General features: G+C 59.4%; 2 protein-coding genes across 3 annotated transcripts; both read right to left on the bottom strand.

The window, feature by feature from the left end:
- Positions 1 to 10,082: 10,082 nt before the first annotated feature.
- On the bottom strand, positions 10,083 to 59,649 carry ATP9B (ATPase phospholipid transporting 9B (putative)). 2 transcript variants are annotated; one of them, XM_068167703.1, is made up of 30 exons: positions 59,453 to 59,649; positions 55,753 to 55,926; positions 54,762 to 54,912; positions 53,934 to 54,047; positions 51,671 to 51,779; positions 48,598 to 48,656; positions 46,274 to 46,325; positions 44,790 to 44,884; positions 43,334 to 43,414; positions 42,691 to 42,766; positions 39,930 to 40,006; positions 37,828 to 37,988; positions 37,148 to 37,290; positions 36,423 to 36,535; positions 34,556 to 34,795; positions 28,453 to 28,614; positions 27,254 to 27,346; positions 23,210 to 23,293; positions 20,966 to 21,136; positions 20,195 to 20,293; positions 18,963 to 19,052; positions 17,770 to 17,914; positions 16,964 to 17,028; positions 16,268 to 16,423; positions 16,018 to 16,082; positions 14,582 to 14,690; positions 14,356 to 14,413; positions 13,649 to 13,852; positions 12,490 to 12,522; positions 10,083 to 10,532 (listed from the first exon to the last, which is right to left on the bottom strand). In XM_068167703.1, exons 1-30 carry the CDS (start codon positions 59,545 to 59,547, stop codon positions 10,396 to 10,398), a joined length of 3,411 nt encoding a protein of 1,136 aa, XP_068023804.1. In that variant the 5' UTR covers positions 59,548 to 59,649; the 3' UTR covers positions 10,083 to 10,395. The 2 variants fall into 2 exon arrangements, with proteins under 2 accessions (XP_068023804.1, XP_068023805.1); XM_068167704.1 differs by lacking the exon at positions 12,490 to 12,522 and having other exon boundaries at positions 59,453 to 59,648.
- A 6,281-nt stretch (positions 59,650 to 65,930) lies between these two features.
- SALL3 (spalt like transcription factor 3) lies at positions 65,931 to 100,001 on the bottom strand. Its single transcript, XM_068167702.1, is given in 6 exon segments — positions 65,931 to 69,402; positions 72,383 to 72,533; positions 72,535 to 72,724; positions 72,941 to 75,383; positions 75,385 to 75,920; positions 98,277 to 100,001. Coding segments are annotated over 6 exon segments (3,831 nt in total). The 5' UTR covers positions 98,356 to 100,001; the 3' UTR covers positions 65,931 to 68,970.
- Positions 100,002 to 101,409: the final 1,408 nt, after the last annotated feature.

Raw genomic sequence — 101,409 nt, 5'->3', positions numbered from 1 at the left:
GGAGAGAAGGAGGCAAGCGGGGAGGGGGAAAAAAAAGCCCCTCGCTCGGAGGCAGCTCTGCTCGCATGCTGGAATCATTATGTGGGACTCGCAGGCTTCCCCCGCGCTGGAAATTTGGAAAAGAGCAGCAGCCACTGGCAGGCGAGGGAAAGGAAAATCCCATCCTGCTAAATTGCTACCAGACCCCTGGCGCTCGGGCTCCGCCGCCCCGCGTTCATTATCCCCGGCCCTTATTAACTTTATTTATTAGTGTGCCGTAAATAGCAACACGCTTGCACTTTATCACTTGGTGGCGGGGAGCGGATAGGAGACGTTCCCAGCCCGCAGGGACTCCTCCTTCACCCCCCTCCCACCCGCCGCATGCCCCGACCTGGCCCCCGACGGCTCCCCGACACCTCGGTCCCCGGGCGGGGGCTGCCGAGAGGGGCCCCCGACGCCGCTTCCAGCCCCTTTCCCCCTCGTCCTTCTTTACCCCCCGCTCCCCTCGTCCCCTCCGTCTCGCCGCTCCCCTGTGCGTCCTCCCCCTGCCCTCGCCGCTGGCAGGACGGGACCGTACTTTCCGGTCGGGATGGGAGGGTCGGGGTGGGTTTGAGCAGATCTGGTGCAGGGTGAAAAAAACCACAGGGAAAAAAAAGAAGAAAATCATAAATCTAGGGGCTGACAGCCGCCCGTGCGCGGCTGGAAACGAACCCGGGGAGAAACGGAACCCTGCGCGCTCCCGGGGAGCGGGAGGCCGCCGCGGGTCCCTAGGGATGCGCTCCACCAGGGCACCCCACCAGCGGCCCCCACCCCCGCCCCACCGCCCGGCCCCCGCGGGTGGGCAAAGCACAAGCCCGGACCCCAAAGGGCGGCGCTCTTCTCCCGATGGTTAAAACTGGTTACAACCGGGGGAAATGGGTAGAGAGAGGGAAAATAGGTAAAAAAGGGGGGAAACAGGGAAAAAGGAGAAATGGATCAAAAGAGGGAAACACAACCCTGAGGCCTCCCCTCAGGCACCCGGTGCGGGGCTCCTGGACGTGGCGAGCACGGAGCCCAGCGCCCCCCGACCCCCGCCTGGAGGGTGCGGAGCGAGGTCCCCGGCGCGGCGGGGCACCGCGAGGGGGCGCTCGCTCTACGGGTGTGTGTGTGGGGGGTCGTGCTCTATAGCTCCCCACCCCGGACGGCGCGGCCGCGGTGGTGTGCGGGGGCCGCTTCCTGCCAGTGCCGGGGCGGAGAGGAGGTCCCGGAGCCCTCCCGAGGGACAGGGCGGGAGGTCCCGGAGCTCTCCCGGGGAACAGAGGGGAGATCCCGGAGCCTGCCCCGGGGGCAGGGGGGGAGATCCCGGCGCCTTCCCCTGGAGGCCGTGGCGGGGGCGCGCGGCAGCCGCGCTCCCCTCGGCAGGACTCTCCTCCGCCGCCCGCTCCCCGCCGACATGACGGAATCCCCCCGTCTGTTTCCTCCTGTTTAATGCCGTTGCCCGGACCACCGTGGCTCCGTTCCAGGGCCTCGCAAGCCGCCGGCGCAGCGCGGGGCCCGAGGCCTTCCCCCCTCTCCCGACGTTGCCTCCCCCTTGTCTCGGCCCCACCGCTCCTCGCTCCCGGTGCCGGTGCCGCCGCCCCGGCCGCTGCTCCGCTTCCCGTTCGGCGGCGCCTCCCCCGGTTTGTTGACAGCCGCTGCCCGGGGAGACGGCGGCACGGGGCCTATTTTGGGCGCGGGCGATGACTAACGCCGTTAAAAGCGGCGCGGAAAACAACCTTATTTTTAGACGGCCGCTGTTGTCCGGGGGGTGGCGGCGGCCCCGGCCCCGGCTCGGGAGAGGCGACCCCGCTGCCAGCGCCCTTCGCCCGCCCCTCTGCCCGCTCCCTGGGGTGCCTCCTTCACCCACCCCGCGGCTGCTGGCCAACCTCTCCTGGAGTCTTTCGGGGCTTCCTGACACACAAACTTAGAACAATTCCCGTAGGAGAAAGAAGGGGGGGGGGGGGGGGGGGGGGGGGGGAAGAGAGAGAGAGAAAGGAGAGGGGAGGGGGAAAAAAAAGGAGGAAAAAATAGAGAGAAAAAAAGAGGAGAAAAGGAAAAAAAAAAGTGAGACAAAATGAAAAGGAGGAGGAAAAAAGAGGATAAAGTAGGAAAAAGAGAGGGAAAAAGGGAGAGGAAAATGAGGAGAGGGAAAAGAGGAGGGGGGGAAAAAGGAGAGGGGAAAAAAGGAGAGGGAAAAGAGGAGAGGGAAAAAGGGAGAGGGAAAATAGGAGAGGGAAAAGAGGAGAGGGAGAAGAATAAAAAGAGGGGGAAGGAGGAGGGGGAAGTAGGAGGGGGAAAAGAATAGGGGAAAAAGAAAAGCACCCAAAACCCCAACAAGGCAAAAGAGGGAAAATAAAGGAAAATAAAAGGAGAAGGAGAATTAGGAAAAAAAAAAAGGGGGGGGGAGAAGAAGGAGGAAAATAAAAGGAGAAGTCTTGGAGTATTTGGAGCAATTTCTGTTGCTGCATCAGCAGGGACCTGAGTCACAGAGTGGTTTGGGTGGGAAATGCCCTCTGAGCTCACCCAGCCCAACCCCAGCCCAACCCCACCCCCTCCATGGCCACAGGTGCCATGGCCACAGGTTCCTTGCCCACCTGCAGGGCTGGGGACTCCAGCCCCTCCCTGGGCAGCCTCCCTGGGCAGCCTCTGCCAGGGCCTGGTGACCTTTGGTGAGGAGATTTTCCCCAGCACCCATCCTGAACCTCCCCTGCTGCAACCTGAGGCCAAGTCAAGCCCCTAAGGTCTGCATCACCTGGACCCCTCTGCTGAGGGCCCCTGAGTGCATCTCCCCCCTGCAGCCAGAGGAGACCCAGACCCACCTGATGGCCACCAAAGGTGCAGTGTGTGGCTGGGCTCTGGGCACAGCCAAGTGAGAGTGGTCAGGGACTGGCACAGGCTGCCCAGGGAGGTGCTGGAGTCCCCAGCCCTAGAGGTGGCCATGGCACCTGGGGCCAGGGTTTGGTGGCCATGGTGGGGCTGGGTTGGTGGTTGGATGAGCTCAGAGAGCTTCTCCAGCCCAAACCACTCTGTGAGGTCTGAGCTGGGGCTGGGCTCTGGGCAGAGCTGCAGCAGAGCCCAGGGCTGGGGGCAGCCACTGCTGGGGTGCTCCTGAGGCTGGGGTTCGTGAAGCTAGTGCAAGCTAGTTGGCTACTAGAAGAAGCTAGCTGGCTAGTAAAGGACGCTAGTGGACTCCTAGAATAAGCTAGCTGACTAGTAGGGGAGGCTAGTTGACTCCTGGAGGAAGCTAGTTGAGTAGCAGGAGCAGCTAGTTGAGTAGCAGGAGCAGCTACTTGACTCCTGGAGGAAGCTGCTTTCGAGTCGTGCCAGATGCTGGCAGACCCCCAGTCCCTGCTGCCCTGCACCCCTCAGCAGGAGAGGACAGCCCAGGAGCTGGGGCAGAGGCAAGGAGCTACCAAGGTCCTCTCCATGCCTGGTGGCAGTCAGCAGGCTGGGCAGCACCTGCACATCTGCCCAGCTGCTGGGGCTGAGCTGCTGTGGAGCAATCTGCTCTCCTCTGCTCTCCGTCACAGTTTCAGCTGCTGCTCAGGCTGCAAAGGCTCCCACGGGGAGGGGTCCTGGGGCTTCCCAGCACCAAGTGGCAGGAAGCTGCCTGCTGGGGGAGGTCAGGAGCTGGGAGGTGCTGCAGGAGGCCAGGTTGGAGGTCAGGAGCTGTGCAGGAGGTGCTGCAGGAGGCCAGGTTGGAAGTCAGGAGCTGTGCAGGAGGCGCTGCCACCCCACGCTTCATGCCCACTGGGGGTTTACTTCCTAGGGGCTGGTTTGACTGAGGGCACCAATACCCTGACCCATCTCCTCCTGACCCACCTCCTCCTGACCCATCTCAACCTTTTCCTCCTTAAGCATCTCCTCCTTAACCATCTCCTGAACCACCTCCTCCTCAACCACCTCCTCCACATCCACCTCCTGCTGACTCAGGGCAGGGCTGCCAGGACCTTGGTTCATGCTGCTGGGCCTGGCACAGCTGTGCCCTGGGCAGCAGTGACTTGGAAGGGTGCGAGGAAGGAAGGCCCTTGGTGAGGTGGAGGCTCCTGCCCTGCCAGGAGCTCAGGACCACGCTGCTGGTGGGCACTGCTGGTGGCACTGCTGGGCAGCCACTTGGTGAGAGGTGGCTCCTGTGGGCCCTGGCATGGGCTGAGCCCTTGCCCAGCTGTCTCCTGGCATCTGGAGCTGCTCCTGCTCACTCAGGAGTGAGAACCACCAAGGCCCTTCAGATGGTGAAGGCTGCCAGCAGCCATCTGGGTGGGCACCTCCCAGCCCCTGTGCTGCCACACTGGCTGCCAGCTGGCAGGCTGCACCCCCAGCAGCAAAGCCTGGGCTGGTGGTGCTCAGAAGTCCTTCCCATGACAGAAAGGTTTCTGTGGCATCTGGAAGGTCTCAGCCTAAGCCCTTCAGGAAGCTTCTCTTGCCCATGCCGCTGGAATACCACCCAGGGAAGGGGCAGCTGGGCACAGGAGGGCTTTGGGCTTGGCTCCTGTGCCCATGGCTGGGAGGTGTCCCTCGTCTGTTGGCTTCCACTGCCCTCTTCTGGCGCTCTGGGCAGCCCAGCGGCCTCCTGAGGTGCCCACAGCAGCTGTCCTGAGGTGCCCACAGCAACCCTCCTGAGCTGCCCACAGCAACCCTCCTGAGCTGTCCACAGCACCCTCCTGAGCTGCCCACAGCAGCTGTCCTGAGGTGCCCAGCACCCTCCTGAGCTGTCCACAGCACCCTCCTGAGGTGCCCTCAGAAGCAGAGCCCTGGTCCTTGGTGCTGAATCTCAGCAGGCACCATCTGAGTCCCCTTCTGGCCAGCACCCTGCAGGACAAGGCCAAGAGCCAAGCAGCAGCCCCTGGCTGCCAGGGGAACGACTCCCAGGGCAATGCCAGGGGCAGAGCTGGCTGCAGATGGCACCAACAAGCCTCCAAGCCACCAAGAGCTCAAGCTGGCAGCAGGCTGCAGCCTTTGCCCAGTGGCTGCTCAGCACCCTCATGCAGGGCTGGGACTGAGCTCCTCCTGACCAAGGGGCAGGATCCTCTCCCTCCACCTCTGGCAATGGGCCCTGGCAGCTGAGCTGCCCTTGGCCTTCTGTGCTGCCAGTGCCCATTGCTGGCTCCCTGTCCCAGGCACAGAGGCTCCAGAACTGGCCCCAGAGCTGCAGCTGTGGTCTCAGCAGAGTGGAGCAGAGGGGCAGAATCCCCTCCCTGCCCTGCTGGCCACACTTCTCTTGCTGCAGCCCAGGCTCTGCTTGGCTCTCTGGGCTGCACACTTCTGGCTCCTGCTGAGCTTCTCCTCCTGAAGACTCAGCTCCCAGGTGGGAAAGCATCAAACCAGGAGGGGGATGCAAGGCAGGGGGAGCTGGGAGGTGTCAAGCAGGCACACCTGGGGGACCTTTGTCCCTCCCTGAGCTGCTGGGGGCTCTCTGTGTGCTGTCTGAGTGTCCTGAAGGGTCACCCAGCTCCGGGAGCCTCCTTCCCTGCTGGGTGCAGCTCAGCCCAGCAGAGCCCCAGGCAGCAGCTGCTGCTTGCTCACCCTCTCCACGTGGCCCCCAGCTGAGGCTCTCTCATGGAATCTGTGTCCCATCTGCAGGGATGAGCACAGGGCAGCCACGAGGCCCTGACTGCAGCCTGCAGCCCTGCCCCAGGCGCGGGGGGACGCTGCCTGAGTCAGCAGCTGCCCTGCCAGCTGGGGCTGGCACCCAGCAGGGCACCCAGGGGAGGGGAGGAGGAGGATGCTGCCGGGCAGGAAGGTGCTGGGAAATGGCTGAGGCAAGGAAAGGGTCTGCAAGGTGGACCCCAGGCTGGGGTGGGCTGCAGAAGGCCTTCAGGATGGTGGAGTCCAACTGTGCCCCACCTCTGCCAAGGCTGGTGCTGAGCCATGGCCCTCAGCACCACATCTCCAGGGCTTTGAAACCCCTCCAGGGATGGGGACTCCACCACTGCCCTGGGCAGCAACTGTTCCTTGTGGCCAAGCTAAACCTCCTCTGCTGCAGCTTGAGGCCATTTGTCCTGTGCTGCCTCTCGTTCCTAGGGAGCAGAGCCCAACCCCCCCCGGCTCCAGCCTCCTCTCAGGGAGCTGCAGAGAGCAAGGAGGTCTCCCTCAGCCTCCTCTTCCCCAGGCTGAACACCCCCAGCTCCCTCAGCTGCTCCTCCCCAGCTCCCTCCCCAGCAAGTTGCTTTGCTGAAGGAGCAGCTCATGAGGGACAGATTCTGCTGCCCCCCAGGCTGGCTCCAAGTGGCTGGCTCTGAGTGCAGGTTCTGGGTCCCACCTGCAGCAGGCAGCAGCCTGGGGGCTGTGTCTCCATGCTGAGCACAGGACCATGGCACAGAGCTCCACAGACCTGGCCTGGAGCTCCTTCAAGGGGCTGCTGCAAGCCTCCATCCCTGCTGGGACAGGACTCAGTGGCTCCCTCTGCTCAGTGGGTCCAGAGGAGAAGAGGAGCAGCAGGGATCCCACCCCCTTCCAACAGTGCCCCCTTGCCCTGCCATGCTGCTGGGAGCTGTGGGAAGCTGCCCTGAGTCCCCAGCCTGGCACAGCCTGGCACAGCCTGCCTGCCCCTCCAGCCTGGGCACTGCAGGGCAGGCTTTGGGGCAGCTGAGGGCAGAGGAGAGGTTTCTGTTAGGGCTGAAGGAACTTCCCCCTCCCCACCCCATGCTCTGCTCTTCTCCCCCAGCCCTATGCCCCTGGGAGCTTTCCCTGTGGCTAGCACCAGGCTCTGCAGCCTTGGGCACCTCTGCTTGGGCACTATGCCCTGAGGGAGCCTCCCCCAGGGCAGGCTGTGCTGGGAGCAGCTTCTCCCTGTCCCCAGCAGGCAGCAGCATCGCTCAGGGCTGGCAGGGTGAGGAAGCTGCACGTCAAGAAGAGAGACTCCCAGCGTGGAGAGCAGGAGATGAGAGGCTGAGCTGAACCTCCCTGCTCCTGCTCCCCCCCTGCCACCTCCAGGTAATTGCTTTGGGATGGATGAGCAGCTCCTGGCCTCCTGCTGCTGCTGCTCTGGGGCCTGCAGGTTGGCCTCCTGCCCCAGCAGTAAGATGCTGCAGGGAAAGCAGAGAGCTGCAGCAGGGAGAGCAGAGGGAGCTGAGCTCGCCCTGCCCTGCTCCCTGCCCTGCTCCCTGCCAGCCTCCCCAGGCAGGCTCCTCACCAGCTGAGGGCTTCAGCAGCTGCAGGGCTGCCCTGGCTGAGCACCACCCACAGCTGTGGGCACAGCTGGACCCCAGCTGGGAGGCTCCTTCGTGGGGGTGCTGCTCTCCAGGCTCGTGGGACAGCCACTCCTGCAGTGGGACAAAGGAGCTGAGCTCACAGGCACAGAGTGGAGGGGTGGGAAGGGACCTCTGGAGGTCTCCCAGCCCAGCCCCCATTGCCAGGGCAGGGCACCCAGAACACAGCCAGGTGGGGCTTGGATGTCCCCAGAGACTCCACAGCCTCTCTGGGCAGCCTGCCCCAGGCCCCCAGCAGCCTCACACCAAAGAAGCTTCTCCTCCTGGGCTGCAGTGGATGTCCTCTGCCCCTCCTGAGCACTGCAAGCAAAGCTTTGTGTTCTTACTGCTTGTGCCAGCAGAGGAGGCCATGAGCAGAGCTCCCTGCCAGCAGAAGAGAGGACCTTGAATGCTCCTCAAGCATCACTCTGGCAGAAAGCATCTCCCCTGCTCCATCCCTGCAGCTCTTCCAGGCCAGGCTGGGTGAGGCCTGCAGCAACCTGGGCTGGTGGGAGGTGCCCCTGCCCAGGGCAGGGGGTTGGAGCTGGATGGTCTCAGAGGGGTTCCAGAAACGCCTGGAGATGGCAGTTGGGCACAGGGGGTAGTGGCCACGGTGGCCTTAGGCTGATGGTTGGATGGACCTAGAGGGCTGTCCCAGTCCAACAGTTCCATCGCTCCAGGGACATCCCAGGGCAGCTGCACACTGCTGGCTTTGCTCAGCCTGATTCCTAACTGCTTCTGAAGCTGCTGCTTAAACTGGTGCTTAACTGCTGCTTAAACTGGTGCTTAACTGCTGCTTAACTGCTGCTTAAACTGGTTCTCAAGTGCTTCTTAACCTGATTCTTAAACTGGTTCTTAACTGCTTCTTAAACTAATTCTTAACTGCTTCTAAAACTGTGTCTTAACTCGCTCCTTAACTGGCTCATAAACGGATAACTGATTCTTAAGTGGTGCTTACCTGCTTCTTAAACCGATTCTTCTTGAACAGATTCCTGGCCTGATTGATCAATTCTTCAGCTGATTCTTTACCTGACTGGAACCAATCACCGCTCACGGCGGGGAGGGAGGGGAGAAACAGAAAGCCCAAAGCAAATCAGCGCCAACCCCCCATGAGGGAACTAACCTCCAACTGTCCCCCGAGGGGCTCTGCAGGCAGAGCTGCTGGGTGGAAGCGAAGCTGCCGCTGCGGTGCAGCCACAGCGACACCTTGTGGCGCCTCGGCGCGAAGCAGCGCCACCGAGCCAGGAGGCTGCGGCGCTGAGCTGAGGCGCTGCTGGAGGCACTCAGGAGACTTCTGCCCCTCGCAGCAAGAAGGCTTTGCTGCCTTTGCCACCGGGACTCAAAACTCAGTTTGTTAATAAATAATAATTAAACCCCAAGCAATCAAAAAAGTGATGTGGGGACCCAAGCAGCACTGCAGTGGAGCCCCAAAGCAGCTCTGCAGTGGGGGAGTGGGGCCCAAAGCAGCTCTGCAGTGGAGCCCCAAAGCAGCTCTGCAGTGGGGGAGTGGGGCCCAAAGCAGCTCTGCAGTGGAGCCCCAAAGCAGCTCTGCAGTGGAGGAGTGGAGCCCCTCTGCAGCCTGCTTGGAGCTCCCTGCAGGCACTGGCAGGCTGCTCCCTGGTCTCCCTGGAGCCTTCTCCTCTCCAGGCTCAACACCCCCAGCTCCCTCAGCCTGTGCTCACAGCAGAGCTGCTCCAACCCCCTGAGCATTCTCCTGGCCTGCTCTGGAGCCTCTCCATCAGCTCCATGTCCTTCCTGTGCTGAGGGCTCCAGCCCTGCACACAGCACTGCAGGGGAGGTCTCAGCAAAGTGGCACCACCGTGCCCAGGTGTTTGTCCTCTGTCCCTTTGTACCTGAGTGACCCGAGTGAGTAGCCCCCAATGCAAGGAGAGCAGAGCAGCTGCCACCAGGTGAGCTCCTCAGAGCCAGCAGTGCACTTGGCCAGGAGCTGCAGCTCTGCCAGCACAAGCTGGGCTCAGGATCTGGGGGCAGCCTTCCCTCAGCAGCTGTGTCTGGGCTGCCAGTGGAGCTCAGGGCAGTTGTGGGCAGAACTCAGCAGTTTCCAAACAGCTTCCTTCTGGTGCAGCCTGGCTGGGAAGGTGCAGGGCAAGGTCACAGCAGGGCCTGGGGCCTGGGATGGAGAGGTCAGGGGGGGACAGCAGCACCTCCAGGAGCAGTGTGCTGTGCAGAGCTGTGCCTGAGGCAGACAGTGCATGGAGCTCACTGCCTGAGGAGGAGGAGGAGGGAGAGGCTGCTAGCTGGGGGGGTGGCACCTGCAGTTGCTGGGGTTTGGCAGCAGGGAACCTTTCCAGATACCCACAGGGAAGGACTTGACTCAGGAGGTTGCCCAGGGAATAAATGATGGAACCTGGGACTGGAGGATTTGTAGGAGCAAAGCCTAGAGTGACAGAGGGGCTCAGGGTGGGAGGAGCTCAGAGCTCCTCTGCTCCAACCCAGGGACATCTCTCAGCCAGACTCAGCTGCTCAGGGCCTCATCCAGCCTGGCCTGCAGCACCCCCAGGCAGGAGGCAGCCACAGCCTCCCTGGGCAGCCTGGGCCAGAGCCTCAGCAGCCTGGCACTGAAGAACTTCTTCCTCAGCTGCAGCCTGAGCCTGCTCTGCCTCAGCTCCAAACCCTTGCCCCTGGGCCTGGCTCCAGCCCCCCTCAGCCAAAGTCCCTCTGCAGCCTTCCTGCAGGATGCCTTCAGGTGCTGGCAGCAGCTCTGAGGTGCCCCTGGAGCCTTCTCCTCTGCAGGCTGCACAGCCCCAGCTCCCTCAGCCTGTGCTCCCAGCAGAGCTGCTCCAGCCCTGGCAGCAGCCTTGTGGCCTGCTCTGGGCTCTCTGCAGCAGCTCTGTGTCCTGCTGCTGCTGGGGACCCCTCCAGGAGTGCTGCCAAACCAAAGGTCTTTGAACTTTATTTCAGAACCATCCCAACTGAAAGTAAAAAAAGAAGCAAAGGTCCAACTCAAATCAGAAAGGGGAAGGGAGGTGAAGCTGGAGGGAGTGGATTGGAGCTGCTGGAGCCCTGGGAGTGGCCTCCTGCCTGCTGGCCCCGGGCAGCTGCTTCCTCCTCTTCGTTTCTGTTGTGCTCTGCTCAGCTCCTGGAGTCCCAGCTCCACTGCACAGCCACTGCAGCCCAGGCAGTGTGCACCCTGCAGCCCTCAGCTGCCCGAGCCCCAGACCCCCCGGCCCCCAGCCGGAGCAGAGAGCCCTTAGGAGGTGAGCTTGGAGTAGCTGGGTGGAGAGAATTTGCGCTTCAAGTACTTGAGGATGTAGAGCGGCAGGCAGCTGACCAGGGTGATCGCCGACACTTTCCACAGGAAGGTCACAGTCGTGATGAAGGCAACGTCTGCAGGGCGGCAGGAGGGAGGCCATCAGCAGGGGGGGCTGGGGAGCTGCGGCCAGCCCCCCGCCGGCTCTCGGCTCCTCCCTGCGGGGCGGGCGGAAAGGAGAGCAAAGAAAGGCAACCAGGCAGCAGCAGGAGCGCGGCCTCGGCGCTCTGGGCCGGCCTGACAAAGGCTGGAGAGCAGCTCTGAGGTCATCAGCTCCAGGCCCCTGCCCAGCCCCTCCATGGAGCACAGAATCACTCAGGCTGGGAGAGAGCTCTGAGCCATCAGCTCCAGGCTCCTGCCCAGCCCCTCCATGGAGCATAGAATCACTCAGGCTGGAGAGAGCTCTGAGCCATCAGCTCCAGGCCCCTGCCCAGCCCCTCCATGGAGCACAGAATCACTCAGGCTGGAGAGAGCTCTGAGCCATCAGCTCCAGGCCCCTGCCCAGCCCCTCCATGGAGCACAGAATCACTCAGGCTGGAGAGCAGCTCTGAGCCATCAGCTCCAGGCCCCTGCCCAGCCCCTCCATGGAGCACAGAATCACTCAGGCTGGGAGAGAGCTCTGAGCCATCAGCTCCAGGCCCCTGCCCAGCCCCTCCATGGAGCACAGAATCACTCAGGCTGGAGAGCAGCTCTGAGCCATCAGCTCCAGGCCCCTGCCCAGCCCCTCCATGGAGCACAGAATCACTCAGGCTGGAGAGAGCTCTGAGCCATCAGCTCCAGGCCCTTGCCCAGCCCCTCCATGGAGCACAGAATCACTCAGGCTGGGAGAGAGCTCTGAGCCATCAGCTCCAGGCCCCTGCCCAGCTCCTCCATGGAGCACAGAATCACTGGGGCTGGAGAGAGCTCTGAGCCATCAGCTCCAGGCCCCTGCCCAGCCCCTCCATGGAGCACAGAATCACTGGGGCTGGAGAGAGCTCTGAGCCATCAGCTCCAGGCTCCTGCCCAGCCCCTCCATGGAGCACAGAATCACTCAGGCTGGAGAGCAGCTCTGAGCCATCAGCTCCAGGCCCCTGCCCAGCTCCTCCATGGAGCACAGAATCACTCAGGCTGGAGAGAGCTCTGAGCCATCAGCTCCAGGCTCCTGCCCAGCCCCTCCATGGAGCACAGAATCACTGGGGCTGGGAGAGAGCTCTCAGCTCATTGAGTCCAACCCCAACCCACCTTCCATGACCACTAAACCCTATCCTGCAGCACCACTGCTGCCAGCTTCTTGAACACCTCCAGGGCTGCCCTTCACAGCTCCTCTGCTATGGTCAAATGATTTCAGTGTTATGCTAAAGCCCATTAATGAATTATTAGTTATGGATTGGTTTAATGATCATGGGAAGCATTAATTGATTGGTGATGATGATGGCAAGGTCCTGGCACCCCGGGGAACCTCAGGAAGTGGGGGTGAGGAAACATGAACCAGAATGGGGACACCTTGCAGCTGCTGCTCCAAGTTCTTGACCATCTCTGCAATGGTCAAATGATTTGATTGTCATGGAAAGGTTCATTATTGATTAGATGAATTAATGATGGAAGGATTTAATTGTGATGGGACAAGCCTGGAGCCCAGGGGAGCTGGAGAACTGGGGGTGAGAAGCTTGAGCACCACTGGGCACTTGCTGCTGCCACTCCTTAACCACCTCTGCAATGGGCAAAGGACTGAGCTGGCATGAAAGGATTGATTGATTGATTGATTGGTAATTGATTATTAACGAGGGGGATTGTTTGATTGTGATAGACAAACCATTTAACCCCAGTGGACAGAACAACTTAGTTGCCATGGAAAGAATTCATTCTCAGGGCAAGAATCCTTTAGCTGTGCTGCAGTGATCCTGGGCCCCAGGCTCAGAACTGGCAGCTTTGGGGCTTCTTTGCCCCCATCCTTCAGCTTTTTCCCCCCAGTTGTCTGCAGCCCTGCAGGGGAAGGGACTGAGGGTTGCAATGCCATCAGCTAGCAGGATGGAGGCAAGAATGCAGTGCACCTACCTAAGAAAGCTCCAAAAGACACTCTGCCTATACCTGCCAGAGAGGGAGAAGGGCAATGAGGGGAGAGGTCGGCAGGCACCGGCGCTCAGGAGAAGCCAAAGTGGCCCCAAGGCAGCTTTGCTCCTCCAAAAGAGGCTGGCCAGAGCAACCTGCAGGCCCCAGGGAGAGAAGCCTGAACTGCAATCCCAGCACAGCACTGGGGGAGCAGAGAGCTTGGGGCTCGGGGAGGGGGCGGGGGGGGGGAAGAGAGAGTTTGGGTGAAAACAGGGGGAAAATGGAGACTTGGTGTGGAGAACAGGGGGAAAAGGAGAGACCTGGGGTTGGAACAGGGAAGGGTTGGACTGGGGGTTAAACCATGGAAGTTAGAGAGATTTTGTGTTCAAGATGTGAAAAAGTAGATTTTGTGAGGAAGCAGGGGAAAAAGAGAGAGATTGGGTGAGAACAGGGAGAGAATGGAGAGTTTGGGTGAAAACAGGGAGAAAATAGAGATTTGGTGTGGAAAGAGGGGAAAGGGAGAGATTTGGTGTGGAAAGAGGGGAAAGGGAGAGATTTGGTGTGGAAAGAGGGGAAAGGGAGAGATTTGGTGTGGAAAGAGGGGAAAGGGAGAGATTTGGTGTGGAAAGAGGGGAAAGGGAGAGATTTGGTGTGGAAAGAGAGGAAAAACAGAGCTTTGGTGTTAAAAAAGGTTAAACCCCCTCAGATTTAGTTCAAACCATCTCCAAAGAGAGAGAAAAAGTCATCAGCACAAAGCAAGGAGTTGGACAGCAAAGCTCTCTCCTGCTGCCCTCCAGCTCTGGGAAGCTGCTTGGGCTGAACCTGCTGCAAAGCTCCAGGGCAGAGGAGCCTGGGGGCTGGGCAAGGCCACAGCAAGGCTGGGGAAAGGCAGGGGAAAGGTTCAGCACTTAGGTGCAACACAGCCAGGAAGGCTGCTGAGAAGGAGAAGCCAGCAGGAGCCAAGCCTCAGCCCAGGGCTGCCAGCAGCCCTTCACAATCACCTCCAGGGCCACAAGCAGACTCAGGGGAAGCAGAGCAGAGCTCTGCACTGAAAAGCTCTTTGCTCACCCCTGGGTTGCTCTCTGCTCACCCCTGGGTTGCTCTTTGCTCACCCCTGGGTTGCTCTCTGCTCACCCCTGGGTTGCTCTTCCTGCTCTCTACTCACCAAAGTACTCATTGAGGAATGCAAGAGAGGCCACATAGCAGCCAAGACTGAGGAATTCAGCCACCACCATCAACCAGTGCCAGGTCCTTATGGTCAGGGCAACCATCAAGAGCTCAGTCAGTATGAGGGCAGTGAAGGAGATGGCCACCACGTGGACAAACTCTGATTCAAACAGCAGCAGGGCTCCATACATCAGGATCCCACCTGGGGGAGGACACCAAGAACAGGGGGTAAAGGAAGGGGAAAGGAGACCAAGTTCAGGCTTTGCACAGCTGGACACTGAACAGCAGACTGCAACAGGGAGGGCTGGGGAGGCACTTCAACAGGTTGCTCAGGGAGGTGAGTGAGAGCAGCCCTGCAGAGGAGGACTTGGGGGGGACAGGAGCCAGCAATGGGCACTGACAGTGCCCATTGTCAGAGGTGGAGAGAGTGGATCCTGCCCCTCTGCTCTGCTCTGCTCTAGGCAGACCTCTCCTGCAGGGCTGTGTCCACAGGGAGGACCTGGAGCTGATGGAGAGGGGCCAGAGGAGGCCACCAAAGTGCTGAGGGGGGCTGGAGAGCCTCTGCCATGGGGCACAGGCTGAGGGGGCTGGGACTGTGCAGCCTGGAGGGGAGAAGGCTGCAGGCAGAGCTTTGGGAGTTCTCCCACTGCTCAGAGCAGGCAAAACAATTCTCAGTTGGGGAAGGTCAGGAGGAGTCTCTCTTACCTTGGTAAATGCTGATGAGAACCCAGATGAGGAAGGTCTTAAAGGACAAAGATCTTCCCTAAGGTGGAGAAGAGAGAGAACAGTTAAAGGCTGCTTCAGGACATCAAAAGCTGCTCCTAGACATCAGAAGCTGCTCCAAGACATCAGAAGCTCCCAGCAGAGCTGCCCACAACTGCCCAGCAGAACTCCCAGCAGAGCTCCCAGCAGAGCCCTGAGCAGCTCCTACCTTGGTGAGGTCCTTGTAAAGCTCTGGGTACAGCAGGGCCATCTCTGGCTTCACATCCTGGTCCAGCACGAGGGAGAAGACAGGGAACATGGTGTAGATGGTTGCATACCTAAGGGGAAGGACAGCACAGGGAGGGAGTCCTGAGGCTGCTTTGAACCTGCTCTGCTGAGCTGAAGTCTTCTCCTGCAGGGAGTGGAACCCAGCCCTACCCTGCCCACCACGGAAGGCACTGCTGAGGGAAGCTCCTGGGGCAGGAGGGGGCAGGGACACACAAATGTCTGCATGCTCCTCCTCCCTGCAGCAAGCTGAGGGTGGCTCCCCAAGCTGCACACCTTGACCTGGGAAGAAACCTCCCTGGTGGACCTGGGGAACCTTCCCAGGCAGTGGCTGCAGCTGCAGTTTTGATCAGGAGAAATCTATGGCTCCCACTGAGACCTGGCCAGCAGCCTCAGGCTGGGCTGGGAGATGTACCTCCACTGCCTCCAGGACCTGGGTCACAGCTCAGGCTGGGCTGGGAGATGTCCTCCACTGCCTCCAGGACCTGGGTCACAGTCTGGACAGGGAGATTCATAGGTGCTCAAGGCCAGGTTGGATGAGGCCTGGAGCAGCCTGGGCTGGTGGGAGGTGTCCCTGCCCATGGCAGGGGGCTGGAAGAGACCTTAAAGGTCTTGGAAGAGACCTTAAAGGTCTTCCACTTCCAACCCATTCCATGCCCCTGTCCCTCTCTGTGAAGAAGCTGAGGTCTTTTTGCAGAGAGCTGCTGCTGGAGCCTTCCCCTCTCATGCAGTGGACATCCAGCCTGCCTGGGACCTTCCTCTGGAGGCTGAGGCCAGGCTGTGCTAACCCAGCAGGGAGACCTGTGGCTGACACCAGCTGCAGGCTGCCAGCAGCTCAGATGGCAGCAACTCCCCAGGCTGCTTGGAGCAGCAGCTACTGGAACTGGGAACAACAAACTGGGCACTGGGATTGAGTTGGGACTGGGATTGAGCTGGGACTGAGATTGACTTCAGCCTGGGGACTGGGATTGAGTGGGGACTGGGATTGAGTGGGGACTGGGATTGACTTCAACCTGGGGACTGGGATTGATTTAGGACTGAGATTGACTTCAGCCTGGGGACAGGGATTGACTTCAACCTGGGGACTGAGATTGATTTAGGACTGGGATTGACTTCAGCCTGGGGACTGGGATTGACTAGGGACTGGGATTAACTGGGGACTGGGTTTGACTTCAACCTGGGGACTGGGATTGATTTGGGACTGGGTTTGACTTCAACCTGGGGACTGGGATTGATTTGGAACTGGGTTTGACTTCAACCTGGGGACTGGGATTGATTTGGAACTGGGTTTGACTTCAACCTGGGGACTGGGATTGAGTTGGGACTGGGTTTGACTTCAGCCTGGGCCCTGGGATGGACTGGGGGCTGGGACTGACTTACCCTACCATTAGGAATCCTTGGTACAAGGGAACAGATGCAAAGTAGAAGACTGATGAGAACACAGCCTGCAGAGAGCAGAGGATTTGCCCCATGAAGCAGAGGCCCCCCTGAAGGCTCTGCCACACAGGGGAACACAAAGGCCAGCAGCGGCTGGAGCTGGTTTTGGGGCACTTCAGAGGCAGAGGGACTGCTGAGAAGTGCTCAGGAGGTGAGAGTTTCTGAGGTGGGTCGGGAAGCAAAGGTCCAATACCTGCATAGTTGAAATAATAAGGCCTCTGTGCATGACAAACTGACCAAGTGCTGCTGATCTCTTGTAGCTGTTGCGACCATGCACCATCAGCAGCCTGCCGATGTGCTTGAACTGGGTGATGGAGAAGTCAGCTGCTAGGGAAGCCTGCTTGCCCTCCTGCAACAGCCAGAGAGCACTCATGGAAGAGAACCCCGCCAGGGGCAGCCTTCTGGCCCCCCCCTGCACTCCCACAGGCAGCTGGGCTCCCCCCCTGCAGGGATCAGCAAGGGGGATCCTGCCCCCTGCCCTGGTCTGCCCTGGGGAGACTTCCCCTGCAGGGCTGTGCCCACAGGCAGGACCTGGAGCTGATGGAGAGGGGGCAGAGGAGGCCCCCAAGGTGCTGAGGGGGCTGGAGGGAGGGAGACATTGAACATCAGACTGCAACAGGAGGGAGGAAGAGGGCAGCAGGCTGCCCTGGGAGGGGGTTGAGCTCAGGCAGCCTGATCTCTAGCAGGGGGTGCACTAGGAGCAGGGTCCTGCAGCTGGGTCAGGGCTACCCTCAGTGTCCACCCAGGCTGGGGGTGAGGAGAGTGAGAGCAGCCCTGGAGAAGGACTTGGGGGTGGACAGGAGCCAGCAACGGGCACTGACAGCTATCAGTGCCCATTGCCAGAGGTGGAGGGAGAGAGGGAGCAGAGCTGGCCAAGGGCCACCCTTACCTTGCCTTCAATGCCAATCCCACAGTCTGCTGCCTGGATCATGCTGACATCGTTGCCTCCATCACCTGCAAGAGGCCACTGCAGCCTTCAGCCCTCCAGGGGCTTCCCCCTCCTGCCCCCACAACTCTCTCAGCCACCTCCAGGCTTCTCACAGCCCCCCTGAGGGCTGTGGCTGGGGACCCCAGCAGCCCAGGCTTGCTTTGCCTGGGGAGCAGCCAGCTGAGCACACTGGGCTCAGGGAGGGCACAGCCTTCTGCTGCACCCTCCAGCATCAGGGGGCACAGGTTGCCCAGGGAGGGGGTGGCAGCCTCACCCCTGGAGGTGTTTGCAGCCAGGCTGGATGTGGCTGTAAGCAACCTGCTGTGGTGTGAGGTGTCCCTGCCCATGGCAGGGGGTTGGGACTGGCTGAGCCTTGAGGTCCCTTCCAGCCCTGGCAGTGCTGTGTGGTAGGAGGGGAGGCAATGGCCTCCAGTTGCCCCAGGGGAGGGCTGGGATGGAGGGCTGGCTGCAGGAGTGGTCAGGGCCTGGCAGAGGCTGCCCAGGGGGGTGGTGGAGTGCCCATGCCTGGAGGTGTCCAGCAAACCTGTGGGCAGGGCTTGACCACCAGGGTGCTGCTGGGCTGAGGGCTGGCGGTGCCAGAGGCCTCTCCCACCCCAAACACCTCCAGGGCTCCCTGCAGCTGCCTGCTGACCAGCAAGGCTCTGCCTCTGCTGCAGCAGCTGCCTGGGCTGGCAGCAGGCAGGGCAGGGCAGGGCAGTGCCAGGCAGGGCAGTGCCGGGCAGGGCCGGGCAGCGTGCGCGGGTTACCTATGGCACAGGTGCGCCTGCCGGTGTGGTGCTGCAGCAGCTTGACGATGTGAGCCTTCTGCGTGGGGGAGCACCGGCAGCACACCACCGCCGGGCACTGGCAGGCCAGCTCCACCAGCTCGTGCTCGTAGTACCGCAGGCACACCTGGGGGTGAGAGACAGCAGCAGCTGCCTGGGGCCCTGCCTGCAGCCAGCCCTGCTGCTGCACCCTGCTGGGCCTGCTGCTGCTGCACCCTGGGCCTGCCTGCACCCCAGCCCCGCAGCATGCACCCTGCTGGGGCTGCTGCTGCCCCCTGGGGTCTGCTGCTGCACCCACCCCTGCTGGGCCTGCTGCTGCCCCCCAGCCCCGCAGCACCCACCCCTGCTGGGTCTGCTGCTGCCCCCCACGCCTGCCTGCTACCACTGAGGAGGTTTGGGGTTGTGTGGCAATGGCCCTTGGGAGCTAGAACCTTGAAAACTAAACTCTTCAGAACTTGAACCTTGAGCACTAAAACCTTGAGACCTTCAGACCTTGGGAGTTAGAACCCTGAGAGTTAGGACCCTGAGAGTTAGGACCTTGAGAGTTAGGACCCTGAGAGTTAGGACCTTGAGAGGAGTTAGGACCCTGAGAGTTAGGACCCTGAGAACTAAAACCTGGGGACCTAAAGCCTTCAGAATGAAGACCTTGGGAGACAAAACCTTGAGAACTAAAACCTTGGCAATTAAATCCTTGACAGCTAAACCCTTCCTAACCTAACCCCTCCTAACTCCAACCTTCCCACCCTGCTAGTGAGGCTGGGCCCCACCTGTCCAGAAGCAGCCAGGGGCTCCCTGGCAGCAGGCTGGGCCAGGTGGCTTTCACCTCAGTGACTCAGGAGGATGGGGCCCAGCGTGGCTCAAGCCATCACATCCCAGCAAGGGCAGAAGCCAGGGCCAGCCAGAGCAGCAGCAAATGCTCCTTAGCTGACTTCCAGGCAGGGTCAGAAGGCCAATGGGCTCCTTGGGGTAAATTAGAAGAGTCAAAGGAGGTTCTCCTGCCCCTCTGCTCGGCCCCACTGAGGCCACACCTGGAGTACTGTGCCCAGCTTTGGGCTCTCCACCTCAGGAGGGGGCAGGGAAGTGCTGGAGAGAGCCCAACAGAGGCCACAAAGGTGCTGAGGGGACTGCAGCACCTCTGGGAGGAGGAGGAGGAAGAGACAAACCCAAGTCCTTACCTCAAGTGAGTCCCCAGATATCACCAAGGCACAGTCATGCTTCCTCCTGAAGGCATTGAGCTCCAAGTGAGCCTCCCCTCGAGTGGTCACCTGCCAGGGCAAGCAGCCACAGAGAGGCTTTGCTGAGCTCCTCCAGGAGAAGCTCCTCCCAGGGAGGGCACTGGAACAGGTTGCTCAGGGAGGTGAGTGAGGGCAGCCCTGGAGAGAAGGACTTGGGGGGGGACAGGAGCCAGCAATGGGCACTGACAGCCCAGAAGGCCAAGGGCAGCCCTTGGCCTTCTGGGCTGTCAGTGCCCATTGCCAGAGGTGGAGAGAGAGGATCCTGCCCCTCTGCTCTGCTCTGCTCTGCCCTGGGGAGACCTCTCCTGCAGGGCTGTGTCCACAGGGAGGACCTGGAGCTGATGGAGAGGGGCCAGAGTAGGCCACCAAGGTGCTGAGGGGGCTGGAGAGCCTCTGCCATGGGCACAGGCTGAGGGGGCTGGGGCTGTGCAGCCTGGAGGGAAGAAGGCTGCAGGCAGAGCTCAGAGCAGCCTCCCAGGGCCTGCAGGGAGCTGCAAGCAGGCTGCAGAGGGACTGCTGCCAAAGGGCTGCAGGGCCAGGCCCAGGGGCAGAGGATGGCAATGAGAGCAGAGCAGATGGAGCTGGGCTGTGAGGAACAAGCTCTGCCCCAGGAGGCTGCTGGAAGCCTGCAGCAGGTTGCCCAGGGAGGGGCTTGAGCTCCCCCCAAGCCTGGAGGTGTTGAAGGGGAGGCTGGGGAAGGCTGTGAGCAGCCTGCTGTAGGGGAGGCTGTCCCTGCTGGGTGCAGGGGGTTGGGCTGGGTGCCTCTGGGGGTCCCTTCCAGCCCAACCCACTCTGTGACTCGGTTGGCATCACAGCTGAGTTCAGGAGGAGCTCTGCCTGAGCCTAAAGAGCTCTGCTGCTGCTGGAGATGCTTAGAGGAAGCCAGAACCACCTTCAGGCACCTTCAGTGCCTGGTACTGCCCTCCTGGCTCAGCACCTGGGCCCTCTCCACCCTGTCTCAGAGCTGCTGTGCGCAGGAGAGCCAAATGCACCTCGGACCTGGGTCAGCCAAGCACAGCTACCAACAGCTCCCTGGAAGTGCTTTGTGCTGCAACCTCCCTTGCACCACCACCACCAAACCCTTCTCCTCCTGACTGCTCCTGTGGCCCTCAGGACCACAACCCAGCTGGCCTGTGATGAGCCCAGCAGGGAGGAGCTGGAGCCACACTCACAGGTCTGAAGATGTGAATATCTTGGGTCCTGGACACCAGGTGAGAGCTCTTTGCAATGCAAGTTGCTGTCTCCAGTTTGTCTCCTGTCAGCATCCAGATCTGCAGAACAAGGGCACAGTGATCCCAGCACCCAGCTGGCTGCTCTCCAGGCAGCTCCATCCCTCCTCCCTGCTCCCAGGGGCCAAAGGCTCCTCCTCCAGGAAGTCCAGGTGAAGCTTCTGGCAGCCCCAGCAGCAGGGGAAGCACAAAAGCCTTTCCCTCTGTTCCTGACAGCACCTTGCTCAAGGGTGGGAATGGAGACAGCTCCAAGGGAGAGGACATTGGCCAGCAGCAGCCTGGGAGCCTGCTGAGAAGCCAGCAGAGAGCAGCAGCAGCAGTGGGACAGAGCACCACAGAATGCTCCAGGCTGGAGGAGACCTGGGGCCATGACACCTGGGGCCAGGGTCTGGTGGCTGTGGTGGGCTTGGGTTGATGCTGGACTGGATGAGCTCAGGGGTCATGGGCATGCACCTGGGGCCATGGTGGGGTTGGGTTGAGGCTGGGCTGGATGAGCTCAGGGGTCATGGCCATGGCACCTGGGGCTGGTGGTTGGATGACCTCAGAGAGCTCCTCCAAGCCAAAGCCAAACCACTCTCTGGCTCCGTAATAGTTCCCAGGTGGTCTTTGCTGCCACTCCTGGTGAGTGCCAGGCCTGGGCAGGCTGAGCAGAGCAGGGGTGGCAGCTGGGCAGGGGGCTGAGCATCCCCAGCCCCGGTGGGCAGCGCTCCCTACCTTGATGCCGGCGTTCCGCAGCATCTCCAGCGTGGGTCGGACGTCTGCCTGCAGCTGGTCCTCCACCCCCGTGAGGCACAGCAGCTCCATCTCCCGCTCCAGGCTCTCCACCACCGCGGCCACCTTCAGGCTCCTGTCGTGGAGGCTCAGCTTGGCCTGGTTGTAGCGGCTCTGCGGGCACAGAGATGGCAGCCGCACCGCTGGGCCGGTGCCCGGCACGCACCCTGCAGTGCGCCCCGCATCGGGGGGGGGAGGGGAGGGAAGGAAGCGGGGAGGGAAGGAAGGGGGGAAAGAAGGGAGGGGGGAAAGAAGGGAGGGGGGAAAGAAGGGAGGGGGGAAAGAAGGGAGGGGGGAAAGAAGGGAGGGGGGAAAGAAGGGAGGGGGGAAAGAAGGGAGGGGGGAAAGAAGGGAGGGGGGAAAGAAGGGAGGGGGGAAAGAAGGGAGGGGGGAAAGAAGGGAGGGGGGAAAGAAGGGAGGGGGGAAAGAAGGGAGGGGGGAAAGAAGGGAGGGGGGAAAGAAGGGAGGGGGGAAAGAAGGGAGGGGGGAAAGAAGGGAGGGGGGAAAGAAGGGAGGGGGGAAAGAAGGGAGGGGGGAAAGAAGGGAGGGGGGAAAGAAGGGAGGGGGGAAAGAAGGGAGGGGGGAAAGAAGGGAGGGGGGAAAGAAGGGAGGGGGGAAAGAAGGGAGGGGGGAAAGAAGGGAGGGGGGAAAGAAGGGAGGGGGGAAAGAAGGGAGGGGGGAAAGAAGGGAGGGGGGAAAGAAGGGAGGGGGGAAAGAAGGGAGGGGGGAAAGAAGGGAGGGGGAAAGAAGGGAGGGGGGAAAGAAGGGAGGGGGGAAAGAAGGGAGGGGGGAAAGAAGGGAGGGGGAAAAGAAGGGAGGGGGAAAAGAAGGGAGGGGGAAAAGAAGGGAGGGGGAAAAGAAGGGAGGGGGAAAAGAAGGGAGGGGGAAAAGAAGGGAGGGGGAAAAGAAGGGAGGGGGGAAAGAAGGGAGGGGGGAAAGAAGGGAGGGGGGAAAGAAGGGAGGGGGGAAAGAAGGGAGGGGGGAAAGAAGGGAGGGGGGAAAGAAGGGAGGGGGGAAAGAAGGGAGGGGGGAAAGAAGGGAGGGGGGAAAGAAGGGAGGGGGGAAAGAAGGGAGGGGGGAAAGAAGGGAGGGGGGAAAGAAGGGAGGGGGGAAAGAAGGGAGGGGGGAAAGAAGGGAGGGGGGAAAGAAGGGAGGGGGGAAAGAAGGGAGGGGGGAAAGAAGGGAGGGGGGAAAGAAGGGAGGGGGGAAAGAAGGGAGGGGGGAAAGAAGGGAGGGGGAAAAGAAGGGAGGGGGGAAAGAAGGGAGGGGGAAAAGAAGGGAGGGGGGAAAGAAGGGAGGGGGGAAAGAAGGGAGGGGGGAAAGAAGGGAGGGGGGAAAGAAGGGAGGGGGGAAAGAAGGGAGGGGGGAAAGAAGGGAGGGGGGAAAGAAGGGAGGGGGGAAAGAAGGGAGGGGGGAAAGAAGGGAGGGGGGAAAGAAGGGAGGGGGGAAAGAAGGGAGGGGGGAAAGAAGGGAGGGGGGAAAGAAGGTGTGGAGGGATGGTAGATGGATGAAGGGAGGGAAAAAGGAAGGGAGGGAGGGATGCAGGGAGGGATGGCGGATGGAGGGATGGATGGATGGATGGAGGGAAGGAGGGAAGAAGGTACGGAGGAATGGATGCAGGGATGGATGAAGGGAAGGATGGAGGGAAAGAGGGATGCAAGGATGGGTGGAAGGCAGATGGAGGGATGGTAGGTGGATGGATGGATGGATGGAAGGCAGGAAGGAAGGAGGGAAAAAGGTATGGAGGGATGGATGAATGGATGGACAGAGGGATGGAAGGAAAGAGGGATGAAGGGATGGATGAATGGCAGATGGAGAGATGGATGGAGGGATGGATGGATGGATGGATGGAGGGATAGAAGGAAGGAGGGAAAAAGGTATGGAGAAATGGATGAAGGGATGGACAGAGAGATGGAAGGAAAGAGGGATGAAGGGATGAATAGAGGGATGGGTAGATGGACAGAGGGATGGATGGAGGGATGGAAGGAGGGAGGGATAGGTGGCTGTCTGGCTGGAGAGCTCTTGGGGAAGCAGCAGATGCTTGAGGCCATCCTGAACCCCCAGCGCCAGCAGCACCCAGGCCCCGACACGCTGTGTGCCCTGCCTGGAGCCCAAGCCCTCTCTCCTGCCCCCCTGGCAGCAGTGCCCCAGCCCTGGCAGCAGTGCCCCAGCCCTGTGCCCCCATACCTCGAAGTCCTGGTACTGCTCCTCAGTCAGGGACTTCTTGGCCACCACCAGGGTGCGCAGCCCCTCCCGGGCCATGTTGCCGCACTGCGGGGAGCAGCACAGGGCAGCGGTCAGGCACAGCCTGCAGCCCCCTGCCAGCAGGGTACGCTCCTGGGGGGGCTCTTCAGGCACAGAGTTGGGGGTCTCCCTCCCCCCTCCCCCCCAGGCCAAGGCTTCCATCGCTAAGGATTCATTTTCCCAGCAGAACCAAAGGGTTCATCATCAGCAACTCATCTCCCGTCCAACCGCTGCAGGCACGGCCCCAGGCTGCAGGCTGCCCCCATTCCTGGTGCCCCTTCTCACCCCAGCTCCCCTGGGGGCTGGGGTGCTCCCACCACAATTAAACACTTCTGTAATGAATCATTAATTCATCTAATAATTAATTCACCTTTCCATAACAATTAAATCATTTGACCACTGCAGAGATGGGCCCAAAGCTGCAGGCTGCCCCTGCTCCTGGTGCAGGTTCTCCTCCCAACCCTTCAGCTCCCCTAGGGGCTGGGATGTTTGCCATCAGAGTTAAGCAATTCAATGTTTAATAATCAATCTACTTATTAATTGATCTAATTATTAATTAATTAATCTTTCCATGACAATTAAATTGTTTGACCATCACAGAGATGGTCCCAAAACTGCACTGTCCCCATTCTTGGTACAGTTGGGCAGGGCTGGAGCTGGAGGTCTGAGAGCTCTTTCCCAGCCCCAGTGACTCTCTGGTGGCCATGGAGGTGCTGGGCAGGGCTTGGGGCTGGAGCTGGAGGTCTGAGAGCTCTTTCCCAGCCCCAGTGACTCTCTGGTGGCTATGGAGGTGCTGGGCAGGGCTTGGGGCTGGAGCTGGAGGTCTGAGAGCTCTTTCCCAGCCCCAGTGACTCTCTGGTGGCCATGGAGGTGCTGGGCAGGGCTTGGGGCTGGAGCTGGAGGTCTGAGAGCTCCTTCCCAGCCCCAGTGACTCTCTGTTTGCTTTGGAGAAGCCTCAGAACAGAACCCAAGGAGATTCTGCCCCAGGACCCCTGGGTGGTTGCTGTGGGCAGGGAGATTTCCTCCTCCTGCCTGGAACAAAACCTCCCTGGGGTCCAAGCTCCCAAACCAAAGAGCTTCTGGGGCACTTCACCCTCATCTTCCCATTCCACTGAGGAGTGAAACCAACTCCGGATGTGGCCATGGGAAGCAGCCCTGGCACAGGAAGCCTCCAGCACCAGGCAGGCTGCCCCCAGCCCCAGCCCCCTCTCTTGACCTGACCTCATGGAGCCCAGCACACAGGGCAATGGTTTCACAACGAGCTGTGCATCATTAGCACCAGGAGGTCATTTTTATGACACTCTGCTGAGTGTCTTGAGGGAGTTTTAATTTATTTGCTGGCCCTGGACTCATCCCCAGGGCCCTGCAGCAGCTATTGATTCCTGTTTGCCAATACCATGCTCAGCCTCCCCGGGGCAGCTGCAGCCTGGGCTGCTCTGTCTGCATGGCAGGGCCAGCAGGAGCTGCTGCTGCTGCTGCTGCTGGGCACTGCAGGCAGAGGCTGAGCCACCTTCAGCAGCCTGGAGGCTCTGAGCCAGCTTCTGCAGTCTGTGGTGGGAAAAAACCAACCCAAACAAACCTCCATCTGCTTGAAAGCCTGAGGAGACCTTGGGATTTCAAACACCTCCCTGGAAGTGCACAGAGGGCTTGGGAGGGAGCTCCAAAGGGCATCCAGCCCAACCGCCCCTCCCAGGGCAGGGCACCCAGAACACAGCCAGGGGAGTTGGAAAGGCTCCAGAGCAGGAGACTCCAGAACCTCTCTGGCAGCCTGCTCCAGGGCTCTGCCACCCTCACAGGGACAAAGTTTTCCCCTCTGTTCCCCTGGCACCTCCCCTGCTGCAGCTGGCACCCAGTGCCCCTTGGGCTGTGCTTGGCCATTCCTGAGCAGAGCCTGGCTCCAGCCCTGCACATCCTGATCCCCAGCACTGAGCTCACCCTCAGGCTGCTCTGCCCCCAGCTCCCTCATCGTGGCCTCACAGGAGAGGTTCCCCTGCCTGCAGCAGCTCTGTGCCTCTGGGCTGGGCTCTCCCCAGCAGCTCCCTGAGGTGCAGCTGGAGCTGAGGAGTGCCACAGCGGTGCTGCTGTGCTGCTGCAGCTGTGCTGCTGTGGTGCCACAGCGGTGCTAGTGTGGTGCTGCAGCAGTGCCGCAGCGGTGCTGCAGTGGTGCTGCAGCAATGCTGCAGCAGTGCCACTGTGCTGCAACAGTGGTGCTGCAGTGCTGCAGCGGTGCCACTGTGCTGCTGCAGTGCTGCTGCAGTGCTGCAGCGGTGCCACTGTGCTGCTGCAGCGGTGCCACTCTGCTGCTGCAGTGGTGCTACAGTGGTGCTTCAGTGCTGCAGCGGTGCCACTGTGCTGCTGCAGCGGTGCCACAGCAATGCTGCAGCAGTGTCACAGTGCTGCAGTGGTGTCACAGCAGTGCAGCTGTGCTGCAGCAGCGGTGCCACTGTGCTGCTGCAGTGGTGCTGCAGTGCTGCAGCAGTGCCACTGTGCTGCTGCAGTGGTGCTACAGTGCTGCTGCAGTGCTGCTGCAGTGCCACTGTGCTGCTGCAGTGGTGCTACAGTGCTGCTGCAGTGCTGCTGCAGTGCCACTGTGCTGCTGCAGTGGTGCCACTGTGCTGCTGCAGTGGTGCTACAGTGGTGCTGCACTGCTGCAGTGGTGCCACTGTGCTGCTGCAGCAGTGCCACAGCAATGCTGCAGCAGTGTCACGGTGCTGCAGTGGTGCCACAGCAGTGCAGCTCTGCTGCAGCAGCGGTGCCACTGTGCTGCTGCAGTGGTGCTGCAGTGGTGCAGCAGTGCCACTGTGCTGCTGCAGTGCCACTTTGCTGCTGCAGCAGTGCCACTGTGCTGCTGCAGCGGTGCCACTGTGCTGCTGCAGCGGTGCTACAGTGGTGCTGCACTGCTGCAGCGGTGCCACTGTGCTGCTGCAGCGGTGCCACTCTGCTGCTGCAGTGGTGCTACAGTGGTGCTTCAGTGCTGCAGCGGTGCCACTGTGCTGCTGCAGCGGTGCCACAGCAATGCTGCAGCAGTGTCACAGTGCTGCAGTGGTGCCACAGCAGTGCAGCTGTGCTGCAGCAGCGGTGCCACTGTGCTGCTGCAGTGGTGCTGCAGTGGTGCAGCAGTGCCACTGTGCTGCTGCAGCGGTGCTACAGTGGTGCTGCACTGCTGCAGCGGTGCCACTGTGCTGCTGCAGCAGTGCCACAGCAATGCTGCAGCAGTGTCACGGTGCTGCAGTGGTGCCACAGCAGTGCAGCTCTGCTGCAGCAGCGGTGCCACTGTGCTGCTGCAGTGGTGCTACATTGCTGCAGCGGTGCCACTGTGCTGCTGCAGTGGTGCTACAGTGGTGCTGCAGTGCTGCAGCGGTGCCACTGTGCTGTTGCAGTGGTGCCACAGCGCTGCTGCAGTGCTGCAGCGGTGCCACAGCAATGCTGCAGCAGTGTAATGGTGCTGCAGTGGTGCCACAGCAGTGCAGCTGTGCTGCAGCAGCGGTGCCACTGTGCTGCTGCAGTGGTGCTACAGTGGTGCTGCAGTGCTGCTGCAGTGCCACTGTGCTGCTGCAGCAGTGCCACAGCAATGCTGCAGCAGTGTCACAGTGCTGCAGTGGTGCCACAGCAGTGCAGCTCTGCTGCAGCAGCGGTGCCACTGTGCTGCTGCAGTGGTGCTGCAGTGGTGCAGCAGTGCCACTGTGCTGCTGCAGCGGTGCTACAGTGGTGCTGCACTGCTGCAGCGGTGCCACTGTGCTGCTGCAGTGGTGCTACATTGCTGCAGCGGTGCCACTGTGCTGCTGCAGTGGTGCAACTGTGCTGCTGCAGTGGTGCTACAGTGGTGCTGCAGTGCTGCTGCAGTGCCACTGTGCTGTTGCAGTGGTGCCACAGCGCTGCTGCAGTGCTGTAGCGGTGCCACAGCAATGCTGCAGCAGTGTAATGGTGCTGCAGTGGTGCCACAGCAGTGCAGCTCTTCTGCCGCAGCGGTGCCGCGGTGGGGCTCACCTCCTCCTCCAGCCAGTCGTTGTACTGCACGATGCTGGCCATGGCCACGTCTGCTCCCTTCATGTAGAAGGTGATCTCTCCTGAGGACTCCTCCTGCAGTGGCCCAGAGAGAGGGAGGGGAAGTCAAGCCCAGCCCTGGGGGCGCAGCCGGCACGGCTCCCACCCCCCAGCACGGACCTCGGCCACCCCCAAGGCACTCCTGCCCACAGAGGGCCTGGGGATGGCACATCCACGGCATGGCCACAGGACTGAGCCTGGCACAGGTTGCCCAGGGAGGTGGGAGAGCCTCCTCCTCACCCCTGGAGGTGTCTGCAGCCAGGCTGGAGGTGGCTGTGAGCAGCCTGCTGCGGTGTGAGGTGTCCCTGCCCAGGGCAGGGGGTTGGGGCTGGCTGAGCCCTGAGCTCCCTCCCAGCCCTGGCAGCTCACAGAAGCTGGAGGCAGGGCTCAGTCTGCTCTGCCAGCTTCTGGGCACCTCTGAAAGTGGCACTGCCAGCAGGGCTCTTGGTGCCAGACTCACCCAGGGCAGCACAGGTCCCTCTGTGCCCTGACTCTGCCTGAGGGCTCCTGGGCTGCTGGCTTGCCAGGGTGAGCAAGGGACAAGTGGGATGAGTCTGAAGTGAGGCTTGGCACCGAGCTGAGCACCTGGCAGCCTTGCCTGGAGCTCTTCTGCTGCACTGGGGAGAAGGCTGAATGCTCACAGAGGTTCCACCTCCCTTGTCCAAGGTGGGGTGGCCTCAGCTGGCCCCTGAGGCTTCAGTGATCAGGGCTGAGGCCCTAAGTGAGCAGCCAGGAGACAACTGAGCACCTGCCTGGACACCTCAGCCCCTGGGGCAGCCCACACAACAGCACTGGGGCTGCAGAAGCAGCAGCTGCAGGAGCACAGGAGAGCCAGGGAGCCACGGAATGGGTTGGGGTGGAAGGAATCTTTAAGACCATCCAGCTCCAGCCCCCTGCCATGGGCAGGGACCCCTCCCACCAGCCCAGGCTGCTGCAGGCCTCATCCAGCCTGGCCCTGAGCACCTCCAGGGCACCCACAGCCCCCTGGGCAGCCTGTGCCAGGCTCTCACCATGCTTGCAGCAAGAGCTCCTCACCCCCACTGGCTCAGCCTCCTGAGGCCAGTGCTACCAAACCAGAGGCTCAGCCACAGAGCCTCCGAAGCTGCAGCTCTGGGGAGCTGAGAGCCAGGCCCCAGGGTTACCCTGACAATGATGCCCATCCTCTTGCTCTCAGAGGTGAAGGGGAAGATCTGCAGGATGTAGTAGGTCAGGATGTGCCCCCCAGGGGTCTTCAGCTGCATAGAGGTCAGGTCCCTGGTCACCAGAGTCAGGCCCACGCTCTCTGTCCACTGCACCAGAGCCACCTGGAGAGGGGAGAAAAGGGCAGAGGGAGCTGAGGTGTGAAGGGTTCACTGTGCCCTGACAGCCACCAAGCCCTGCTGGGGGGAGGCTGAGCCCTGCCAGCTCTGTGGGGTTGAACACAGCACCAGAAGGGAAGAGCAGCAGGCTGAGGATGAAACCTGCCCCCAGCAGAGGGGAGCTGCCCCCTGCAGGCTCAGCAGAAGCCTGAGGAAGGGCTGGAACCAGCTGATGGGGGATGGACAGGGTAGTCAGAAATGACAGCTCTGATAACCCAAACCCCCCAGCCTGAGGCAAGAGTGGAGGCACAGTCAGGCACAGAGCAGCAGCTGCAGCAGCAGCACTGAGCAAGGCACTGCCAGGGCAGCTCTGTGAGGAGCAGCTGCTCAGCTCTGCAGCCAGAGGCAGATGGAGGCACTGCTGGGGGCACAGGGGGGAACCTGGTTGTTATGATCACTGTTAGTCAAACACCAACAACATTGAGAGTATCATGAGTGAGAATATCCTTCTCAGCATGGGGATCCCTCAGGACATTCTCCTGCTGAAGAGCACTCCTGAGGAGAACAGGATTCTGCCTTTTGAGACTCAGAATCTTCCTCTGAGACCATCCAGAAGGCTCTGGACAGGCTGGAGAGCTGTGCCAGTGCCAGTGCCAGCTGCAGGAGGAGCAGCCAGGCCAAGGGCAGGCCAGCCCCAGGCACCAATCCAGGGTGGGTGCTGGGTGGGTTGAGAACAGCCCTGCAGAAAGAGCCTTGGGGGGTGCTGGGTGCTGAGCAGCTCCCCAGGAGCCAGCAGTGCCTCCTGCAGCCCTCAGGCTGCTGTGTGCTGAGCTGATGCCAGGGGAGGGTGGGCAGAGGGCAGGAGACGGGATCCTGCCCCTGGGCTCTGCTCTGCTCAGACCTCACCTCCAACCCTGCCCCTGGGCTCTGCTCTGCTCAGACCTCACCTCCAACCCTGCCCCTGGGCTCTGCTCAGACCTCACCTCCAACCCTGCCCCTGGGCTCTGCTCTGCTCAGGCCTCACCTCCAAGCCTGCCCCTGGGCTCTGCTCTGCTCAGACCTCACCTCCAAGCCTGCCCCTGGGCTCTGCTCTGCTCAGGCCTCACCTCCAACCCTGCCCCTGGCCTCTGCTCTGCTCAGACCTCACCTCCAAGCCTGCCCCTGGGCTCTGCTCTGCTCAGACCTCACCTCCAAGCCTGCCCCTGGGCTCTGCTCTGCTCAGACCTCACCTCCAAGCCTGCCCCTGGGCTCTGCTCTGCTCAGACCTCACCTCCAAGCCTGCCCCTGGGCTCTGCTCTGCTCAGACCTCACCTCCAAGCCTGCCTCCAGCTCTGCTGTCCCCAGCTGCAGCAAGACACAGAGCTGCTGCAGAGAGCCCAGAGGAGGCCACAAGGCTGCTGGCAGGGCTGGAGCAGCTCTGCTGGGAGCACAGGCTGAGGGAGCTGGGGCTGTGCAGCCTGCAGAGGAGAAGGCTCCAGGGGCACCTCAGAGCTGCTGCCAGCACCTGAAGGCATCCTGCAGGAAGGCTGCAGAGGGACTTTGGCTGAGGGGGGCTGGAGCCAGGACCAGGGGCAAGGGTTTGGAGCTGAGGCAGAGCAGGCTCAGGCTGCAGCTGAGGAAGAAGTTCTTCAGTGCCAGGCTGCTGAGGCTCTGGCACAGGCTGCCCAGGGAGGCTGTGGCTGCCTCCTGCCTGGGGGTGCTGCAGGCCAGGCTGGATGAGGCCCTGAGCAGCTGAGCCTGGCTGGGAGCTGTCCCTGGGCATAGAGGGAGGTTGGAAGTGGGTGACCATGAAGGTCCCTTCCAAGCCAGCCCACCCTGTGAGTCCATCAGCAAGCTCAGCACCATGGCTGGTGCTCATCAAGAGCTGCACCCCAGAGAAGGCAGAGCTGGGAGGGCAGACCCAGAGCAGGCACAGGAAGCAGAGCAGAACCCCAGTGAGAAGCAGCACTCAGAAGCCTCCAACCTCCCAGGCAGGGTTTTGGGTAGAGGTTTTTGTTGCTCTTTGTTTGTTTGCTTTGGAGATTTTCCTTCCCCAGCCCCTGGGAGCTGTAACTGATCCAAGTCCCCCGAGGTTCACTTCCCCTGCTCACACTGACAGGCTGCTATTAGCTCCTGCCCTGCAAATTGCCATCCTCCTGCTGCCATCCTGTCATCCCCTGGCTGCCCCTCTGCACTTGGCCACTCACAGCCTGCTATATTTGGGGACTCCACAGCTGCTGATTGTTTCCTTCATGCCTGGCTTCACCTCCCCCTCAGCATCAGCCCTGCCCAGCACAGGCACTTTGGAGCCTTCCCCCTGGCCCCCACACAGCTCCAGAGAGCTCTGATGGCTGTCACACTTAGCACAGCCAAGGCCAGAGCAGAAACAGCCAGCAAGGCTCCAGGCTCACTCACTGATCCTGCTTGGAAAGGACCTCCAAGCCCATCCAAGTCCAGCAGCAACCCAACCCCTCCATGGCCCCAAGTGCCATGGCCATGGCTTCTGAGCTCATCCAGTCCAGCACCAACCCAACCTCACCATGGCCACCAAACCATGGCCCCAAGAGCCAAGACCATGACCTCAAAGGTCATCCAGCCTTCAACCCAACCCCACATGACCTCCAAACCCTGCCCCCAAGAGCCATGGCCACAGGTTTGTTCAACACCCCCCGGGATGGGGACTCCACCACCCCCCTGGGCAGCCTCTGCCAGTCCCTGACCACTGCTGCAGCCAATACATGGTTCCTCCTCTCCAACCTAAGCCTCCCCTGGCAGAACTCAAGCCCCCAGAGTCAAACAGATGCCTGCAAAGCAACTGAGCAGACTTGGGTGTGAAGCTGGACCCTGGCCCTGCAGAGGGAAGTGGAGCAGCTGGGCCTCAACAGCTCCCAAGTCCAAGGCAGAGCTGAGATGGAAGGTGAAGCCCTGTCCATAGAGACCACGAGAGGAGCACCACAACTGAATGTGCTGCCAGCTCTGAGGATGAGAGAGTTCAGTACCCTGGGTACTGAGCAGCTCCCCAGGAGCCAGCAGTGCCTCCTGCAGCCCTCAGGCAGCTGTGTGCTGGCTGCAGCCAGAGCAGGGTGGACAGAGGGCAGGAAAGGAGATCCTGCCCCTGGGCTCTGCTCTGCTCAGGCCTCACCTCCAAGCCTGCCTCCAGCTCTGCTGTCCCCAGCAGCAGCAGGACAAAGAGCTGCTGCAGAGAGCCCAGAGGAGGCCACAAGGCTGCTGCCAGGGCTGGAGCAGCTCTGCTGGGAGCACAGACTGAGTGAGCTGGGGCTGTGCAGCCTGCAGAGGTGACCAGCCCATGGTCACCTCCTGTGCTGCAGCAGTTGAGCTTTGCCTTGCCCCCTGCCCCACTGTGCCCTCGGCTTGCCCCTCCCAGCAGCCCCCTGCTGCCAGCAGCCCTGCTCTGCTCTGCTCTGTCTCTCTGAGCAGGGCTTTGCTCTCCAGCAGCCCTCCTGAGGCAGAAACTTCACAGTCCAGCTGAAACGAGCAGTTTCCAAAGGTACAACCTGATCCCAGGGCACAAACCCAACCCCAGCCCAATCTGCCCTCCAGCCCTGCAGACCCAGCCTGGGGGGAGCTGGCTCCTGGGGGGCCTGGGAGCCCACAGCAGCGCTGGTTTGCTGCTGCTGAGTGGTTTGCTTTGCCCCCAGCCCCCCCTGCACTGCCACAAGAGGAGCATTAGCGCTGGAGCAGACACTGAGCTGCGGCAAACGACGCCCCCAGGGCTCCCGGGGCGAAGCTCCAGGCTGCTGCCCTTGGCAGCTGCCCCCAGCGGGGCACAGCAGCTCCCTGCCTGCTCCCTGCCCGCCCCCCACGCCGCAGCCGGCAGCAGGCTCCCTCCCTGCCCCAGGACAGGAGGGTCAGGCTCAGAGCCTGCGAGGCAGCAGCTCAGCCGAGGAGGGGGCAGCAGCTCAGCCGAGGAGGGGGCAGCAGCTCAGCCGAGGAGGGGGGCAGCAGCTCAGCCGAGGAGGGGGCAGCAGCTCAGCCGACGAGGGGGCAGCAGCTCAGCCGACGAGGGGGCAGCAGCTCAGCCGACGAGGGGGGCAGCAGCTCAGCCGACGAGGGGGGCAGCAGCTCAGCCGACGAGGGGGGCAGCAGCTCAGCCGACGAGGGGGCAGCAAGAGCCCTGCGGAGCTGCTGCAGGGCAGCAGGCAGCACAAATCACTACGGATGGATCTCCCCCGGCCCTGGGGGGGCAGAAGCTCTTCAGGGGCTCCTCGGTGCCAGCAGGGCCCCGGAGCGCTGGGGGTCTGCGGCCTCTGCCCCCGCCGCGGGAGCTGCCCCGGGGCGGAGGAGCTGAGCTCGGCCCTGCCGCGGCCGGGCAGGAGCCGCTCGGGGGCCGGGGCTGCTCCTTCCCTCCCTTCCCTCCCGGGGTGCTGCTCGTTTGCTATGCTGCAGCTGTAGAGGACAAGTGACAGCAAATGAAACTTTCCACTCCTCCAGGAGAAAATGAAGTATTGATCACTGATCATCAGAAACAAAGAGCCTGGCACCAGCAGGACTCACACGGTGCATACCAAAGCAGGGCCTTATCTCAGGTTGCTCCAGCAGCAGATCAATACATATTTTATGATGGATGCACCTCCTGCTGGCTCTGCAGCCAGGGCCCTGCTGCCCCTGCAGCTGCAGCTGGACACATGCAGGTGGCAGCAATACCCAATGCAGCCCTCAGGTGAAGCCAGGGCATCCTGCCCCTGGGCTCTGCTCTGCTCAGGCCTCACCTCCAAGCCTGCCTCCAGCTCTGCTGTCCCCAGCAGCAGCAGGACACAGAGCTGCTGCAGAGAGCCCAGAGCAGGCCACAAGGCTGCTGCCAGGGCTGGAGCAGCTCTGCTGGGAGCACAGGCTGAGGGAGCTGGGGCTGTGCAGCCTGCAGAGGAGAAGGCTCCAGGGGCACCTCAGAGCTGCTGCCAGCACCTGAAGGCATCCTGCAGGAAGGCTGCAGAGGGACTTGGGCTGAGGGGGGCTGGAGCCAGGCCCAGGGGCAAGGGTTTGGAGCTGAGGCAGAGCAGGCTCAGGCTGCAGCCGAGGAAGAAGTTCTTCAGTGCCAGGCTGCTGAGGCTCTGGCCCAGGCTGCCCAGGGAGGCTGTGGCTGCCTCCTGCCTGGGGGTGCTGCAGGCCAGGCTGGATGAGACCCTGAGCAGCTGAGCCTGGCTGAGAGCTGTCCCTGGGCATGGAGGGGAGGTCAGGGGATCTCAGAGGTCCCTTCCAGCCTGAGCCATTCTGTGACTCTATGATTTTAGTATTAAAGGAGGCCAACCAGCCCCAGGGCTCTCAGCCTCTCCTGCTCTCACAGATGTTCCCAGGCCCTTCAGCATCCTCACAGCCTCTGTTGGACTCTCTCTAGCAGTTCCCTGCCCCTCTTGAACTGGAGAGCCCAGATCTAGCCCTGCTGGGGGAAGGCTGCTTTGGGGTTCTTTGGGTTTGGTTGGGTTTGCTTTTGCTCCCAGGCTGCACTTGGGATGCTTCCCAAATGGACTTCTGGAGCTCTCTCTTCCTTCCCCCTCCCAAGACTCCATTCAGCATCAGCTCCTGGTGATATGAAAGGACCCTGGGGCCAAGGGATCAGCTTTAGGAGAGCTTCCAAGCAGCAGCTTGGAGAAATGGGCAGGGGAACTGGAAGCTGCCTGCTCTGAAAGGTTCATTTCCCACCCCCCTGTTAAAGATGATGCAAACAGTAACCAATTGCCTCATTACCAAGGGGACTTCTCTGCCTACAAGCACACAGCCGCTTCCCTCCGGCTCATTTTCCCTTCCCTTTCCCTTCCCACCCTGCTCCCAGCTCCGTCCGGTTCCCACTCCCGGCGGGTTCCGCCCCCCTCGCCAGGCCCCGCCCCCCGTGCAGGACCCCGCCCCTCGCCACCGCCCCCCGGGCTGGACTCCGCCCCCCGGGCCGGACTCCGCCCCCCCCGCCAGGCCCCGCCCCCCGGCCGAGCCCCGCTGCCCGCCGGTCGCGGCTGACCTCGTCGGGGCTGGAGGCTTGGTAGGTTCGGCTCTCGTCGCTAAAGTCCTGGTCCACCTCGGCGTCCTCGGTCTCGGCGGAGCCCCCGGCGCGGCCCTCGTAGACGGGGGTGACGTTGTGGCAGAGGGCGATGGCCTTCACCGCCTCCTGGATGCGGCTGCTGACGCTGCGCCGAACCTTGGGCGCCGCGGGCTGCGGCTTGCGGGACGGCGTGGAGCTGCTGCTGCCCGGGGCAGGCACCTGCGGCCGCCGGGGCCGGCGGAAGGGGGAACAGAACAACACACTGAGCGTGCAAGGAATGGACCGGGGTGGGAAGGGAGCTCAGAGAGTCACAGAATGGCTCTGGGTGAAAGGGAAATCAGAGAATGGCTCAAAGTGGAAGAGAGATCAGAGATCATAAGAGTCACAGAATGGCTCAGGCTGGAGGGGAGCTCAGAGCTCCTCTGCTCCAACCTCCCTCCATGCCCAGGGACAGCTCCCAGCCAGGCTCAGCTGCTCAGGGCCTCATCCAGCCTGGCCTGCAGCACCCCCAGGCAGGAGGCAGCCACAGCCTCCCTGGGCAGCCTGGGCCAGAGCCTCAGCAGCCTGGCACTGAAGAACTTCCTCAGCTGCAGCCTGAGCCTGCTCTGCCTCAGCTCCAAACCCTTGCCCCTGGGCCTTGCTCCAGCCCCCCTCAGCCAAAGTCCCTCTGCAGCCTTCCTGCAGGATGCCTTCAGGTGCTGGCAGCAGCTCTGAGGTGCCCCTGGAGCCTTCTCTTCTGCAGGCTGCACAGCCCCAGCTCCCTCAGCCTGTGCTCCCAGCAGAGCTGCTCCAGCCCTGGCAGCAGCCTTGTGGCCTGCTCTGGGCTCTCTGCAGCAGCTCTGGGTCCTGCTGCTGCTGGGGACCCCTCCAGGAGTGCTGCCAAACCAAAGGTCTTTGAACTTTATTTCAGAACCATCCCAACCACCCCACCCCAGCAGCTGCCCCACAGCCTCCTCTGCTCCCCCTGGGGCAACACTCAGCTAAGGCCTCCTCAGCATCCACCTTGAGGCTTTCTTCCCTCCCCTCTGGAGTGCAACCTGCAGAGCCCTGAGGCTGCTACCCCCCAGCCTGCAGTGCTGGCTGAGGCAGGGTCTCTCTTGCTGCCCCTCTACTCCCCCCCAGCTCATCTGCGTGCAGCCTGTGCCTGCTGCCCTCCCAGCCCCAGAGAAATCAGAGCTGCTCTGGCCCCTGGGAACTGTGCCATGGTTATTGCTGCACTGCAGGCTGAGCCCTCCCTCACAGGGGGCTTCCAGTGGGGCAAGAGCAGCAGCCTGTAATGGATTTGTGGCTGACACTGGGATGACAAAGGGCTGCTAGGGCCCACTGTAACCACACAGCACAGCCAGCCAGAGATGTCCTGGGAAAAGCTTCCCCAGCCTCAGAGGATCCCAGGAGGTTAGGGGTTGGAAGGGACCCCTGCAGAGCCTCCAGTGCCAGCCCCCCAGCACTCCCAGGTGCTTCTCCTTGGGGCTGCTCTCCAGCAGATCCCCTCCCAGGCTGTGCTGCTTGCAGTTGATTCTTCTGCCCAGCTGCAGGGCTCTGCACTGATCCTTGCTGAGCCTCCTTAGGTTCCTCTCTGCTCAGCTCTCAGTCCTGGTGTCTGAAAGGGCCTCACAGCCTCAGGGGTCTCAGCCAAGCCTCCCAGCTTGGTGTCCTCAGCACTCTGCTGAGCAGCCTCTGTCTGTCTGTCCCTCATCAAAGCCATTGGTGATGATGTTGAACAGGACCTGAGCCAGCACCGAGCCCTGGGGGGGCTCCACTGCTCCCAGGCCTCAGCAGCAGCACTTCAGAGCTGCCAGGCAGGCAGAGCCTGGGGCAGGGCAGAGCAGGGCCTGAGCAGAGCTACCTGTGAGTAGGAGCTGCTGATGTGGCTCTGGATCTCGTCCATGGTGTCGGGGCCGTAGGACACCGTCCCCAGGTGCAGGCGCTTGAAGACCATCTCGTTCTGGGTCAGGGTTCCTGCCAGCAGGGAGGGAGGGAGGGAGGCCTCAGAGCAGCCAGGGCTGGGCAGGGGGCACCCAGAACCCCCAACCCCCCCCAGACACCCTGCCCTGGGCAGCAGGGAAGGGGGCAGGGGGCAGGGGCAGCCCGGGGTGATGCTTGCCAAGGAGGGTCAGGGAGGGAGGGGAGAGCCTGGCACAGGCTGCCCAGGGGGCTGTGGACCTCCATCCCTGGAGGTGCTCCAGGTCAGGCTGGATGAGGCCTGCAGCAGCCTGGGTTGGGGGGAGGGGTCCCTGCCCATGGCTGGGGGTTGGATCTGGCTGAGCTCCCAGCTCCCTTCCAGCCCAGCCCATGGGGCAGAGCCTCCCTGCACAGGCTCTGTGCCCTCTGTCGCAGAGGGTTTGGTTTGCTTTATACCCACTCCCACCTGCACACAGCCTGGCACAGGCTGCCCCTGGGGACCCCTGCCCCAGCCCAGGCTGCTCCAGGCCTCACTCAGCCTGGCCCTCAACACCTCCAGGGAGGGCATCTCCAGGCTGCTCTTCCCTGAAGGTGGCCAGCACAGAACCCAGGGCAGGGCAGCAAGGCAGGGCAGCAGGGCAGGGCTGGGCTGGCAGGGCAGCAGGGTACCTGTCTTGTCTGTCAGCAGGTAGAGCAGCCTGCCCAGCTCCTCAGGGATGGTGCTGGTCCTCACCACACTGCCAGGGATGCTCTGGTCCCTCATCATCATCCAGCCATAGGCTGCCTTCCCCATGTCCAGGTTCACTCGCAGGCTGTGGGCCAGGGGCACCTCACCCACTGCAGGGGCACCCCCGGACCCAGGGGCACCCCCAGTCCCCAGGGAGCATCCCCTGCCCCCAGGGACCACCCCTGGCGCCAGGGACCACCCCCAGCCCCAGGGACCATCCCCAGCCCCAGGGGCACCCCAGCCCCCAGGGAGCATCCCCAGCCCCCAGGGACCACCCCCAGCCTCAGGGGCACCCCCAGCCCCCAGGGACCATCCCCACGGAGCATCCCCTGCACGCAGGGACCACCCCCAGCCCCAGGGAGCATCCCCAGCCCCCAGGGACCACCCCCAGCCCCCAGGGAGCATCCCCAGCCCCCAGGGAGCATTCCCTGCCCCCAGGAGCTCTGGGTGGGGAGCTTGGAGGAGAGGAGCTGTGAGCTGCCTTCCCCCCTGAGCCCTTCTGCTCCCGGAGCCCTTCCCTGCTCCCTGAGCTGCCCCCCAGGCCGAGCCCTTCCCTGCTGCATGCTCAGACTGCTCTCTGCTCGCCCCGTCCCCGCCCCGCCCCGCCCCGGCCCCTCCCCACCTGATGGGGATGATGTACGAGAAGAGCAGGAGGAAGCGGAAGAGGTTGCGGTACCAGGGCCCCAGGAAGCCCTGCAGGGTGACCATCACCACCGAGAGCGCCACCAGCGCCAGGAACAGCGCCTTGGTCAGCTGGTTCAGCTCCAGGTCCAGCAGCCCCACCTGGGGGCGGCAGGGGGCTCAGCACGGGGAGCTCAGTACAGGGGGCTCCTCCTCACCTGGCACTGCTGTGCCCCCAGCCCCTGCTGCTCTGTGCTGTGCTGGCTGTTGGCAGCAGAGGTCTCAGCAGGGCAGAGCAGTGGGGGAGGAGAACCTCCCTGGCTCTGCTGCCCACACTCCTCTGCATGCCCCCAGGCCCCCCTTGGCCTTCTGGCCCCCCAGGGCACACTGCTGTGCCCTGCAGACCTTGCTGCCCCCCAGCACTCCCTGGGGCTGCCCCCCAGCAGATCCCCCCCAGGCTGTGCTGCTGCAGGAGGGCCCCAGGCCAGGGGCAGGCAGCCAGGAGGGGCAGCTGGGAGGCCACCAAAGGTCTCCCTGGAGCCTCCTCCTGCACAGCCTGCACAGCCCCAACCCCCTCAGGCTGCCCCCAGCTCCAGCCCCCCTGCCCCCTGCCTGAGCTCCTGAGGGGGGCAGGGGCTGGGCTGGGGCCTTGCTGGGAGCCAGGACTGAAATGAAGCCAAATGAGAGGCAGGGAAGCAGAGCCAGGTCCCAGAGGGCCTGGAGCCCCTGGAGCTGACTAAGGCAGCCCTGAAGCTCCAGGCCTGCCTGAGGATCAGATGCAGCTCATTATCCATTCAGGCAGGGGCGGGAGGGGAGGGGAGCGGGGAAGCCCCCAGCCCCTCCCAGCCCAAGATGCTCTCAGGGGATGCAGAGTGCAGGTTTCTTAGCTCCATTCATCCTAATCCCATTAGAAAGTGAAAGGAAGGATTGAATCTGAGCCTCCCCCACCCCTTCCCCTGCCCCTCCCCTCTCTGGGCCATAAAGAGCCTCTGTCCCAGCAGCCACTGCCCCCAGCCCCCAGCCAGAGGGGGCAGGGCCAAAGAGCCTCTGCTGGGGCAGGGGAGGCTGAGCTGCAGGGCCCTGCAGGTGGGGCAGAGCTGGCCCCCAGCAGTGATCCCTGCCTGAGGGAGGGAGGGGGCTGGACCCCAGCCCACAGCCTGGGGATGATGAGAGACAAAGGACAGCAGGAACCCTTGGAGGGGAACAGCTGGCTCCTGCCAGCCCCTCTGTGATGGCACTGCCAGCCTGGGGGCTGCCCCCACCCAGCACTGAGGGGCAGCAGGGCAGGGGCTGCCAGGGCAGGGCAGGGGGCTGCCAGGGCCTGCTCCTGGGGGCACAGACCCCAACTCTGCAGAGAAAAACTCTCCCCAGGTGCCCAGCTCCAGCAGGGACTGGCAGACAGGGAACTTATTTCCTTCTGGGCCTCTGCATCCAGAGGGGGAACAGTGCTGAGCTGCCAGGCACAGAGCCAGGGCCAGGCACCGAGAGCCAACACCCAGGCACTGCCTGCTGGGGGGCACAGAACCAGGGGAGGGGCTGGGGGGGGAGGGAACTTCAAGACCATCCAGCTCCAACCCCCTGCCCTGGGCAGGGACCCCTCTCCCCAGCTAGGCTCAGCTGCTCAGGGCCTCATCCAGCCTGGCCCTGAGCACCCCTAGGTAGGAGGCAGCCTCAGCCCCCCTGGGCAGCCTGTGCCAGGCTCTCCTCAGCCCCCCTGGGCAGCCTGTGCCAGGCTCTCCTCAGCCCCCTGGGCAGCCTGTGCCAGGCTCTCCCCTCCCTCAATGCCAACAGCTCCTTCCTCCTCTCCACTCTCCATCTGCCCTCCCCCAGCTCCAGGCCATTGTCCCTGGGCCTGGCACTCCCAGCCCTGCCCCACAGTCCCTGCCCAGCTCTCCTGCAGCCCTTCAGGTGCTGGCAGCAGCTCTGAGGTGCCCCTGGAGCCTTCTGCAGGCTGCACAGCCCCAGCTCCCCCCTGCTGCCCCCACAGAGCCCACCACTGCCAGCCCAGCCCTGCCCCACCCAGCCCCACCCCACCCTGCCCAGCCCCGCCCCACCCAGCCCCGCCCAGCAGAGTGTGGTTGCCCCAGCAGGCCCCAGGCTGACCTTGCTCTTGGGGTGGGAGGTGTTGAGCACACTCCTGGTCTCCTTGCCTGTGTAAATGACAACCCCAATGACAGTGCCTGCAAGAGAAAGCACAGGGGGCAGGGGGGGCAGGGCCCAGGGCTGCCAGGGGAGGTGCTGCAGCACTGCCAGCTGGGCAGCCCCCCAGTGCCCCCCAAGCACAGCCCAAGAGTGCCACAGCTTCAGAATGGCTCTGGGGGAGCCCTGCAGGGACCCAGTGCCCCCCAGGCACAGCCCAGGGGTGCCACAGCCTCAGAATGGCTCTGGGACAGACCCTGCAGGGACCCAGTGCCCCCCAGGCACAGTCCAGGGGTGGCAGAGCCTCAGAATGGCTCTGGGGGAGCCCTGCAGGGACCCAGTGCCCCCCAGGCACAGCCCAGGGGTGGCAGAGCCTCAGAAGCTGCCTGCTGATCCCCAGCCTCTGCCTCTCCCTGTGGCCCTGCCAGCACCAGGCCTCTGCTCCTCCCTGGCCTCCCTTCCCGCCTCCCCTCCTCCCCTCCCTCCCTGCAGAGGCTGGGACTGAGAGCAGAGCAGATGGAGCTGGGCTGTGAGGAACAAGCTCTGCCCCAGGAGGCTGCTGGAAGCCTGCAGCAGGTTGCCCAGGGAGGGGCTTGAGGCCCCCCCAAGCCTGGAGGTGTTGAAGAGGAGGCTGGGGAAGGCTGTGAGCAGCCTGCTGTAGGGGAGGCTGTCCCTGCTGGGTGCCTCTGGGGTCCCTGCCAGCCCCCCTGTGATCCTACCCAGGGCAGAGTGGGGCACTCTGGGGCAGCTGGGGATGCCCTCTGGCCCTCCCCCAGCCCAGCCCCTGCCCCTCAGAGGGAGCACAGAGACCAGCAGGGTGCTAGGGGCTGGAAGGGACCTCTGAGACCACCCAGTGCAACCCTCTGCCCCAGCAGGGCCCCCAGGGCAGGCTGAGCCAGGCTCATGCCTGGGGGGGCTGGAAGCTCTCCAGAGGAGACTCCACAGCCCCCAGGGCAGCCTGCCCCAGGCTCCAGCAGACTACCCCAGGCCCCCAGGCTCCAGCAGCCTCCTCCTGCTCAGGGGGCAGCCCCTGGCTGCCAGGCTGTGCCCCTTGCCCCTTGGCCTGGCCCTGGGCACCCCTGAGCAGAGCCTGGCCCCAGCCTCTTGCCCCCCCCAGCTCCTCCAGCTCTTGCTGAGCATTGCTCAGCTGCCCTCTGGGGCTGCCCTGCTGCAGGCCCTTAGCAGCTCTGTGTCCCTGCTGGCCCCTGCCCAGCAGCTCCCTGCCACTGGGGCTGTGCAGCCCAGCCCTGGGCACAGCACTGCAGCTGTGGGCTCAGCAGAGCCTGCCTTGGCCTTCTGCTTGGGGGCACCAGGGGGGCTGTGGAGCAGCTCAGCCTGCAGCTGCTGACAGGAGCAAGCCTCTGGCTGCTCAGAGCAGGACAGCCAAGCCCAGAGAGCCCCCAGCCCAGCCTGCACTCACAGTTGAGTTTCCCTTCTGCCCTGCCCTGCTCTGGACTTTGCTGGGTGCCTGCTGGCAGCCTGCAGCCACTGAGGGCTGGGCAGTGCCTCTCATGCCCTCTGCCCTGCTCTGCCAGCTGGTGGCTCTGTGGCTGCTGCCTGCCAGCACTGGCAGGCCAGCAGCAGGCACAGCTCAGCTTTCCTGAGGGGTTCCCCTCACAGCTGCCCCAGCATCCCTCTCAGCCTCCCCCTCCCTCTGCCCTGGCAGCTGCCTGCAGGCCCTGGGCTCTCCTGGCTGCTGCTGAGTGCTTGGGGCACAGCAGGAAACCCAGCACAGACTTAAGCACTGGAAGGAGGAGAAGCAGAACCAGGTAGTCCCAGAGGGGCTCAGGCTGGGGGCAGCTCAGAGCTCCTCTCCTCCAACCCGGGGACAGCTCTCAGCCAGGCTCAGCTGCTCAGGGCCTCATCCACCCCCAGGCAGGAGGCAGCCACAGCCTCCCTGGGCAGCCTGGGCCAGAGCCTCAGCAGCCTGGCACTGAAGAACTTCTTCCTCAGCTGCAGCCTGAGCCTGCTCTGCCTCAGCTCCAAACCCTTGCCCCTGGGCCTGGCTCCAGCCCCCCTCAGCCAAAGTCCCTCTGCAGCCTTCCTGCAGGATGCCTTCAGGTGCTGGCAGCAGCTCTGAGGTGCCCCTGGAGCCTTCTCCTCTGCAGGCTGCACAGCCCCAGCTCCCTCAGCCTGTGCTCCCAGCAGAGCTGCTCCAGCCCTGGCAGCAGCCTTGTGGCCTCCTCTGGGCTCTCTGCAGCAGCTCTGTGGCCTCCTGCTGCTGGGGACAGCAGAGCTGGAGGCAGGCTTGGAGGTGAGGTCTGAGCAGAGCAGAGCCCAGGGGCAGGCTTGGAGGTGAGGCCTGAGCAGAGCAGAGCCCAGGGGCAGGCTTGGAAGTGAGGTCTGAGCAGAGCAGAGCCCAGGGGCAGGGTTGGTCCCAGCCCTGGGTCCATCTTTGGGTCCTAGCCCTGGGACCAGCTTTCAGCCTAGACCTCTCCCCACCTGCAGAGGTTGGCTACACTCCTGGGGTGACTTCAGTGAGCTCCTGGGGACAGTCCTACTGGAGAAAAACCCAACCCCAACCCCCCCAGAAGCCACAGCCCCAAAGCTCCAGGTCCAAAGCCCTCAGCCCTGAGGAGGGTTCAGAAGGTGCAGCCCCTGTGAGGAGCAAACCCCAGGGCAGAGGGAAGCCACAGGAGGGCAGCTGGGAGGGCAGCAGTGGCCTGGCAGGAGCAGAGGGGAGGAGCAGGGAGCCCTTGCAGGGAGGTTTGCAGCCAGCACCTACCTGAAGCCACCACAGTGCTGGCCCAGAGGGTGTTCTCTATGCTCAGGCTCTCATGCACTGCTGGGTCACTGTCCTCCTGTGGGGCAGCAGCAGCTCAGCAGGGGAGCAGCACCCAGCCCACAGCATTGCCCAGGCACAGGCAGGCAGCTCCAGCCTGCAGCCACAGAGTGATGGCCCCAGGCCTGCCCAGGTGTGCTGGAAGGGACTGGGAGCACCCTGCCCCCAACCCCCCCCAATACCTCCCCAACCCCCACCCAAACCCCCCTCAACCTGCCCCCAACCCTCCCAACCCAGCCTATGCTGTGCCCCCCCAGCTCCCTCCCACCCCAACCCTTCCCTGGCTCTGTGCCCCCCCAGCTCCCTCCCACCCCCTCCCCTCCCTCAGTCCATGACTGCATCCTGTTCCTGAGCAGGCTCTCAGGCTGCAGAGCTCTGGGTAGCTCCAGGAGCCACCTCCTGGGCACAACAGGAGCTGGTCACCACTCAGAGCACCTTGCTGCCCTGTTTGGGGTGGGACCTTGCTTACAGCTGGGGGAAAAAGCCCCAAGTAAGAGGCAGTCCCAGGAGCAGAGCTGAGGGAGGGTTCCAGTCCCCCAGGGCAGTGCAGGAGGGCAGCAGCAGCCTGCCCAGGCCCAGCACTCACCCTTGTGAAGGTCCCTTCAAAGGTGTGGATGTCCAGCTGTGGCTTCTGGGCATAGACATAGGCATTGATGGAGAAGAGGTCCTGCAGGCAGAGAGGCCACAGCGTGGGAGCCAAGCCCCTGCAGCATGCTCCCTGCACAGGGCTCTGCTGCTGAGCCACTCAGACCCCATAGGCAGCTTCTGCTCTCTGAGGGTGAGCTGCAGGGCTTGGCCTGGAGCACAGCAGCCAAGGGGCTGGGGTGGAAGGGGCCTCAGAGCTCACAGCAGCATAGGGTGGGCTGGGGTGGAAGGGACCATCAGGGTCACAGAAACATGGGATGGGCTGGAAGGGCCTGGGGGCTCCCAGAGTCCTGGATTGGGATGGGCTGGAAGGGCCTGGGGGCTCCCAGGATCCTGGGTTGGGATGGGCTGGAAGGGCCTGGGGGCTCCCAGGATCCTGGACTGGGATGGGCTGGAAGGGCCTGGGGGCTCCCAGAGTCCTGGACTGGGATGGGCTGGAAGGGCCTGGGGGCTCCCAGAGTCCTGGACTGGGATGGGCTGGAAGGGCCTGGGGGCTCCCAGAGTCCTGGATTGGGATGGGCTGGAAGGGCCTGGTGGCTCCCAAGATCCTGGGTTGGGATGGGCTGGAAGGGCCTGGGGGCTCCCAGAGTCCTGGATTGGGATGGGCTGGAAGGGCCTGGTGGCTCCCAAGATCCTGGGTTGGGATGGGCTGGAAGGGCCTGGGGGCTCCCAGGATCCTGGACTGGGATGGGCTGGAAGGGCCTGGGGGCTCCCAGGATCCTGGACTGGGATGGGCTGGAAGGGCCTGGGGGCTCCCAGGATCCTGGACTGGGATGGGCTGGAAGGGCCTGGGGGCTCAGGCAGCTCTGCCATGTCCTGGCACAGAGTGGGTTGGGCTGGAAGGACCTTGGGGCTCATCCAGCCTGGCCCTAAGCACCTCCAGAAGGGCAGCATCCAGCCTGGAGCCTCAGCCCAGAGCCAGGGATGGGCAACACACAGTCACAGAGCTGCTTTGGCTGGAGAAGACCTCTGAGAGCATCCAGTGCCGCCACCAACCCCACCCCACCCCAAGCTCTATCCTGCAGGGCCAGGGCCACACTGCAAGCCAGGGGCTGCCCGCCCTGCACCCCCCTGCCCCTTTCTGAGCAGCCCTCAGCAGCTCTGGAAGAGAACTGCAGAGGTCCTCCCTGCAGCTGTGGCACATCTGTGGCCTGCATGGCCCTCAGAGGGGACCACCATGGCTCCAGCTCTGCCTCAGGTGCTTCTCCAGGGAGCCCCAGGAGCTCTGGCACAGCCAAGTTCCCCTCCAGCAGCCAGGGGAACCCCTGCTGTGTCCTGCAGCCAGCCAGGCTGCCCCAGCAGGTGTGCCCCAGGGGATGTGGTGCTGCCCATGGAAGATGGCTTGAAGAGGTTAAGGGAGCTGAGCTGGAGGCTGGAGCTGGAGCTCAGATGCTTACCCCCAGGGCTGGCAGCCTTTGTGTGCAGCTGACAGCAACCTTCAGTTTCCAGTCGGTTTCTCCATCCAGCTGGTCGGTCCGGATGAAGCAGGAGCCTGGGGGCAGGGGAGAGGCAGCCATGGGGCAGCAGGTGAGGAGGAGGCAGCCAGGAGGGGAAGCTGGGAAGGCCACAATGAGGTCTCCCTGGAGCCTTCTCCTCTCCAGCCTGCACAACCCCAGCTCCCTCAGTCTGTCCTCACAGCAGAGCAGCTCCAGCCCTCTGCTCCTCCTGGCCCTGCTCTGGACACCTTCCAGCACCTCCAGAGCCTTCCTGGCACAGAGGCTCCAGACCTGGCCCCAGAGCTGCAGCTGTGGTCTCAGCAGAGTGGAGCAGAGGGGCAGAATCCCCTCCCTGACCCTGCTGGCCACACTTCTCTTGCTGCAGCCCAGGCTCTGCTTGGCTCTCTGAGCACTGCTGGCTCCTGTTCTTTGCTCCTCTCTTCTCCTTTTTGTCTAGGGGGTTAGGGGGAGGCAGGGAAGGAGAAGCTATTAGCTTCTGACCAGCAGGGTCCTTGTGCTGCCTATCACCAGCTGTCAATCCCTGTAACCACTGGAAGCATCTGCACACCCTCACTGCATCCCACTGCAGGGGGCAGCTCTGCTGTACACAGCTTCCATCTGCTTCCCCATGAGATGCTCTGCCACAGCTGCTGCTGGGGAGGAACTCTGAACCCACCACAAACATTGCCTGAGGCTAAGGAAGCACAGGGGGCAGAAGGTGCCCTGGAGCCTGCCTGGGCAGGGGGTGCCCCAGGGCAGCCACAGAGCCTCCCAGAGCCATCTTGCCTGGCAGCTGTGGGGGAGCCCCAGGGCTGTGCTGTGGGGGAGCCCCAGGGCTGTGCTGTGGGGAGGCTGTGGTGGGGCCTGTCCAGAAGCTGCATGAGGTCTGTCCAGAACACACAGAACCAGGGAGCCAGGAAGCCCTGGGCTCTGCCTGACGCCAGCCAGGAGCTGCTCTGCCTGACCCCGGCCGGGAGCCGCTCTCCATCCCCGGGCAGGCAGGGGGCGCCTGGGGCCGAACTGCTGCTCCTGACCCCACCCGCGCCGGGAGGCTCAGCCCTGCCGCCCCGGCCCCCACCCCCGGCCTGGCCAACGGTGCCAGCAGAGCCCAAACAGCACCCAACAGCCACCCCACGGCACACACACCCAGCCCCAGCCCCAGCCAGCCCCGGAGCAGGGACCCAGAGCCAGAGTGGCAAACCAGAGCCTGACCATGAACCTGACCCAGCCCCAGCCCCAGAGCAGGGACCCAGAGCCAGAGCCAGAGCCAGAGCCCGACCCAGAGCAGCAAACCAGAGCCTGACCATGAGCCTGACCCAGAGCCAGCCCCAGAGCAGGGACCCAGAGCCAGAGCCCAACCCAGAGCAGCAAACCAGAGCCTGACCATGAGCCTGACCCAGCCCCAGAGCAGGGACCCAGAGCAGGGACCCAGCCCCAGCACCCACCTGTCTTCTCTGAGGTCCTGAGGAACACCATGTCCGAGGGGATGCGCTGGTTCTGGGGGAGAGGGGGAAAGAGTCACTACCTGGGGAGCAGGGAAAGGGCAAAGGGGGCACCAAAAGAGGAGAGGAGGGGAAAGGGGGCAGCAAAAAGGGGAGGAGGGGAAGGGGGGCAGCAAGAGAGGTGAGGAGGGCAAAGGGGGCAGCAAAAAGGGGAGGAGGGCAAAGGGGGCAGCAAAAAGGGGAGGAGGGCAAAGGGGGCAGCAAAAAGGGGAGGAGGGCAAAGGGGGCAGCAAAAAGGGGAGGAGGGCAAAGGGGGCAGCAAAAGAGGAGAGGGGAGGAAAGGGGGCAGCAAAAAGGGGAGGAGGGCAAAGGGGGCAGCAAAAAGGGGAGGAGGGCAAAGGGGGCAGCAAAAGAGGAGAGGGGAGGAAAGGGGAAAGAGAGGGGAAAAGGGGAGGAAAGAGAGGTGGCAAAGGGTGAAAAGAAGGGGGGGGGGGGGAAGGAAAAAGGTGAAGGCAAAGGGTCCCAGAGGTGACTGCCACTGAGCTGTGCAGTGAGCTCCATCACCTTGGAGTGGAGCTGGATCCAAGCAGGCCTAGTCCCAGCACTTCCCACCCAGCTCTGAGGCAGCCAGCAGAGCTGCTGGCAGCTGCTCCTGGGGAGGCCACCAGCAGGACCTGGGCCAGCACCACCCAGCTGCCAGGGGCTGGGGTGGGAGCAGGAGAGCAGAACCCACCTGGGGTGGCTGTGTGCAAACACTGCACTGAGGACAGCCCCGGCAGCAGGGAGAGCAGGGAGAGGAGAGCATGGGAGGGAGCTCTGGAGATCATCCAGGCCAAGCCTCTGTCAGGGCAGGGCACCCAGAAACACAGCCAGGGGGGAGCTAGAGGCTCTCCAGAGCAGGAGGCTCCACAGCCTCTCTGGGCAGCCTGCTCCAGGCTCCAGCAGCCTCACAGCAAGGAAGTTTCTCCTCATGCTGAGGTGCAGCCTCCTGCTTGTGTCCCTTGCTCCTTGTCCTACCACTGGGCACCGGCAGGCAGAACCTGGCAGCTTCACCTGGCCACCCCCCCACCCCCAGCCTGAGCTCAGCTCCAGGACAGCTGAGGCAGGAAGGTCTGAGCCCACCACCCCCACCTGGGAGCTGAAGAGAGAACAGAGGCAGGGGGGAGGCAGCTGCAGCTCTGCACAAACCTCTCCTGCCCTGACAGCAGCAATTAGACAGAGCCCCACTCCTCCCACGGATGAGCTGCAGGGCTCTGCAGCTGCCTGCTAGCCCTGGCCCAAACCCACTGCCCAGCTCCCAGCTGCCTGCCTTGGTGCCCAGCTCCCAGCTGCCTGCCTTGGTGCCCACAGACTTGGAGAAAGGTGACAACACTTGGCCAGCACCCCAAAACCAGCAGGGAAGGGACCAATGGTGGAGACAGAGCAGGGCTGGGGCTGAGGAAGAAGTTCTTCAGTGCCAGGCTGCTGAGGCTCTGGCCCAGGCTGCCCAGGGAGGCTGTGGCTGCCTCCTGCCTGGGGGTGCTGCAGGCCAGGCCGGATGAGGCCCTGAGCAGCTGAGCCTGGCTGAGAGCTGTCCCTGGGCATGGAGGGCAGGTTGGAGGAGAGGAGCTCTGAGCTGCCCCCAGCCTGAGCCACTCTGTGACTCTGATCAGCTGAAGGAGGGGTCAGGGGTTTACAAATGATGGGATGGGCTGGAAGGGACCCTGGGGGTCACAGAATCATGGGATGGGATGGGCTGAGCTGGAAGGGACCCCCAGAGGCCACCCAACCCCCTGCAGCCAGCAGGGACAGCCTCCCCTACAGCAGGCTGCTCACAGCCTTCCCCAGCCTCCCCTTCAACACCTCCAGGCTTGGGGGGGCCTCAACCTGATGGCCTCTGAGGTCTTCCCCAACCTGAGCAGCTCTATCACCTTGCCTGGGCTAGAAGGTGGTGCTCAGAGAGGGCCTAAGAGGGTATCAGGTACAGGGAGCAGACAAAAAGGAAGGGGGGGAGGGGAGAAAGGGACAGAAGAGTCCAAAGCAGAGGAAAACAGAGAGAGAGGGAGGGGAGAGAGGTGAGCCAGGGGGGACTTGGGTTCAGGCATCCTGGTGAGGAGAGGACGCAGGGGAGGAAGGAAGGGGAAGGGAGGGGAAAGCACCAAAGGCAAGGGGGCAGGAAGGAGCAGTGGGAGGGCAGAGGTGGGGGCAGGGCACTGCTTTGGCTCCCAAGCTCATCAGCAGCTCAGGAGGGCAATGATTGCCACAACCAATCCCCCAGCAAGGAAACCAACCTCTCCCTACCCAACCACCACTCTGCAAGCTCCCAGAGCTGCTTTCAGGGGCTCAACCTTTTCCACGATGATGAGGTCTCCAACCTGGATGTCTGAGCTCTTCACCTGCACCTTGCCTGGGGGCAGAGAGAGAGAGAGGAGAGGGGAGGTGACCAGGGGCAGGCAGGGCAGACAGCAGCAGCAGCAAGGGAGCCACAGGCTCCACACCCACACCCGCCCATGGCAGGAGCTTCCAGGGGTCACTGAAGGCATCAGACTCTCCCCAGCCACCCACAGGGAACTTCCGCAGGGAAACCCTCCCAGGGGAAGAGATCTGAAAGTCTGAGCCTCAGAACCCTTCCCCCATTCACATGGAACCTTCCCAGGGGAAGTGATCTGAAAAGCTGAGCCTCAGAACCTTTCCCTCACCCACATGGAACCTTCCCAGGGGAAGGGATCTGAAAGGCTGAGCCTCAGAACCTTTCTTCCCATCCACATGGAACCCTCCCAGGGGAAGGGATCTGAAAGGCCGACCCTCAGAACCTTTCCCTCACCCAAAGGGAACCCTCCCATGGACAGGGATCTGGAAGGCTGAGCCTCAGAACCTTTCCCTCACCCACATGAAGCAAAACTGTGACAGGGACAGAAACCTCTCCATCAAAATGAGGCCGAAAGCAGCTTCAGCTCAGAATCTTCCCTTCCATCCCAATTCTCACAGGACAAAACCTTGCCATGACAATGAGCTCAGGTCAGAAGCTCTCAGTTCACTGACCCTGACCTTGACTTTGACACTCTGACCCTGACCCTGGCACTCACACTGACCCTAACAGAGCTTTGCTGCAGAACAGAACAGAATCAACCAGGTTGGAAGAGACCTTCAAGATCACCAACTCCACCCTCTCCCCCAGCACCACCTGATCAACTCAACCCTGGCTCCAAGTGCCACATCCAATCCCCTCTTGAACCCCTCCAGGGATGGGGACTCCACCACCTCCCTGGGCAGCACATTCCAATGGCCAATCTCTCTCTCTGGGAAGAACTTTCTCCTCACCTCCAGCCTAAACCTCCCCAGCACAGCTTGAGACTGTGTCCTCTTGTTCTGGTGCTGGGTGCCTGGGAGAAGAGACCAACCCCCACCTGGCTACAACCTCCCTGCAGGGAGTTGGAGAGAGCAATGAGGTCTCCCCTGAGCCTCCTCTTCTCCAGGCTAAGCAACCCCAGCTCCCTCAGCCTCTCCTCACAGGGCTTGTACTCAAGGCCTCTCCCCAGCCTTGTTGCCCTTCTCTGGACACCTTCCAGCAGCTCAACATCTTTCCTAACCTGAGGAGCCCAGAGCTGGACACAGGACTCCAGGTGTGGCCTGAGAAGTGCTGAGCACAGGGCAGGATGAGCTCCCTGCTCCTGCTGGCCACACTGTTCCTGATGCAGGCCAGGATGCCCTTGGCCTGCTTGGCCCCCTGGGCACACTGCTGGCTCCTGTTCAGCTGCTGTTCACCAGCACCCCCAGGTCCCTCTCTGCCTGGCTGCTCTCAGCCCCCAGCCTGCAGCACTGCCTGGGGCTGCTGTGGCCAAGGTGTAGAACCCAGCCTGTGCTGCAGGGCCAGGCCCAGGGGCAGAGGATGGCAATGAGAGCAGAGCAGATGGAGCTGGGCTGTGAGCCCCAGGAGGCTGCTGGAAGCCTGCAGCAGGTTGCCCAGGGAGGGGCTTGAGGCCCCCCCAAGCCTGGAGGTGTTGAAGGGGGGGCTGGGGAAGGCTGTGAGCAGCCTGCTGTAGGGGAGGCTGTCCCTGCTGCCTGCAGGGGGTTGGGCTGGGTGCCTCTGGGGGTCCCTTCCAGCCCCAACCATTCCATGATCCTTCAGCTGCCTTCCAACCCCTTCCACGCTTCTATGACCTTCAGGCTCCCTCCCAACCTACTCTATGACCTTTAAGGCCCCTTCCAAGCCAGCCCCCTCTGTGCTTTCCAGGAGGCAGAGCCCAGTGCTGGGCTGACCCTCCCCAGGCTGTGCTGTGTGCTGCCTGCACAGCCTGGGGGGGGCTGGACCCTGGTCCCTCCTGAGCCCTCCCCTGTGCTCAGCTCTGCCCCTGGCGGGCTGTGGCCTGCAGGCAGCCCGGGGCCAGGCTGCAGCTGCAGCTCAGCTGTGTGCAGGGAGCAGCAGCAGTAATTAAGCTCTGCTCTCTAATTAAAATCCACTGGAGCCTCTCAGAGCTGGGGAAGGGGAAGGGGAAGGGGAAGGGGAAGGGGAAGGGGAAGGGGAAGGGGAAGGGGAAGGGGAAGGGGAAGGGGAAGGGGAAGGGGAAGGGGAAGGGGAAGGGGAAGGGGAAGGGGAAGGGGAAGGGGAAGGGGAAGGGGAAGGGGAAGGGGAAGGGGAAGGGGGAGTCCCTGCTGACACTCTCGGGGTGCTCCCTGGCTGTGGCCAGGCCCAGGAGCAGCCCCTTGGAGCCCCAGGGACTGAGAGCAGGGAAGGGAAGAGAGCACAGGATCCCAGCTGGGGCTTCCCTGGGGGGCTCAGCCCTTTGGCAGCTTCTTGTGTAACGGCTGGAAGGAAATGAAACCCAACTCTATCACTGGAATCCCTCCTCCAGCTGCTGGCTGGAGGCCTCCCAGGGCTCCCTGACCCCCTGAGATCCTCCCCTGGAGTTCCTCACATGCTGGCACCCTCCACAGCCCTCACAGCCCTCACTGGCACCTTCCAAAGCCTCCAGAGCCCTCACTGCCACCCTCCAAGCCCCTCACTGCCACCCTTGGATCTCTGCAGCCTTGAAGCCCTTCTGCAGCCCAGAGCTGCAGCCCTGCAGCACTCAGGAAGGCCTTCAGGAGCTTCTGGCTGCACACTGAGGCAGCCAGGAGCTGCACTTACCCACAGTTAGGGGTTTAATGCCTGACTTTCCTCCAGTTTCCCTGACCTGGGGCTGTGCTGCCCTTGGCCTTCTGGGCTGTCAGTGCCCCCTGCTGGCTCCTGCCCAGCTCTTCTCTGCCCTCTCTCCCTCTCACCCCCAGCCTGGCTGGCTCCTGAGGCCTCACTGAGCCTCACCCAGCTCAGGGCCACTTCCACCCTGAGGAGCAGAGCTGGGAGGCTGCAAATGTGCAGAGAAGAGAGCAAGGGAAGGAATGAAGCCTTGGAGGGGTCCTGCTGCAGCTGCTTCTGCTCACCTCTCACTGTCAGCTTGCTGTAGAGCTGGGAGTTCATCTCCTTGTCCCTCTTGTAGCGCCGGAACTCATCCACGGCCTCCCGCAGCACCGTGACCGTCAGGACGAAGCCCTGCGAGGGGGGGAGGGGGCAGGGGCTCAGGGCTGCCCCCCAAACACACAGCAGCACTGCAGGAAGGGCTCAGCCTGAGGCTGGTTGCTCTGCTCAGCACCTGGGCTGCAGTCATTGCTTCACTCTCTGTGAGGCCTTGACCCAAGGAGCTCTGCCCTGAGCGTTCGACACAGCCCCAGAGGGGCTCAGGCTGGGGGCAGCTCAGAGCTCCTCTGCTCCAGCCCAGGGACAGCTCCCAGCCAGGCTCAGCTGCTCAGGGCCTCATCCACCCCCAGGCAGGAGGCAGCCACAGCCTCCCTGGGCAGCCTGGGCCAGAGCCTCAGCAGCCTGGCACTGAAGAACTTCTTCCTCAGCTGCAGCCTGAGCCTGCTCTGCCTCAGCTCCAAACCCTTGCCCCTGGGCCTGGCTCCAGCCCCCCTCAGCCAAAGTCCCTCTGCAGCCTTCCTGCAGGATGCCTTCAGGTGCTGGCAGCAGCTCTGAGGTGCCCCTGGAGCCTTCTCCTCTGCAGGCTGCACAGCCCCAGCTCCCTCAGCCTGTGCTCCCAGCAGAGCTGCTCCAGCCCTGGCAGCAGCCTTGTGGCCTCCTCTGGGCTCTCTGCAGCAGCTCTGTGTCCTGCTGCTGCTGGGGACAGCAGAGCTGGAGGCAGGCTTGGAGGTGAGGTCTGAGCAGAGCCCAGGGGCAGGCTTGGAGGTGAGGTCTGAGCAGAGCAGAGCCCAGGGGCAGGGTTGGAGGTGAGGTCTGAGCAGAGCCCAGGGGCAGAATCTCCTCTCCTGCCCTCTGCCCACCCTCCCCTGGCTGCAGCTCAGCACACAGCAGCCTGAGGGCTGCAGGAGGCACTGCTGGCTCCTGGGGAGCTGCTCAGCACCCAGCACAGTGATCAGGAAGGTCTCCTGCTCTGCTTTGCTGCTCAAGCACCAGAGGTTCATCTCCTGGTAGGCAAAGCTTTGCTGCTGTGCAGCCAGAGCTGGGGCTGGGGGGAAGCTCTGTGCTTGCAGCAGCAGCAGCCCAGGGATGGGTGGGCACAGAGGAAGCTCCAGGGCAGCCTTCCAGGGATCAACTCTTGAGAGCAGAGAGCAGAGCAGTGCAGGCAGTGCAGAGCATCTCCCCCCTTGAGCAGGCAGCAGCCCCGGGGGCAGTCTGAGCCCCTTGGGCCTCCCCCCCAGCAAGCCTTCATTTCCTGTGTTTGCTAAGCCTGGGCTGGGAGGAAGGAGGCAGGAGAAGGCTCTGAGCTGCTCACAAGCAGAAGCAGGATCCCAAATGCTGGGAGCAGAGCTGCCAACCTGCCCCCAGCCCCCCAAGCCCCAACAGAGGCTGAGAAATGGAGAGGACCATTCCCAACCCTCAGGAGAGCTGGGGCAGCAGCAGGTGGCTGGAGCAGAGTCCCAGGGGAATGCTGCTGAGGGCTCAGTGCTCCAAAGGCCTCTCCCAGGGAAGCCAGGAGAGGTGGGGAGGCAAGCAGGGAGCAAGGGCAGCTCTGGGCAGAGCTCAGCTGCCAGAGGCACTTCCCTCCTGCTGCACACACAGGATGCCAGGGGCTGGGGGGGCCTGGGAGAGCATCCAGCCCCTGCCAGGGCAGGGCAGGGCAGGCAGAGCACAGCCAGGGGAGGCTGGGAAGGCTCCAGGGCAGACTCCACCTGCCCTGGGCAGCCTGCCCCAGGCTCCAGCAGCCTCACACCAAAGCAGTTTCTCCTCCTGCTGAGGTGGAGGCTCCTGGGTTCCAGGTGGTGTCCACTGCCCCTTGTTGTGCCTTTGGGGACCACTGAGCAGACCCTGGCCCCTCCTTGCCCCCCACCCCTCAACTGTCTGTACCCATTGCTCAGATCCCCCTCAGCCTTCTCCCCTGCAGGCTAACCACCCCCAGGGCTCTCAGCCTCTCCTCCTCACCCAGCTGTTCCCAGGCCCTTCAGCATCCTCACAGCCTCCCCTGGAGCCTCCCCAGCAGTTCCATGTCCCTCTGGACCTGGGGAGCCCAGCACTGGGCACAGTGCTGCAGCTGTGGCCTCAGCAGGGCAGGGCAGAGGGGCAGCAGAACCTTCCTCATCCTCCTGGCCACACTCTGCCTGCTGCCCCCCAGGAGACCTTTTGGCCTCTTGGCCAAGTTCCCAGCAGCACCAGAGCAGCTTCCCAGCTGGGCTGAGCCCTCCCTCCCCTTACCAGAGGAGCCCAGTAGGTGTAGAGGTATCCAATCTTCAGTGCTGGCACAAACTGGGAGCAGGACACCACCAGGAAGTAGAGGTTCAGGAAGAACTTGAACTGCTCATACAGAACCTGGGGGGGAGGAGAGGGGGGAGGGGGAACAAAGAGATAACAGAGGCTCTGTGCCCACACCACAGCCAGACCACCACCCCCCAGAGGCCTGCACTGTGGGCAGCAGGCACCAGGCCAAGGGCACCTGGAAGGGATCTGGAAGGGATCCAGAGGAGCACATGGACAGGCTACCCCAGATTGATCACAACCCCCCCCCCCAACAACCCTCCCACCCTGCAGGGAGGCAGAGGCAGCTCCAGAAGCCCCCAGCCCCAACCTCCCCAGGGAAGCAGATCCCACACTGCTGAGCTGGGATGGGAGAGGGAAGGGAAGAGCTGCTGGGGAAGGGAAGGGAAGGGAAGGGAAGGGAAGGGAAGGGAAGGGAAGGGAAGGGAAGGGAGGGAAGGGAAGGGAAGGGAAGGGAAGGGAAGGGAAGGGAAGGAAGGGAAGGGAAGGGAAGGGAAGGAAGGAAGGGAAGGGAAGGGAAGGGAAGGGAAGGGAAGGGAAGGGAAGGGAAGGAAGGGAAGGGAAGGGAAGGAAGGAGAAGGGAAGGGAAGGGAAGGGAAGGGAAGGGCTGCTGGAGCAGGATGGGGAAGGGAAGGGAAGGGAAGAGCTGCTGGAGCAGGATGGGGAAGGGAAGGGAAGGGAAGAGCTGCTGGAGCAGGATGGGAAGGGAAGAGCTGCTGGAGCAGGATGGGGACAGGGAAGGCCAGGGGAAGAGGGGCTGCAGCTCACCCCAGGGATGAAGGTGAAGATGTTGTACTTCTGGTTCTTGATGGCGTTCCTGGGGTACTTCTCCTCGCACTTCTCGGGGCAGCCCAGCCAGACGGTGCGAGCCCGCAGCTCCTTCCGCCGCCGGCAGGCGGCCAGCAGCCACTCGGCACAGCTGCAAGGCAGGCGGCGGCCCCGGGGGGAGCTCCAGACCTTCGGCCCCAGCCCGGCCCGGCCCGGCAGGGAGCAACCAGCCCAGCCCCACCCGGGGCAGCACACAGCCGGAGCTGGAGGCTCCACAGCCTCTGGGGCAGCCTGCTCCGGGCTCTGCCAGCCTCCCCTCCTGCTCCCCTGGCACCTCCCCTGCTGCAGCTGGCACCCAGTGCTCCTTGTGCTGTGCTTGGCCATCCCTGAGCAGAGCCTGGCTCCAGCCCTGCACATCTTGATCCCCAGCACTGAGCTCATCCTCAGGCTTTGATCCCCAGCACTGAGCTCATCCTCAGGCTGCTCTGCCCCCAGCTCCCTCAGCCTGGCCTCACAGGAGCTGTTCACTGCCTGCAGCAGCTCTGTGCCTCTGGGCTGGGCTCTCCCAGCAGCTCCCTGAGGTGCTGCTGGAGCTGAAGGGCCCAGAGCTGGACACCAGATTCCAGCTGTGGCCTCAGCAGGGCAGAGCAGAGGGGATGAGAACCTCTCTGACCTCCTCACCGCAGCCCTTCTGATGCAGCCCAGGCTGCCCTTGGCCTTCCTGGCCCCCAGGGCACACTGCTGGCCCCTGGGCATCCTTTTGGCCACAAGGACCCCAAGGTCCCTCTCCCCAGAGCTGCTCCCCAAGAGCTCAGCCTCTAACCCACCCTGGTCCAGGAGGTTGTTCATTCCCTCCCTATTCCCAGCCCATCTCAGCCTCCCCATCAACATGAGGGCTCCACCTCCCCCCAGCCTCTCCCCCCACCTCCCCCCAGCCTCTCCCCCAGCCTCCCCCCAGCCGCAGGATCCCCAGGTCTGGGAGGCCACTCACCTGGTGCAGAGGAACTTCCAGCCCCCACAGATGAACCACTCCAGGCCTCTCCTCCTCTGGGCAACCCTGGCCCTGGGCAGGGTGTGGTAGTCACTCTCATCGTTCTCAAAGCCTTCCTCTGACATCATGAGGGGCATCTCATCCAGGTGGGAGGCCTCATCCTCCACCTGGTACCTGGCAGGGGAGAGCAGAGCCTGAGGCACAGCTGCAGCCAGGCCAGCGCCAGCCTGGGCAGCTCCTGCAGCCCCAGGGGGCCCAGGGCCAGCTGAATACCTGGGGGGCTCCCTGCCCCCACCTCACCAAGCACCTCTGACCCCAGCCCAAACCGGGAGGAGAGCAGGAAAAGGCCTGCAGGGGGGCAAGGGAGGAAGGAAAGCAGCCAGGGGGGAAGGAGGATGAAGGAAAGCAGCCAGGGGGGAAAAGGAGGAGGAAGGAAAGCAGCCAGGGGGGAAAAGGAGGAGGAAGGAAAGCAGCCAGGGGGGAAAAGGAGGAGGAAGGAAAGCAGCCAGGGGGGAAAAGGAGGAGGAAGGAAAGCAGCCGGGGGGGAAGGAGGAGGAAGGAAAGCAGCCTGGGGGGGAAGGAGGAGGAAGAAAAGCAGCCAGGGGGGAAGGAGGAGGAAGGAAAGCAGCCAGGGGGGGAAGGAGGAGGAAGGAAAGCAGCCAGGGGGGGAAGGAGGAGGAAGGAAAGCAACCAGGGGGGGAAGGAGGAGGAAGGAAAGCAGCCAGGGGGGGAAGGAGGAGGAAGGAAAGCAGCCGGGGGGGAAGGAGGAGGAAGGAAAGCAGCCAGGGGGGAAAAGGAGGAGGAAGGAAAGCAGCCAGGGGGGGAAGGAGGAGGAAGGAAAGCAGCCAGGGGGGGAAGGAGGAGGAAGGAAAGCAGCCAGGGGGGAAGGAGAGGAAGGAAAGCAGCCAGGGGGGAAGGAGAGGAAGGAAAGCAGCCGGGGGGGAAGGAGGAGGAAGGAAAGCAGCCAGGGGGGGAAGGAGGAGGAAGGAAAGCAGCCAGGGGGGAAGGAGGAGGAAGGAAAGCAGCCAGGGGGGAAGGAGGAGGAAGGAAAGCAGCCAGGGGGGAAGGAGAGGAAGGAAAGCAGCCAGGGGAAGAGGAGGAGGAAGGAAAGCAGCCAGGGGGGAAGGAGAGGAAGGAAAGCAGCCAGGGGGGGGAAGGAGGAGGAAGGAAAGCAGCCAGGGGGGGAAGGAGGAGGAAGGAAAGCAGCCAGGGGGGAAGAAGGAGGAAGGAAAGCAGCCAGGGGGGAAGGAGAGGAAGGAAAGCAGCCAGGGGGGGAAGGAGGAGGAAGGAAAGCAGCCAGGGGGGGAAGGAGGAGGAAGGAAAGCAACCAGGGGGGGAAGGAGGACGAAGGAAAGCAACCAGGGGGGGAAGGAGGACGAAGGATAGCAACCAGGGGGGCAAGGAGGAGGAAGGAAAGCAGCCAGGGGGGGAAGGAGGACGAAGGAAAGCAACCGGGGGGGAAGGAGGAGGAAGGAAAGCAGCCGGGGGGGAAGGAGGAGGAAGGAAAGCAGCCGGGGGGGAAGGAGGAGGAAGGAAAGCAGCCAGGGGGGAAAGGAGGAGGAAGGAAAGCAGCCAGGGGGGAAGGAGGAGGAAGGAAAGCAGCCAGGGGGGAAGGAGAGGAAGGAAAGCAGCCAGGGGAAGAGGAGGAGGAAGGAAAGCAGCCAGGGGGGAAGGAGAGGAAGGAAAGCAGCCAGGGGGGGAAGGAGGAGGAAGGAAAGCAGCCAGGGGGGGAAGGAGGAGGAAGGAAAGCAGCCAGGGGGGGAAGGAGGAGGAAGGAAAGCAGCCGGGGGGGAAGGAGGAGGAAGGAAAGCAGCCAGGGGGGGAAGGAGGAGGAAGGAAAGCAGCCAGGGGGGGAAGGAGGAGGAAGGAAAGCAGCCAGGGGGGAAGGAGAGGAAGGAAAGCAGCCAAGGGGGGAAGGAGAGGAAGGAAAGCAGACAGGGAGAGGGCATCCTGCCCTGGATGAGGCTCTGGAGCTCCAAGCACTGCTCAGGCAGGGACTGCCCAGCAGCAGCAGGATGCCCACACAGTGTGTGGGGACGAGGGAGAGCCAAGGAACCTCCTGCAGCCCTTGCTCCAAAGCCTGGCACAGCTCTCCAGGGGCTCACAGCAAGCAGAGCCCTCCCAGTTTGGTGCCTCTGAAGGAAACCTGCAGCTCTTTGATCCCAGCACTGACAGGGCTGGGAGGGACCCCAAGCATCACCCAGTCCCATGGGCAGGGACACCTCACACCGCAGCAGGTTGATCACAGCCACATCCAGCCTGGCTGCGAACACCTCCAGGCAGGAGGCTTCCACCACCTCCCTGGGCAGCCTGTGCCAGGCTCTCACCACCCTCATGGGCAACAACTTCTTCCTCACAGCCAATCTCAATCTCCCCACTTCTAGTTCTGCTCCATCCACCCCAGTCCTATCCCTCCCTGACACCCACCTCTGGCAATGGGCACTGGCAGCCCAGAAGGCCTTCTGGGCTGCCAGTGCCCATTGCTGGCTCCCTGTCCCCGGCACAAAGGCTCCAGACCTGGCCCCAGAGCTGCAGCTGTGGTCTCAGCAGAGTGGAGCAGAGGGGCAGAATCCCCTCCCTGGCCCTGCTGGCCACACTTCTCTTGCTGCAGCCCAGGCTCTGCTTGGCTCTCTGGGCTGCAAGTGCTCACTGCTGGCTCCTGCTGAGCTTCTCCTCCCCCAGCACCCCCAGGGCTGCTCTCCAGGGCTGCTCTCCAGCCAGTCCCTGCCCAGCCTCTATCACTGCCTGGCATTGCCCGGAGCCAGCTGCAGCACCTTGCCCTCGGTCTTGCTGAACCTCCTGAACTCCAATCCTTGCCCTCGGGAAGGTTTTTCCCAGCCCTACAACCACCGCACCGCCCCCGAGCCCCCTGCCCGGCAGCCCAGCCCCTGCCGCCCAGGGCAGCGCCGGCAGCTGCCGAGGCTCCGCGCCGGGGCCGCCCCCGCGGGCCGGCAGCGGGCAGCGGGCTGCGGGCAGCGGGCAGCGGCCCGGGGCGGCTGCCAGCGGCACCGCCCCGGCAGCAGCCCAACGGCAGCCGGTACCGGCCTGGCACTGCCGGGGGGCTGCCGGCAGCGGCCGGGGGGCGGACAGGAGCGGACCCGGCCGTGCCAGGGGGCTGCCGGCACCGGCCTGCACCGGGCGGGGGACAGGACGGGATGGGATCCGGTGGCGGCAGGGAGCGGCAGGGCGGAGGCCTGGCAGTGCCAAGGGGCTCCTGGCACCGGCCGGGGGACGGAACGGGGGGGACGGACCGGACAGGACCCGGCGGTGTCAGGGAGCTGCCGGGGTCAGGGAGCTGCCGGCACCGGCCTGCAGCGGGCAGGGGACAGGAGGGGGCGGAGAGGACAGGATCGGATCCGGTGGCGTCAGGGAGCGGACGGGCTGAGGCCTGGCAGTGCCAGGGGGCTGCGGGCACCGGCCTGCACCGGGCGGGCGGGGGGGACGGGACGGGATCGGACAGGAGCCGGCGGTGTGCGGGCCCTGCCGGTGTACGGGAGCCGGCGGCACCGGCCCGCAGCGCGCGGGAGGGACGGGACGGGATCGGAGAGGACCGGCGCTGACCGGACGCTGCCGGTGTGCGGGAGCCGGCGGCACCGGCCGGCAGCGGGCGGGGGGCAGGCCGGGCCGCGGGCAGCGGGGTGTCGGCGGCGGGGGCGGGGCAGGGCAGGGCAGGGCAGGGCAGGCCGGGCCCGTTGCGTACCTGCTGTGTCGCTGCTGCGCGGCCGCGCCGCTGTAGTAGGCCGCTCTGCGCTGGCTGCTGCGCGGCACGGGGAGCAGCGGGATGCCGGCAGCCATCTTGGGGGCGCCCCCTGCCGCCGCGCGCCGCCGCCGGGCCCTCCCCCGCCGGCCGCCTCGCGCCCGCCGCCCGCGCACGGCCACGGCCGCCGGCGCCTGACGCCGGGAAGGAAGCGGCGGCGGAAGCGGCGGCGGAAGCGGCGGGGGGCGGGGCCTGGCGTGAGCGAGGGGGCGGGGCCTGGGGAGGGGCGGCGGCGGCGGCCGGGCTGGGAGCGACCCCGGGGAGCCTCCGGTGCCAGCCCCCTGCCCCAGCACAGAGCCCAGCACAGGGCACACAGAGTACATCCAGACAGGGCTGGGAGCGACCCCAGAGAGCCTCCAATGCCAGCCCCCTGCCCCAGCACGGCGCAGAGCCCAGCACAGATCACACAGAGCACATCCAGACAGGGCTGCAAAGGCTCCAGAGCAGGAGACTCCACAACCTCTCTGGACAGCCTGCCCCAGGCTCCAGCAGTCTCACACCAAAGCAGTTTCTCCTCCTGCTGAGCTGGAGCCTCCTGGGTTCCAGTTGGTGTCCCTTGCCCCTTGTCCTCTCGCTGGACAGCACCACGCAGAGCCTGGCAGCTTCCTCCTGCCCTCACCCCTCAGCTATTGAGAGACATTGCTCAGGTCTGCTCTCAGCTTTCTCTCTTCCACACTAAGCAGCCCCAGGGCTCAGCCATTCTTCCTAGCAGAGCTGTTCCAGGCCCTTCAGCGTCCCTCAGTCACCTGCAGCTGGAAGATGCCCAGAGCCCCAAGCAAGCTGGGGCAGGGGGAGGGACATCAGCCTGGGCAGCCTGGGCCAGGGTCTCACCACCCCCAGGAGAAAACAATTTTCTCCTCCTCTCTGCTCTCGGGGAGGCTCCCATGGAACTCCTGCAGGAAACTGTCCCCCACGGGAGGAGTCAGAGGCTGGCATCCTGCCCCGAGGGCAGCAGTGGTGTCCCCTGCACGGGGGACCAGCCAGGGTGCTGGACCAGCTCCTTGCAACCCACAAAGGTTGGGCCAGATGGTCCTTGGGGTCCCTTCCCCCCTGGAATTTTGGGGCCCTCTGTGATTCCCCTTCTTTAAACCCATCAAGCTTTCTCCTGTCCCAACAGGACCTGCTGAAAACTCTGCCTGATGGACACTGCTGTTGCTCCTTGAGGTTGGGAAACACCTCTGGGACCCTCACGTCCAGGACCCAGACCTGTCAGACTGAAATGCTGCTGCGCCTGGGATGCTCTGTGCCCTAGAACTCATTTCTCCCCCTTAGGATCAAGGGGGAATGGTTGGTACTGAGGCAGCACAGCAGGCTGGAGGTGTCTGCTGGGGTGAGGGTCGTGATGCAGTGCTCTGAGAGCTGCTCAAGGGCATCACGAGGAGGCCACAGAGCTGCTGGAGAGAGCCCAGAGCAGGCCACAAGGCTGCTGCCAGGGCTGGGGCAGCTCTGCTGGGAGCACAGGCTGAGGGAGCTGGGGCTGTGCAGCCTGCAGAAGAGAAGGCTCCAGGGGCACCTCAGAGCTGCTGCCAGCACCTGAAGGGACCCTACAGGAAGTCTGCAGAGGAGCCTGTGGGACCCCCTGATCCCCAGGGAGCCTGTGGGACCCCCTGATCCCCATGGAGCCTGTAGGACATCCCTGATCCCAGAGAAGCCTGTGGGACCCCCCTGATCCCCATGGAGCCTGTGGGACCCCCTGATCCCCATGGAGCCTGTGGGACATCCCTGATCCCAGAGGAGCCTGTAGGATATCCCTGATCCCCATGGAGCCTGTGGGACCCCCCTGATCCCAGAGGAGCCTGTAGGATATCCCTGATCCCCATGGAGCCTGTGGGATCCCCTGATCCCAGAGGAGCCTGTAGGATATCCCTGATCCCTATGGAGCCTGTGGGATCCCCTGATCCCAGAGGAGCCTGTAGGACATCCCTGATCCCAGAGGAGCCTGTAGGACATCCCTGATTCCCATGGAGCCTGTGGGACCCCCCTGATCCCAGAGGAGCCTGTAGGACATCCCTGATCCCCATGGAGCCTGTGGGACATCCCTGATTCCCATGGAACCTGTGGGACACCCCTGATCCCAGAGGAGCCTGTAGGACATCCCTGATCCCCATGGAGCCTGTGGGACATCCCTGATTCCCATGGAACCTGTGGGACATCCCTGATCCCCATGGAGCCTGTGGGACCCCCCTGATCCCGGGGGAGCCTGTAGGACATCCCTGATCCCAGAGGAGCCTGTGGGACCCCCTGATCCCCATGGAGCCTGTAGGACATCCCTGATCCCCATGGAGCCTGTGGGACATCCCTGATCCCCATGGAGCCTGTGGGACCCCCCTGATCCCGGGGGAGCCTGTAGGACATCCCTGATCCCAGAGGAGCCTGTAGGACATCCCTGATCCCCATGGAGCCTGTGGGACCCCCCTGATCCCCATGGAGCCTGTGGGACATCCCTGATCCCCATGGAGCCTGTGGGACATCCCTGATTCCCATGGAACCTGTGGGACACCCCTGATCCCAGAGGAGCCTGTGGGACCCCCCCTGATCCCAGAGGAGCCTGTGGGACATCCCTGATCCCCATGGAGCCTGTGGGACAACCCTGATCCCCTGGGAATCTGTAGGACCCCCCTGCTCCCCCCCAGCTGCCTGCCCGTGAGAACTCAGCCGCCCCCCCGTTCTCCCCCTGCCCAGTGCAGATCATTTCCCCATTACCATTGCTCCCTATCTGGGGCCATCTGCGGTGCCGCTTCCCCCTGGCATGCAGATGAGCTGCTGCCGAGCAGGGGGTACAGCAGCCCCGGAGCGGAGCCCGGAGCGGCTCCGGCAGGCAGAGCTTTGTTCCGTCTCACACAAAGCTGAGGAGCCTCGGCTCGGCCTGGGGCTATCAGGTGGATTCCTGAGGGTGCTCAGCGCGGCATCGGGTTGCGGCGGGGGAGGCTGATAACAGAGATCGCATCCTGGCAGGGTTCTCTTCCCTCATTCATTCATTCATTCACTCGCTCGCAGGTGGAAGCTTCCTGGATTTCTGTCAAAAGAATTGAAGTCTTTTTGCGGCTGTAAAGAATAGACACTCCCTCCCTCCCCCCCTGCCTCCCCTGCCCCCGATGCCATCTTTATCCAGCCTGGGAATTCATCTGGAGCAGCCCGGGGATGAAGGATATCAGTGAGCATCGAGGCGCAGGGTGAAGAACACCAAGCACAAAGCGGAGCAGGGGAGAGGCAGAGGTGGAGGGGGCAAGAATTCAGGTTGAGGGGAGGGGGATTCGACTGCTGAAGCCTTTCAACCTCAGAGGGAGAAAGAGGAGAGAGAGGAGGAGAGAAGAGGGAGAAAGCAGGAGGAGAGGGAGAGAGGAGGAGGACGAGAGGAAGAAAGAGGAGGAGGAGAGGGAGAGGAAGGAGGAGAGGGAGAGCAAGGAGGAGAGGGAGAGGAAGGAGGAGAGGGAGAGCAAGGAGGAGAGGGAGAGGAAGGAGGAGAGGGAGAGGTGTTCAAGGCCAGGCTTTGAGCAGCTGAGTCTAGCTGAGAGGTGTCCCTGCCCATGGCAAGGGGGCTGGAGTGGATGATCTCCTAAGGTCCCTTCCGACCTAAGCCATTATGATTCTGAGATTGAATCCCCAGAGCCATTTTGTCACTTCCTGGGCAGAGAGCTCCTGGCACAGGCTGCCCAGGAGGCTGTGGCTGCCCCCTCCCTTGGGGGTGTTCCAGGCCAGGCTGGGTGAGGCCCTGAGCAGCCTGGGCTGGGGGGAGGTGTCCCTGTCCCTGGCAGGGGACTGGAGCTGGCTGAGCTTCAAGATCCCTCCCAACCCAACCCACTCTGTGAATCCTTGGATCCTGCACTCCTTGGATCCCCTTTGAATCCTGCAACCTCTTCTGAACCTCCTTTGAGCCTCCTTTGAGCCCTTGGACCTTTGAGCCCCTGGGCTGGACTGGAGCTGAGGAAAAAGCTCTTCAGAACCAGAATTCCTCTCTCAATCTCTCTCTGGCTATTGATATGGTTATCAATACAGCCCTGGATATCTCTCCAGCTATAGATACCTGCTTATCAATACAGCTCTGGATACCTTGCTAGGTATAGTTATCAATAGAGCTCCAGATAGCTCTCTAGGTATCGATACCTAGGTATCAATGCAGCTCTAAACATCTCTCTAGCTATAGATATCATTATCAATACAGCTCTGGATAGCTCTCTAGTTATTGATATCTAGATGGCAATATAGTTCTAGATAGTTCTCTAGCTATGGATAGCTTGTTATCAATATAGATATTGATATCTCTCTAGCTGTAGATATCTAGTTAGCAATAGAGATATTGTTACCTCTCTAGCTATAGGTGTCTAGATATCAATATAGATATTGATACTTCTCTAGCTATGGATATCTTGTTAGCAATACAGATATTGATACCTCTCTAGCTGTAGATATCTAGAGATCAATATAGATATTGATACTTCTCTAGCTATAGGTATCTAGTTAGCAATACAGATATTGATACTGCTGTAGGTATTTAGATATCAATATAGATATTGATACTTCTCTAGCTATGGATATCTTGTTATCAATATAGATATTGATACCTCTCTAGCTATAGGTATCTAGATATCAATACAGATATTGATGCCTCTCTAGCTATAGATACCTAGTTAGCAATACAGATATTGATCCCTCTGGCTAGATCTATATATCAATAATACCTGCCCATATCAATACAGGTATCTGTCTGTCAGCCCAGCTCCCTCCCCAGCTGTGGTCTCCCTCTCCAGCCTTGCCTCCATCTCTCTCCTCACTGCAGCAAGTGGAGCTGTGGAGTTCCCTGCTGGGTTCCAGCAGGAGCCAGCAGCCACCTGAAGCTCTGAGCCTCTTGGCTCCCTCCCAGGAAGCAAAGCAGGCGGAAGTGGCCAGGAGCAGGCAGTGTGAGACTGCAGCACAGAAGGCCAAGGGCAGCCTGGGCTGCATCCAGAGCAGCACTGCCAGAGAGGCAGAGAGGAGATTCTGACACTTGGCTCTGCTGAGACTTCACCTGGAGTACTGCATCCAGCTCTGGAGCCCTCAGCACAGGAAGGACCTGGAGCTGATGGAGAGGCTCCAGAGGAGACCATGAAAATGCTCAGGGGGTTGGAGCAGCTCTGCTGTGAGCACAGGCTGAGGGAGCTGGGGGTGTTCAGCCTGGAGAAGAGAAGGCTCCAGGGAGACCTTAGAGCTGCCTGCCAGGACCTGAAGGGGGCTACAAGAAGGATGGAGAGGGATTGTTCCCAAAGGCCTGCAGGGACAGGACAAGAGGCAATGGCTTCAAAGTAGAGCAGAGCAGATTGAGATTGGATGTGAGGAACAAGTTCTGCAACAGCAGGCTGCTGGAACCCTGCAGCAGGCTGACCAGGGAGGTGGCTGAGGCTCCATCCCTGGAGATATTCATCTGGGGGTGTCCCTGCTGAGTGCAGAGGCCTTGGACTGGATGAGCTTTGGAAATCCCTTCCAGCCTGGAGCAGTCTATGCTTCTAAGCACTACTGATAAAAATAGCTCAGATGTGAGGCAAACCCTCCCTGCTCCAAGGACCCAACCAGCACTGTGGTGTAAGACAGGCTGGAGGGAAGGGATCTATCAGAGGGACCTGCACAGGCTGCAGAGCTGAGCCCATGACAACCTCAGGAGGTTCAAGAAGACCAAGGGCAAGGTCCTGCAGCTGGGGAATCCCAAGTAGTGGTGTAGGCTGGTCAGGGACTGGCTGGAGAGCAGCCCTGGAGAAAAGGCCTTGGGGGTGCTGGGGGAGGAGAAGCTCAAGAGGAGCCAGCAGTGAGCACTTGCAGCCCAGAGAGCCAAGCAGAGCCTGGGCTGCAGCAAGAGAAGTGTGGCCAGCAGGGCCAGGGAGGGGATTCTGCCCCTCTGCTCCACTCTGCTGAGACCACAGCTGCAGCTCTGGGGCCAGTTCTGGAGCCTCTGTGCCAGGAAGGATCTGGAGGGGCTGGAAAGTGTCCAGAGAAGGGCCACGAGGAGGAGCAGAGGGCTGGAGCTGCCCTGCTGTGAGGACAGACTGAGAGAGTTGGGGTTGTGCAGGCTGGAGAGGAGAAGGCTCCAGGGAGACCTAATTGTGGCCTTCCAGGATCTGCAGGGGGCTCCAAGAAAGCTGGGGAGGGACTTTTGAGGGTGTCAGGGAGGGATATGACTGGGGGGGATGGAGCAGCACTAGAAGTAGGGAGATTGAGATTGGATGTGAGGAAGAAGTTGTTGCCCATGAGGGTGGTGAGAGCATGGCACAGGTTTGCCCAAGGAGGTGGTGGAAGCCTCATCCCTGGAGGTGTTTGCAGCCAGGCTGGATGTGGCTGTGATCAACCTGCTGCGGTGTGAGGTGTCCCTGCCCATGGGACTGGGTGATGCTTGGGGTCCCTCCCAGCCCTGGCAGCTGTGTGGTGCCATGCAAATGAAGAGCCTGCCAGAAGCTTGTACAAACATTACCTCTTTATTGTACAGCTCTTGATAACACGGAGTAAGTTCCTCACAACTTCTTTACAGCGTTGTGAACAGTTCCAGGTCGGTGCCTACCGCTTGTGCCTGCAACTCAGTTTCCAACCATTCAGCTAAAGTCCAACACTACAGCAGGGTTCTCTTTAGTTTCAGGTTTTATTTTTTTTTTTTTTAGTTTTATTTCATTTTAATTTTTTTTAACCTTTTTTTTTTTTAATATATATTTAATAGAACAACTGTCCACATAGCAGCTACAAATATTTAAATAAACCTTTTTATGCTTTAAAAAATAAAATTAGGAGGGAGGAAAAAAAAAGGAAAGGGTGGGAAAAAAGGAAGAAGAGAGAAAAAAGGAAGAACAAAAAAAGAGAAGAACAAAAAAAAGAAGGAATAGGAGAAAAAAAGGAAGAAGATGAAAAAAGGAAGAAGAGAAAAAAAGGAAGAAGAGAAAAAAGGAAGAAGAGAAAAAAAGAAGAGGAAAAAATGAAGAGGAAAAAAGGAGGAAGAGGAAAAAAGAAGAAGAGGAAAAAGGAAGAATAGGAAAAAAGGAAGAAGAGAAAAAAGGAAGAAGAGAAAAAGGAAGAAGAGAAAGAAAGGAAGGAGAGAAAAAGAAGACAGAAAAGAAAACTAAGAAAGAAAAAAAAAGAAAGAAAAGGAAAACAAGAAAAAAGGAAAAGAAAAGAAAAAATGAAAAGAAAAAGGAAACGGGAAAAAGGAAAAGGGGAAAATGAAACGGGAAAAAGGAAAAGGGTAAAAGGAAAAGAGAAAAAGGAAGATAAAAGGAAAATAAAAATTTGAGAAAAGAAAAAAAGGAAGATGGAGGAAAAAAGGAGGAAGAGCAAAAGGAAAATAAAAAAGGAAGAGGAAAATAAAAAAGGAAGAGGAAAAAGAAAAGAGGAAGATAAAAAGGAAGAGAAAAAGGAAGAGAAAAAGGAAAAGGAACAGGAAGAAAAAAGGAAGATAAAAAGGAAGATAAAAAGGAAGAAAAAAGGAAGAGAAAGAGGAAGAGGAAAAGGAAGATAAAAGAAACAGGAAGAAAAACAAGAAGAAAAAAAAGGAAGAACAAAGGAAGAAAAAGGAAGAAAAAAAGGAAGGAAGAAAAAAAGGAAGAAAAAAAAAAGGAAGGGAAAAAAAAAAGGAAGAAAAAGAGGAAAAAAGGAAGCAAAAAGGAAGTAAAGTAAGAAAGAAGAAGATAAAGGAAGTGAAAAGAAGACAAGAGGTTTGTTACTGACAGGTACTTGCACATGAGGAGCATGCTATCATTTCTGGTTCCCCAAGAAAACTTCACACTTTTGCCTGCTTGGAGAGAGTCAAACCGAAATCTGCTTGGAAAAGAAGAAAAAGAACAACCAAAACAGCCGAGGCTGGAAAACCCCAACCCAAATCATCAGCAATAGAAAAATGCCTTCCTCGCCAGGTGTGTCCTGGTTTGCTTCTCTCTCGGCTCTGTTTCGCTCCGGTTCGTGTTGCCGCAGTACAAAAAGCTTCCCCCGCAGGGTGCTTGTGGCGGTTTGTCCGGGGGCGGGGGGGGGCGGGGGCGGGGCGGGGAGGGGAGGGGTGTGGGCTGGGATGTTGTCTGTTACCCGCATAATCTTAACATTATAAATACTACAGACAAGGATACTCTCATCAGACACAGCCGGGAGGGGGGGCGGGGGGAGGGACACTAAAATCACTTTAGTTCTTTAAGATTAAAGAGTCCTAAAACCCGACAGGTCCCAAGCTTGCTAACTAACTGGAGCAAAACAAAAGAAAACCGGCAAAGAAGGAGTGGTGGTGGTGGTGGAGGAGGTGGTGGAGGAGGTGGTGGTGGAGGTGGTCTGACGACGCCAGGGTGAGGCCCCCTCCCCCCCCGCCCCCAGCCCTGTTCTTTTTGTTTTCCCCTCAGGTGAGGTTTTCTCAGGAGCAAAGTGGACGTAGACTTCGTAGTCTGTTCCTGTCCCTTCGTTTGTTCCTTTGTTGTGTTTTGTTCCCTGGTAAATGAAGAGGTTTCAGAAAGTCCTCAGCGAGAGTCGGCCTCGCTGAGGGGGAGAAGTACCATGCAGAGAGCTTGCAAGACAACTGTTTCTCAGCAGCCATGAGGAGAGTTACGGATTTCTGCTGGGGTGAGGCTTCCAAGGGGGGGAACCCCAAAGCAGGTCAGGTCTGGAAACCCAGCGCTCAGCTTGGGCAGCTGGACGCAAAACAGGACCAGCTTGGGATGCTGGACACGGAACAGGACCAGCTTGGGATGCTGGACATGGAACAGGACCAGCTTGGGATGCTGGATGCAGAACAGGACCAGCTTGGGCAGCTGGACACGGAACAGGACCAACTTGGATGTAGAGCAGGACCAGCTTGGGATGCTGGAACGGAACAGGACCAGCTTGGATGTAGAGCAGGACCAGCTTGGGATGCTGGACACGGAACAGGACCAGCTTGGATGTAGAGCAGGACCAGCTTGGGATGCTGGACACGGAACAGGACCAGCTTGGATGTGGAACAGGACCAGCTTGGACAGCTGGACTGAATAGGACCAGCTTGGATGTAGAGCAGGACCAGCTTGGGATGCTGGACACGGAACAGGACCAGCTTGGATGTGGAACAGGACCAGCTTGGGCAGCTGGACTGAATAGGACCAGCTTGAGATGCTGGATGCAGAACAGGACCAGCTTGGGCAGCTGGATTTGGAACAGCACCAGCTTGGGATGCTGGACACGGAACAGGACCAGCTTGGGCAGCTGGATTTGGAACAGCACCAGCTTGGGATGCTGGACACGGAACAGGACTAGCTTGGGATGCTGGATGTGGAACAGGACCAGCTTGGATGCAGAACAGGACCAGCTTGGGCAGCTGGACTTGGAACAGGACCAGCTTGGGATGCTGGACGTGGAACAGTACCAGTTTGGGCAGTTGGACTCGGAACAGGACCAGCTTGGGATGCTGGATGCAGAACAGGACCAGCGCCGTGTGGAGGAGAGGTCCAACAGTCACTGGTGGGGTGGTGGTGGGTGGGTGGGGGGTGGTGTGGAGGTGTTTAATTGATGCCAATCTCCTTGTTGTCCTCGATGAACCTGGTGAAGGGGCGGCTGGCTCCCGTCTCGGGGCTGCCTTTGTCCAGGCTGACGAGGGGAGGGCTGCCGCCGGTGCGAGCTTTGTCCATGCTGCCGGCCAGGCTGCCCAGGGCGGGGATGGCGCCGCCGGCCAGGCTGCCGGGCAGCTGGGGGATGCCCCCGTTCTGTATGACAGAGATCTCGTTGTTCTTCATGGCCAGGCCGTTGGTGATGGCCGCGGCGTACTGGTTCCAGAAGCTGGGGTCCACGTTCATGGCCCGCGCCGCCAGGTCCTTCTGGAACATCTCGGAGAACTTGAGGGCGTCGCCGCCCAGCAGGGCCATCGGGTTCTCCACCGAGAGGCGGCGGCCCCGGCGGGCGGGGGCGTTATTCCACATGTGGGTCCCCATGTGAACCTGGAGGGGGAGCAACAGGCAAGGGGGGAGGGGAGGGAGACACAAGAAGCAGCCCTGGGTTAGCAGGATCTGGGGGGAGCCGCCGCTGCGCGCAGAGTGGCTTTGAACGCTCCGGAGAGGAAGAGGCTGAGAGGAGGAGTTAATAAATGCTTAGAAATATCTGAGAGGTGGGGGGCAAGAGGAAGGGGAGGGGGAGGGGAGGAGGGAGGCACCTGGAATAGTGCATCCAGCTCTGGGCTCCCCAGCTCAGGAGGGACAGGGATCTGCTGCAGAGAGGCCAGGGGAGGCTACAAGGATGCTGAAGAGACTGGAGACTGCCTGAGGAGGAGAGGCCGAGAGCCCTGGGGGTGTTCAGACTGGAGAAGAGAAGGCTGAGAGGGATCTGATCAATGTCCCTCAATAGCTGAGGGCTAGGGGGCAGGAGGGAGGGGACAGGGACAGGCTCTGCTCAGCTGCACCCTGGGATAGGACAAGAGGCAATGGATGGAAACTGCAGCCCAGGAGGTTCCAGCTCAGCAGGAGGAGGAACTTCTGCCCTGGGAGGCTGCCAGAGGCCTGGAGCAGGCTGCCCAGAGAGGTTGTGGAGTCTCCTTGTGTGGAGCCTTTGCAGCCCTGTCTGGATGTGTTCTGTGTGCCCTGTGCTGGAATCTGTGCTGTGCTCTGGCAGGGGGCTGGCACTGGAGGATCTCCAGAGGTCCCTTCCAGCCCCTGACACCCTGGGATCTGCAAAATTGCCTTTCTGCTCACACCAAGCACAGATCCACTCTGTTGCCAGCACTCTCCTAAGGCCCAGCCACACCCAGCTCCACGGCACTTCTCCAAGCTGCATTTCTTCCTTCTCACTGAAAACATCAATGCAGCACCTCGGGGAGGGCTCCTCTCAGCTCAGACCATGCTGTATATGCAAGATGGAAGTTCTCACATGCTGAAGATGACCAAGGGCCTTACTTGCAGGAGGAGAGGGCTGGGGTTTGCTTTATTTTCCTGCCCTTCTGCATTGTTTCACAGAATGGGTTGGGCTGGAAGTGACCTCAAGGATCATCCAGTCCCAATCCCCCTGCCACAGGCAGGGACACCTCCCACCAGCCCAGGCTGCTCAAGACCTCATCCACCTTAGAATCATAGAGTCATAGAGTTGTTAGGGTTGGAAGGGACCTCAAGGATCATCCAGCTCCAACCCCCCTGCCATGGGCAGGGACACCTCACGCTACAGCAGGTTGCTCACAGCCACATCCAGCCTGGCCTTCAACACCTCCAGGGATGAGGCTCCTTGGTGGCCTTGAACACCTCCGGGGGGGGGACATCCACAGCCTCCCCAGGCAAACCTGTTCCAGTGTCTCCCCACCCTCACTGCCAGGGATTTCCTCCTAATCCCCAGTCTCAATCTGCCCTCTTCCAGCTCTTTGCCTCTTGCCTCCTTCCATAAGACCTCCTCTGAGGTCAGGGGCATCAGTTCTTTATTTGCCATCATCATTTATTCAGCATTTGTTGTGCTAAAAATCTCCCCCCCCCAAAAGAGGATCTTAAAATGTATTCCCCAGGGGGCCTGGGGGGTCCAAGGAGCATCAGTCCTGTGGCAGCTGGCTGGGAATCAGTGGGAAGCAGCTTTCTGCCCTGCAGTGGCTGCAGGAGAGGCATCCAAGAGGCTGAAGGAGCTCTGCCTTCATGCTTTAGAGTGAGGCTGTTTGGCACTGATGGGCCATGAGCCCTGGCAGGACCTGCCCCCAGCTGGCCGTGTGGGGGGCACCACACCTGGCTGGAGAGCCTGAGCCCAGGAACGGTTCTGAAGCTCTCAGCACTGCACAGCCACTTGGGTCCTGGAATCAGGGAACGGTTTCAAGTTGGGAAAGAGCTCTAAGATCACCAAGTCCAACCATCATGATGCTCAGCCTGGTGGAAGCAGCACAGCCACCGCTGCACAGCACACGCTGCCCTGGAGCTCCTTCCTCCCTTGGGACAACTGCTCAGAGCTGAAACCTGCTGAGTTCAAGCAGGGCTGAACATCAGCCAGCAGTGTGTGCCCAGGTGGCCAGGGGGCCACCAGCATCCTGGCCTAGGTCAGGAATGGTTGGGCCAGCAGAAGCAGGGCAGGGATCGTCCTCCTGTACCAGGCACTGCTGAGGCCACACCTTGAGTCCTGGGTTGAGTTTTGGGCTCCTCACTCCCAGGAGGACACTGAGGAGCTGGAGCAGGTCCAGAGAAGGGCAACCAAGCTGGGGAAGGGTCTGGAGAACAGGGCTGGGCTTAGGAGCAGCTGAGGGACCTGGGGGTGTTCAGTGTGGAGACCTCATTGTTCTCTGCAGCTCCCTGAGGGGAGGCTGGAGCCAGCTGGGGGTCGGTCTCTTCCCTCTAGTCTCAGGTGAGAGGACAAGAGGCAATGGCCTGAGATGGTGCCAGGGGAGGGTTAGGCTGGAGATGAGGAACAATTTCTTTGCTGCAAGAGTGGTCAGGGACTGGCACAGGTTGCCCAGGGGGGTGGTGGTGGAGTCCCCATCCCAGGAGGTGTCCGAGAAACCTGTGGCCATGGTTTGATGGCCGTGGTGGCGCTGGGCTGATGGTTGGACTCCACAACCTTAGAGATCTCTTCCAAGCCTAAATGATCATTTTTCTCCTCAGTTTTTAATGGAGCAAAGCTAGGAATGGGTGGATTGAGACTGGATGTTAGGAAGAAGCTCTTCCCCATGAGGGTGGTGAGAGACTGGCACAGGCTGCCCAGGGAGGTGGAGGAAGCCTCATCCCTGGAGGTGTTTAAGGCCGGGCTGGATGTGGCTGTGAGCAACCTGCTGTGGTGTGAGGTGTCCCTGCCCAAGGCAGGGGGGTTGGAGCTGGATGATCCTTGAGGCCCCTTCCAGCCCTGGCAGTGCTGTGGTTCTGTGATCCTACGATTCCAGGTGCCTCAAGCCTTTTTTGCTTGCTTGCTTGTCTGTTTCTCTCCACCCCCACAGCTTCCAAGCCTTGACAGTGCCAGGTGGCCTCTTACCTTCAGGTTCCCCTTTGTGGTAAAAGCTCTACCACAGATTGTGCAACCAAAGGGTTTTTCACCGGTGTGGGTGCGCTCGTGTATCTGCAGCGCGCTGGCTGAGGAGAAGGTCTTCCCACACGACTGACAGTTGTGCTGCTTGGGGGTCCGGCGAGGGGGGGGGCGCCAGCATGGGGGCGATCCCCGGGCTCATCACTGTCTGTGGCGCAGCAGGAACCTGGATTCCAGCTGGGAGCGAGGCGACCTCGCCCAAAGAGATGGGCTTGCCGTGGCCGTTCACTTCCACTTTGATGGTGGTGGGTGCGGTGCTGGTGACCAGGCTAGGAGTGCTTTGGCTGGGACCTAGAGCAAAGTCGGGTTCAGAGAACTGAGAAGGCAGCTCCCGCAATCCGTGGGTCAGTAAGTGCTGCTTTAAATTACCCAGGGTGGAGCAGCCCCGGCCGCAGAGCCCGCAGACAAACGGCCGCTCCTTGGTGTGGCTGCGGTGGTGGATTTCCAAGGCACTCTTGCAAGCAAAAGGCTTGCCACAGACACTACACACGGGACTCGGACACTTACCACGCTCTCTGCTCAGGAACAGCAGGCTAAAGGGAGCCTCCTCTTTGATCGCCGGCCGGCCGGGGGTGCCGAGGATGGGGGTGGTGGCGGTGGTGGCGGTGGTGGAGGTTAGGTCCAAGGCGCCTCCGTTTTCGCTGGCGGGCGGGGGGCTGTCTGGCTTCTCCGTCTTGAGCTGGATCTCGGGTGGCTCCTCCTGGGTGCCGAGCCCCGGGGACTTGGATCTGAAGCTCTCGCTGTTGCTGTGGACGGGAGACAAAGCTTGCATGGAGGAAGAGGACTCGGACATGGCGGGGCTGCCCGCGCTCTGGCTCTCCAGGTCGCCCACGGCCGATGAGGAGTCGTTGCTCAGGTGGTCACTCTCCCCCGAGCCGTTCTCCATGGCTTTCAAGCCGGCCAGCTGCTGGCAGTTCATGACGGAGTCGATCATCTTCATCTGGTTCTCCAGGGCGGCGATGCTGGAGATCACGGACGGTGGTGAGGAAGGGCAGGACCCGGAGTAGGATATGAGGGGCTTGGAGGGGCTGGCCGCATCCTTCAGCTCTGGGTCCTCCTCCATCGAGTTCTCGTCGAGGTCCTCATCGAAGTTGCTCAGGGCATCGAGGTTCTTCTCGTCATAGGAGAGCTCCGAGTCCATGGCGTCCTGGAAGCCCTCTGGCAGCGGTGTGTTGGGGATCTGGCCCCCCATGTGCATCCGGATGTGCTGCTGGAGGACCACGGCGTTGGTGAACTTCTTCTGGCAGATGGGGCAGGAGTGCTGGACCCTCAGCGGTGGCTTGGCGCGGTGGACGCCAAAGTGGGTCTTGAGGTTGCCTTTCGTGGTGAAGGCACGGCCGCAGATCTTGCACTTGAAGGGCCTCTCCCCGGTGTGCGTCCGGTAATGCATCTTGAGGGCGCTCTGGCAGCTCAGCACGCGGTGGCAGATGACGCACTGGTTGGGGTCCGTCATCTTCTTGTCGATGTTCTCCACCAGCTGCTGCAGCTTGGAGGTCTCGGAGGTTTGCATAGAGTCTAGCAGGCCGCCGAAGGGGAACTTGGCCTTGAACTGGTCGGGGGCCGCCGGAAGCACAGGGGTGGGGAGGCTCGGCGTCGCCCCGCTGTCCGTGGCAGCTCCGGGGACTGAGGAGGCGGAGGCAGCAGCGGAGGCTTGCCCCAGGTCCCCCAGCCGCGTGCCCGCTGCGGGCAGGGTGACAGCTTCCCCCTTGGGCAGAGAGGAGGAGGCGCCCTGGGCGGGCTGTGGGGACTCGGCGGAGGCCGGCGCACCCGGCTCGGAGGCGTTGAGGCTGGGGGAGAGAGAAGTGCATTCGCTGGAGGCGGGAGAAGGCCTCTGGGGTGACCTGCTCATGGGAGTGATGCTGGGGGAGTCTCCATAGCTGTTCACGCCGGGGAGGGTGGGGGGCAGCTGGAGGCCAATGGAGGTGGGGACGGTGGGCAGGACGGGCTTGCTGTCCAGCCAGGTAGTGACCGGCTTCTCGGGGGGCAGCGACATCCCATAGGGGATGCCGGAGCAGGTGGGCACATTGTCGAGGTATTCCGGAACGGGGTAGGGGTTCATCTGGATGTGGGGGTACTTCTCTTTGTGCCTCTGGAAGTGGACTTTCAGGTTGCCCTTGGTGGAGAAGCGGTTCCCGCAGATGTTGCACTTGAAGGGCCGCTCCCCCGTGTGCGAGCGCAGGTGGATCTGCAGGGCGCTGTCGCTGCCGAAGACCTTGGCACAGAACCTGCACTTATGCTTGAAGAACGGGTCCTCGGAGCTGGCCTTGGGCTCGAACACCGACACGTTGGGGGGCTTGCCCTTGCGGTGCTTCATCAAGGCGGAGAGCGGGTCCAGCGCGTTGGCCGTGGCAGCGATGCTCACCAGCGGGTTGGGGAAGATCACGCTGCTGTTGGAGGAGGTCTGAGGTAGAAGTGGGTTTGGCAGGCTGGACACCGAGGCCAGGCTCCCGTGAGCCCCCAGCGAAGGCGGGGTCGGGGTGCTCTGGGGCTGTGCGGCACCGTTGGGGGCGCCGGAGGCGGCTGCGGGCGTCACGGACACGATGGCGCCAGAGGAGGAGGAACAGGAAGGGAGGCTGGGGTCAGACGGGGCGGAGGAGCCCCCGCCGGAGACGCTGGGGGTGCTGGCTCCTGACGTGGACCTGGTGAGGTGCTGGGAGCTGTCGAAGGCGGCGGCCTGGGCGCTGACAGCCTGCCCCACCATGGCCGGGGGGATGACGGCGGTCAGCTGGACGGCAGCGCTGGCGGCGAAGCCCTGCAGCTGGCTGGCCGCCTGCCCGGCCCCGCTCTGGGCGGCCATCACCGTGCTGAGGGTGGCCCGCAGCGGCTGGCGGTTCATCATCGCCACTTGGCTGCGGATCTGCTCGATCAGCTGCAGCTGGTGGATCTGCTGCTGCTGCAGGGCCATCAGCTGCTCCAGGATCATGGGGATGGCCACCGCCGCCACCCCCGCCGCCCACGCTGGCCGAGACCGCGCTGCGGGCCGTCTGCGAGAACTGCGCCACCGCCACCTTGGTGCTCAGCAGGGTCTCCAGCGTGACGTTGGTGTTTGGCATGGCGTAGCTCGTCACGGGAGGTGGCTCGGGGAGCTGAGGTAGAGGAGTAGCTGTAGTTGAGGTGCCCTGATTCTGGAAACCCTTCTCCGCGGGTGTTTCTACCTCCATCGGCTCTTCTTCCTTCTCCGCCGCCTTCACCTCGGAGCTGTCGTTGGCCTCCGCCTGGGCGCCGTCCTCGGCGGCTTCGCTCTCTGCCTGCTCGCTGGGGGAGCTGGCGGGCGAGGGCTCGGGGAACTCCTCGGCGGGCGGCGGGGCCGCCTCATCCTCGCTGACGATCAGCACCAGGGGGTTTTTGGTGCAGCTCTTCTTGTGCTCCAGGAAGTCCGTCCACTTGAAGAACTCGGCGCAGCATTTCTCGCAGACGTTGGTCTCCTCGCTCCCGCTCCGGCTCTCGTTGCCGCTGTCGCCGTCATCCGCTCCTTCTCCTGGGACTGCTGTGGGGGGGGGAAGGGTGGAAAAAAATCAAAGGATTGTTATCAGCCAAGGACTTGCAAGACAGCTCCGTGGTTAAAAATTTGGCACATCAGTACAAATCAATTCTTTTTTTTCCTTTATTTAATTGGGTACAAATCGCCCCCAGCTCCGGCCGCTTGCCGATGAGCCTCCCCCCCACACCCCCCCAGTCCCGCCCGCACGCTGCCGGTCCCCGGCTCTTTCTCACCTGGCTAATCATTTCCTCAGCACAAATCCATCAAATTATGAGGCGCTATCAATCGTGGACGCCGCTCCCTAATGAAATTCCATAGGAGCCATCGATTGCCGATGCTTTCATACCCATCGGCGGCACCTCGGCCGCCGGGCACGGAGCGAAGCTTTTCCGATGGGCTCATTAGGATTCCCCTTTACACCCATCGAGCTTCCTCGTCTCCAGCAGAATTAGAGATGCCTTTGCCAGTTCACTTAACATTGCTAAGCTAATCTGTAACCTTTCAAACTCAAATCAGCGCCTGACAGGGCACAACTGGGCTGGCTCCGACTCCACTACGGGTCCCGGGCCACCGAGATTTATTGTCTTTGTACAGTGTTGAGACATCAGAGCTGTAATGTAATTCCAGACAGCCTTTGGAATCAATAAGCATTTGTTTAACTGAAGAATTTCCAGCGGAATGAATTCATTTAGGAAAAGGGAAGGGGAGGTGGGAAGCACTTCCAGCAGTTTGACCCTTTTGACAAGGGCTTGTGGTGCTAGGAGGAGGGACAGCGGCTCTCAGCTGCAAGGGAGGAGGTTTGGACTCCAGAGGAGGAAGAAATTCTTGGCAGTGAGGGTGGGGAGACGCTGGCACAGGCTGCCCAGGGAGGCTGTGGCTACCTCCTCCCTGGAGGTGCTCCAGGCCAGGCTGGATGAAACCTTGAGCAACCTGGGCTGGTGGGAGGTGTCCCTGCCCATGGCAGGGGGGTGGAACTGGATGGGCTTCAAGGTCCCTTCCAACCCAACCTATGATTCTAAGTCTTCCCATCCCAAAGGCAGGCACAGAAATTAGCAGCACATCTGTTTTCTGCTGTGCTTGGAAATACTGCTGAAAGGGAACATTCTGCAGCCCCTAAACTGGATGCCCTACAGCACCACCCAAACTGAGCACCCCAAGACACCACACCACCTGAACTGGGTGCTCTACATCCTCACCATGGCATTCACATTATCCATACAGTAGCACTTGCTCAGTCAGATGTCCCTGTCCGTGGAGGGAGGAGGGGATTGGAACTAGGTGATCTTGAAGGTCCTTTCCAAGCCAAACCATTCTGTGATTCCATGATCTTGAAGGTCCCTTCCAAATCCATTCTGTGATCTTCAAGGTCCCTTCCAACCCAAATCGCTCTGGGATTCTATGATCTTCAAGATCCCTTCCAACCCAACCCATTCTCTGATGCTACGATCTTCAAGGTCCCCTCCAAATCCATTCTATGATCTCTAAGGTCCCTTCCAACCCAACCCATTCTCTGATGCTACAATCTTCAAGGCCCCTTCCAACCCAAATCTTTCCACGAATCTCTAGCAGCCCCCCTGCCATTAGGTGCTGTGCTGCGGCTGTCAGCCACTAGAGCTCAATTGATTTCCCCCACCTCTCCCCCCCAAAAAGCAAAAAGAGAGATTTATGACCCAGCCAGAAATGAGCTCTTTAAAGTTCATTTCCTCTGACCTGTTTAACACCAGGACGTTGGGAGTCAAGCACCCTGGTTTTCCTTTTTTCCCTGCCCCCCCCTTTCCCCTTTTGTACCTATTTCCATCTCTCCTGATAGAAAAGCTCAGCAAATTACATGGCTTGTGCCCTGGTGGAAAGCCCCACTAATTGGTTACACATGTTTAATTAGTGGTGTAGGCAGCTACTTCCTCTGCCTCCCGCTCCCTCCCTCCCTCCCAACCAGCAGCGCCTGAAACCGGTGGAATCCTAATTCGCACCTGATCAAATAGAGAGGGAGAGAGAGAGAGAAGGCTGCTCAGGGAGGGGAAAAAAAGACCCAAATCAACACACCCCAACATTGACAAATGTTGGGCTGTAGGGGCTTTTTTGGTTGGTTGTGGTGGTGGTGGTGTTGGTTTGGGGTTTTTTTTTGGTAGGCAATTACTCAGCTTCCGCTGGCCACCCTGGCCCAGAGCTGCTTTTCGTCAGCCCACAGGGAGCGAGCGGCACAGAGAAAAGAAAGGAATCAGATGAGCAGGAGGGGAGGAATGACAGCTGTAAATCAGGCCTGGGGTAGAAGATCCATTGGAGGACGTGAGAAAAAAGCAGCTCCCAGGCTTCTCATTAGATCAATAATTTATCGTTCTGGGTAACGAGAGAGCTTCTGCTGAAGAGCTCCAGGAGTTTCTCTCTCCTTTGTGCTGGGGAAGAATGCTCGGCCAGGGCCCTCTGCTAAGGTTTCCCTCCAGCTGCCAGGTTCTGTTTCCCTCTCAGAAGAGAGATGTGCTTTCTGAATCCAAGCACAAAACAAAACCAAAAAAAAGAAAGGACATGGGGTTTTTTTCTCCCCTTTTTCTGCAACCCCCTCCAGCTCCACTCTTACTTCACAGCATCAACACTCAGGCTGGAGCAGACCCTCAGCATCACCAAGGCCAACCCAGAACCCTACTCTGCAAGGCTCTGCCCTAAACCACAGCCCCAAGCACCACAGCCAAACCACCTTCAAACACAGTCAGGCTTGGGCACTCCACCACCTCCCTGGGGCAGCACATCCCAAGCCTTGACCACTGGGACCTACTTTCCAGTCTAAACCTACCCAGTCGTAGCTCGAGGCCTTCCCTCTTGTTTTACCCTGGATCCCAAAATAATTCCTCCTCTTCTTTTTATTTAAGCACTATAATTCCACATTAAAAAACCCAAACCAAAACACAAAAACCCCAAATCAAACCCACCAAAGTGAAAATTAAACAGGTGGCAATTAATGAGGCTCTACTAAATTCTGCCTTGATCTTAGAATGTTTGGTAGTCTAAATATCCACTCAGAGCAAGGAGTGCAGCCTGTGTGTGTAATGAGGTTGAGCGTAGCTGGAAGCAGAGACAGAGCTGATTTGTGTTGAAGATAGGCACAGGGAGCAAATACAGCATCCCAGCCTCTCCCTGCTGAAAGGAATGGCACAGCTTCTGCTGCCTTGGATGGGGCAGGATTGTCCTATTTTGGCGATAAGCAAAGCTGTGAACAGAGCCAGCAATGAATGCCTGAAACAGGAGATAGAGAAGATGGAGAAGAGAAGACTCCCAGGTGGCCTAATTGTGGCCTTCCAGTATCTGAAGGGGGCTGCAGGAAGGCTGGGGAGGGACTGCTCAGGATCTCAGGTAGTGATAGGACTAGGGGGAATGGAATGAAGCTGGAGGTGGGGAGATTCAGGCTGGAGGTGAGGAGGAAGTTCTTCCCCATGAGAGTGGTGAAGCCCTGGAATGGGTTGTCCAGGGAGGTGGTTGAGGCCCCGTCCCTGGAGGTGTTTAAGCCCAGGCTGGATGAGGCTCTGGCCAGGCTGATGTAGTGTGGGGTGTCCCTGCCCATGGCAGGGGCTTGGAACTAGATGATCCTTGTGGTCCCTTCCAACCCTGACTGATACTATGATACTATGATAAACTCAGCACTTAGCATTGAAGGCTGAGTTGAAACTCAGAACTCAGTATCAGGGGCTGACAGGAAAGTCAGAACAGAGCATTAAAGGCTGACAAGAAAGTCAGCACTCAGCATTACAGCAGAAACAGTTACACTAAAAAACCCAAAGGGACAAAATTATTTCCTTGTACACCATAACAGTGTAGCCTTGATGTGGTTCTGCTCACTTCCAACCCAGAGGTTTTTACAGAGCATTAACTATAAAATCACTTGGGGCAAAATGAGATGTCAGCTCTTCCAGCCTGCACCCAGCCCAAACTCCCTCCAGATTTCAGCAGGGAGTCTTGCCTGATACGAGGTGAGAAACCTGCACCTCTGAATGCTGTTTCTCAGCTTTCTACAGCATCTCAAGCTCATCATTTCCCTGCCCTCCCCCCCCCACACACAAAAATGAGGCTCTCAAAATCTGCCCCTTTCCAAAACCTGTCCCTTCCCCAACCCTGCTCCTTCCCCAACCTGTCCCTTCCCCAACCCTGCCCCTTCCCCAACCCTGCTCCTTCCCCAAGCTGTCCCTTCCCCAACCTCTCCCTTCCCAGATTTTAACCTCTGCTTGTGGGTGCATTTATCTACCCAGCTGCTCCCCACTAAAAGTGGACATTAATTCTCACTGAATTAGACTCTTTTCAGTTGCTATCTTAAATATCAGCATAAAATTCCACTGCTCTTAACTAGCTCTGAGGAAAACTCTTCTTCGAGTACTGCTGGAGGGTTCTTTTCCCTTTTCCCCCCCCCCCCCCTTTGGTGCTGTTGGGAGGGGGGAAGACACCAAAATGCAATTGCAGAGAGTCAAATACGATTTAAGGTTTCTGCGGAGAGAGCTGAAGCTGCTGCACTGTTTGGGCTGGGATCGATAGCTGGCAGCTGCTGCGAGACAGCCCCGGACTAATCCTTACTGCAAACGCTCTTGCAGAAACTTAACTATCACATCGTGGTAGGGGAAAAAGAAACCCAGCAGAGGAGGGAACAGAGAGAGTCTGCTGGGTGCAGGTATCCGAAGTGCACCTCGAGAAAGTCCCCCGCAAAGCCCCCTAAACCCAGCAGCTTCTGACCCATCCCCAGCATCCTGCCTCAGCCTCCGCGAAGGCAAACCGCGCAGAGCCCAAGCCAGCAGAACACCCAAGGCTCCTCTCTGCAGAGCCTTCCCCATCTCAGATGACTCCAACAGGTCTTTGTTTACGTTCCAGCTTTGCATTTTGATAGCTGGGGGGCTGGGGGGGGACGGATCCTCCACTCCTTCTCACTCCCAAGCTGCCGGCTCGGAGGCAGCGCCGCTACCTCCGAAGGCTTTCACGGGGGAGAGTTTCCTACTCCTTACTGCCAAACCTTGGACAACTGGCCAGGAGTTGCCTATTATCCTCACTCTTAGCATTCTTACTCTTCTGATTATTATTCTTGCTCTTCTTACTGTGGCTACTACCACTGTGACTACTAACACAAGCCTGCAAACCAGGAGTCCGAAAGCAGCTGCAGGCTGTGGCTCCTCTTCCACCTTCCCTACCTCTCTTCCACCTTCCCTACCTCTCTTCCACCTTTCCTACCTCTCCTCCACCTTCTCTACCTCTCCTCCACCTTCCCTACCTCTCCTCCACCTTCCCTACCTCTCCTCCACCTTCCTTACCTCTCCTTCACCTTCCTTACCTCTCCTTCACCTTCTCTACCTCTCCTCACCTTTCCTACCTCTCCTCCACCTTCTCTACCCCTCCTCCACCTTCCTTACCCCTCCTCCACCTTCTCTACCCCTCCTCCACCTTCCTTACCCCTCCTCCACCTTCCTTACCTCTCCTCCACCTTCCCTACCTCTTCTCCACTTTCCCTACCTCTCCTCCACCTTTCCTACCTCTCCTCCACCTTCCCTACCTCTCTTCCTCCACCTTACTCTTTTTAAACCTTTATTTTATCTCTTTCTTGCATTTTAGCTTTCTTTTTTAACCTCTATTTTATCTTTCTTTTTTTTTAACCTGTATTTTGTTTTCTTTTCTTTCTTTCTTTCTTCCTCCCCTCCCCCCCCCCCCCCCCCCCCCTTTTTTTTTTCACCCTCATTACCACTTTTCACCTTGCCTTTCACGAGAGCTTTCTCTCAGGCAAGCCCCGCACCCAATAGGCAGCGAGGGCCCCGGGCGCTGTGCAGCCATCCCCAAGGCAGTTTGCCCTCTGCTCTGGAAGGGAGAGGAGCTGAACCAGCAGCCAGCTAATGATTTCAGACACTCTACAGCCATCACCCAGCCCAAATGTGAGCGTTTACAATCAAAACAGGTATTATGTTCTGCACGAGGAGACAGCCTCATGATCCATGGATGTCAAAACCGAGATGTATAATGCATAAGCTCCCAGCAGAAACCCAACCTGCTGACGCCCACTGCCAGGAAGTATCAACATGAACCTGCTCAGCATTTCCAGAGAGCAAGCAGCCTGCTCCTCTAATTCATACACCCAAAGCAGCAGCAGCAGCAGTTTGCAGCTGGAAGATCCCTCATGAGGAAGCACAAGTGGGGATACGAGCAGCAGAGGTGTTGCTCCTGAGCCTTCACCATCATCAGGACACTTTCTGAAAGGACCAAGGAGAGAATATCCTTATCATGGAACTGTCAGGGCTGGAAGGGACCTCAAGGCTCAGCCAGTTCCAACTCCTCCCTGCCATGGGCAGGGACACCTCACACTACAGCAGGTTGCTCACAGCCACATCCAGCCTGGCTGCAAACACCTCCAGGGATGAGGCTTCCACCACCTCCCTGGGCAACCTGTGCCAGGCTCTCACCACCCTCATGGGGAACAACTTCTTCCTCACAGCCAATCTCAATCTACCCACTTCTAGTTTTGCTCCATCCCCCCCAGTCCTATCCCTCCCTGACACCCTCAAAAGTCCCTCCCCAGTTTTCTTGGAGCCCCCTGCAGATCCTGGAAGGCCACAAGAAGGTCTCCTGGGAGCCTTCTCCTCTCCAGCCTGCACAATCCCAACTCCCTCAGTCTGTCCTCACAGCAGAGCAGCTCCAACCCCTCTGCTCCTCCTCGTGGCCCTTCTCTGGACACCTTCCAGCCCCTCCAGATCCTTCCTGGCACAGAGGCTCCAGAACTGGCCCCAGAGCTGCAGCTGTGGTCTCAGCAGAGTGGACTAGAGGAGGAGGATCACCTCCCTCATCCTCTCAGAATCTTCAAGGACTGAAGTAATTTGGGGGGCAGGAGGAGGTTGTGTTCCCCCCCCCCCCCCCTTCCCAATTCATCTTCAAAGTAGACATGGAAAATAATAACAATAAAAATCTCACCCCAGTGTTTTGCAGTCATCTCTTAGGGAATTCAGTTAAGTCCCTCTCCAAGCTTCCCTTCCCCACACTGCTCTGCTAGCAGGTGACACAGATGGCGCCCAAGTGAAATGCCACTGGGCCAGGGATGACAGCACGGTGCCTGCACGGGGCACACACACACTCTCAGGCTGCCAAGATGCTTCACAGAGCTCCCATCCAACACCTCCTGCTTGCTGGAGTAGCCTTTTACTCCTGTTAGAAACAGCACTGAAATGGATGGGGTTGAAAGAATTGTTAGGGGTGGAAAGCACCTCAAGGATCACAGAATTGTCAGGGTTGGAAGGGACCTCAAGGGTCATCCAGTTCCAACCCCCCTGCCATGGGCAGGGACACCTCACACCAGATCAGGTTGCAAGGCAGAGAATAACCATTGATAGTGGTTAGATACACACACACACAGAGACACACACACACACACACATATATATTAGTATACATTCAATAGGCATTTTAAAATACATTTACTGTATTAAGATATGTATTTTATATTAAAATACATATTTGATAGCCATTCTGATCCCTTCAATCCCTCTCTAATGCCTATTTCATGTCTGTGCAATGCTCCCTGTGCACGCCCAGGGTGTGTGCGCTGGATGGATGGCCGCTGCCCCTCTCGTCCCACCCCTCCCCGCGCTGTTTCCTCCCAAATAAGGCTTTTAACCACCCTCTTTCCAGCAGCACTGATTGATAGGAAACTATTTATTAATAGAGGAAAAAAAACCGAACACCTAAACCAGCAACCAACTCAGGGCCTGCGTTTATTGTTGCTGTATTGATTTCAGCAGGGCATAAAAGCTCCCCGGCAAATGCTTCCCCGTTTGGGGCTGCTCGCTGGAGCTCCGCCGGCGACAGCGGCAGCAGCGCTTGCTCATCCATCCAGGCTGTTGCCAGAGCAGCCCTCAAATATTAAGCTAAACTCCAATGATGATGATGATGATGATTTGCTCTTTAGGACAGCATTCATTTTTGCAGGGGGAAACCTGCATTTTGTCTCTCTTTCACAGCTCTCCTCCCCTGCCTGATGTATCACCGAGTGATTAAACCCATTAAGCCCCGAAGAGTTTAATCTTTCTCCTGGCTGTTGTGTTTTGGGGGTTAAGTATTCACTTCTTTCGGTTTTGTTTCATTTTACTTCCTCCAGACAAACCAAATCATTTTGATTATTACAGTCAGGATGTGGTGCAGCCAAAAAAAACCCACCCCAACCCCAACCACCATCAAACCAAAACCCCAGCCTGAAAGCCTGCAGGACTTTGAGGAAGAGGTGGAATTAATCCAGCCCTTGCTTAATCTTCTAGACATGGGCTGAAGGGGTTTTGGGGAGGGGGGAGTTGCACTTCTTGGGCTGCACAAAAGGTGTTGAAAGGGAGTTTTGTCCAGCACTCAGGATCTCAGCCACTAATAACCTCGCAGTTATTTTCTCTTTCTCATTAGTAGTCTAACAGCTAACGAACTAATCTGAAGCTGCTGGGGGCGGGGGGGGGGGGGGGGGGATGCAAGATGAATTATAGCACAGGAAGCTCACCCTATGAAAACAGGTGGGGGGGGTGGGGGAAAGGGCAGGGAACAGCTCTCCAAACGGGACCCGGGGTTGAGCTCCTCGGCGGGTTCCACCTCGCTGGACCCCCGGTGGCTCCTGCTGTCTGGCCCCAGAATTAGCCCCCTGGGCCCTGGCCCCAGAGAGCAGCCCACGGAAATCCAAATGAAGCTCTTTGGAGAAAGTCACTCGGGGATGGGGATGGCTGAAGCTGCTCCCGAACTCTGCTGACTCACTGCGGGGGGCACCAGGGCTGGCCACAGGAAGGCTTTGCTCGGCCACCATCACCACCAGAGCCAAGCTGTAAGGGGGATGGTGCTGCCCTGCTTCCTCCCTGGTTCCAGAGGGAGGGAAGAGGGTTGCAAGGGTGCCCTGAGTCCTTCAGTCAGCATAGGAAAGGTGCACTGCCGAGCAAAGGGAAAAAGAACCCGGCACGTCCTCTGCCTCCGTGAGCGCTGGGCTTGCAAAGTTAGCTTTGCTGGCTCTGAATTCTGCTCCCAGAGCAGGAATCTTTCTGCTGACTGGGACGGGAAGAGCCTTTTGCATGGTGTGCAAGGGAACACACAAACGAATGGAGGCTTCCAAAATGCCACCACCTCCTCCTGTGTGAGGAAGCTGAGGCGAATCAGCCCATCCTAGCCAGCTTCGCCCTGAAGGTGCTCGATGCTTAGCCGATTCCCCCCTTCCTTGGTCTGGAATAAGCCCCCCATGGCCCCCACTGTGCTCCAGGACCTTTTAGTTTTGCCCCAGCTCCAACCCCTTCTCGCTCTGCACACGAAAACGGCCCCCCCAAAACCACCTTTCTCACTGATACCAAACTAGGGTTCTGCACTCGAACGCTCCCTGACGATCCTTTATTTCGCCGCTGTCTCTTACTCTCCACCGTAAAATCCTCAAACTGTGCTCACTGCAGATAAAATCAGGCAAGAAAAATGAACATTTTCCAGCCCTCCACCTATTTCAAACTGCTGATTCCTTCCTGAAGCACCCAGACACCAGCAGCACCTGCAGCACGCTGGCACACGCCAGGGGACGAAGGTTTTTGGAAGGCTTTGGGGTTTGCTCTTCCTTTTTTCACAGGCTAAGTGGAACAGTACAAATGAAACCACCCCGAAGTGCAGGAATCCCGAGTAATTACCCTGCTCGGCACGGAGAAGTGAGGTAATATTTTCTCTAATTGAGGTGATAATTTCTCTAATCGAGACTATTTTCTATATCTGAGAGGATCCTTCCTGCCTCCACAGCTGAGAGGCTCTTTCGTTCCCACACATGAGAGGATCCTTCCTTCCTTCCTCCATCTGAGAGGATTTTTCTTTCCTTCCTCTGAGAGAATCTTTCCTCACTTCATCTGAGAGTATCTTTCCTTCCTCCCTTCGAGAGGATCCTTCTTCCTCCCTCCACATCTGAGAGGATCTTTCCTACATATCTGAGAGGATCCTTCCTCCCTCCTCCATCTGAGAGGACCCTTCCTCCCCTCCATATCTGAGAGGATCCTTCCTCCCCTCCACATCTGAGAGGATCCTTCCTCCCTCCATCTGAGAGGATCTTTCCTTCCTCTCTTCGAGAGGATCCTTCCTCCCTTCACATCTGAGAGGATCTTTCCTCCCTCCATCTGAGAGGATCTTTTCCTCTAACTGAGGTGATATTTTCTCTGAGAGGATCTTTTCCTCTGACTGAGATGATATTTTCTCTATCTGAGAGGATCTTTTCTAAACGTAGGAATTTGAGGAAGAAATCCAACCCCTGCTTCCCCTTCCTGATCTTTCACTGAGAAGCAAAATAAACTGAGAAAGAAGTTTCAGGGTAAAAAACAAACAAACAAACAGACCCAAACCCCAAACCAACAACCAGCCCAAAAGCTACCCCCCCCGCCCCAGATCCTAACCAACCCCAACCTGTGTTTGTCACCATCAGCCGAAGATAAAATGCCTGCTAAGTAGGGAGCAGATGTGGGAAGTGCTCTCACATGCAAATCCAATAACCATTCCAAAGTGCAGCTCGCAGCATTTTCTGTGTATTTAAACAAGCAATATTCCGCAGCACGCCCACACAAGGACAATTCTTCACCTCCCCGATCGTCAGGACGCACAAACTTCTTGTATTTAAATTATGCTTGGGGAGGGGGGGATAAAATAAAACAAACAAAACAAAACAAAACAAAACACAACAAAACAAGGAGAGGAGAGGAGAGGAGAGGGGAGGGGAGGGGAGGGGAGGGGAGGGGAGGAGAGGAGAGGAGACTCGAGGAGAGGAGAGGAGACTCGAGGAGAGGAGAGGAGACTCGAGAAGAGGAGACTCGAGGAGAGGAGACTCGAGGAGAGGAGACTCGAGGAGAGGAGAGGAGTGGAGAGGAGAGGAGAGGAGAGGAGAGGAGAGGAGAGGAGAGGAGAGGAGAGGAAAAAGAAAATAAAAGAAAATTAAAAAGAAAGGAAAAGAAAAGAAAAGAAAAGAAAAGAAAAGAAAAGAAAAGAAAAGAAAAGAAAAGAAAAGAAAAGAAAAGAAAAGAAAAGAAAAGAAAAGAAAAGAAAAGAAAAGAAAAGAAAAGAAAAGAAAAGAAAAAGAAAAAAAAGAAGGAGGAAAAATCTCTTTTCAAGCCTCCCCTCCCCTCAATTAGTTTTCCCAATGATATTCATGCGGCTACAGTTGCCTTGTAACAAGGTATTGATCCTGCAGCAGAACAGTATTACTTTGGCCGTGGCTTTATCGTCTCTTACAACTGATGGAGCTTTTAAAGAAAGTTGTTTTGTTGGTTTTTTTTGTGTCGGGGTTGGGGTTTTTTCCTTTCCCCCCTCTCCTTCCTCTTCTTCTTCGTCTTAAATCGTGAGGGCCACGTCTATTTTCTTGCAAATTAATTCTTTTTAACTCTTTATGATAGCTCGGAATCCCATAAAGAAAGATGAATTATCGCATACTGAGCCCAAGCTGTGAAACAGGAGGAGACAAATAGAGACCCCTACTGTGTTTAACAATGTAGAAGAAATTCCAGACTCGATAGGAAAGAGGGGGGAAAAAAAAAATGTTCTGTCCTGTTTTTTTTCCCTCTCCCTCTCCCGGAGCCTGCAGAGGCTGCCTGCGCGGATTCCGACAGCGGAGGGCACTCTTGCTATGCGCAAACCCCCAGCGCTCGCCCTGGTTTCCCGGCTGGGGAGCTGCGAAGGAGCCTCCTCCAGCCTCCAGGATTTGTTTAAGCGGCAGCCACCTGTGGCACCAGGCAGGCACCCACCGCCTTCTGCTGCCAAACGTTGGCGGTTCCTCATCTGCGCGGTGGGGATGGGGGGGGAAGGGGGGGGGGGGGCGGGAGAAAAATCCCCTTCGAGGTCTCAGACACTGGCCCTTTTCTGCCCGCGGGCAGATGCGGAGCAGATGCAAAGGTCGCGGAACGGTTGGGAATTGTTCGGTGTTAAATGAGGGCCCTGTGTGATGCTCTCGGGAGGCAGAGGAGGGCTTGGCCGCGGCGTTTGTTTGGGGTTGGGGTCCCGTAAAAATAATAATAAAACAAAGAAATCTGTGCTGATGTTTGGAAGGGGAAAAACAAGGAAAAAAAGAAGAAGTTTATTTGACGTGCAGCAAGGAGGAGGCTGTGCCTTGGGGGGTTGCAGAGTCTCCTCCTCGGGAAAGATTCAAAACCTGCCTGGGTAGGTTCCCGTGTGATCTGCTCGGCTTGACCCTGCTGTGGCAGAGGGGGGTTGGACAGGATGAGCCTTCGAGGTCCCTTCTAACCCCTAGCACTCTGTGGTTCTGCGCTGGTCGGAAAAGAAGGTGGTTTGAAATGCACCAAGGCTTCTTTAGAATGCTAAAAGCAACCGAGGTCAAGACTGATACGAAGAAGACATCGGGGGGCGGGGGGGGGGGGGGGAAATCAATCAATCAACCCCCCAAACTCGACAATAAATAAAATAATTAACAAAACAAAGCAGAAGCAAGCAGCAGGACACTGAATTCCTCAGAGCTTCCCAGCTTTGCACAGTGCCTCTTTAAACTGGGTCTCACACTCCACCACCCTGCAGAACGGAGCCGGCCACCCTCTGAACCACCGCAGCAGCAGCGCCGGCGTTTCGCCTTTGGAGGCTCACAGGAGAGAAGCCAAAGGGGGAGGGCCCAATCCCGCACCTCCTAAGAATCTCCAGAGCCGGACTTCTGAGCGCTGCACTCCATGAGGCTACTCCTTTGAGTGAAAAACTACTCACGGGCAGGGGTGCTTGGTGCCAGAGCGACGCTTTGGTGCCGGCCGCGCCGCTCGCCCTGCTCCGTTCCCCGTCCCCTTCCCTCGCGAATGCAGCAAAGCACGGAGAGAGCTGAACGAATTCGTTAGCCCCCGGCCTTCCCCAGCTCCGGGCACGGTTTCTACAACCACGAAACGATAAAACAAACAGCGCCGGGAGGAGGCACCTCCTGCAACACACAAACAAGCAAGTCGGGCGTTGATTAAACGAAACTAACATTACCGCGGCACCCGCAGGGTTAATTAAGCAGCTCAAGATGCGGAGCTTCACAAAGCGAAACCTTTCTGCTTTACGGGGTTTGACACACACCCCACACCCCCACACCCCCTTCTTTAAGAGCTGTAAACACTTGCGCTGAACGAGATGGGCATTCGATAAGCCCCCGGAGCAGCCCTGGAGCCAACTGGGAGGGGATCTCCCGGTTTAACACCCGGCTCCAGTGTTAACACCGCGCACGCCAGTGGGGGTAAGCCCTGCTGCCAAGGTCAACCGCACACAGCTCCTAATTGTATTATGAGCTTGACATCTAGTGGCCACCCCTGGCAGGGCAAAGCAGGCAAAGGTTAAATCAGCAAGCCTTGTCAAAGCACTTCTAACTACCCACCCTCGGGGACAGGCCCCGCCGAAGCTGTGCTCGCAACTCTGCAACTCCACCACCTCCTCTCCTCAGCTCAGCTCCCGCAGCAGCTTCCAGCCACCTGCACCCCACGCTTCGTGGCCACCTTTTGGCCAGCTGGAAGGTCAGCAGCCTCTCCAAATATTCTGGTGTGCCTCTGGCTCTCTGCACCATCGAAAGCTTGGATGTTTGTGGGGGGTCACAGAGAGCTGCTCGGAGAGGTTGTGGAGTCTCCTTCTCTGGAGACTTTCTCAAGCCCCATCTGGATGCAGTCCTGTGCGACCTGCGCTGGGTTCTATGGTCCTGCTCCGGCCGGGGGCGGGGGACTGGGTTTGGAGTCGGTGATCTCTGGAGGTCCCTTCCAACCCCTAAGATCCTGGGATGCTTTTCCAGCCAGCGACAGGGCGCAGATTTGGGTGTGGGGGAGAAGCAGTGAAAGGTGCGTGGGTAGGAGAGGAAACCAGCGATAAAGGCTGGAGATAAGAGTTTCAGAAGGGCTGTTGCTAAAGACTTAGCTTAGCCCCTAGTCAGCGTGGGTCCAAGCGTCCTCGCTGCGCGTATCATAGCCTGGCTTAGGTTGGAAGGAGCCTCGGGAGCTCATCCACTCCAACACTCCCTGCCCTAACTACAGCAAGGAAATAAAGACTGCTCTTGACTCCACTGTTTTGCCCTTTTTCAACTCAAAGGAAAAAAAAAACCCCAAACCCTCAAAGGTAAAAAAAAGGAAAGAAAGAGTTTTCCACAATGGTTTCCTAGCATCTCTTAACCACTTGGGAAGGGCAATTTGCCGTGGCCAGAAGCAATGCACTCCATGCCCAGCAGCACTGGAAGTGAACCAGGAGTATCACAAACCTGTAGATTTGGCCCCAGATTCCCCTTTAAAAAATTATGCTGGTGAATATTTCAAGTGGGAAATTTGGCAAGGGGTAGGGGAGAGGAAATTTTGGCCTTTTACACCAAAAATGTGCAACTGAATCATATTTTTTACTGCTGCAAAGGTAGATTGGCTTCTTTGAAACCCATCAGATGTCCATCTAGCAAATTCCTCTCCTTTTACAGCTGAAACACTAACACAAGGATTTATCTCCTGCGTGGTTTTTGGGGAGGAAATGTGTCAGGATCTGACCCTCCGGAGGCCAGGCCGGACCTGGTTTGCTCCCAAGCAGAAGTGCTTGGCTGAGGGACACTCATCAGAGCTGCTTAGCACTCAACAAATCAAAGGGAGGGGAAAAGCAACCGGAAAAATCTTCCCAGGACTCAATTGATTTTCAGAAATGGCACTGAAGATCTGTAGCCATTGAGTGGCTTTGCTCTTTTTTAGTTATTTAGGTTATTTTTTATGCCACCTCCTTTTTATCATTAGTGTTATTATTTTTCAATGCCTTTTGTCTGTTCCTCTTCCCCTTGACAAGAGGGAATCTTCACCAGCTACCTGCACACATCTCAACTGCTTTAGGTACAAACAATTCGAACCAACACCTCCCAACATTTCCTCCACACCATCCACCTCCCCCCCCCCCCCCCTAAATAAACCCCCACCACTCAAACAGAGCTTCAATCCCTGCTTCAGGAGAGGGAAAGGCTTCGAGATCGGCACCAGCAGGTCGAAGCCTGACCCAGTTTTGCCTGTTTTCCTCAGCACAGTGGCTGACGGTCGGAGCTCCGTCCTCAGCCCAAACATTCTTCCCTAGCAGAGTCCCAAACAGATTGGGCCGGGTCGGGAGGGACCTTCCTCAAAGGTCGATCTCCTCCACCGAACTGTTTTTAAACACAGCCTTGGCTGCTTTGAATGTTTTGTCTCTGTCCCTTGTCAGCATCACTGTTGACACAAAACTTTCCATCCCTGTTTGGGCCCGACTGGACAATTTCTGGCAATATTTATTTGCCCTTTTTCCTTCCGCTAAATAAATAAATAAATTCCTCTTCACCCTGAGCATGGTGGGAGGGAAAAAAACCCAACAAGCACAAAACCCAGCCCCAGTTTTATCTTCCCTGCCAGCTGCCAAGTTGTACAGGCTGGGGGTATAAGCAACGTGGGCAATTGTCTCTATGTACTTATTCTTCTTGCAGCTAGCCTCCCAAAGCCGCTGTGATTTTATTGCTGCAGGTAGGGTGAGGACAGGAAGCTGCCTGCTGCATCCCACACTCTCCAGGAGAGTATTTGCTGCAGGCACCAGCTGCTCAAAACTCTCTTTTCCCAGTATTGGGGGTGGGGGGGGTGGGGGGGAAGAGGCAAGCTCCACGAAGTTTAGATATTGAGAAGTGGGGAGAGGGAGGAGGGCCAGGTTTGATATTTCCCCCCAATAAAATGATTGCAGAAGCAGGCAGGTGAGGAAACGACCGCGGCAGGGCTCACTTCCAAGGTATCCTTCCCACCTCCGCCTCAACCCTGATGCATCTTTGCCGCCCACTCGGCATCAGAAAAGTCCCAAAGCAGCAATTCTCAGCAGCCCCTCAGCAGCAGCCAGGCTCTGAGAGCCCTCTTCCACGATTCCCTGGCTTTGCAGCTACCCAAATCCCGCAGCCACGGCAATTTTCATATCCGAATTCACAGGAGCGTGTGCCCCGGTGCCTGGAATTCCGATCCGTTTGTCATCTGCTGGAGTGGCTCAGACATGGAATTCCAGCCCTTTAAAAAAGCACCGCCCTGAGAAACTGAGAGGATTTGGTGCTGCAGGCACTCATCCTGCTGCTGCTGCTGCTGCTGCAGGAAAACCATTTCCCAGCACATCTCCTCCTTTAGCCACCTCGAAGCGGTGCTTTGGCTTTTCTTCTTTTAAAGAGGAACCTTTTGTTCACTCTTTTGCACTGCAGTTATTCCTGGCACACATCGCTGCCTCTTCACACTCCTGAATTATCCTGTAAAATGTCTTCCCCTCCCTTCCCTTTTTTTTTTTTTTCACCTACAAATAATCTCCAAACCATTCCCAGCACAAATCTGGAGCTGATGACCTTGCTAATCATCTTCTGCTTTCCAAACAGTTTCTCACCACCACTGCCACCACCGCCACGCTTGCCCTGCACACTTGGCTGCAGCTCTGCCACTCTGCAGCACAAACGGCCTCTAAAAATCATTTATTCTGATAATTCTGCTTCCAATACTTCTGTGGCAAGCTTTGCACCGGAGTTCTGCTGGCACCGATTCACTTCGAGCCCGGCCTGACGTCTCCCTTCCACTCTACCTCCCCCCTTGCCACCGTGAACGCCCCGGGATGATATTTATGGGACCCTTCCCTTGTTTAAATGCTCAGTCTCATAAAACCTGATATTAAACACGACCTCATTAATTAAATTACGAGCTCCACTTGCTTCACCTTGGGCTGACAACAGCTTCCCACCTTGGATGATGCCAAATCAGTCTGAAGGCTGCACCCAGCGCATCGCAGCCACACAACTCCCCAGCCCCCAGAGCTCCACACCCTGCAAGCCCCCAGAGCCAAACACCTCCCAGGCCACACTGCCCAGGTGCTTTGCCTTCCACAAGAGCCCAAATCCTCCTGCACTCTGCAAACGGATTTGGGGGGGGGGGGAGGGAGCGTTGCAAAATGAGCTGAGGAGCTGGGGCCCTGTGCTGACCGCTGCTGGGACCAGCGCGGAGGCGCAGGCAGGGCTGAGCAGAGGAGGATTTTAATTCAGGGGATGTGAGGAGCTCCTTAGATCTGGACCTCAAAAGCTGCAATATTAATTCTCCTCTGCTTGCCTCTCTTAATAGATTAATTAATTTCCTTTTTAACTCTGTTTCTGAAAGGATTTCTTCTTTATTTTCTCTACTGAAGCGGATTTCAGAGCACCTTAAAGTTTATAATCACTGGCAAGTAGAGACAGATTCTTAGACCTGGGAGCCCATGCAGCAGAAACTGGGCTCAGGAAATCGAAATTGGAATGTAAAATAATGATAAAAATACTTCTAATAAAACCCCATTCATTGGGGTGGTGATGAGAATTAGCATTTCATGCTGTCCATAAGGCTCTGGTGGGCTCCTAGGTTTAAGAATTTATCCCTGGAATGATAGATTTGTAAAATGATTTGGAGCCAGCTCTGGAGAGAGAGAGAGAAAGGAAATTCCTTCAGAAACCAGTGGGAAAAAAAAAAAGAACAGAATACCTTAATAGAGGCAAGCAGAGGAGAATTAATTAGTATTGTAATGAGAATGAGCATTTTGTGATGTCAACAAGGTTTGCCGAGCCCAGTCTCTGCTGGGGTGGGCTCCCAGGGTTTAAGGATTTATTATCACTGGGATGATAAACTTGTAAATGATTCGGAGCCGCTGCAGCAGAGGGGAAAAGGAAATTCCTGAAGAAAGAGTGGAAAACAAAAATTGCATTGATGGAGGCGAGGAGTGGAGAGGAGAATGAGCATTTTAATGAGAATTGGGGGGTGGTGATGCCAAGAAGCTCTCTTTCTGCCGGGGTGGGGGAATCCTCCTAGGCTGGAGGATTTCTCACCAGAATTCCAAACTTTTCGTTCCTCTGAAGCCATTTCAGCACGGGAGGGGTGCGGGGGGAAAGAAAGAAACCAAAAAGGGAATAAATCAAATGCCACAGCTCTAGGGCAAGCCGAGGAGAATTAGGGCAACCCAAATACAAGGTGGAGAGGATGTGCGTGAGGCTTGTGTGCTCTGGAGACACAGCCCCCCCCCCGCCCTTAACTCCTTGCCTGCTAGCCCCCCACCACCCCACCCCCCCCTCCTAAAAGTGCACAGCCTGCAGCACCTTGCTCCAGCTTGTTACTACCCAGCAGCACCAGGCAGGGTTTGGCTTTCTCGTCCTTTAAAATATGGTTGGGAAAAATAAAGGGGGGGAGAAGAAAAAAAAGGTAAATAATAATAATACTACTTTAAAAAAATCAAATCACAGCGGTTTGGTTTGTTTTTTTTTGGGGGGTGGGGAGGGGGGGGAACAGCCTCCTTTAAAAGCTCGAGGGGGAAAGGAGGGGAGGAAATAAAAGGGGGGGAAATAAAAGGGGGAAAGTATTGACATTGTTGCGTTTGGGGGCCGCTGTGAAAGGCGATTTTGTGCCATTCAGGGGGCCGCAAGAATAACGCTTTCAGAATTCCTCGCGGGGATGCAATGTAGTCCTTTTGACGGCAAGGCTGTCCCCCTCGTTCGGCGAGGAATAAATCCATTCATTTGATCCGTGTAGTCATTGAGTGCGATACAAAACAAACCAAGTGTGAGAAATTCTAGGTGGCGAAGTAAACAAAACAAAACCTCCCTTCCCTTCCCTTCCCGACCCGACCCCCCCTCCGCTAAAAAAAAAAAAAGGGGGGGGGGGGTGTGGAAAAAAAAAACCAACCCAACAAAACTCTTAAACCGAAAAAAACCCCCAACCCCCCCCCAACCCCAAACCCCCAACCCCAAAACGATTTCCATGACAAAAAGATTCTTTGTCCTTAATCTAGCCACCATATGCAAGCGTTTCTTTTTAGCATATCTCTTGTTCTAATCTCGGCTGACATGGCTACGGAGATAAGATTCACAGGGAGGGGGGAAAAAAAACCCACCCCCATCCCCCCCCCAAAAAGAAAAAAAACAACAAAACAAAAAACCTACTTTAACAATTTAGGATTTTTTTTTCCCCCCCTCTCTTCTCTCCCCCCCACCTCCTCCTCCTCCTCGCTCCCTCCCTCCCTTCTCTCCCCAGTTTATGAACTCGCCAGGAGTGGTGCGAGGAAGGAGCTGGGATTTGGGTTTTATTCTTGTGCTGAGATGGCTTCAAATGAAGAGGAAAAAATAAAAGAGAGGGAGGGGAAAAAAAAAGAGAAGAAGTTTCTGAGGGCTGGGTCAGGAATTCTCCGAGCTCGGGACCCCCACCCCGGCAGCAGCTGGGCTCAGGAAATGTTGTTGGCATTATAAAAAAGGAGCAATTCTCGTTAAAAATGCCTAAATTCCCACTAAAAATAAAGATTGATTCCCACTAAAATAAAGACTAAACTCCCACTACAATAAAGACTGAACTCCCACTAAAATCCCGAATTCCCATTACAACAGATCCTAAATGCCCACTAAAATCCTGAATTCCCATTAAAATAGATATTAATGCCCACTAAACTACTAAATTCCCACTAAAATCCTGAATTCCCATTAAACCAGATCCTAAGTGGCCACTAAAATAGATATGAATGCCCACTGAAATCCTGAATTCCTATTAAAATAGATCCTGAATTCCCACTAAAGTAGATATTAGTGCCCACTGAAATGCTAAATTCCCACTAAAATCCTAAATTCCCACTAAAATAGATCCTGAATTCCCACTAAAGTAGATATTAATGCCCACTGAAATGCTAAATTCCCACTAAAATCCTGAATGCCCACTAAAATAGATCTTGAATTCCCACTAAAGTAGATATTAATGCCCACTGAAATACTAATTTCCTACTGAAATCCTGAATTCCCACTAAACCCCTGAATTCCCACTAAAAGGACTGCTCGATTCCCACTCAATGCTCAATTCCCACTCGAATAAATGCTCCCTTCCCCTCTGCTTGCCTCTCCCTAAGGTATTTTGCACACGGAAGGTTCTGGTTCTGAAGGAATTTCTTCTCCTCCTGTGCTGAACCGACTCCAAAATCAGCTCAAAGTTCATCCTTCCCACTGATGAAATTCTCGAACCCAGGAGCCCACCCCGGCAGGACCTGGGCTCAGGAGAGGTTTGTTTCTGCCCTGGCTAAAAGCAGCAATTCTCCCTCAAACGCTGACTGTCACCGAAATGCTAATTCTCATTAAAATATTAATTGTCATTACAACACCCGCTCTCCGCCGCCTGCCTCTCCTCATCCCCTTTCCACCACTGCTTCCTGAAGGAATTCACTTCTCCCCCTGTGCTGAAACGGATTCCAGAGCCTCCCAAACTTTCCGAAAACCTAAGGACACCACCCCCGCCCCCCCAGCAGAAACCGAGTTGGTTGGCATCATAAAATAACTCAATTGCATCTGCTGATTCCAGGGAGGTTCGGCTTGGGTTTTTTTTTTCCCTCCTTTTTCCTTCTACACCGAGATGGCTTCAGATGAACTAAAAGTTTGTTAATTCTAGGCAGAAATTCTTCCAGCTCGGACCCCACCCCAGCAGAGACTGAGCTCAGCCAACCTCCTTGACATCATAAAATGCTAATTGCCATTAAAACAACCAACCTCCCCCCCCACCCCCCCCGCTTTGCCCGGGTTCATCTGTGTTCCACACTGCTACTGAAGGGACAAAAAAAAAAGCCACAGAAATCATCATGGGTTTGGGGCTGTGCTGCCTCACTGCTACGCTGTGACAGGAGGAAGCTTGTCCCTGGCTGCCTCTCTCTCCCAACGCCCAAGTGGCCTTTTCCTGGACCGGCAGCCCCAGCAGCAGCCCAGCCCTGGGCAGCTTGGGACTCGCTCCCTAGCTCCCCCCCACCCCAAATGAAAACCGACCGAAAAAGCTTGGGAAGGAGCAGGAGGCTCTAACGATTCGCCAGCCTGACAGATGTTTTGACCTGATGAAGTGGATTCACGCTGCCTTTAAGCTTCGGGGCTGTAAAGTTCAGATACAATAGCCCCCCACCCCCCTCAAAAAAAATTCCTCCCCGGTCTTCGGCTTGGTTGCTTTGCTCTCCCCGCAGACGCAACTGGAAGTCGTTAGAGTTTGGGAACAGGAGAAGGGCTTTTCTGGCTTTTTTTCCTCCTCTGAAAGAAAAGGAGCAGGGCGGGGGGGGGGGGGGGTGGGGGTGGGGGAGAAGACAGAGTGGACCTACGAGGGGCCTACAAGGCAAGCAGAAAACATTGGGGCTCCCGCTTGGGTTAGGCAAGACGCTGAGCGAGTGGTGGTGAGCGGGCAGCAAGCGCGGCTGAGGCTTCAGCGAGCGGTGCTGAAGGGCTCCGGGAAAAGGGGAAAAGGGGAGAGGGGGAGAACAAAAAAACCAACCAACCAACCAAAAAAACAACTTTCGAGTGGAAGATCTCAACTTGAAAAGCCTAAGAAAATTGAGTCTGGGTTTGTGGCGTGGCTTTGCACCCCGCAATGCCAGGGACTGCCAAGGAAATCGGAAATACGTTGTCAAAAAATGTGAAAGAAAGGGGGGAAAAAAAAGGGGAAAAAATCCTGCAGCTGGCTTCTCAAAAATAAAAAAGGAAAAAAAGAAAGAAATTCCAGCAGAGTGGGAACCAAGCTCCCAACCCACAGCTCCCCAGTTGCGAGACACTTGTTCGCTAGCAGCCCCCGATGCAGAACGGCAAAGTTGCGCGGGGAAGGGGGCGAGAATGGCGGCTGGGCAAGAAGCAAATCCCCCTTCCAGTCGCGACAGGGGCTGGTGGCGGTGGCACGCTCGTTGTCACCTACCACCCCTCATCATCATCCTCGCGGCCGCGCGGGCGGAAGGGGGAAGGCAAGTAAAAAAAGCTTGAAATGATGGAATTATTTTCCCTCCCCAAAGCGGGGGCAATCTGGAGAGGGGGAGCGGCTGGAGCAGCCCAAAGCCCAGGGGGAGCTGCCCAGAGACGGCTTGCGTGGGGCAGCCTGGGGTGCTGGGGCAGGGCGGGGGGAGGAAATCCCTGGAAGCCACCGCAGCAGGGCTACGCTCCAGCCCCGCGGGAGCCCCTGCGGCTCCCAGTCCCGAGCAGGGCAGCCCGGGCCCGGCTGCTGCCGGTGAGGGATGCGGGGAAAAGGATACCCGAAAATACAGGCAGAAGGAGAGGAGCGGAGAGGAAGGAGAGGAGGAGGCGGCGGCGGCAGCGCTGGTCCGGGGTGCCGGGTTCCCGGGCAGGGAAGGACCGAGCCCCACCGGCGAGAAAAAGCTCTTGGGGAGGAAGCTGCTGGGAGGGGATGGTACGGGCTCAGCGAGGGGGGGGGTGGGCTGCAGAAACTTGGCTAAACTGCGAACTTCTGCGTTTCCCCAGCTGCTCCAGTTCCCATTCTCCTCCAGTTTCTCCCGGCGCAGGGTAACTTCGCTCCCACGGTCACCATCAGCACCAAAAGCCTCCCAACATCTCCATCCATCCCAAAGCCGGCTGACAAAAGGAGGGAGGAAGCAAGAGAGGAGAAGCTCCGGGGAGGCTCTTACCGTGCTCGGAAACTACCTCGGCTTGCAGCTCCTGGTCCGATTTGAGATGCTGGGGCTTGGCTTGCTTCCGCCGAGACATGCTGCTGCTAACTGAGCCGTCCTGAGCCTGCTGCTTGCCCAGGCATCAGCGACGTGGAGGTGGAAATGGGGGGGGGGGGGGGGAGGAGTGGGGGGGAATTGGGAGGGAAGAAGGGGAGGTGGAGGAGCGGGGTGGGGGTGTGTGGATGGAAATAACTGTTTGCAAATAAAAGTCGAGTTGCAGAAAGCAAAAGCAAGGAAAGGAGGAGAAGAAAGGTAACAGATAATAGTAATAAGGTGGGGAATGAAAAAAAAAAAGGAGACGAAAAAGATAAAAATGGGGGCAGGGGGGAACTAAAGCACAAAAGGGGAGGAAAGGCAAAAAAATATAGGGGGAAGAAAAACGTGGAAAAAGAAAAAAGAGGGAACAGAAAAAAAAGAGAAAAAATGAGGGAAAAAAAAAAGGGGGGAGCAAAAAATAAAAAAAAAAAGGAGAGGACAGGAATAGACCCTAAAAAATAAGGGGGGGGGGGGAAAGGGAAGAGGCAAAAAAGGGGGAAAAAAAAGAAAGAAAATAAAGAGGGAGGGGGGAAGGTAAAAAAGCAAAAAGAAAATAAAAGGGAAAATGAGTGGAGAAAGCAAAGAAAAAAAGGGGGGGGCGAGAAAAAAAAAAAGGGGGGAGAAAAAAAAAGAGGGGAAGGCAGAAAAGGGAGAAAAAGCAAAAGCCAAAAAAAAAAAAAAAGAGCTGAAAAAGGGAAAAGAAGGCTAAAAAATGACCCGAAGGGGAAGAAGGCAAAAAAGGGGCAACAAGGAAAAAAAAAGTCCGGGGGGGGGGGGTGGGTGGGTGGGGAGGAAAGGGGAAAAAAGGCAAAAGAGGGAGAAGGAAAAAAAAAAAGCAGGCAGGCTAAGCAGCCAAGCGAGCGGGGAGGGAGCGCGGGAGCGAGCGGGGGCTCAGCCGGGCGGGGTGTGCGCGGCGCGGCGGGGACTGCGCGGCGGGGCTGGGGCGGCTGCGCGCATGGGGCTCGGTAATTACGCCGGTGAATAATGCATGGCGATTAATGGTGCCGGGGGCCGGCGCGGATTGGCGGGGCTCCAGCGGGGCTCCGACGGGCTCCGGGCTGCATATGGAAATTGACGGCCGAGGGCTCCGCAATTAGCCGCTGCGCTCCGGCAAAGCGCTGTGCGGCTCCCCGGGACCGGCGGTGGCGGTGGCGGCGGCGGTGGAGGTGGTGGTGGTGGCAGGAGGCACCGGCGGCGGCGACAGCAGCAACAGCAGCGGCGGCGGCGGCACGGAGCCGCGGAGCGCAGGAGGGCTCTGTTTCTGCACACACTTTACACAACATATGTGCAAGGGTCACTTGTTGGGGGAGGTCACCATCTTCGCCTGGCTGTCCGGCTGCCTGTCCCCTCCCTCCCCTCCTCTCCGCTGCATTTGCTCCGCTTGCTCCTGCTCCTCTCGCCTGGCTTCTCTGCCCTTCTGGGGGCTCTTCTGCCTTCCTTTTTTCCCCCCCTCCCTTTCCTTTATTTTTTGTTGTGTTCCTTCCTTTTATTTTCTCCTTTAATTTTCATCCATTTTGCCCTCTCTTTTCTTCCTTTCTTTTTTCTTATTCCTTTAATTCTTCCTTTATTTTGTCCTTCCCCTTTTCCTTTTTTCCTTCTTTTTTTTCTTTCTCCTCTTCCGTTTCCCCCCCTCTTTTATTTCTTCTCTTTTTCTTCCTTTTTTTTTTTTTTTTTTTTTTTTTTTTTTTTTTTTTTCCCTCCTTGGCTTCCTCTTTCTCTTTTCTTCTTTTAATTTTCCTTTCTTTTCTCCTTGGTTTGTTGTTTTTTTTTTCTTCTTTTTAATTTTATTCCTCTCCTTTCTTTTTTTCCTTTCCTTTTATTCCTCCTTGTTATTTCCCCCCCCTCTCCTTTCCTTCTTTTCTTTATATCTTCTTTCCTTCACATCACCCTGCCTCCTCTTCACTCCTGGCGTCTCTTTTTCTCCCCAGAAGTCTCTCTCAGCGAGGCATCTGCTTTCTCCGTGCGTGTGAGTAATTCCTTCCCAGGAGGAAGAGAAACTTTTTCGTGTGGATGCTTTCCTCCCCCCCCCCGCCTTTTTTCCCCCCTTATCCCTTTTCTCTTCGCTGCGCTCTGCCTGTGTGGCTCCGCTCTTCACCCGCCTTGATCTTCACACGCTTGTCTTCAGCTCTTCCTCCATCCTGTCTCCCTTTTCCGCTGCTCTTTCTCCGTCTCCCCTTCCCAGCTGACTTTTTGTTCTCCCCTCCTGGAAGGCGCAGGCACACGAGGAGGAGACCTCGGCCAGTTTTGTCTTTTTCACCCTCTCCTTCCTTCTTCTTTGTCTTGCAGCTTCTTTTCTCGCAGCAGAGACTCCCCGTTGTTGGTGGTGGTCACTTCCTGTTGTCCATTGGTAGGAAGTTTGCTTTTTTTTCTGTCTCTCTTCTCCCCCCCACCCCCCCGCCCCCGCCCCGTCCCTCTCAGGTTGCGATGACTTTTGGTGCCGCTCCTCACTGCCCCCCCCGCCCCTGTGTCCTGCCGGCTGGTGACAGCAGTGTCGCTGCGATCACCGACTCCTTGCTCTCCAGCGCATCGTATCGATCCTCTCCCAGCTTTGGGGGGGGGGATGGGGGTGGTGGGGGAGGGAGTTGGGGGAGGGGGGGAGTGGTGGCGGTGGCTGCTGCTGCCGCTGCTGTTGTTGTTGTTGTCGCAGGGGCGATCCCCCCCTTCCTTCCTTCCTCCCTCACCTCCCCTTGGCTCTCCGCGGCTCGTTCGGCGCCCTCCGCTCCTCTCCGCTCGCAGCCGCGGACCTCCGCTCGCACCGCGCCCGCTCGCGATTTTCGGGGCAGATTAAAAAAAACTTTAAAGTTTGGGAGCGGTGCGGGTCACACGGCAGCTCCTCCTCCTCCTCCTCTTCTGATCCTCCTCCTCCCTCCTCCTCCCCTTCCTCCGCCTCTCGTACGGCGCTGCCACCGGGGCTGCCCCCAGCCCGCTTCCCCTCCGCACCCACCTTCCCGCCCCCCTCCCCCCCCCTCCTTTTTTTTCTCTTGGTGAAAGTGAAGGGCGGGGGGGATGGGGGCTTCCCTCCGCCTTCCTTCCCCCTCCATCTCATTACAAGTTG

Source organism: Melanerpes formicivorus, unplaced genomic scaffold (assembly GCF_026170545.1).
Source record: "Melanerpes formicivorus ecotype bairdi unplaced genomic scaffold, bMelFor1.0.p_v2 SCAF_122, whole genome shotgun sequence".
NCBI lineage: Eukaryota > Metazoa > Chordata > Aves > Piciformes > Picidae > Melanerpes > Melanerpes formicivorus.
This window is presented reverse-complemented; position numbering and strand designations above follow the sequence as displayed.

Coding starts and splice junctions, on each gene's coding strand:
- ATP9B (XM_068167703.1), bottom strand. CDS start 59,547: ATGGCTGCCGGCATCCCGCTGCTCCCCGTGCCGCGCAGCAGCCAGCGC. Junction 55,927..59,452: donor GCGCAGCAGCGACACAGCAG/GTACGCAACGGG, acceptor CTCCCCTGCCAG/GTACCAGGTGGAGGATGAGG. Junction 54,913..55,752: donor TGGAAGTTCCTCTGCACCAG/GTGAGTGGCCTC, acceptor CCTGCCTTGCAG/CTGTGCCGAGTGGCTGCTGG.